Raw genomic sequence first — 112,832 nt, forward strand, 5'->3', positions numbered from 1 at the left:
GAAATGAACGATTGAGTTTATGTGAAGTAGCTGTGAGTGTTTTATATGGGTTAATTTTGTATTCTAGAGTTTCCCCTCCTGAGGAAGCACACAATCGCAAACTCAGGGGGGGGAGACTTGTGTTTCATGGCATCAGGAGTATTTTAATGGTGTAGCACTCGCATTCTTACTCATAGCTGCCTGTTTCGTGACCAACCATTGGCACCACCGCGAGCAGATAAGTGGATATTTATTGTTATTCTGCTTGTGAATAAGATTTTGATTGTGGTGGTACAGACAATATAGGTGCAATGATGGTCTGATGGTCACTTCACGTATGAACAATTGATAGGTTGTGGGGCTGAGCACTATATAAATCTTAAGAAATATTTTTTGTAAAATTAAAAAGCTGTGATTTAGATATTTATACAATGTTTCTATAACGATAAAGTTCTATGACATCACAATGCAAGTGTAAAGAGCCTTAGCCAATAAGGAGAGGAGGAGATAGTGGATGTTGCGGGTGGGCAGACTGGATGGGCCATTTGGTCTTTATCTGCCATTATGTTACAATATTTCTATAACCATAAAGTTCAATGACATCACAATGCAGGTGTAAAGAGCCTTAGCCAATAGGGAGAGGAGGAGATAGTGGTTGCTGCGGATGGGCAGACTTTTTCTATGTTTCTGTAGGTGCTTATATCCAGAGTTTTCATATGATTTATATGCATGTATGCAAGGCACATGAAGTACACATATGTGTCATTTCCATGCTCCCCGTGTGTTTTTTAAATATCAAGCAATTCACACAGGACAGGGTTTTCTTTGAACATATAATTAAGCATCAATATTAAACTGGACAAAACAAAGCATTTAATCAGGCAGTCAGTGAACCCACAGGCTGGAGATGTTATTGAATTTCAGCCTATGCCTTATTTTCCACAAAATGTAATCTAGTCCCTTGCCAGTGACATGGATGGATTACAACAGGTTGAACTATACAAAAGCTGCTGATCTTGGTCAGTGCAGGATTTCACAGTCTGCCCGTTTATGAACGTGCTAAGTATCTCTACGAGGCACATTCCAAAGCTGGAGTTAGGACTAAGGACCAGAGGTTACCAGAAGTCACCTGGAAGGGAAGGTGTGTGGCTGTCTTCATGGGCGTACACCTATGTGCATGCACGCTGAGTAGGGAAAGAGCAATGCACCAGCTATACATAGGTGGCGGTGCTTGCAGAGAGCTAATACGTTAATATGAAATTTAGGTGGCAACTATTTTGCATTAACTAAGGAAGGAAATAGCTATACTAACTTATAATAATGTGGATAATAATGTAGCTATGCATCAATGGGTGTGTCACTGAACATCCATAGATGAGTATAATTACCATAGGTACAGCAGATGTTATGTTGCCATGGAGTACCTTATATAAATTTTAAAAAAGGAGGAAAAAACTGAAGCAATTCAACATGTTTCTTTAAAAAAAAAAAAAATTTAGTTGCATATTCAAATTATTTTATGTCCAATAAAGATTTGTGAATGTCAGTGTTGAAAAATGGCCTCTTGATCTAGTCTTGTGCACTTGTCGACCCAATCAGATGTCACAATTCCTCTATCTACTTTTCTAGGTATCGTAGATATTGCTAGATAAGGAGCACTTGGGTCCACCCTGTTTGCAACAGCAATTTATTATTTTTATAGCACTACCAGGCACACGCAGCGCTAAACATTGGACATGCAAAAAACAGTCCCTGCTCAAAAGAGCTTACAATCTACATAGTAGATGACGGCAGATAAAGACCCGAATGGTCCATCCAGTCTGCCCAACCTGATTCAATTTAAAAAAATTTTTTTTTTTTTTTTTCTTAGCTATTTCTGGGCAAGAATCCAAAGCTTTACCCGGTACTATGCTTGGGTTCCACCTGCCGAAATCTCTGTTAAGACTTACTCCAGCCCATCTACACCCTCCCAGCCATTGAAGCCCTCCCCTGCCCATCCTCCACCAAACGGCCATACACAGACACAGACCGTGCAAGTCTGCCCAGTAACTGGCCTTAGTTCAATATTTAATATTATTTTCTGATTCTAAATCTTCTGTGTTCATCCCACGCTTCTTTGAACTCAGTCACAGTTTTACTCTCCACCACCTCTCTCGGGAGCGCATTCCAGGCATCCACTACCCTCTCCGTAAAGTAGAATTTCCTAACATTGCCCCTGAATCTACCACCCCTCAACCTCAAATTATGTCCTCTGGTTTTACCATTTTCCTTTCTCTGGAAAAGATTTTGTTCTACGTTAATACCCTTTAAGTATTTGAACGTCTGAATCATATCTCCCCTGTCTCTCCTTTCCTCTAGGGTATACATATTCAGGGCTTTCAGTCTCTCCTCATACGTCTTCTGGCGCAAGCCTCCTATCATTTTCGTCGCCCTCCTCTGGACCGCCTCAAGTCTTCTTGCGTCTTTCGCCAGATACGGTCTCCAAAACTGAACACAATACTCCAAGTGGGGCCTCACCAATGACCTGTACAGGGGCATCAACACCTTCTTCCTTCTACTGACTACGCCTCTCTTTATACAGCCCAGAATCCTTCTGGCAGCAGCCACTGCCTTGTCACACTGTTTTTTCGCCTTTAGATCTTCGGACACTATCACCCCAAGGTCCCTCTCCCCGTCCGTGCATATCAGCTTCTCTCCTCCCAGCATATACGATTCCTTCCTATTATTAATCCCCAAATGCATTACTCTGCATTTCTTTGCATTGAATTTTAGTTGCCAGGCATTAGACCATTCCTCTAACTTTTGCAGATCCTTTTTCATATTCTCCACTCCCTCTTCGGTGTCTACTCTGTTACAAATCTTGGTATCATCTGCAAAAAGGCACACTTTTCCTTCTAACCCTTCAGCAATGTCACTTACATACATATTGAACATGATTGGCCCCAGCACCGAACCCTGAGGGACTCCACTAGTCACCTTTCCTTCCTTCGAGCGACTTCCATTAACCACCACCCTCTGGCGTCTGTCCGACAGCCAGTTTCTGACCCAGTTCACCACTTTGGGTCCTAACTTCAGCCCTTCAAGTTTGTTCAACAGCCTCCTATGAGGAACTGTATCAAAGGCTTTGCTGAAATCCAAGTAAATTACATCTAGCATATGTCCTCGATCCAGCTCTCTGGTTACCCAATCAAAAAATTCAATCAGGTTCGTTTGGCACGATTTACCTTTTGTAAAGCCATGTTGCCTCGGATCCTGTAACCCCTTAGATTCAAGGAAATACACTATCCTTTCTTTCAGCAACACTTCCATTATTTTTCCAACAACTGAAGTGAGGCTCACTGGCCTGTAGTTTCCTGCTTCATCCCTGTGACCACTTTTATGAATAGGGACCACATCCGCTCTCCTCCAATCCCCAGGAATCACTCCCGTCTCCAGAGATTTGTTGAACAAGTCTTTAATAGGACTCGCCAGAACCTCTCTGAGCTCCCTTAGTATCCTGGGATGGATCCCGTCTGGTCCCATCGCTTTGTCCACCTTCAGTTTTTCAAGTTGCTCATAAACACCCTCCTCCGTGAACGGCGCAGAATCTACTCTATTTTCTCGTGTAACTTTGCCAGACAATCTCGGTCCTTCTCCAGGATTTTCTTCTGTGAACACAGAACAGAAGTATTTGTTTAGCACATTTGCTTTCTCCTCATCACTCTCCACATATTTGTTCCCAGCATCTTTTAGCCTAGCAATTCCATTTTTTATCTTCCTCCTTTCACTAATATATCTGAAAAAATTTTTATCTCCCTTTTTTACATTTTTAGCCATTTGTTCTTCCGCCTGTGCCTTCGCCAAACGTATCTCTCTCTTGGCTTCTTTCAGTTTCACCCTGTAGTCCTTTCTGCTCTCCTCTTCTTGGTTTTTTTTATATTTCATGAACGCGAAGGATCCAAGATGGCGACTGAGAGCAGGACGCGCTGAGTTGCTCGTCCCAGAACAGTGTCGGTTTTGAATAATTCTAGCGGTACTTTGCTTACCGCGATGCCTAAGAGACGGGGCCGGAGTGCCGCTTCTGCCTCGCGGCGTCCTGGAGCCCCCGCTCTTAGTAATATCCAAGATCTTCTGCGGCGTATGCAGGAGGTCACTGCAACATCGGACGGCGGCCTGCTGAGGACACAGGGAGGCGAACCCACGGTGAACACTCCTGGGCCCGACACTACTCTAAGCCCCGATGTTAGGGCACCACCCCCGCAGCCTCAGATTACCAGCTCTCCCAGGGGTGGAGAAACCCCGGATTCTGAGGTTTTCTTCTCTCCAGAGGCAAGGAAGGATCTTCTGGAGAGCTTGGAGGCTGGGGCTCTCACTGCAAGGGTCCCCATGGAGATATCTGGGGCAGTAACATCTCAATATGAGGGGGAAGGACAGAAGACAAGCCCCGAAGGAAATCTTCAGAACGGTGAGCACTTCACATTCACACAAACTCCAATTGTATTGATTAAACCTGCTGAAGTGACTTTAGATTCCATTTGGGACTTAATGGCTGGTTTTGTTAAAAATATAACTCCTACTTTTCAACAAATCGAAGGGAAAATTAAGGAACATAATAAAGAATTGAAGGACTTAAGAAAAGAAATGAATACCTCTAACTCATCCATACAGAAAATAGAAAAGGAAATTATAACATCGAAACAATTGCAAGAGACTTTAGTTAAAGATAATATTAACCTAAGGAAGAAGATTGAAATGCTTGAGAACAATTCACGTAGTAACAATTTAAGGTTAATTAATTTTCCAAGACTTGATCTGGTAACACCCAGAGATATGCTTAAGAGATATTTAGTGGAAACTTTGGAAATACCTGAAGATTCATTACCACCATTTTCACGGGTTTATTATTTGCCTGATAAAGAACAAAACCAACAACAAAAAGTAAAATCTTCAGACCGAGAACCCTTAAATATTTCACAAATCTTAGAGACATCTGAGAAGGACTTAACATCATCAGCCACTATGATTATTACTTTAGCTTTGCCAATTGATAAAACATGGTTGTTAAAACTTTACTTTAAAAATAGACAGAAAAGTTTCCTTGGTCACAAAATACAAATGTTTCCAGACTTGGCACGGGAGACGCAAAGGCGCCGCCGTGAATTTCTTCTTTTGAAACCTGGGGTTTTATCCTTGGGGGCGACTTTTTATTTGAGACATCCGTGTAAATGTATTGTGTGTTACCGTACTCTCAAATATGTGTTTTTTGAACCATCCCAATTGACAAACTTTGTGGCAATGTCTCGTCTGAATGCAACAACCTTTGAACCCTAAATTTGATTATTGATGACCTCATTTCAGTGCTATAGCTTTCAGTTTCTTATGTATTATTATTAATTTCTTCTATTTTTCGCCAATTTTCTTTGACTCTTGGATCCTAAGTTGAGGACTTGAGCATAAATAGTAAAATTTGTTAATTTGTGAATTATATTTACTGTATAATTGATATCTATTCTATTATTGCTTTCTGTACAAGTGTAATACTTGAAATTTAAATTGAAAAATCAATAAAAGATTTAAGCATATTTCATGAACGCCAACTCTTTCGCCTTTATTTTCTCAGCCACTAGGTTGGAGAACCATATCTAATTATGACAGACACACAGGACAAAAGGGGGAGTCAGAATATACTGCTCATGTAGGGAATTAGAGGGGGCTGAAGAGGTGGTAGGGGACTACAAAGGGGATGACAGACAAATATGTTGGTAGGGATAGGATTTAAACGCAGCTTCAAATGAGTGGGCTTTCAGGCTGTATTTGAATACCGCTAGAGATGGTATCCTTCTCCCAGTCTTCATCAGACTGAATCCCGTCACTCGAGCACGGCTTTCCTGCAGGGCACATGAATTCTGAGCGGGCGAAAACCCCAGCATTACAGGTGCCAAGACCCCCAAGGGGTTGACGTGGCCGCTGTAATTCGATTATGCTTCGTATATCATGTTAATAAATTCCAGAGCAAAACCCAGACCAGGATGCCCCAAAGGCCCCTGTGAGCACCTCTGTGTTTCCTCCTGGGATTGCTGGGAGTGGCACAGCTGTGCTTCGCCGGGGCTGCACTATCGGCATTTCCCAGCTCTGGCCTGGATTTCTGACAATCTGGGACCGGACTGCCTCTGCCTACACTATGCTAGCTGAGGGTGTCTTCTGTGAAGTCAGTCATAAAGTTTCTTCACATTTACTGTTACAGCTGTGGCCATTACCTTCCCTTAATGTTTTCTTACCTCTCCTATAATTAACTGCAATGTTGTCAAACAAGCCTGACTGCCTGCAGGGATCTCTCTTCTCTCTGGAAAATGAAGTTATTTTGCAGACAGTCCAATGACAGACAAAGAAACTTGTCACTTCCTCCTAATTATTATAGGTATAAATGTAGTCATAAATGCCTCTCACTAAATGTTGTTTGGTATATCACATGCCATTTCATACGTGTATAGTATAACAAACCAGTTAATCATTTTTATAATGAACTAAGTTGCATTTTGTTACACCCGAGTCAGACCATTCCACAAGTAAAATGCCTCCTCCCTGTCAGTCACCGTTTAAACACTGGATGTGATTCATGAGGCATCAGATTTAGGCATATTTTGGGAGTGAATTCACTTGTTACTCTTTTATATTATACAAGAATTGCATGGAAACTATAAAAGAAAATATACATACCAAATTCCTTGAACTGTCTAACAAAGTGCTCAACCTTCCATTATCTCAAATCTAAAATACTATGAGGCAAATTCTATAAGTGGTGTCCCAATGCGGCGGTAGGCATCCTACTTCTCTTTAATCAGCCATTCCGGATGCACGTTAAAAAACAAACAAACCCGAGGCAGGCTGCCTACACTGTAGGCGCTTTCGCGAGCCTAGGAAGGCACGTAGAGCCACTTAAGCTTGCCCAAGGCTAGGCATGGTTTCATATGGAAGTGGCCTTAGGCGAGCTTAGGTGGCCCGAGGCATATCCCTAGGGCCGCGATAGGTGCTTGAAATGCAGGCCAGCAAAAGGCAGGCCTACATTTCAAACAGAAGCGGCCACTGAACTGATCGCGGCAAGGGAATCTCGCTGCTGCGATCAGTTTAGCGGCCGCAGCAGGAAACCCTTCACACCGCGAAGTCAGCCAGCAGGAGGGATTCCCAGTCCCTCCTACCAGAACCCCTGAAGCTCCCCCCAAATGTCCACAGCAGCAGGAGTGCCCAATTCCTCCTGCCGCCATCCCCGATGATCACCAGAAGGATGCACAGTTCCTCCTGCTAGAACACTCCCCCCCCTCCGAAGATCACCAGCAGGGGGGATACCCAGTCCCTTCTGCCAGAACCCCCCCTCAACACCTTCCAAGCCCTCACAGATCCTCCCCATACCTTTTTCTTGCAGGCCGGCCAGGCAGGCAGGTGGGCATCTCTCCTGCCGTTCAAGGGGGGATTCCGGCAGAAGGGACTGGGCATCCATCCTGCTGGGGATTATTTCAGAGTTTGCAGCAGGAGGGATTAAGCATTTCACCTGCCCGGGATTGTTTTGGGGTTTGATTCATTAGGGATTGGGCATCCCTCCTGCCACGGACAGTGGTGGGGAAGGGGGTTCAGGGGTGGTGGCAGGAGGGAGTGGGCATCCATCCTGCCAGCTAGCTTCACAAGGTATGGGTTCCTGGCCGCAATCACTAAACTGATTGCTTCAGGGAAATTTGTAGGGTGGCCACATAGTCCATACCTTCACAAAGTTTTATAGGGCGGCACAATTGAATGTCACATTTGGGTCCTCAATGCTAACAGCAGGCTCATCTACCCCACCCTAGATTCAAGGAACTGCTTTGGTATCTCCTAGTTATTCAAGACTCGTATACCTTTTGCACTAGAAGGGAAGATTAGGTTCTTACCTCAACAATCTTTTTTCTAGTAGAAAGGCATATGAGTCTTGAAGGCCCACTCTTATCTGTTTTCCAATAGCCTGCTTACTGTTTCAGACATGCATGTATTGCCACATGGTTGCTTTTTCACTGTCAAGCAGATTTGACATGTGAGATGAAATTAAGTTACTGGGTGGCTTGTTGGTTATTTCACCTTGGATCTTGTTTCCATCTTGTTTACCAATCGTTTTTCAATTGATCTTTACAGAGCAGAACATAGTTGATATAGAAAGGGAGGTTCCCCATGCCTCTCTTTCTTATGTTTATTTTTAAAGAGTTTGACATTGCTTTGGTGCGAACTGAGGAGTTGGGGCACAGCCCACAGAGGAAGGAGGTGAAGGCAGAGAAAAAAAAAAAGATAGATGCCTTCTGTAGGGTATCGCGACCAATGGAGGATAAAACCTAGTTGTTCAAGACTCATATAGCTTTCTGCTAGAAAGAAGATTATCAAAGTAAGAACATAATCTTCTTTTTTACATCCCTGCTGCATTTTATTCTTGAATCTGTTGGAAAATTCTTAGTCTTTAAACAAACTTAGTAGTGCTTAAATGGCAACTCTAATAATTAGAATAGGGCAGTGCCAGGCAGATTTCTATGGTCTGTGCCCTGATCATGGCTGGACTGCAGTGGGGCTTTGAAGACAGCTTCAGTAGCTGGAGAACAAGGCCAATGCCAGGCAGACTTCTAAGTCTGTGCCCTGAAAATGGCAAGGAGAAACAAACTCAAGTATGCATATGCAGTATCGCATCACACCTTATGCTATGAGGGATGGACCATATAGGTCTTTATCTGCCTTCATGTACTATATTACTATGTACATTAAGTTGGCTTGCAGCACCATTGCTAAATTAGGTAAACACTGGCTGTGGCCACGTCTCCTTTTTTTAATCTCAGTCAGTCTGATCCAGAAATAAATTAACCTGCAGGACCTGATTCAAAGGCTTAATTCTGAATCACAGTAATACCGTAGTACGGTAAAACTATAGTATCTTTATATCTCTTTCCATCTCAAAAATAAAACAAATTGCATGTGAACTTTGCAAAACTCAAGACATAATATCACAGATTAAAGTCACTCTCTTGACCAGTATATATATATATATCTTTTTGCAAATTAGCATTTTCATACTCATTTGGCTGTATGCCACAGGCTTCCTTCTTAGCGCTTAATGAGACTGTTATCTAGTGTACATTAAATATTTAATATCATTAAACTTTTAATATGGATCAAATGCCTCAATTAGCATGGACCAGCCAGTACTATTAGATCTATCTAAAAACCCTTACCAATAATGAATTTAGATGAACTCATCAAAAAAGCATTATAGAAAGAATTGAAAACATAGTCATATCACTTACACTGCATGAGTTGCAGCTAGCAAATTTTACCTGTGGGAAATGCGGAGGGATTTTCCAAGCTTTCTCAATGTGGCTGAAATAGGCCATGGGGCTCATTTTCTAAACAGAAAGAAGTCCAAAAAACAGCATAAATTGGCACTTGGACGTTTTAATAGCCAAAACGTCCAAATGCTGATTTTTGAAACTGACTTTTTAGATGTCTTGCAGGTCATTTGCCCTCCAGTACGTCTAAATCTTAAGGGAGTGTGTTAGAGCATGTTTTGGGTGGGATAAGGGTGGCCTTAGGATTTGGATATCTTGCAGGGATAATGAAAACTTTCTGAAGACATCCAGGGCATCATTTAGATATTCAGCGGCAAATTCTATAAACAGCATTCCAATTGTACGCGGTAGTAGGTGTCCTACCGTTGTCTAACCAGTCACGTTTAAAAAAACAAACACCCCAACGCAGGCTGCCTACATTGTAGGTGTCTTCGCAAGCTAGGGATGCACCTAGGGCCGCCTAAGCTAACCCAAGGCTAGATGTGGGCGTGGTTTCACCCAGAAATGGCCTTAGGCAAGCTTAGGCAGCCCTAGGCATCTCCCTAGGGCAGCGATAGGCGCCTGAAATATAGACTAGCAAAATGCTGTTCTACATTTCAAATAGATGTAGCCACTGAGCTGATTGCAGCAAGGGACTCTCCCTGCCACGATCAGTTTAGCAGCCATGGCAGGGAACCCATCCCCCCCTGTAAAGATGATCAGCAGGAGGGATGCTGACACCTATATGCTGGAACCCCTGAAGCCCTCCTCACCCCCAAATGTCTGTGGCAGGAGGAGTGCCAAATTCCTCCTGCTGCTTCTACCACCCTGATACATCCCCCGTCAGAACATGGGCGTGATTTCACACAGAAGTGGCCTTAAGCAAGCTTAGGTGTCCTTAGGAATCTCCTTAGGGCCGTGATAGGCGCCTGAAATGTATGTCAGCAAAGTGCTGGTCTACATTTCAAATAGACGTGGCTGCTGAGCTGATCGTGGCAAGGGAATCTCCCTGCTACGATCAGTTTAGCGGCCACGGCAGGGAACCCGTGGCCCCTCCCCCCAAAGATAACTGGCAGGAGGGATGCCCAGTCCCTCCTGCCATAACACCCCCCCCCTCGAAGCATGCCCCCACCCCAACCAGACCCCACCAGTACCTATTTTTGTTGGCCGGCCTGATGGATACTTACTCTCTCTGGCCGGCATTGGAGGGTGGCCTAAGGGATCTAACCAATCGGAATCTTAGGCCATGCCCAGTGCATCCCAGAATGCACTGGCAGAGAGACCTAAGATTCTGGATGGCCCAGGCGCCTAAGGCCCCTCCTATGCATTGGGAAGAGGAAGGCCTGTCATTTAAAGAAAAAAAGATAAGAGGTCTTACAGTTTTGAAAATGATTGTTTTCCCGACCCGACTTTTGGACGTCCTTGCAGAAACATCCAAAGTCGGACTTAGACGTCCTATCGAAAATGCCTCTCCATGAGAACATACGTTTACATGAATACACTGCAGTTTCTTCACAATCCCTACAAACTTGGAACCAGTGTAAATATAGGGAATAAATGGTAAAGGACTACTTGCAAGAGTTCCACGTGTATAGATTTTATGAGGACTTATCTTGGAAACCTCTGAAGATCCAGACTTTAAACACAGTGGTTCTGGGACAAGTATTGTTTATAGCTATCACCTTTCACCATTTTTTACCATATAAATTTTAATAAAAACACACATGTTTACTTAGGACAGGACTTACCAATCTTTCTAAAGCTGTAACTCCATGCAGCTGCAGACAGTGCCTAACCCCAGAGCTGCCAAGTTACCCATTCTAGGAGGGAGACTTTTTGGCTAGTTCTGGATTTCTCTCAATGTCATCCTGGCACAGTAAGGGGGGGGGCGAGGTGGGGTGGTCCGCCCCAGGCACCATGTTGGTGGGGGTGCTGGCACTCATCCTCCTCTCCCCACTCCTCCCCTTGCCACACCCGCGCCTCCCTTCCCTTATCCCATACTTCGAGTTGTCTACCGCTGCGAGTAACAACTTCAACATGTTCCTTGTTACTGCATCAGCACTCCCATCGACGTCACTTCTGGGTGCCATGCCTAGAAAGTGACATCAGAGGGCGAGCTGTCGGGGTCACGAGGAGCAGGTTGAAGTTGTTACTCGTGGCGGTGAGCAACTCGAGGTACGGGGGAAGAGAAGGGGGAGCACGTGCAGCAGGGGGGTGGACGAGGGGCACCTCTCACCCTCGTTAAGCCACTGCATCCTGGTGCTTTATGAGACTTGTACCACTGATTTCAAGAGATAGAATCATGGACTACAAATACTACACTGCTTTGAGATATACCGTATTTTTTACTCCATAAGACGCACTTTTTTCCCCCAAAAAAAGTGGGTGGAAAAAAGGGTGTGTCCTATGGAGCGAATACCCCCGTTACCTTATTTAGACCGCCGCCTGGCCCTTGCCGCTGCTGCTACTAATTGTTTGCTGCCGTTGCAAGTGGAGGAAGAGAGAGGCCAGGTGGGTGCAGCGATTGCACGCCGCTGGCTCAGAAGCCTAACCCCTGACATTGGGGTAAGGATTTTGGGCCTGCGGCGTGCAATTGCTGCACCTGCCTGGCCCTTCCCAGCAATTTTTTCCATTCATCCCTCGCTCTCGGGCTGCAGTGAGGCCATTGCTTGCGGTGCCGCACTGACGAGTTTGACCCGCTGATGAGCCAGGAAGGCAGTGAGGGGAACATAGGAGGGAGGGAGGAAGGGACAATTGTTGGGCCTCAGTTGGGGTGGAAGAGGACAAAGGCTGGAAGGCAGTGAGGGGAACATAGGAGGGAGGAAAGAACAATTGTTGGGCCTGAGTTGGGGGGGGGAAGAGGACAAAGGCTGGAAGACAGTGAGGGGAGCATAGGAGGGAGAGAGGAAGGGACAATTGTTGGCCCTGAGGAAGGAAAGAAAGAAATCACCAAGCAATGGGGGGAGGATGTGGACAAAGACTGGAAGGCATTTAGGGGGACATAGGGAGGAAGGGACAATTGGGCCTGAGGAAGGAAAGAGAGAAAAATCACCAGACAACAAAGGTAGGAAAATTATTTTATTTGCAATTTAGTGATCACAATGTGTCAGTTTTGAGAATTTATATCTGCTGTCTATATTTTGCACTATATTTGTCTATTTTTCTATAGTTGTTACTGAGGTGACATTGTATATTTTAAAAAGTCATCTGTCTTGACATCTGTGCCCTGTCCTTGACCGCCCTGTGCCCTGACCCGGCCTACCACTAGACCACCAGAGGGGGGACAGGGTACAGAGCCTGGTAGGGAGGGGGGACAGGGTGCAGAGTCTGGCAAGGAGTGTGGGATTGGGTGCAGAGCCTGGCAGGGAGAATTTGGTTCAGAATGTCTTTTTTCTTGTTGTCCTCCTCTAAATCTAGGGTGCATCTTATGGTCAGGTGTGTCTTATGGAGTGAAAAATATGGTAAGTTTAAAATAAGAACTGGCCAAAAAGTCTCCTGGATGGAATAGGTAACTTGGCAGCTCTGTGATCCCTGGATGGCACAGAGCAACGACAGCCTATAAAGCACCCATCCAGCTCATGACCCCAAATATGGTTTTCTAATTCTGTTTGGGGTCAAGACCCATAGTTTGGAAAGCTCTGCTTTAGACATAGTTAATAAAAATGCTGTGTTCGTATGCCTGTCTATTCATATCTATGTCTGTCCATCATATATCAGGCATGTGCAATGTGACAGGTGTGCTTGGTTGTACTAGAGCTTAACATTTTTATATTCCTACAAGGCATATGCAGAATACTACAGAGAAATGCCAAGTTACCCAGTTCCAGGCTGAAAATTTTGACAGTCCTGGATTTATGACCACTGTCATCATCCTGTTGATTAATGGGACTTAAGCACTGATTTCAATAGCAGGATTAGGCATTACAAATAAAAACCAGGCTGGCCAAAAGGTTTCCAGGTTGGAAATGGGTAACTTGGCATCTCTGTAGTAATGTAATGTAATGTAATTTATTTCTTATATACCGCTACATCCGTTAGGTTCTAAGCGGTTTACAGAAAATATACATTAAGATTAGAAATAAGAAAGGTACTTGAAAAATTCCCTTACTGTCCCGAAGGCTCACAATCTAACTAAAGTACCTGGAGGGTAATAGAGAAATGAAAAGTAGAGTTAGAGGAAAAATAAAAATAAAATAAACATTTTAACAAGACAGCATTGATCTAAATACTTTGGAAGGTAGAAGAGAGGAGAGAAAGGAATAGAAGCAGAAGGGGGAGCCGTTGAACAGTAGAATTCTGGAGAAATTTAAATGATAGAAATAGAACAAAACAAAGACAAAAGGCAAAACAATAGATAAGATTAAAGATAAATCATAAGCTGGAAAGAAAAATAAAATAAAACTTTGTCTTCAATCCAAGGTTTCAGCGTCAGTGATGAAGTGGAGCAAGTAAGTTTAGGAGGAGCGATTGATGTTTCCAGAAAGGGCTTCTTCAGGGAAGAGACTTGGCCGACAGTCCCAGGATGCCTATGTCTCCTCCCCTGCGATGTTCTCCCATCCATGCATTCCCTCCCAGACACACTGCCCGTGCCCCAGCCGCTCCAAGGAGGCTGCCCCAGATGAGGCCCATGGTGAATGCAGGATTCTCTCCTCTGCGGGAAAGCCGCCAGGAGCCGACAGTCGATCTTCTTAGCGGATTGCAGGGGGGGAAGAGTTCACACTCTTGGTAGGATCGGGTCTGTGTGCTCTCGGTGGTTGTGGCTGGTCTCGTTGCTGCTTAGGTGTAAAAGCAGTTGATCTCCACTGCTGCTGATTTTTAAAAGCAGGCAGATTGATCTCTCCAATGGACTGCAGGGTTTCCATATGGCTCCAGAAAAAGGAGAATGGATTGAGACATCTGAGTTTTACTTCGATTGAAGGCAATGGCAGTAAAATCCAGATGTCTCAAACTGTCCTCCTTTTTCTGGATCCATGTGGTAACTGTAGTCTGAAGAAGGCGCTTTTACACACCGAAACAGGGATCCTTGTTGGGACCAATAAAGACTTTATCACTGGTTGAAAAGACACCTCCCTTGCCTTTTTTTGTTTATCTTAACTCTAATCTGCACACACCAAAAAGTCTTCCTTCTGGAATGGGTAAGCTAGCTGCTCTGCAATTAAGAGTTTAGGAAACAGAGCATTAGGCGTTCTTGGAAAATATAAGAACATAAGAATTGCCACTGCTGGGTCAAACCAGTGGTCCATCGTGCCCAGCAGTCCGCTCACGCGGCAGCCCCCAGGTCAAAGACCAGTGCTCTAAATGAGTCCAGCCTCACCTGCGTACGTTCCAGTTCCAGTGAAAAAGAGGATTAAATTGTGTGCTTCATGGAGCAAGGGTGGGTTTTGTTTGGTGTGTCTAAAGAGATGCCAAGTTACCCATTTCCAAGCTGGAAACCTTTTAGCCAATCCTGGTTTTGATTTGTTAATAATAATAACTTTATTCTTCTATACCGCCACAATCTTGCGACTTCTAGGCGGTTTACAATCAAGAGTGCTGGACATTCAGCGAAATACAATAAGTAGATATTCAGAGGAAATACAGAGATCAGAGACCTCAGGAGGCAATAGTATAGAAATACAATTTGCTGAGCGAAAATGTAATATGTACATTTTTAGTAGGTAATGTCCGACAGGACCTGTTGGGGATAAATAGCAACATAAAGTTACGATAAGATGAAGATAACAGATTATGTTTATAACAGTGCTGTAAGTTCAGGTGGAATAGGGAGGGGGGAGGGAGAGGAGAGTGTACATCAGGCCCCAGTTGTACTGCAAAGTGACTATGTAAGGAGTATGCATGAGACCCATCTAAGGCTCAAAGGACATGAGCTCTGCAGTGCATGAATCATGATCCTGCTAATGCTGAATAAGGCTCCTGCAGAATAAGGAAGGGGAAGCCTGTCTATCCAATATATGCGGCCCACCAGTAAGTGGAAAGAGATTGGGACGTGTATATTGCTTTTTTTTGCAGTTATACAAGCATTTCACGTATCTGTACTGGTGAGGTCATAATAGATCTAGGTCAGTGGAGGATTAAGTGACTTGCCCAGGGTCACAGGGTTTAAACCCACAACCACAGGGTGATGAGGCTCCTGCGGCCGTAGCTCTAACCGCTGCGCCCCGCTCTCCTCTTTCTCTTCCAACGGTGAGCCGAGGTCTTCCCTGCAGCGTTTCCAGCCGGGGCTCCCGCCTCTCGGCTCTTCTTCAAAGCGCCTCTTCCGCAGCACGGTCCCTTGGCCTGTCCCGCTCGCGCGCCGCATTTTGGCCCCGCTCGGCGCCCGTAACTCGGCCGAAGCGGTAACTAAGCGACACCGGAAGAGCCATTCGGAAGATTCTGACAGTTGGCCCTGGCGGGAGAAGGCCGAGGCGGGCGGGTTCGTGCTGCCGTTTTTGCATCGGGAAGTGGGGAAGAGAATGAGACGCGGTGGTAGCGGGAGCTGATTTCAGACCTCTCGTCGGTGGCTCCGCGATTAAAGGTGCGGGAGGTCTATTGGGGGCTCAGGAGTGTGGGGGAGGGATCTCAGACCCTTTAATTTACAGAAACTTTTTTTTTTTTTTTTGGGGGGGGGGGGACAGTGCAAAAAACGAATTCTAAAACTTGTGAGATTATATAGTTGTGTTTTTCTGTCTGTGTGCACGCAGAAAGATATCATACATTAGTGGTCTCCAACCTTTTTATATTAAGGTCCGTAAAATGGACATGAGAAGGCTCTGGGGGCCCTTATAAATTTAGATTGTAAGCTTGCATGCGCAATTTTAAATACTACTTTTGATTCTACAAGGATACATTAAAAAAAAAAAAAATCAATGGCATGCTCGCCCAACCAAAAATGAAATTGAATTTGCAGACTTGAAGCATGTGGCACATGGTGTAAACATAAAAAAAATAAAAAAAAACTAAGGATAGGATTTTTGAATAGGCTTAGAATTTTATGTAATTCATACAACAACCAGGTATAAATAAGATATCGTATTTTAATAATTCAAGAAAGTGATAATATAGCTTTTTTCATTATTTCATTTGCTAACACAGGACCTTTCCCAACTTTGGCCCTCTTTTATCAAGGTGTGTTAGGGTTTTTGGGGGTTATTGCAGGCCGCTGTGGTAAAAGCTCCAATGCTCATAGTGAGCGTCGGATCTTTTACCACAGCAGCCGGCGGTTAAAAAAAAAAAATCCTAACACAGCTTGATAAAAGGGGACCTTTGTTAGGGACTTTTTTGAACACCAGGTCATTACCTTACAAGAAACAGTACAAAAAGGGGGTATTTATAAATCAAGAGAAGTTTCAGGTTTATTTAAAATTTGATTTGACCGCAATATCGTGATCCAATGTGATTTACAAATATAAAAAACAAACAAACAAACATACTTTAAGACTGACAATACTCGAAACAGGAGGGAAACAGGTTGAACTACAGTGTTTAGGATTTAAAGGGCTTCGGGGCTGTTGCTGCACGGCAGCCACTAGCTCAGCTTTGTAAAAGAGGCCGTAAGTATACAAATGTATTATCGCATCATACTTTTATCTTTTATGCTATGAGTTCATTTTGTTGGACATACTGGATGAACCGTTCATATCTTTATCTGCCATCATGTACTATAAAACTGAAATGAAATGTAGAGTCTAATCAGTTTTGTATACGAGATTTCAGTATATAACATTCACATTCTTCTTGTCTGTTGATGTTTGTAGATGGCTTTGCCTACATTTCCTTCTTACTGGCACAACCGGAATAAAGCACTAGAGCACCAGATTGTACGCCAAAGAGAGCAGGAGGCTCGCAATCGACACCAGTGGGAGTTAACTAGTCAATATTTTAAACAATCTAACATATGCAGTGATAAGCAGGCCCAATGGAGCTCAAGGCAGTCTTACCAGCAGAGGTAAGCGTTGTCTACCGCCTCATTTTATAACAGCTTGCCTAAATTTAAGTGCCATTTGTGTACTTAAACTTATAGAATATTATCATTTATAGGTGCGGGTACACGCTTACATGCACAAATGGCAGTAATGAACCTAACCGGCATTCCATAAATGTCATATTTAGGCTTTAACAATGCCAGCCATAGTCTTGTTGTAAATGTTAGCACCTAAATCTATAGCAGAAAAAATGATGTAAAATTTTATGACTACTGGTGCTCCAGACAATCACCAATAAATATCTTGAATCATCAAAATATTCCAGATTATAAGTGACTTTAAATATTTTATGGCCTCAGCTAAATTTGCTTGTAAGTTGGATGACAGTACCAGCCACAGGGGACCCTTGAAAAAGCAGGGGGTGAAAAACATGTTGGGTCTATTTCTCCCGGGTCATGTCAGCTGTTAAGATAAGTGGCTGAAAAGTTTTAAACACTACTATTGAAAGAAACTAATTTATACGTTAATAAAGAATAAATAAATATTTAGTGGAGCTCGGACTAAAGAGGACTGCGAAGAATTGCAAAGAGACTTGAACAAACTAGGGGAATGGGCGACGAGATGGCAGATGAAGTTCAACGTTGAGAAATGTAAAGTACTACATGTGGGTAGCAGAAACCCAAGGTGCAGCTATACGATGGGAGGGATATTATTGAAGGAGAGTACCCAAGAAAGGGACTTGGGGGTAATGGTGGACATGACAATGAAGCCGACGGCACAGTGCGCAGCGGCCGCTAAGAAGGCGAATAGAATGCTAGGCATAATCAAGAAGGGTATTACAACCAGAACAAAATAAGTTATCCTGCCGTTGTATCGGGCGATGGTGCGTCCTCATCTGGAGTACTGCGTCCAATATTGGTCGCCGTACCTTAAGAAAGATATGGCGTTACTCGAGAGGATTCAGAGAAGAGCGACACGTCTAATAAAAGGGATAGAAAACCTTTCATACGCTGAGAGATTGGAGAACCTGGGTCTCTTTTCCCTGGAGAAGAGGAGACTTAGAGGGGATATGATAGAGACTTACAAGATCATGAAGGGCATAGAGAGAGTGGAGAGGGACAGATTCTTCAAACTTTCGAATAATAAAAGAACAAGAGGGCACTCGGAAAAGTTGAAAGGGGACAGATTCAGAACGAATGCTAGGAAGTTCTTCTTTACCCAACGTGTGGTGGACACCTGGAATGCGCTTCCAGAGGACGTAATAGGGCAGAGTACGGTACTGGGGTTCAAGAAAGGATTGGACAATTTCCTGTTGGAAAAGGGGATAGAGGGGTATAGATAGAGGATTACAGTCCAGGTCCTGGACCTGTTGGGCCACCGCATGTGCGGACTGCTGGGCATGATGGACCTCTGGTCTGACCCAGCGGAGGCACTTCTTATGTTCTTATGTTAATTGAGATGATAAAAATGAATTAGAATATGGACTTATGGCTGATGATGAAAGTCCATATAATTCTTCACTCTATAAATTTATATTAGTGGTGGAGTGGTGTGGCTGAGACCATAAATTATTTAAAGACACATATAGGGTTCCTTATACAAAGCTGCGCTAGGGCCTTAACGTGTGGAATAGCGCGCGCTAGCCGCTACCGCCTCCTTTTGAGCAGGTGGTAGATTTTCGGCTAGCGCACGCTATAGCACACGCTAATCCGGTGCATGCATTAAAAACGCTAGCGCACCTTTGTAAAAAGGAGCCCATAATCCGGAATATTTTGATGATTCAAAGCACTTAATGTAGGCATATTGATGCCAAATTACACTAGTTTTCTATAATGCTGAAGCGTTACTTATGATGAAATACGGACACTGATTTCTATGTATGATGGGAAATGTTTTATGATTTTATATGTTTTTGTTTTGTTATATTTTGTATATGATGTTGTAATCCACCTTTTTAAAGGCAGACTATAAATATTTATTTAAAAATTCTCTATACTGCTTAAGAACTAAAATGAGTTAAAACAAATATAATAATTATGACAAACTAAAATCTTAAAATCAACAGGGGAGAACTGTCTTTTCTTTTCCAAAGAACTGCTAAGTCATAAGAATGAGGTGACAAATAATTGGGTTTTTAGCTGTTTCTTGAATTGAAACTGATCGATACATTTTCGCATCTGACCCACCAAAGCATTCCACATCTTAACACCAGCTATGCAGAATGTCATTGCTCTGGTGTCATTGCTCTGGTGTCTAGTTTCTTGAGGTTAATGCATTTTTATTTTCAGATTGTAAAGATTGGCCTGGTTTATAGTTCACAATGACTTATTGAAAATACTACAGTGTTTGATGGATCACAGAAATAACCTGGTTGTGCACTCGAAATAAAACTGGTAATCAGTGTAATTTCTTCAAAATTGGTGTCATATGTGTCATCCTATCTACACCCAACATTAACCTGGCCTCAGCATTCTGTATCAATTGTAATGCTCCTCCTCTTGTCTTGGAAATTCCAAGATAGAATGTGTGGCAATTATACAGGTAAAGTGCATTTAGAGATTAACTTAATTTGCCTTCTAATAGCTCATTGTGAATGTTTCCATTAGAGGATGGAGCAGAGTACAGATTCTTGAAAAGCAACTGATAGTTTTATATCCATATTCTGTTTCACACTATAGCAGGATTTCCATATATTATATACACTTCTCCCTCCATATTTGCATTTTTAGCATTTGCGACTTCGATTATTCACGATTTTTAGCATGCTGGATCCTCCCCCCCCCAATTATGTCATCCATCCAGGACCCTTGGAGGTAAGAGCAGCAGTTTGGTGGGGTGGGAGGGGTTGGAGCGACGTGACGCGACAGAAGTTGGTGGTGTGCTTCTCTTTCTCCCCTGCTCTGTAGACGGGCATATTTCCGCTAGGACCCTCGGAGGTAAGAGTGGCGGCTTGGTGGGGTGGGAGGGTTTGGAGCGACTTGGCGGTGTGCTTCTCTATCTGCCCTGCTAAGTAGACGGGGCCAGGGTTAAGGAGAGACCCGGGCAGGCGGGGGGAGGAGGCAAATAACTTTCTCATGTTATTCGCGGTTTTATCATATTCTTGAGGGTTTTTGACAGAAAACCACGAATAACATGAAAAAGTTATTCACGGTTTTTCTGTATTCGCATGTCTGTTATCACCGCGAATACGGAGGGAGAAGTGTAAATGTGACAGTATTAAGACTCGGGTGAAACTTGATTAACTTTCATATATCATTAAAAATATAACTTTTCAGCCAATACCTATATTCTATAACAGTGGTTCCCAATCCTAGGCCAGTCAGGTTTTCAGGATAGCCCTAATGAATATGCGTGAAGCAGATTTGCATGCCTGGCACCTCCATTATATGCAGATCTCTCTCATGCATATTCATAGAGCTATCCTGAGAGCCCGACTGGCCTAGTGGTCCTCCAGGACAGGGTTGGGAACCACTGATCTATAATATTTTGAATATTATGAACTATTCCTAGTATCTAAACAATTGATATCAAGTTAGAAAACCCTCCCAACCCCTCCCTCCCCTTACAAAAGTTCCATTCCCAATACATCAAAAACAGTTAAATACTCTTATACATTATAGGATTTAATATTTATTACCCACCCACACCCCTCCATGTCAAATATCTTACTCATTACAAAAATCTGTTAATGGTCCCCAAATCTTCTGAAATTTACCAAAATATCCTCTTTGTGTTGCTATTGTGCGCTCCATTTTATATATATGAAACACAGAATTCCACCAGAAACTAATTTAATCTGCTATGATTTTTCCAATTGAATGTAATCTGTTGAATGGCAACTCCAGTCAATATAAATAAAAGTTTGTTATTATTTGACGAAATCCGACTCTTCGCTCTCATTGACATGCCAAATAAAATAGTATCAAATGTCAAGGCTACCGGATTCTCTAACATCCTATTGATTTGAGGCCAAATTGATTTCCAAAATACTAATATAAATGGACAATAGAATAAAAGGTGATCTAATGTCCCAGCCTCAAGATGACAGTGCCAACATCTATTAGACTTAGAGCTATCTAGTTTTTGTAAACGAACAGGGGTCCAAAAAACTCTATGCAAAAAGAAAGAACCAAGTTTGTCTCATAGATGCAGACACTGTACATCTCAACCTCCAAGACCAAAGTCGTGGCCATTGAGATGCATTAATTTGATGCTTAATCTCAATGCTCCAAATGTCCTATTTAACTTTTTATAAAAAGACCCCTGAAAAAAAAACTGGTAACATTCCCATTTGGTAACAAACCACAGGTAAAATCATCATTTTAACAGTTTGTACTCTCCCCCACCAATAGATTCTTGAAAAATACTGGAATACGATATTAAAAATACTAAAACTGTAGTGGGCAAGGGGCTTCATATAGATTGGTACACATATTTACTGCTATATCTGAGCAAAGAAACATCTGTATTATATTCTGGTATGGTAGCATCTAATTTAGTTTCCTTAATCAGTACTAAAGGACTGAGATAGAATATGGATATGGATCTTTAAAATTAGAACTCAAAAGTAACACAAGACAGATGTTTTACATATATATTTTTTTTTTAATAATTCTTTATTCATTTTTGTATGTTACAACAAGTGTATCAATTAAACTCATATAAAACTTAAAGATACACACTTGATTAACTCGCATATTAGCATCAAATTTAACATTTCATTAGGAAATTAGTATTCTATAATGTTAAAATATTATGTAAGAAATCTAAATTTATATCATTCTTATTGAATATAATAATCCCCCATCCCTCCCTCCCTTCCAATTCAATAATACATAAAATCATCTTTATTGTGAATTCATTCAAATATTGATATATTATGTAATAATCAAAAATAAAATCCCACCCCTTTTCCCCTCTAATCAAATATCTTTTGAAAGTATTCTTTCTTTTTCAGTTTATCATTAGCCGTGGTTTCATTTACTCTCATGATTGCATGAACTCGTAAGGACTTTGGCGGAATGTAATATGAAAATGGTGATGCCCATCATGTTTCCTGTACAGTGTAGCATCGTTTAGTGGTGACTAACCTGGTGCTTTCATTCATTTTTTTTCTTTTTCTCTCGTATGGCCAGCATGACCGCATATAACCGTGAAAAACAAAAGGATGAAAAGAGAACAAAGTTGATACTGCGACGGGAGCAACTCGGGAAACTTTTGCAAGAGGAGCAAGATTTATTTGAGGCAGAACTAAGAGACGTGAAGCAGAGTAAAGACTCCTACATTGCTGAGAATAAAGAGCGGGCAGATGGACTGAGATCTGCTCGAGAGGAAAGGAGAAAACAGGTGATGTAGAGTTTGATGAGACTTTGAAGTATGTCATACTTGATGAACTCATCAAACACTTCCTGCCAGATGGTACTCTAAACGTCTCATTCATTACCTTGCTGTGCCAACTGAGCTCTTGATATTCCAGTTGTAAAGCTGTTGATAAGCTGTTTCACATTAAAATTTGACTAAAAATTGGTGTATATCCATTGGTTCATTTTCTTTTCTTTAAATTCTTTATTCCTTTTTAATCATTCAACAAGTGTACAATAAAAAAGTAATACATAGGCTCAAAAACAACACTTGATAAATCCATCAAGATAATAACAATTGTATATATATATATATATAAACCCATCACCCATCCTCCCTTTCAACACTATTCTTCTTAAATCATTTTACCTTTTTCTTCAATTGTACAATCTCCCCCCTCTCCCCTCCGTGAATAATTTATCTTCAAAAGAAAAAAAAAAAATGGTGTTTATTCATTACAAAACAATGTTAATGACCCCCATATTTTATTAAACCTTTTATAATTTCCATTGGTTCATTTTCTAAAGCAACATTCAGCAAGCCTAATCATTTGGTTATTTAGAAACATAGAAAGATGACAGCAGATAAGGGCTATAGCCCATCAAGTCTGCCCATACCATTGACCCACCCTTTTAAGTCTACTGGCCCCCTTAACTCTACTGACCTGCTCTATTAAGTCTATATCCTAGCAACCCTATTCATTGGTATGACCCTCGCAGTGATCCCACATAGGTATCCCATTTATTCTTGAAGTCTGGGATACTGCGGGCCTCGATCACCTGTACTGGAAGCTTGTTCCAATGCTCTATCACTCGTTCCGTGAAGAAGTACTTCCTGACTTCTCCACGAAACTTCCCTCCCCTGAGTTTGAGCGGATGTCCTCTTGTGTTCGAGGGTCCTTTGAGAAGAAAGATATCATCTTCCACCTCGACTCGTCCCGTGATGTACTTAAATATCTCAATCATGTCTCCCCTCTCCCTACGCTCCTCGAGTTCTGTGTGTACCTGTAGATGAGGTCTTACTTGGAGTATAAAACAAGCAAAATAAAAAGTATCAACAAGACAACATACATTTCAAATTAAATGAAAAAAGCTGAATAAAACACTTCTATTTAACTAGACTCTCATGTCAAAGAGTGCACTTTTTCGTTATAATCATCAGTTCCTTGTTACATTTTATGAATATTATAAAAGTGTCCGTCCTACAGTCTGTCAGATTAACGTGTGAGAAAATGCCAGCATCGATGTATCCAGTGATAGATTCTGGGCTTCAGCTTTGGAAATATTTTGTCTCAATGATTAGGCTCAAAGTATTTTGAAAGTATGTGCACACATATCATTTGCAAACCCTTAAAATAAGCCCTGGGGTGGGCAAGGCAAGGAATAGGCCAGTATTCTAAGGACGCCAGCTGCTACTGTAACCTTATCACATACGGCACCATCAGCTGCCATAACTTTTGTATTTTCTTTGGGTTAACAGGTTGCAGAGGACCTCATGTATGAACACTGGAAAAAAAACAATACAAGACTGCGGGAGGTGAATGTCATGTTTATTTATAATGTGTCTCTTTTTTTTTTGTCTTGGATTTAGTAGGAAGAGCTCTTGGCACAGAGTAAAAGCCAAAACATTGTAAATAACACCTTAAATTTGTCCATGTACAGAGGAAAACAAATTTTACACATGACAGGGAATGGCCTACTGTAAGCACATTGGTACTGAAAGACCTGGGAGCTCTGATGAGAAGGGAAAAGGGTCAAGCAGAGACTGTAAGTTTTTTGTAAGAATTTTTTTTAAAGGACCTGACTGGGAAAGTACAGGGAAAAGACAGAAATTACATTAATGACTTCTATTCTGCCCGTACCTTGCAGTTCTAGGCGGATTACAAAAGAAACAGCTGGACATTTCCAGGAGAATTACAAGAAGATTGGAGAATTACAATTTAGGGTATTCCAGTAGGTTTACAATTTGGGGAGCTGTACAAATAGGAGATAGTGCAATTCCAGTAAATATACAATTTGGGAAGCAGTTGACATGCTTGAGGCTTTGAAGAGAAAGAATAACTGGAGATGAGGAGAGGTTTGGGGGGGGGAATTACACAGAGGGGAAAAACCAAGGTTAGAGTTAAGACATCTGGATAAATATTTTGTTTGGTATTCAGAAAAGAATGGTTACGACAAGGGCTACTGATTTTTGGTGGGTACCTTTAGTCATTGATGAAGCACTCTTTATGGAAGAAAGTTTCTGCAGAACTAGCTATACTGCAAGTGGAAAAAGCAGTGGGACCAGATGAGATAAAACTTGGATAGTACGTGAACTCAGGATATTAAGTGAACTCGAAGAGCTTCTGAAAAGTGTGCTGAAGGATCTTTTCAGTACATCATAGAACTGGAGGTGAATTTTGTCCTCCTTTCAACAGGGAGGACATAGAACACTACAGACCAGTTAGTAGGGTGACTTTTAACTTTATAGATATTTTTATTATAATTTATTGCAAACTGCTTTGGGTTCAGCTATCTTCAAGGAAGGCCACATATAAATAATAGAACTAGAAATCTTTGCTTTCATTTCTTTTTCTGGGAATTTGTCAGTATTTATTACAAGGAGAACAAAAATGGGAGAGAATCTGTGGAAAAAATACCCCATGTGGCTAAATATCATATTTATGTATTTCTTATATTACTAGGTAACTAATGAAATTAACAGCAGTGCAATTTGCTGTAAAATTCAGCACATAAAAGGGATATGTATGCACCTATGTAACGCTGAAGATTTCAGGAGGGGGAGTATGGCACAATAGTAACTAGAGATTTTTATACACAATATGTGAATTGGTGAAATATAAGTACCCCATCGATTTTCCAGTAACAGATGGTCCAGCATCTCCTTTAGTCCAGCAGAAATCAGCAAATGGCTGCTCCTGCCGGCTTCGGCTCTCCCTCTATCATGAATTCCTGGTCCCAGGACCTGGAAGTGACATTAGAGGAACAGCAGAGGCTGGCGCGAGTGACTGGTTGCAGATGCTGCTTGCTGCTGGGGAAGATTTAAAGAAGTGTGGGGGAGGGAGACGCGGGGAACTGCCAGGATTAGAGCATGTTCTAAAGGTTCGACAAAACGGTTAATCTGGCAAGGGTCTGGAACTGAGGGTGCCGGAAAATTGGTGCTGTACCTATGGTAGGAAAAGGGATTGTTGCTCTTCAGTTCATATTAAAGAAAAGGGCTGGTGAAACAGCAAAGTTTTCACACTTGCCTTAAATTTCTTAAAAGAACTTTCCAAATGCACATTAAGTGTTCCAAAGCATAGGGGCTAGATAGAAGAAGGCTGAATTATGAATGGTATCAAGTGTTGCCTACACATGGAGGAATCGCAAGCAGGTTAGATTAGAATAATGGTTGAGAAGGGCATAATGAGATGACAAGAGAGCTCAAATAGAGTGGTAGAGCTGTGTAGAAGGCCGTAAGGGCAAGAGTTAATATTTACATTTTTTTCTACAAGAAACAGAAATCCAAGGTTCTGAAAAAGAATGGGGGGGTACACCTGTTCAAAGCATTTTGCATTTTAGAGTAGCTTAACTGCTGATTTCTGCAAAAGGCATTTCAAACAGTAATGAGGAACAGTACAGTAAAATATAATTACCCGTATTTATTTTTATCCCAGGACAAGCAGGCATGATATTCTCACACATGGGTGACGTCATCTACGGAGCCCCAGCGCGGACAGCTTTTCAAGCAAACTTGCTAGAAGTTTCAAGTTTGCACACTGCACCACGCATGTGCTAGCCTTCTCGCCCACTAGAGGGCGCATCTCCACCTCGTGGTCCTCAGTTCATTTTCATCCGCGGAGCCAGAAGCCCTGTGGATAATTTGTGCTCGTATTGCCTTCTGTCGCCGCGGCTGTGTGCGGAATTTCGACGCGGTCGCTGCGTTATTTGTGTTTTCTTTCTTTCTTTTCTTCTTTTTTCAAAAAAAAAAAAAAAAAAAAATCTAACTTTTCCGTTCGCTCCGGGGGCTCCCGGTAGCCGTGGCCGAGGAACCTCGTTTGTTCCCGGCCTTGTTTTGGGCCCATGTCCCGGCCCGTAACGGGATTTAAGAAGTGTGGTAGGTGTGATAGGCTTTTGTCCATCACTGACCCTCACAGGTGCTGCCTAAGGTGTTTGGGGCCCCATCACCCGACAGCATCGTGCCCTAAGTGTGCCACCTTCCAGAAACGGGCCCTTAATCGTCGCAAGGCCCGTATGGCTGATCTCTTTGCCGTCGATACCCCGACGGGGAAGGCCTCGAGCTCGGCCTCGGCTTCGGCCCCGGCCTCGACCTCGGCCTCGACTTCGGACCCCGCGGCTACCTCGAAGCCGGTTGCCTCGCAGAAGCAAGCCCCGGGTAAGTCTCCACTTCCTTCCTCAGTTTCATCTACCAGGAAGCCATCCTCGGGCTCTTCGTCGGCGGGACCGTCGACCTCGGCCCAGCCCAAGGTGTCGAAGGGGTTAGCCCCGAGGGAATACTCGAAACCGAGGTCGCCCTCTGCGGAGCGCCCCCAGGTGTTGCCTCCGGGTCTCACGATCCCGGCGTTCCAGGAATTGCTTCGCGCTTTAATTTCCTCGGAGCTCTCCGGGGCCATTGAGACCTTGCAGCAGGCTTCGGCCTCGACTTCGGTCTCTGCGGCCCCGCAGTTGGCGACCTCGGCCTCGGGCACCGGCCTTTCAGCGGCCGAAGCTCCCTCGACCTCGACGCTTCCCTCGGATCCGACCTCGGTGAGACAGCCTGAGGTCAGTGTGCGGTCCCGAGACAAGCAGCGCCGGGTACGCCGGATCTCCTCGTCCTCATCCCCGAGGTCTTCACGGGGTTCCTCGCCCTCGAGCAAGCCCCGGGCGAAGCACCGCCTCAAAAAGGCCAAGCGGTCCCGAGCCTCGCCTCTGAGGAGTCATCGCTCGACGACGCCCGAGGGCGGGGCTTTGCGTGTCGAGGAACTCCGCCTCGACAACCCCGATCTCTTACGGTCCCCGATCCGGGAGAGTTCCCGTGCCTCCTCGCCGAGGCGGAAGGGAAGGGCCTCCATACCCCGTACCCCGGGGGGTTCCCCCAGGGGGTCCCTTCGGCAGACTGTGTCCCCGACCCCTTCGAGGTCCCGAGATCGTGCCTCCTGGGGTTCGGGGTCCGGGCAGTTCGGGTATTCTCGCCAGGCCTCTCCCTTCGGCTCCGTTGAGAAGTCTCGGTCGCCCTCTCCGCCTGCACGGACATCCTCTTTTTCAAAGTTTGTCCATGACATGGCGAAGGCTTTGGGGGTGGACCTGTCGGCAGGGTCTCACTATACCAAAGAATTTTTGGAGGAACAGGATTCTCCCGCCCCTCAGCGGGAATCTCCCCGCCTCCCACTTAACAAGGTCCTCCTCCAGACCTTGCTGCGGAACCTTGAGGCACCTCTTACAGTGGCGGTAGTGCCCACCAAGATGGAATCCAAATACCGGACTCTTCCCCCTAAGGGGTTTGACAAGGGGCAACTCTCCCATCAGTCGCTCCTGGTGGAGTCGGCTCTTAAGCGTTCGCAACCTTCTAGAGTCTCGGCTGCTGTCCCCCCTGGGAGAGAGGGTCGGACCCTCGATAAATTTGGCCGTCGTCTGTATGCAAATTCTCAGATGGCCACGAGGGTCCTCAACTATGCTTTCGCCTATTCTTCCTACCTCAGATCTATGGTTAAGGATCTGCCAGATTTTCAGGGGGTGATCCCGGACTCTCACAGGGATAGGTTTGCCACTTTTGCGTCGAACCTGTCCCAACTACGATTCTATCTGTTTCATGCGGTTTATGACGCTTTTGAGCTTGCCTCGAGGGTATCGGCTTGTGCGGTAGCCATGCGCCGGTTGGCGTGGCTACGGACCCTCGAGATGGACCCCAACCTGCAGGAGCGATTGGCCAATCTACCCTGCGTCGGGTCAGAGTTATTCGACGACTCCCTAGAGGCGGCTACCAAGAGGCTTTCTGACCAAGAGCGCTCTTTGGCGTCTCTGGTTCGCCCGAAGCCTAAGCCGTCACCTCAGAGGCCATTTAAACAGCCACCTAGGCGGTATCCTCAGAAGTCGACACCGGCCTTTTCGAGACCTCCACCCCGACGCCCAACCCAACAGGGTAGAGGGGGGCCCTCCAAGCCCGCTGCGCAGGGGGCATCCAAGCCGGCGCCGTCCTTTTGACGGGATGAGCGGCCGGGGGCTGGCCCCCGCCGCGAGGTTGCCCAACCCCCTCCCCATCGGGGGTCGGCTCAAGGCTTTTGCCATGGCTTGGTCAGGGATTACGTCAGACGCATGGGTGCTCCGGACCGTCTCAGAGGGCTATTCGTTAAACTTCTCCAGGCAGCCTACAGACATGCCTCCCGGGGCGTGCCCGTCCAATCGGAGCCAGTTGGCCCTTCTCCGAGAAGAAGCCAGGGCCTTGTTGAGCCTCCGGGCGGTCGAATTGTTGCCTCCCGAGCAGCAGGGCCGGGGATTTTATTCCCGTTACTTTTTGGTCCCAAAGAAGACCGGGGACTTGCGCCCCATTTTGGACCTCCGGAAGCTCAACAAGTTCCTGGTCAGGGAGAAGTTCCGTATGTTATCGCTTCCGATTCTGTATCCTCTATTGGACGAGGGGGACTGGATGTGCTCCCTGGATTTGAAGGAAGCGTACACCCATGTTCCGGTGCATCCCGACTTTCGGAAGTTTTTAAGATTTCAGGTCGGGGAGTTGCACCTGCAGTACCGTGTACTACCCTTCGGTCTGGCTTCGTCCCCTCGGGTATTCACGAAATGTATGGTGGTGGTCGCGGCTACTCTGCGCTCCCGGGGGTTGCAGGTCTTTCCCTATCTGAACGATTGGCTGATCAAGGCCCCGACAAGGGAAGGAGTTATTTCAGCGACCCAACAGACTATCACGCTTCTTCAGGGTCTAGGGTTCGAGGTGAACTTTCCCAAGTCTCACTTGCGCCCGACTCAATCCCTACAGTTTATAGGAGCCGTGCTGGACACGGTTCTCCTTCGTGCCTTCCTCCCTTCTCCACGGCTGGAGGCACTGCTTCGCTTGGGCCGGCAGGTTTCGCAACTGCAGGTAGTGTCGGCTCAACGCATGATGGTGCTTTTGGGGCACATGGCATCGACGGTCCAAGTGACCCCATTTGCCCGGTTGCATCTGAGGATTCCTCAGTGGACCTTGGCCTCGCAATGGCGTCAGGACCGCGACCCAGTATCTCGACGTTTGACTGTGACTCCGTCTTTCAGACGCTCGCTCCGTTGGTGGACCAACTCTACCAATCTGTCAGGGGGTTTGCTCTTTCGCGTCCCTCAGCATCGCAAGGTCCTGACGACGGACTCTTCGGAGTATGCGTGGGGGGCTCATCTAGACGGTTTACGGACGCAAGGCCTTTGGTCGGCCGCGGATCGTCGGTGTCACATCAACGTGTTGGAGCTTCGTGCCATTTATCTGGCTGCTCAGGCCTTCGGTCACCTCCTGCGCGATCAAGTGGTTCTCGTTCGGACAGACAACCAGGTGGCCATGTATTACGTAAACAAGCAAGGGGGGACGGGCTCTTGGCCTCTGTGCCAGGAAGCCCTGCGCCTTTGGACATGGGCCGTCTCTCAGAACATCTTCTTGCGGGCGGTTTACATTCAGGGGGACCTGAATTGTCTGGCAGACAAACTCAGTCGTCTTCTCCAGCCGCACGAATGGTCGCTGAACTCCCGGGTTCTACGCGCAGTCTTCGACCGCTGGGGGACTCCTCAGGTGGATCTGTTTGCTTCACCCGAGACTCACAAACTACCCCTCTACTGTTCTCGGATGTACTCCCGGGACCGTCTCGAGGCCGATGCTTTTCTTCTCGACTGGGAGGGGAGGTTCCTTTATGCGTTCCCTCCTTTTCCTCTGATTTTGAGAACGCTGGTTCATCTGAAATCGACCAAAGCTACTATGATTCTCATTGCGCCTCGTTGGCCAAGACAGCACTGGTTCTCCCTGCTTCTTCAACTCAGTGTCAGGGAGCCTCTGCTTCTGCCTGTCTTTCCCTCTCTGCTGTCTCAGAGTCGGGGTTCGCTGTTACATCCCAATCTTCAGTCGTTACATCTGACGGCTTGGTTCCTTTCCCCTTGACTTCGATTCCTGTTTCTCAGTCAGTGCGGGAAATTTTGGAGGCCTCTCGCAAGGTCTCGACTAGGCTTTGTTATTCCCAGAAGTGGACCAGATTTTCATCCTGGTGCTCCACGAACCACCTTGACCCGGGTTCAGTTCCTGTGTCTTCGGTGCTGGAATATCTGTTGCATCTGTCGAATTCTGGTCTGAAGACGACTTCCATTCGAGTGCATCTTAGTGCCATTGCTGCATTCCATCAACATCTCGAGGGTCGTTCCCTCTCTCTGCATCCTCTGGTTTCTCGTTTCATGAGGGGTCTTGTGAATGTTCATCCTCCTCTCAAGCCTCCTCCTGTAGTATGGGATCTTAATGTGGTCTTGGCTTAACTGATGAAACCACCTTTTGAGCCGATCGATAAAGCTCTTCTTAAGTTTCTTACTTGGAAAGTAGTCTTTTTGATTGCGCTCACGTCCGCTCGTCGGATTAGCGAGCTACAGGCTTTGGTTGCGGATCCTCCTTTCACGGTGTTTCATCATGACAAGGTGGTTCTTCGCACCCATCCCAAATTTTTGCCTAAGGTTGTGTCTGATTTCCACCTCAATCAGTCCATTGTTCTTCCGGTATTTTTCCCGAAGCCCCATTCTCATCCTGGTGAGACGGCGCTTCACACGCTTGACTGTAAGAGGGCGTTGGCTTTTTATCTCCAACGTACTAAGTCTCATCGGAAGGTTCCTCAATTGTTTTTGTCCTTTGATCCTAATCGATTAGGACATCCGGTTTCCAAGCGTACCTTATCCAACTGGTTAGCTGCTTGTATCTCTTTTTGCTACGCTCAGGCTGGTCTCCCGCTCTCGGGTCGAGTTACGGGGCACAAGGTCCGGGCGATAGCAGCTTCGGTTGCTTTCCTCCGTTCTACTCCTATGGAGGACATATGTAAAGCTGCCACCTGGTCTTCGGTTCATACGTTCACCTCCCACTACTGTCTGGACTCCTTGTCCAGGAGTGACGGCCGCTTTGGCCAGTCGGTGTTACGTAACCTGTTTTCCTAAATTGCCATCCTCCCACCTGCCCTCTTTCTGGTTGGCTTGGAGGTCACCCATGTGTGAGAATATCATGCCTGCTTGTCCTGGGATAAAGCACAGTTACTTACCGTAACAGGTGTTATCCAGGGACAGCAGGCATATATTCTCACAACCCGCCCACCTCCCCGGGGATGGCTTTTCTTTGCTTGATATGGAACTGAGGACCACGAGGTGGAGATGCGCCCTCTAGTGGGCGAGAAGGCTAGCACATGCGTGGTGCAGTGTGCAAACTTGAAACTTCTAGCAAGTTTGCTTGAAAAGCTGTCCGCGCTGGGGCTCCGTAGATGACGTCACCCATGTGTGAGAATATATGCCTGCTGTCCCTGGATAACACCTGTTACGGTAAGTAACTGTGCTTTCTGTTTGTGTGTGCCTATAATTCAAATCACTGTATGTGTGTACCAGTGAGTATGTAACGTGTACTGACTTAGTTGTGTGTGTGTAAACATTTGTGCCTGTTCAGTTTATACAGCCTCCTGTTGGAAGGCTGGCTGTGTGGTGAACACTGATGAGATGAAACAGGAAGTTTGGTGGTTTGTCAGCACAGGTGGAGGTTTTGCTGAGAAAATGTTACTGATCCCATAGACTCTCAAGGTGGCTGCATGGCAGAAAGATGAGCCTGGGAAGTGCTGTTCATCCAAACTCCCTTAAATTAAAATCAGATTGCAGTGAGAATTTGTACTTTAGAAGAGGGGAGCAGTCCAAAATCCAGACAGAGCGTTTTGCATAGAGAAGAAAGAGGTGAAAGAAGAAAAAACATCAGAGTTTTGTTCTGTGGCTTAGTACCTGTGTTTTCTAGAAACATAGTAAAGGCCACAGTCTACCCAAGAAGAGATCCAGAGTTGTATCTGGCACTCTGCACAGATTCCACATCTTCAAGATTAAACACTGGCATCATACGCGAGCAGTCACATCTTGTCATCTTGCCAACCTCATAGAGGCAATTATGATGCAATTTTGGAACATACCACCATAATTGCTGTCATTCCTGAGAATCTCTGCCCCCCTCTTGATACTGTTGCTCTCAACCCTAAGCATATTTCCCCTCCACTATCAATTAGCATAACCTATGTGCTAATATTAGCTTTATAAATCTATCCCCTCCCCTAAAGATATGCAGCTGGTTGAAAAGTCTAGGGATTGTATTCTGAGAATGTGGGACTGACTGCATGCACAAGGTAAAGAGTGGCAGGAAGAAATTTGAGGGTGCATGATCAGCCATGACCACCAGGAAATAACTCAATGGATAAACAACTGGCAGCATATGTGTGGGGAAGACCCTGCTGCCGCAATGTGTGGAGAGGAAAAATGGAATAGGAGAAGGCAGCAGCAAATAAAAAGGGCTGAAGGAGTAAAGCAGGAGCTATGGAATAAAGAAAAGGAGAAATTCAAGAGGGCCTGGGATAGGCACATGGGATCTCTCAGACAAAGAGATAATGGTTACTGTGGATGGGCAGACTAGATGGGCCATTTAGCTTTTATCTGCCATCATGTTTCTAGGTCTTTTTTTCTGGGACAATGAGTGGCAGCCTGACCTTTCTGTCTAGCACATTTGTTGCACTTGCTTTTATAGGGCCTAAAATTAGGGTGAAAATTGGTTTATGAACTTTGCAAAAGCCCTGGACTTTATGGGTGTGAGTTTGAAATAAAGAAGCCTAAATATGACATTTCAGTGTGGAGAAATTTTCTAGTTAATATCAAAACTTTTTATGTTACTAAACTTTTACCCCTTCCATCACATTTGATTAATTAGCAGGATCTGGAGATCATTTGACATTTTTTCAAAAAGGTACTTTCGTTATTTGTCAGAACTATGGTGAAATAATATATGAATAGTTTTATGGTTTTGTTTTGACATTTTCAGGTTGAGTCAACACTGCACAAGAAACATGTGGTTAATGCTTGGGGGGATCAGGTGTCAGAGAAAAAACAGGTATGCCCCCCCCCCAATGCTACTTCTCATGTGTATGTCCTAAGTTACAGCTGCACAGGGCTGGAAGCCTGCAATTCTAGCCCCCTCTTCTATTAAACTGCGCTAGCAGTTTTTAGCGCAGAGAGCCACATTTAATGGCCTGCGCTGCTCCTGACGATCATAGGAACTCTATGAGCGTTGGGAGTAGCGCGGGCCATTCGGCGCGGCTCACCACGCTAAAAACTGCTAGTGCAGTTTAATAGAAGAGGGGGTATGTCTTCCAGTTAGCAATTTCATTCTTGTTATAGTTGTCTGAAAGGAATGGATAATATAATCTTCCACTTTGGGCAATATAATTTTTAACATTCTGGACAAAACCTGTTTCCAGAGAAGTGTAAGGTTTGGGAGCGCTCATTGTTTGATTGGAGTGGAGTAGTGTATTAGTAAGTGCAGTGACCTGAAAACCAGGGAACTGGGTTTGATTCATACATAAAAAGAACCCTCAGATAGCGAATGAAGGGAGATAATCAATGAATGCTTCAAAGGAGGAAAAGCTTCAGATCCCCCATCTGCTGCCCCAAATTCTCATGCAAAATGGACTTAAAAGGGAAAATACCTCATTGGCTGACAAACCTTCCCTTGACACATTTAGGCCCTCTTTTACAAAGGCGCGCTAAGCATTTTAGCGCAGATTTAGCACGTGCAAAATCAATGCATGCGCTAACCACTAACGCGTCCATAGGATAACATGCATGCGTTAGCGTTTAGCGTGCGCTAATAAGCTTAGAGCACCTTTGTAAAAAAGGGGGTTAGTGTCACAAACAATATATCGCAATTCAAAAAAAGTGCCCCAAAAGTTTTTTTTATAATGAAACAGGCCAAACAGATTTCTAAAGTGATGCAACCTTCCAAACAAGATTGTATTTCACAATCGTTCTCAAAAGACTTATTTTCAACGGTTGCCAGCCAGCGTGTCGCTGTATGCTGCGTCAGGATAAAGGACCACATGAATCTAAAGAAAAATCAAATGTGCTTTAGAAAACCTCAAATTTCATATGAAAACAATCCCATCATTATTCAAAAAAACTCACTTAACGGCACAGTCTCTTCGTTTGAAATATTTATTGATTACTTCCCTTCGTTCTTTGTATGAGGGTTCTTTTTGTGTGTGGATTTGTTTGTTTAATCTCTCCTCCTGTTTATCGCTCCCTTTTACGAAGCCGCGTTAGGCTTTTTTTTAAATCTCTGGCTGTGCCGGTAATAACTCCAATATGGCTTCATAAAAGGAGGGGGGGTTAGTTTGTTGCAAACTGAGTTTGATTCCCACTGTAGGTCTTTGTGACTCTGGGCAAGTCACTTAACCCTTTGTTGCCCCAAGTACAAATTAACCCCCCCCCCTTTTTACTAAGCTGCAGTAGAGGTTTCTACCATGGCCCAGAGCGCTAAATACTCCAACGCGCATAGAAATTCTATGAGTATCAGAGCATTTAGTGCTCTGGGCTACAGTAGAAACTTCTATCATGACTTAGTAAAAAAAAAAAAAGGGGGAGTAAGTAAGGAAAAGAGGGATGGGACTTGATAAATCACCTTTTTGTGGTTGCAATCCAAGTGGTTTACGTATTATAATAGAGCAACAAAAAAGGAAGGAGGGGTCCAACCTTATCTGCAGAAAAAACCAACCAGGAACAAACAAAAACCAACTGCAGATGTGTACAAGATGCAGGCAGAATTTATTGTGACATATAAATTTATAAAAACCTTTTTCCCAAACAAGGGACCCGACACGGTCCGTGTTTCGGACAAACCTTCGTCAGGGGTCCAATATGCAAAAAGGTTTGAAAAATATGCCACAAAAAATATAGAATAAAAAATCATAAACCAAAAGGTCCAATGCGCCGAGAATCGCCAACTCCTGTAAAGTGTCTCACAAAGTAAACAGTGAGACGCTTTACAGGAGTTGGCGATTCTCGGCACATTGGACCTTTTGGTTTATGATTTTTTATTCTATATTTTTTGTGGCATATTTTTCAAACCTTTTTGCATATTGGACCCCTTACAAAGGTTTGTCCGAAACACGGACCGTGTCGGGTCCCTTGTTTGGGAAAAAGGTTTTTATAAATTTATATTTGTCACAATAAATTCTGCCTGCATCTTGTACACATCTGCAGTTGTTTTTTGTTTGTTACGTATTATAATACCTGGGGCAATGGAGGGTTAAGGTCCAAATTCTGTAACCGGCGCCTAATGTTAGGCACCTATTTCGGAGGCGCCCATCTAGAGAGGCGCCTATCTAAATCGATTAACAAGCTCAATTAAACTTTTTAATCAACGATAATTGAAACTTAGGCGCCTATCAAGAAAGAGCGATTCTGCAACAAGGCGCCTCTAAAAATTTAGGCGGCCTTCAAAAAAATATATAAACTGCTTTGATTGTAATCACAGAAACGCGGTATATCAGATCCCATCCCCCTTTGCCCCATTACTGTATGGAGGGAAAGAGTATAATGCTGGGTCGTCTATTTTTCTTGTTTTACTTCTCTGATGTTTTTATGTTATTTTATATATTGCCTTGGGTGGAAGTTTTAGATTCGGAAAGGTGATTGTTTTATTGATGATTGTGAATTGTATTAACACTGGCCAAATGAGAAAGATGACCTTCAACAAGAAAAATCCTAGGTAATACAATCTGATTTTTTTTTTTTTTTTTAATCTCCAATTTCTTTTTTTCTCCTGGTTTGAAACTACACCAAGCGTTTGTTGATTTTTCTATTGACATTGACATTCTATTGGACATAATGATGTACAGGGCAGGTCTTATTTAGACTTTGGGCTCTTTTTACAAAGATGCGCTGGCATTTTTAGAGCATGCACCGGATTAGTGCATGCTGGCCAAAAAACTAACGCACCTTTGTAAATTGATGTTTTATGTGTTATATATTCATGTATTGCACTTTTGAAGTATGGAAAATCAATAAAGAATTATTTTTTTTTTAAAAAAAGGAGCCTTTAAGTCGTGCTTTTCTTTTTTTTTCCAATTCTTTATTCATTTTTTCATCTTACATCATGTGTACAATAATACATCAATTAAATCATACACATCACTTGAATTTCTTTTCTAGTATCATCTTCAATATATAAATTAAGTCCCTTTCCCACCCACCCTTTCCACAAATATTATAAAGCAAACATATCGCACATATAATAAATTGAAAAACATTGATTTAACCAATAATATAGCTATACATCCCCCCTTTCCCAAAATTATAATTATACTGTGGGCAGACTTGCACGGTCTGTGTCTGTGTATGGCCGTTTGGTGGAGGATGGGCAGGGGAGGGCTTCAGTGGCTGGGAGGGTGTAGATGGGCTGGAGTAAGTCTTAACAGAGATTTCGGCAGTTGGAACCTAAGCACAGTACCGGGTAAAGCTTTGGATTCTTGCCCAGAAATAGCTAAGAAGAAAAAAAAAATTTAAATTGAATCAGGTTGGGCAGACTGGATGGACCATTCGGGTCTTTATCTGCCGTCATCTACTATGTTACTATGTTACTTTTAGTGTAAAAAAAAAAAGGTGCCTAATCATTACAATATGTTATCAAGTCCTGCTTTTCACCTAGGAGTTCCTGCCCGGGGCTAAATATTGTTTTAAAGCAGGGATCTCAAAGTCCCTCCTTGAGGACCGCAATCCAGTCGGTTTTTCAGGATTTCCCCAATGGATATGCATTGAAAGCAGTGCATGCACATAGATCTCATGCATATTCATTGGGGAGATCCTGAAAACCCGACTGGATTGCGGCCCTCAAGGAGGGACTTTGAGACCCTTGTTCTAAAAGATGAGTTGTGCCTGTACTGATATCCCATTGATATTTAATTAAGTTTATATGCTGCTGTGTTTCCACCTGGAGAAAAAAGCTGTTGCCAGTTGTTTTCTGGTGCAGTTATTCTCATTATTGGCAATTTCTTTGGGTTCTTTTTGAAGCAAGATTATTAGTGGCATCGAATCCTTCAAACAAAGAACAAGTTTATGCATGCCAATTTCTTGATAAAGAATAGAAACTACGGTAATCTAGAACAGAATGCTGTGGTATCACTTTTTGTGTTTTATTTTAGTCCATTGAGTATTTTAGATTGACAGAATATAACAGCTTTTAAATACAGTACTCTCCCAAAAATCACAGGGGTTCCTAGAACGAACCCCCGCAAATTTTAAAAAAACGCAAATGCGGTTTTTCGCCTGTCAAAAGGCAGGAGAGGGCTACTGGAGCGCCGGTGGGTAAAGAAAATCACTCGCGGTCTGCTCCAACCACCTCTTCCTGTAGTAAAAGCGGGCTATAGCAATCAGGAGCTACTTTGACACGCAGCTCCTGATTGGTGTAGCCCGACTTTACTACAGGAAGAGGCGATCGGAGCAGACCGCGAATGAGCAAAGTCTGCGATTTGCAAACCGCAAGTTTGTAGGGGGAACACTATATAAAATTCATCCACATGAAAGCAAAGAATTTTTTTAAAAAACATGTTCCCACATTCCATTAGAATTTTCCTTAAGACTTCAGTTATCTTAAGTTTAAAATAATCTACCGTAATCTAATCCTTAGGTTTGTATACATAAATCTTCCTAGTTTTTCATAATAGGAATCAAAAATAAAAATGAATAAAGGATCACAAATTAAAGTGATATGGAGGAAATTTATTAAAGGGAAAAAATTTAAAGCATTCATTTGTTGTTTTTTTTTTAATCTTAAAAAGCAAGAATCAGCTCACCAGGAAGAAAAAAAAAGATTTGAAAACGAATATGAACAAGCCAGAAGAGAAGCAATGGAAAGAATGAAAGAGAAAGAGGCGAGGAGAAAGCAAGAAGAGAAGTGGAGGGCTGAGATTTTATGCCAGCAGATGGACGAGCTGAATTTAAGGGAGACAGAGGTAAGAGACCATTGGCTGGGTTGTTCTTTCCCACCCTCCTTTGTAAAGAAACCCAGTATGATTTCATTCAAAGACTTAGGGCTCTTTTTACAAAGCCGCACTGGCGGTTTTAGCGCACGCACCGGATTAGTGCGTACTAGCCGAAAATTTACCGCCTGCTCAAAAGGAGGCGGTAGCGGCTAGCGCACGTGGCAATTTAGCGCGGCTTTGTAAAAGGAGCCCTTAAAGTTTCATGAATATAAAAGTTACATTTAACAAGAAAAAAATGTAAAATATATTTACATATTTTAGGAGATTAACTACTGAGTTCAGTAGAATTTTTAATTCTGTAAACATACCTTCTGTGAAGTTACATGTGAAGTTTGTATTTAAGTAAAATATTTCACATTTCTAGTTCAATAGGAACGTCAGTCTTGAACCACTGGGTTTATACATCTTTACCCGGGTGGGGGGGGGGGGTTGTAGAGAACCTCATTTGCATTTTCCAGTCTGCCTCTTCTCTCTGGGCTGTCCTGTACCCCTGAGTTATTCTCTCTACATGTGAGGTGGTAGGAGCCTGCTTGTTCTGCTTGTGTATGTTTTTTTTAAATTTTTCAGGGGTGTTTTTGTCATCCAGTTTTCTAGGATCGGGGTTGACTGAGGCCAGGATTCTCAAAAAACCGTGTTAAAAAGTGATGGTCTGCTAACACAGCCGTTTTGATAGTGAATCAAAAAAGCGAGACATTCTCAAAATAATCGCACGTACAAATGAGGCTGGCAGACAGCAAAGATTCGCTAAATTTGCATGTGCCCATCGCTGGTGATAGGGAAGGGCACATGAACAGAAAAAACACGAAAAGAAAAAAAAAAACCCCTAAAACACAACAGCGGGAGAGATGTTTAATCTCTCCCACTGAAAAAAATAGCAAGAAGAGGCACTGGAGACGTCACAACCAGCGTGGGAGCTCAAGTCTTTTATTGAAATAAAGTCATAAAATATTAATGAAATCCCAACTAGGATCCAGTTTTGGTGACAGCGTTGCCTTCCTCAGGGGACAATGTTTATCTGGAAATGTTGAATTTCTATTGTTCTCACCATCAACAGTACCTGCAGTCTTCCAAACATCTCCCTGTGATAAGGCAAAGCAGGATGCATGGGGTTGAGGAGGGGTAGTAAAAGACTTGAGCTCCCACGCTGGTTGTGACGTCTCCAGTGCCTCTTCTTGCTATTTTATGAGTGGGAGAGATTAAACATCTCTCCCGCTGTTGTTGTGTTTTAGGTGGGGTTTTTTTCTTTTCGTGTTTTTTCTGTTCATGTGCTATTTTTTTCTCATAGTATTTCAAGGCTTTATTTCTTTTTTTTTTTTTGGTTCTTTAATTTCTCCCGCTAACAACCAACAACCCCCCCCCAGCAGCGAGAGAGATGCCAATTATCCCAGGACAAGCAGGCAGGTATTCTCACTAGTGGGTGATGTCATCCGACAGAGCCCCGATACGGACATCTTGCAAGCATGTCTTGCTTGAAGAAACTCAGAAGTTTCGAGATGCCCGCACCGCGCATGTGCCAGTGCCTTCCCGCCCGATGCTCCGGGCGTGTCTCCTCAGTTCTTTTTCTTCCGCGGTGCTGAGAAGTCTATCTTCAATTTGCGCCCATTGAATCTCTTTTTTTGCCTTCTTTTTTGCCGCGGGTTGAGTTCTTTTGGCTCTCCTGTGCATTTATTTATTTCTTTGATTTCTTTTTCAAAAAAAAAATTAAAAAAATTTTCCTTCCGATACCGGGTTGGCCGCGTGGCTGGGGCCCCGCGCCTTCGACCTTGCGGCGGAGCTTTTCCGGCCTATGTCCCGGCCGATCACCGGTTTTAAAAAGTGTAGCAAGTGCCAGCGCGCGATTTCGCTCACGGACCCTCATCGACGCTGCTTACAGTGTCTGGGACCGGATCACTTCCCGAAATCGTGCCAGCCTTGCTCCACTCTGACGGCGAGAGCGTTTAAGCGTCGCTGTCTGCTGTGGGAGTCCATGTTCAAGATGGAAGCTTCATCGGATCCTGCAGCTTCGACATCGACATCGACAGGTGCTTCGACTCCTTCTGCGAAGTCCTCTGCCTCCCCGGCTGCTTCGGGCCTCCTGAAACCGGCGTCGTTCACACCGGTTTCGGCCCCGGCTTCGGCGCCGGTGCCTTCATCCGTCTCCTCGGAGCAGGTATCGACCCCGACAGTTCCTCCGGTGGTGCTCAAGGTGCTGAAGACTGGCAAGCAGAAGCACGTAGCACCCAAGGAGTGCGGAGACCGTGCGGAAGGGCCCCCTTTTGGTGCAGATCCCTCCATATCGGCTTCGTTGCGGTCCATCCTGGAGGCTCAGTTCGTGGAGCTCATGTAGACCATGGGGCCTCGGCTGATTGCCACCATCCAGGGTGACCTTCCAGCTTCGGCTTCGAGGGGCGGACCGCCCCCTCCTCCTCCTCCTCCTCGCCGCAGTTACTCGGTGAGGAGGAGCGGCGAGCGGTGTCCGGGTCCTCGAGGAGGTCCTCCGTTAGCGCTGTACCTCCTTTGGAACCGATTTCCTCGAGGAGGGCCTTCCTTAGTGATATGCCTCCCTTGGAGCCCATCCCCTCGAGGAAAGCCTCGTTTAGTGACCTGCCTCCCTTGGAACCGATTACTCCGCCCCATGAATCAGTGTGGCGTCCACCTTCGGGGCCACCCAGTCCTGGGCATAGCAGGAAGCAGGACGAGTTCTTCCGAACTCCCTATCAAACCTGGGCGGCGTCGGGGGAGCCTCCGACTCTGCCGCCTCTGCGATCGACGGCATCGAGTCCAATCTGCTCCTTGGAGGCGTCTGAGCCAGTTTCTCACAGACGGGCTCGATCCCCTTCCAGGCATCGGGAGGGGCATCGATCCAGACATTCTTCGAAGCATTCCTCTCGACACTCGACCGTCTCGCCTCAGAAGAAATTGTCTCGGTTGGGGTATGCTGCTTCGACTGGGTCTCCTCCTCCGGGCCCGGAGTTCGAGGACCCCGAGGTTTTCTACTCGTCCTGTTGCTCGCAGGCCTCTCTGGAGCCTGAAGCCTCTTCTTCTTCTAGTCCGTCTCGCAGACCGGCGACGGCAGACCAACTGTCCTTTTCATCGTTCCTCAGGCAGATGGCGGATGACATGGACATTACTCTCGATGCTGGGTCTCGATATTCCAAAGAGTACCTCGATACCATGCACTTGCCTCGTCCTCCGGCAGAGTCCTTGCGGCTTCCCCTGCACAAGCTCCTTGACCAGACCTTCATGCGATGCTTCGAGTCTCTTTACTCTATCCCTGCGGTCCCTGGCAAATTGGATGCGCGGTACTGCACGGTGCATCATAAAGGCTTCGAGGGTCCTCAGCTTTCTCACCAGTCCCTCCTGGTCGAATCCTCGCTCAAGCGGTCTCATCCTGGCCAGGTCTATGCTTCAGTGCCTCCGGGCCGCGAGGGCAGAACCATGGATAAGTTTGGTCGACGCATCTATCAGAATTCGATGATGGCGTCTCGAGTCCTGAATTACAATTTCCACTTTGCAGCCTACTTGGAATTTTTTCTGCCTGTGCTTCGGAAGTTCACACCATACATCGAATCCCAGGCTAGGTTTGAGTTTGAGGAAGTGGTTGCTTCGCTGTCCCAACTTCGGCTTCAGTTAATGCAATCTGCCTATGATGCGTTCGAGCTCTCCGCCCAAGCGGCGGCCTGCTCGGTGGCAATGCGCCGGTTGGCCTGGTTGCGGACCATTGATATGGACCCGAATCTTCAGGACCGCCTGGCAAACGTCCCGTGTGCTGGGGCGGATCTTTTTGACGAATCCATCGAGACTGTCACGAAGAAGTTGTCTGACCACGAAAAGTCCTTCCAATCTATCCTTCGGCCGAAGCCTAAGCCTCAGCAGTCTCGACCTTCTCGTCCGCCGTTGATTTATCAGAGGCGTTATCAGCCGAGGCAAACTCCTCCTGCGAGGCAACCGGCGAAGCCTCCCCAAAAGGGTCAGCCTAAGTCTCAATCGCCTGCTGTCCCTAAGACCACTCAGCCTTTTTGACTGTCTCGTCGAGGGCATAACCAACCTCGTTCTGCCTCCCCCTGTTTTTCCCATCGGAGGGCGCCTTCATCATTTTTATCATCGCTGGGAGGCCGTAACAACCGACCTCTGGGTCCTTACTATCATCAAGGAAGGATACTCTCTTCATTTCCATCGGGTCCCTCCGGACCACCCTCCAAGAGAGTATCCTTCCAACTTGACTCAGACCGCCCTTCTTCTCCAGGAAGCTCAGGCTTTGCTCCGGCTTCGTGCCGTGGAGCCGGTCCCGACGGACCAACTGAACCAGGGGTTTTACTCCCAGTACTTCCTTGTTCCGAAGAAGACGGGCGACCTTCGACCCATTTTGGACCTCAGGGCCCTCAACAAATTCCTAGTCAAGGAGAGGTTTCGCATGCTGACACTTGCTTCTCTCTACCCTCTCCTCGAGCAGAACGACTGGTTATGCTCTCTGGATCTCAAGGAGGCCTACACTCACATTCCCATTCATCCGGCCTCCCGCAAGTTCCTCAGATTTCGGGTGGGACATCTACATCTGCAGTATCGAGTGCTTCCATTCGGCCTGTCCTCGTCTCCCAGAGTCTTCACGAAGTGTCTGGTAGTGGTGGCCGCTGCACTCCGGAACAGGGGTCTTCAGGTATTTCCATACCTCGACGACTGGCTCATCAAGGCCCCGTCAGCTCCAAAGGTCATTTCGGCGACCTTGACCACGATCTGCTTCCTGCAGAGCCTAGGCTTCGAGATCAATTTTCCCAAATCTCATCTGCAGCCTACCCAGTCCCTTCCCTTCATCGGGGCGGTACTGGACACCATCCAGCTTCGAGCATTCCTTCCTCCTCAGCGCATGGATGCTCTTCTTCGTCTCTGCCAGTCTGTATCTTCTCGCCAGTCCATCTCAGCGAGACACATGATGGTCCTCCTGGGCCACATGGCCTCTACAGTTCATGTGACGCCCTTTGCCAGGCTCCATCTCAGAATTCCTCAGTGGACCCTAGCTTCTCAATGGACTCAAGTGTCAGACCCGTTGACTCGACACATCATAGTCACTCCTGCTCTTCGGCAGTCTCTACTTTGGTGGATGACCTCTTCGAATCTATCCAGAGGTTTGCTGTTTCACACTCCTCCTCATCAGAAGGTTCTCACTACCGATTCCTCGACCTATGCCTGGGGGGCTCATCTGGATGGGCTTCGCACTCAGGGATTCTGGACCTGTGCGGACCGACTCCATCAAATCAATCTTCTGGAGCTCAGAGCCATCTTCAATGCTCTTCAAGCTTTTCAACATCTGCTTCACGACATGGTGGTCCTCATTCGCACCGACAATCAGGTCGCCATGTATTATGTCAAAAAGCAAGGGGGCACGGGCTCGGCCTCCCTCTGCCAGGAAGCTCTCAGAGTCTGGGATTGGGCGGTTCGCCACAACACCTTCCTCAAAGCTGTCTACATTCAGGGGAAGGACAATGTCTTGGCGGACAAACTGAGTCGTCTTCTCCAGCCTCATGAATGGACACTCCATTCCAAGCCCCTTCATCAGATCTTTGCTCAGTGGGGAACGCCTCAGATAGACTTCTTTGCGGCTCCCCACAATTTCAAGCTGCCTCAGTTTTGCTCCAGGATCTACGCTCCTCATCGCCTCGAGGCAGATGCTTTTCTGCTGGATTGGGGGAATCGCTTTCTGTATGCGTTTCCGCCATTCCCTCTCATTCAAAAGACTCTGGTCAAGCTGAAGTCCGACCATGCCACCATGATTCTGATAGCTCCTCGGTGGCCCAGGCAACCTTGGTTCTCCCTTCTACTTCAACTCAGCAGCAGGGAACCGTACCTACTTCCAGTGTTTCCTTCACTGCTTACTCAGCATCAGGGGTCTCTGCTTCATCCCAACCTGCAGTCTCTCCACCTGACAGCTTGGTTCCTCTCAATGTAACTCCGCACCAGTTTTCCCAGGCGGTGAGGGATGTCTTGGAGGCTTCCAGGAAGCCTGCTACTCGTCAATGCTACTCCCAAAAATGGACTAGATTTTCTTCATGGTGTATTTCCAATTCTAAGGAGCCTCAGCGAGCCTCCCTATCCTCTGTTTTGGACTATCTTTTACATCTGTCTCAGTCTGGTCTCAAGTCGACATCTATACGAGTCCACCTGAGTGCTGTTGCGGCTTTCCATCAGCCTCTACAAGGGAAACCTCTCTCTTCTCATCCTGTGGTTTCCAGATTTATGAAAGGACTTTTTCATATCAATCCTCCTCTCAAACCGCCTCCAGTGGTTTGGGATCTAAATGTTGTCCTTTCTCAGCTTATGAAACCTCCTTTTGAGCCTCTGAGCAAGGCTCCACTAAAGTTTCTCACTTGGAAAGTGGTTTTTTTGGTGGCCCTCACATCTGCTCGCAGGGTCAGTGAGCTTCAGGCCTTGGTGGCGGACCCACCTTTCACAGTATTCCATCATGACAAGGTGGTCCTCCGCACTCACCCGAAATTCCTGCCTAAAGTGGTCTCTGAATTTCACCTCAACCAATCCATTGTGCTTCCAGTGTTCTTTCCAAAGCCTCATTCTCATCCTGGAGAATCAGCTCTTCACACTCTGGACTGTAAACGTGCTTTGGCTTTCTACTTGGATCGCACCAAACCACACAGAACTGCTCCTCAACTTTTCGTCTCCTTTGATCCAAACAAGTTGGGACGACCTGTATCGAAGCGCACCATCTCCAACTGGATGGCGGCTTGTATCTCTTTCTGCTATGCCCAGGCTGGATTACCCCTTCCCTGTAAGGTCACAGCCCATAAGGTCAGAGCAATGGCAGCCTCTGTAGCCTTCCTCAGATCGACACCGATTGAGGAGATTTGTAGGGCTGCCACTTGGTCCTCGGTTCATACGTTCACCTCTCATTAATGTCTGGATACTTTCTCCAGACGGGATGGGCAGTTTGGCCAAACTGTGTTACAAAATTTGTTCTCCTAAGTTGCCAACTCTCCCTCCATCCCATTGAGGTTAGCTTGGAGGTCACCCACTAGTGAGAATACCTGCCTGCTTGTCCTGGGATAAAGCAATGTTACTTACCGTAACAGTTGTTATCCAGGGACAGCAGGCAGCTATTCTCACGTCCCACCCACCTCCCCTGGGTTGGCTTCTCTGCTAGCTACCTGAACTGAGGAGACACGCCCGGAGCATCGGGCGGGAAGGCACTGGCGCATGCGCGGTGCGGGCATCTCGAAACTTCTGAGTTTCTTCAAGCAAGACATGCTTGCAAGATGTCCGTATCGGGGCTCTGTCGGATGACATCACCCACTAGTAAGAATAGCTGCCTGCTGTCCCTGGATAACAACTGTTACGGTAAGTAACATTGCTTTCTCTCCAGATGCCACCCCCCCCCCCCTTGCAGTGGGAGAGATGCTAATTCTCTCCTACTACAAACTAACAACCCCCCCTAGCAGCGGCGGTGACCCCCCCCCCCCCTTTGCAGCAGGAAAGATGCTGCTTCTCTCTCACTGCCAAGCGAAGCCACAGCTGCCGCCCGGCCGTGCCCTCTTCCCCCCCCCCCCCCGGCAGCAGGAGAGATGCCCACTCTCTACCACTGGTAAGAAACCAGCACAGCCGCTCCTCCCACTGTGCAGCGGGAGAGATGTCCACTCTCTCCCGCTGCCATACAACACCCCCCCATCTCTGACCCCCCCCCCTTTACCTCCATGTAGATCTGTGATCTGAAGAAAGCAAATTCCCTCCACCCAGCTGACCCACGTCTTCCAAAATGGGCCTTCCTCTCCCGGGTGCATCCTGGGGCCTTAAACAACTTGGGCCAAGAATCCGCATCCCTCAGGTCATGCATCTATATAGAGATAAGGGGGGATGTCATAGGCGGGGGAGGAAGGTGTTGTATGGCAACGGGGGACAGTGGGCATCTCTCCCACTGCAGGGGGTGGGGAGTTGTTTGTGGCAGGAGAGAATTTCCATCTCACCCACTGCAAGGTGAGAGGTCGCCGGTGCTGCGAGGGGGGGTGGGGGGGAGAAATTGTACATCTTTCCGGCTGCAGAAGGGAGTTGTTGGTTGGCAGCGGGAGAGAATTGACATTTCTCCGGCTCAGGGGTGTCGCATTTCTCCCGCTGCATCACAATACGGCTTTTTAGCAGTCTCTGACAGCCATTCCGGGGTTTAAAACAGTGCAGTCACTGTACCGGCACCCCTGGATCAGTCGCTTATTTTTGTAGCTAAAAGCTGTTGCTGCTTTTAGAAAAGAATCCACCGGAGGGCTCATTTCAATGTTGAAGAGCCCATTTGTATGTGATTATCGGAGACTGCTAAAAACCTCGCTAAAGACAGAGATAATCTGCCGCTAAAATGTGTGCAGGCTAAACCGTCAGAAAACAGTTTAGCGACGATGTTAAAAGTTTTGAGATTCTGGGCCTGAGTTCTTCCCCCTGGCGTGTGAGTTTCAGTGGGGGGTTGAAGTCTCAGCCCCGGCGGAGGGACTGAGAGGCAGTTGGAAGATGTAATCAGGCCCATGATAGGTAGAGGAGTCCTGTAAAAGATAATGGACCATAAAGGACTGGTAGTCCGAGTGATGCCAGATTGGCCAAGATGGTCATGATATATGGATTTAGTTCATTTAAAGCGGTGTCAGACTACCTTATCGTCCATGCTTGCTAACGCAGGGACCTATTGCCCTGTAATATCTGGACCACTCTGATCTTACAGCATGGCGCTTGAGCGCATAGCATTAGTGCGCAAAGGCTATTTGGAAGTGGTCATTGCCACTCTCTTGAAGGCCAAGAAGTAAACAATGCTGTCAGCCTATGCAAAAGCCTGGAAGGGTTTCCAGAGCTGATGTGCACAAAAGAACAACGACCCAATTACAGCCCCGATTGCAGTAGTGCATTTCTTCAGGGAGGGTGCAGCATCTGTAACTTAGGATATGTAACTTGTTATAATACCGGATGTAGGATTAACAGGGTATTGCTGTTCTCTTGTTTGATTATTAAATTTTCCTTTTAATTTTTTTTCCCGTTGTCCTCTCAAATTATCGTGGTTTATATAAATGAATAGATATTTCTTTTTCCTTTTCATTTTTCTTCTTGGAAATTATGGATCTGTTTCAAGTTGTAATTATTATACTTGATTGTAAATAAGCAAATGTGATAAAGAATTAAAAAAAAAAAAGTGTTCATTATTGTTAAAGTTGTTGTTCTCTGTAGTGATATGAGTAAAACAGACTTGTTTCTCTGGGAGAGTCGCCATGCCCCTCCCTTTTTTTGTTTATTCTCCAGGGCTGACCACCTGCTTTGATACAAACTGAGGAGTGCAAGACAGCTCAGGGAGAAATGAGAAGGGAGATGTTATGGAAAAATGCAAATGAGGCTCTCTACACACACCCGTGTATGAAGGGTGCAGAAACCAAGTGGTTCAAGACTGACGATCCTATCTTCTAGAAAAAAAATTAACTACGACTACTACTACTACTACTACTATTAATTATTTCTATAGCACTACCAGACACACGCAGCGCTGTACAGAGTCACAAATAGTAAGAAAGGTAGGTACATAATCTTCCCATCAATAATTTACAAAAAAATAAAAAAGCAAAGTAGTTATTAAAAGCAAGAACCTTTGTGTTTTCTAAATAATTAATTTTAATTATTTGGGGTAAGTTAAATTTAGCCTGTAATAGGCAGTAAATTTTATTTGAATAAAATTGCTAGGTGCAGATTCAGCTGTGTTTGAAAAGGGGCAACCATGGAAGCTGTTCCAGGCCAGGTTTTTTATTTAGCTTCAGTTTTTGACTTTTCAGTACTAACTAAACTTACAGAACTCAGCTGTCCAAATAACAGGTCAGAATCTAGCTGGATAGATTTGGAGATCTTTAAGCTGCAAATCTAGCCAGTTGGATTTGACTAGAAGGCTGGTAAAATTCCCTGGTTCTCCTACTTGCTCAGAGAGTTTTTGATCTGTTCTGCTCCTAAGAATGTCTTAGAATGTATTACAGCACTGAAAGAATACACTTCAGGGCAATCAACATAAGGCTACAGCAACTTTTGCCAAACATGTTATCTTGAATTTTATACTAGGCTAAAAATCTGAAGAAGGAGCAAGAGGATTTGTTAAAACAGCAGTGGGAGCTGGAGGAATTGGAAGAACAAAGAAAGCAAATGGAGGAACATAGGAAGAAGTCAGAACTCGGGTATGGGGCTTAACCCCTTAGGCTTTGTTGTTACTAAACATGGATCTCATTTTTATGCCCATCTCTGAGGAATGTGGTAGTTGAGTGGTAAGTGGAGCGATAGAGCAGTATTGTGCTGAAGTTTGAAGTGAGCAGCTCTGATTTAAAACATGACCCCATTAACGTGTTCAAGTTCAATTTATTTGATGTGCCACAAATACAAACCCAGGGTTAAAATCTAAGCAGTTTACAATATCATAAAGTAAGAAGGGAGGAAAATAAACAAATGCAAACCCTACAAACGTCTCAAAAAACATGAGGGGAAAAATTGGAAATGGTTACAATAAAATCTGGGGTATAGGGAAGAGGATAAAAACATATAAGGTGTAGAATAAAAATATGATCTCACTGTTTTGTGTTGTTTTTTTTTTGCGTGGACTATGAACAAAATGCCTAGAAAAATAATATGCCTTTAATTGAGCCTTAAATTTCAAAAATGAACTTTCTGTATGAAGGTAATAAGGTAAAGAGTTCCAAAGTGTAGGAGCCATGACTGAGTAGGAAGAATTCCTATGAACATCAAGGAATAATTGCCTGAATGAAGGAGGGTGTAGATGGGCTGGAGTAAATCTTAACAGAGATTTCGGCAGTTGGAACCCAAGCACAGTACCGGGTAAAGCTTTGGATTCTTGTCCAGAAATAGCTAATAGTGATTTAATAGATATATGGAGAATACTTCATTTTGATGGTCGGGAATTTTCTTTCTGTTCTCATGTTCACAATTCCTTTTCAAGAATAGATTATATCTTTACTTCAAATCATCTTGCACATCAAGTGACACAAGCTGCCATTGATCCAATTATTCTATCTGACCATGGTGGAGTGTGGATTAAAATTAAAACTACAGATCAAAATAATAACAGACCAATTTGGAAAATGGATAATACACTGTTGGTTGACCAAAACTTTTGTGAAAATCTTCTAACAAAAATGAAAGAATTTTTTCAAATAAATGATAAAGATGATATTAACAGAGAAACTTTATGGGATGCTTTTAAGGCATCAATTAGAGGACAAATAATTTCTTATTCGGCTTTTCTAAAAAAACAAATTAAAAAACAATTTTTAATCTTAGAAAAAGAGATAAAAAATTTAGAATCAAAACTTATAGAAAAATGGGAATATTCTATTCAACAAGAATTATTAAAATTAAAAGGTAAATATAATGAGATCTCATCTAAGATGATTAGGAAAGATTTATTTTCTCAACAAACATTGTACTATGGTAATTCTAACAAATCAGGAAGAATATTGGCAAACTATCTTAAAGCGAAAAAAAGAAAAACGAAATTAATAGCAATAAAAGATGAAAATGGAAATACATATACACAAATTGAACCTATTTTAAAACAATTCTTGAAATTTTATAAATCTCTTTATTCTTCCAAAAATTATCTAAATAAAGAAAAAGATGGTTTTGAATTTTTAAAAATGTTAGAGGGTCCAAAAATTCCTGAACATATAAAACGAAGTCTGGAAGAACCAATATCACTAAAAGAATTAGGAATAGCTTTGAAGTCCCTTAGAGTTGGATCCGCTCCAGGTGGTGATGGATATACAGTGGAATTTTATAAAACATTTCAAAATTTTTTATTACCCTATTTATTAAATCTCTATCAATATCAGCTCAATAAAGGTTGTATTAAAGGCACTATAGCAGAATCTTTGACTATTGTTTTGCCAAAGTCCAATAAAGATCCCACTTTGGTCTCAAACTATAGACCAATATCTTTAATAAATGTAGATGGAAAATTATTAACAAAAATACTTGCGCTAAGATTAGCTAAAGCTCTCCCCCATATAATAGGTATGCATCAAACAGGATTCGTTGCTCAAAGACATTCATCTCACAATACCAGATTAACATTCCATATGTTATATTTAACAAAGAAAATGAATGAACCTACTTTTGCAATTTCATTAGACGCAGAAAAGGCCTTTGATAGAGTAGAATGGCCTTTTATGTATCAAGCAATGGAATGGTTTGGTATAGGTCCTGGATTTATACAAATGATACAAACAATGTATAGCTCCCCTTCTGCTAGATTATATATTAATAATACGTTTTCAGAAAAATTTAATTTACAGAGAGGAGTTAGACAAGGATGTCCCTTATCCCCTTTGCTGTTTGATATAGTTTTAGAACCCTTAATATTAGCCATCCAACAAGCTAAGGAGATACAGGGTATACCTCATTCAGATAAAGAATATAAGATATCTGCTTATGCAGATGATTTATTACTATATCTGAAGAATCCAGAATCCACCATTCCACATCTACTTGAATTGATTGAGAAATTTGGAAATTTTTCAGGATATAAAATTAATTGGAATAAATCAGAGATTCTTCCACTAAATATACATTGTACAAAAGGTTTATTTGATACATTCCCTTTTGTTTGGAAGGAAGAATATATTAAATACCTTGGAATTTTGATAACAAAAACAGTAGATGAAACAATGAAAATTAATGAAAAATGCTTATTACAAAAAATAATAGAAATGTGTGAGCAATGGAATCCTTTGCATTTATCTTGGTGGGGAAGAGTACAAACTGTAAAAATGATGATTTTACCGGTAGTATGTTACCAAATGGGGATGATACCAGTTTTTTTTCAAGATTCGTTTTATACAAAAATAAATAGGACTTTGACAAAATTTATATGGCTTAATAAAAAACCAAGAATTGCTCTAGCGTCATTACAAAGACCAATTAAGGAAGGAGGGGTAAATTTTCCCAACTTTTATAGGTATCATCAAGCCTATATCTTACGTCATGGTATGTATTGGATCCTCCCAGAACCCACAGATAATATTCCAGACTGGTTTTGGCTAGAATGGAGGCTTATGTTTCCATTACGTCTTAATCATGTAATTAGTATCAAAATGCCAAGGTTATACAAAGATCATAAAATATTTATGGATACCTGGAAAACTCTAAAATACATAAGTAATCTTACTCAAATTCCAATTAGTAAATCAACCAACCAAACTATATGGCTAAACCCCAAGATCAAAATTGGCGGTTTTAAAGTCATCTGGAAACATTGGATGATAGCAGGCATTCGCACTTTGGATGATGTAATTAAAAATGATAAATTGCTGGAGTTTTCACAATTGCAACAAAAATTTGGTCTCAATAAAACACAATATTTTAAATGGTTGCAATTGAAGCAATCTATTCAGAAAGGGTTCCCTGAATGGAAAGATCTCGCTAAATATCACAGTTTGGAATTCTTATGTTTCCAGATGGACTCAATAGGTCACAAAGCCGCACAGTGGTATAAATTAATATCCGGATATATAAATAAAAAACCAAAAAATGGTCTTAGAGACATTTGGAGCATTGAGATAAAACACCAAATTAGTGCATCTCAATGGCCACGACTTTGGTCTTGGAGGCTAAAATGTACGGTGTCAGCATCTATGAGACAAACTTGGTTTTTTCTTCTTCATAGAGCTTTTTGGACCCCTACTCGTTTACAAAAAATAGATAGTTCAAGATCTAATAGATGCTGGCACTGTCATATTGAAATTGGGACATTAGATCATCTTTTATTCTTTTGTCCATTTATCCTATCATTCTGGAAATCAATTTGGCCCCAAATTAACAGAATGTTAGAAAATCCAGTAGCCTTGACATATGATACTATATTATTTGGAACAACTATGAGAGCAAAAAGCCAAATTTCATCCAGTAATAACAAACTTTTATTTATTTTAACTGGAATTGCAATACAACAAATTACATTCAATTGGAAACAACATGATAGATTGAATTATATGTTCTAGTGGAATTCGGTATGCCACATATATAAAATGGAACTCGCTATTGCAACACACAAAGGATACATGAATAAATTTAAAAAAATATGGGGACCATTAACCGACTTTTGTAAAGAAGGATAATTTTTCCTATAAATAAAACTTGGAAATATCTGAAGACCGTTAACATGATTTCTCTAATGAACTTTTCCCATGATAAGATAATTGTAAAGAGGGAAATGGGGTGGGCTTTTCAATTTTGATTATTACATACTAAATTAATATTTAAAGAATGTACAATAAAATTGATTATGTATTATTGGTTGGGAAGGAGGGTGGGACAGGGGATTATTATATTAATGTTAAACTTGATATTAATATATGAGTTAGTCAAGTGTGTATTTAAGTTTCTATTGAGTTTATTTGTAACACTTGTTGTAACACAAAAAAATGAATAAAGATTTAAAACATCAGAAATAGCTAAGAAGAAAAAATAATTAAAAAAAAATTTTTAAATTGAATCAGGTTGGGCAGACTGGATGGACCATTCGGGTCTTTATCTGCCATCATCTACTACTATGTTAAAATCTATCTATCTATCTATATCTATCTAATATAATAAAGAGCTAGCCGCGCATGCGCACTCCTATTTGCGTGTTCTGTGCGCTGTAGGTATGTGGCCGAAGGAGTGCGCATGCGCGCTAATACGTCACCAGCCTATCGCCTCCACAAGCTGGACCGCAGCCAGACGACGTTCTCCGTTCCTCCTGCCGCCACTGCCGACCTCCGTTTCTCCTTTGCCGCCCACCCCCTTCTCTTCCCGCGGGCCCGAATGGCGATTCCAGCAGCGTGTACATCAGTCTTCACACGCTGCTTCAGGCCCTTCAACTGCCATGATTTGCTCTGCCGCGTCTCTGATGATGTCATCAGGGACGTGCCAGAGTAAATCAGGGCAGTAGAAGGGCCCGAAGCAGCGTGTGGAGACTGATGCAAGCGCTGCTGGAATCACCACCTTTGTAGTCCGGACCGCGGTAAGGGAAAGGGGGGGGGTAGAGGAAACGCTAATGCTGCTGCACAGGGAACTGGTGGGGGGGGGAGGGAAATGGAGGGGAAGGGAATGCTGCTTTGGACAGACAGACAGAGAGAGGAAGGGAAACACAAAGAAAATAAGAAAGACACAGGGGCAGGTGCACAGGGAACTGGTGTGGGGGGAGGGAAATGGAGGGGGATGGAATGCTGCTTTGGACAGACAGACAGAGGGAGGAAGGGAGACAGAAAGGAAAGAAGAAAGACACAGGGTCAGGGAGATACACAGAAAGACCGACAGGCAAAGGGGGCCAGGGACAGAGACAGACAGAAAGGACAGCGAGAGCCGCGTCAGGAGGGGTGCGGGGTGCGGCAGTGGGAACTTTTCCAATGGGTGCAACTGGGCAGCTGTCGGGAACCTCTGATCAGGGGCAGAGCAAGGTAAGAGTATCATAGGGATAAGAAGGAGGAGGGAGGATAAAAAAGGAAGGGATGCCTACTGCTGGACAGGGGGATAAGGAAAGAGATGCTGATGGACAGGGGAGGTGAAGAAAAAGGAACGGAGGACTAATGTTGGACAGGGGGAGAAGGAAAGAGGTGCTGCTGGACAGGGGGGAGGTAAAACAAAGGGAGAAGGGCTGTGCTGCATAAGGAGAGCAGTGAAGGGGTGGTGGTGGACACAGTGGAGGTAAAAGGAAGGGAAAATGGACAGGGGGAGCAGGCAAGGGGTGGTGATGGACAGCCAAAGAAAAAGAAAGGCAGAAATAAAGAAAGCGGCTAAGGAGAGAGAGAAAAAAAGACAGACACACACACGTATGTTCTAGCACCCGTTAATGTAACGGGCTTAAAGACTAGTATATATATATATATATCTTTATTCATTTTCATTCTAAAAACAGTGCATACAAAAATTGCATAACAAGTTGCCTGAAAAAACAGCACTTGTATTCATCAGTGAAATACATAAGAATAATTTTCACCCCCTTCTCCCCCTGATTTCAATATATTCAAGATACCCATACAATAGTACTAACAACTCATAAATAAACCAGTCCCTATACATTATCCTTCTCCCTTCTCTGGATGTAAAAAGTATAACCAAAAGTAAAGGGAAAAACCATTCAATTAGCATCAATAAACATTATTCTTCATTGTAAGAAAATGTTAGGTGGCAGGCCATTGTTTCTTTCACACCTTCTTAGTTGGATACTGCCCCCAAAGCTTTCAGATTTGATATGTAGGTAGCTAAAGTGACTTCCCTAATGTTGGAAGTCAGTTGTCCTTCTGGTTGGTATCCAAGGCTCTACTCCTTGGCTCCTCGCCTCCATTTGCATTATACGATGCCACTATCAGGTTCTTATCAGGGCAGCTCTACAAATGTTAATCCCACTCTTCATAGTTCTGATTGTCTTTAGCTCATATAAATTATGGTATTCTGCGTTGGGGAGTTTTAAAATTCTCCATCTTTTTATTTTTCAGTCGCTTTTTGAGCCGCCAGTATAATGCCCAGCTAAAGAGGCGTGCTGAGCAGATCCGGGAAGAGCTGGTAAGAAATCTGAATGGACTCTTAGGCCTAGATTCTATGAATGGCACCTGAAGTTAGGCGTCTAGGTGCCTAACTTAATTATTCAGTTAGGCTTAATCGGTACCATTAGAAACCAATTAATTAGCTGGCAGGGGCCTACCAGAAAGTAGGCGTGGTTAGGGGGTGGATTCTGGGCATGGTTTGACTTAGGCACACTCATTTAGGCCAAGAAAACCCTGGCATAAATGGAGTGCACTTAAAGCTTCAACGTCTGCCAGCGCCTAAGACCGCTTAGGCACTGCTAGGTGCAATTCTATAAACAGCACTTAATGGACAATTGACAATGGCACTCCTCGGCGTCTAGAACAGACACGGGCAACTCCCAGGCCTCGGCCGGAATCCAGTCGGGTTTTCAGGATTTCCCCAATGGCGGGGCGTGGCTTGGACGCGAACGATGACGGTTGGATGAAGAAAGAGCTCCTGTATAAACAAGCTTAAATTTGAGAAAAACTACAAAAAAAACGTTATTAATGGCATAATAAATTGGAGTTTACCTCTTTGATTAGGTGGGAGAGACAATTGAAAGGGAAATCGGGAGAAAGAGGTGCCGTTTTCATTTGTTTTCTGAGAAACGAGGTGTGGAGGGCTAAATCCGTCTCAACGGCAAAGACAGCAAATCAGGTCCCCCAGGCAGAGGCAAGATCAGATCCCCGCTGACAGAGCCGGTAAGATCGGGTCCCCGCTGGCAAAAGCGGCAAGATCGGGTCCCGCTGACAAAGGCGGCAAGATTGGGTCCCCGCTGGCAGAGGCGGCAAGATTGGGTCTCCCAGGCAGAGGCAACAAGATTTACTTTTAAACGTTGCCAGGGTGGGTTAGACCGGGACGCCGCGAGGCCAGGGAGGCTTTCCTTCCCCTCCTCTTTAGCACGATCTGGCAGAGAGCAAGAGGAAAGATTTCCCGAAGGTGGAGGTTAGCAGGCAGTTGCTCGGTGCACCACGACCGCGGCCATCTTAGATCGGAAAAAAAAAGAATTTTTTACAAAGTCTGGGTCTGCCGGTGAGCTGCCTAATGACAAGGATAAGTTTTTTGAAAGCCTGATGCCTGTTTAAATTAGGGAAAGGGGCTGCTTTGAAATAGCTTTCCTCTGCTGGAAATGAGGAGAGATCTGCAGTGAAAGCTACTTGGCAACGGTTTTTTTTTTTTTTTTTTTTAACTATTTCCTTGCTGCTAACTTCAAAAATAAACTGTGAAGGATCAGTATAAATGTTAATCTCTCTTGCTATAATTCAAGAGATTCAGATATAAGAGACTACAGGTTTTTGGGCTCTGAGGAAGGTCAAATAAAAGGATTGGTAATTTCTTTGACCTGAAGAAAAGTGACATTGAGACAGTTGAGAGACACTGAAATACATATACACGCACATTGAAAGATTAAAGTAAATATATTGGATGGAATATTGCTCTCCTCGGTAAAAGCTGCGATTGGGCTTGTAAGAGGAGAGCTAGAAAAGAAGGCTGCAAATTTTTCAGGCTTGATGCCAACAACGAGTCTGCAATAAAGCCTAAGACAAATAACTTACAGTTGCTTTAAGAATACTGAAAAAAAAAGGGGGCGTGGCTTGGACGAATGGTTGGATAAACGAATAGCTCCTTATAAACAAATATATTAAAAATATATTAAAAAGAATTACTACCAAATATTTTAAAGAAACTAAAATATATATTGAAATATGACTTCAACTAAACAAAATAAAGCTGACTTAGGAGCTGGAACATCAGGAAGCAATAAGAGGTCGAAACCTGAGCCAGGTACACCCTCTAAAATCCCATTACCAACAGAAAAAAATCTGGATGTTATGGAAGAACTAAGACAAATAAAAGAAATTGTCTTAGATAGTAACAAAAAACTACAAAAAGCAATGGAAGATGCTGCAATCCTAACTAAAAGAGTGGACATTACAGAGAATAGAATTTCAACATTAGAAGATATTACAGAACAATTAAATACAGACATGAATCACAGCAAAATCATATGGAAAGAAATAACAGAGATAAAAAAAAATCTTGAAGACAGCCGGAATCGTGAAAGACGGAATAATTTAAGAATAATCGGATTACCTGAAGGAGTGGAAAAGAATGATCCGATTGCATTTCTTGAAAAATTTCTACCTAAAATACTACCATTGAAATTTAAAACGGAACTGGAAATTGAAAGAGCTCATAGGATTCCAACACAAAGAAATAACACTCAAACAGGTCCAAGAACTTTAATTTTCAAACTTTTAAGACACCAACAAGCAATTGAAATATGCCAATTAGCCAAGGAAATCAAAAATCTTAAATGCCAAGATTCAAAAATATACATTGTCCCGGACTTTGCAAAAGAAACAGCAACAAGAAGAAAAAAATTCTTAGACATGAGACCACAACTAAGATCTCTAGGAGCTAGATTTGGGCTCCTGTACCCGGCAATTATGAAGGTTACCGTTGCTAACAAAACGCAAAACTTTACAGATCCAGAAAAACTACAGGAATTTATAAATCAACTGGAGCAACCTATGACAATCTAAAGAACAATTAATGGGTTCACACTAAAGTCTATTGACGGTTAAAGATTGATCAAAACGGAAAGCAATGGAAAAAGAACACACAAGGATCAAATTAAAGACTTAAACAACTTGCAACATTCTCCATAGAAAACAAGAAAACTGAAAAATATAAAATTCTATTCAGAATAAATAGAATAAACTGAATGGCAGGAACGTAAATGATTTGAAACACATCTCCGAAATCAAATGATGACGAAGAAAGTTTCTTCAACAAACTTAAAAATGTACTGATTGAATCCGAAATTTTGAAAGCGGAGTAATAGTGAGAAAGAAAATCATCCTTCAATCACAAAGAAGATTATAAAAAAAAAAAAAAGATGAAGTGATTGGTTAGTTGTATTTCCGGTTGAAGGTGGTACTTCAGGTTTAATTTTGCGTTTCAGATACATTAAAATGCATTTCAAATACGAAATATATGAAAAGAATAAATCTGAAACGCAAATTTTATGTTCTTTTATTTATTAAGTTTAATTTAGTATCCACAATAGTTCAACCTGGGAATCCTCTATGGGAGATAAAAGAAGAGTTTTTGGCACAGGACTTCACTCTTGCCTGCACAGGCCTCAGATACTTTAAAATCATAGATGTCTAGAGAGTATGCTATTGAGACAGAACTTACAAGAACACTGATGGAAATGTTAGCTCCTCTTAATTGACAACTCTCTCGTGAATCATAAGAAAATAATGAATATAAGAGATGAGTGGATTCCTGTGCTGTAGACTCTTGTTACAGTTCTGAGTAAAGAGGCTAAATTGGAAAGCTTTTTAAAGTAAAAAAAAATATACCACCTGAAAAGAAATGAATAGTAATTGAAATGTTATTAGATAAAATTGATTTAATATAATCATTCTTATGGATTTAAAGATATACAAATACAGAAAATAATCTTTCAATACATAAGAATGAAAAAAAACTTTTACTTATTCTTATAATTAATAATAAAATAAAAGAAAATATATAAAAAAAATGGTAGTACTTTAGATAATTATTAATAGCTTGTGGGAGTTATCTAAATCTAACCTCAACCTGCGTATCCAAGTTTTCGTAATTAATAAGGGGGGAAGGGAGGGATAAGAGGGAAGGGAGGGAATATAAGGGAAATATTTAAGGAAATCATGGGAATAAAGGAAAAAAGAGAAATGAAATACTTAAAACATTGGGAAAATATACATAATTTAATACCTGAAAATTTAAAAATAAATGGATATTAAAATTATGTCTTTAAATGTTAACGGTCTAAATCATATGATAAAAAGGAAAAAAGCACTATCATTTTTAAAAAGGCAAGATGCTGATATATGCCTTATACAAGAGACCCACCTCTCACATATAGAATCTAAAAAGCTAGAAGGAGGTTGGGTCAAACAGTGTTTTTTCTCACCAGCTATAGGTAAAAAGGCAGGTGTTGCAATTTTAATTAACAAAAAATGCTCTGCTTCATTTAAACTAAAAGCTTCAGATATTTATGGAAGATGGATAATGGTGGAAATGAATATGGGAAATACTACCATGACGTTAATCAATATATACGCCCCTAATTCGAACCAAAATGAATTCTTTAAAACTCTTCAACAACTGATCATACCACTGGCTACTTCAAATCTTATAGTAGCAGGGGACTTCAATGCTGTAATGGATCCTTTATTAGATAAAAACCCAGGTAGAGTTATGAAATCTATGGGACTAGATAATTTGATTCAATCTTGTGATTTAATAGATATATGGAGAATACTTCATTTTGATGGTCGGGAATTTTCTTTCTGTTCTCATGTTCATAATTCTTTTTCAAGAATAGATTATATCTTTACTTCAAAACATCTTGCACATCAAGTGACACAAGCAGCCATTGATCCAATTATTCTATCTGACCATGGTGGAGTGTGGATCAAAATTAAAACTACAGATCAAAATAATAACAGACCAATTTGGAAAATGGATAGTACAATGTTGGTTGACAAAAATTTTTGTGAAAATCTTCTAACAAAAATGAAAGAATTTTTTCAAATAAATGATAATGATGATATTAACAGAGAAACTTTATGGGATGCCTTTAAGGCAACAATTAGAGGACAAATAATTTCTTATTCGGCTTTTCTAAAAAAACAAATTAAAAAACAATTTTTAATCTTAGAAAAAGAGATTAAAAATTTAGAATCAAAACTTATAGAAAAATGGGAATATTCTATTCAACAAGAATTATTAAAATTAAAAGGTAAATATAATGAAATCTCATCTAAGATGATTAGGAAAGATTTATTTTCTCAACAAACATTGTACTATGGTAATTCAAACAAATCAGGAAGAATATTGGCAAACTATCTTAAAGCGAAAAAAAGAAAAACAAAATTAATAGCAATAAAAGATGAAAATGGAAATACATATACACAAATTGAACCTATTTTAAAACAATTCTTAAAATTCTATAAATCTCTTTATTCTTCCGAAAATTATCTAAATAAAGAAAAAGATGGTTTTGAATTTTTAAAAATGTTAGAGGGTCCAAAAATTCCTGAACATATAAAACGAAGTTTGGAAGAACCAATATCACTAAAAGAATTAGGAACAGCTTTGAAGTCCCTTAGAGTTGGATCCGCTCCAGGTGGTGATGGATATACAGTGGAATTTTATAAAACATTTCAAAACTTTTTATTACCCTATTTATTAAATCTTTATCAATATCAACTCAATAAAGGTTGTATTAAAGGCACTATAGCAGAATCTTTGACTATTGTTTTGCCAAAGTCCAATAAAGATCCCACTTTGGTATCAAACTATAGACCAATATCTTTAATAAATGTAGATGGAAAATTATTAGCAAAAATACTTGCGCTAAGATTAGCTAAAGCTCTCCCCCATATAATAGGTATGCATCAAACAGGATTCGTTGCTCAAAGACATTCATCTCACAATACCAGATTAACATTCCATATGTTATATTTAACAAAGAAAATGAACGAACCTACTTTTGCAATTTCATTAGATGCAGAAAAGGCCTTTGATAGAGTAGAATGGCCTTTTATGTATCAAGCAATGGAATGGTTTGGTATAGGTCCTGGATTTATACAAATGATACAAACAATGTATAGCTCCCCTTCTGCTAGACTATATATTAATAATACGTTTTCAGAAAAATTTAATCTACAGAGAGGAGTTAGACAAGGATGTCCCTTATCCCCTTTGCTGTTTGATATTGTTTTAGAACCCTTAATATTAGCTATCCAACAAGCTAAGGAGATACAGGGTATACCTCATTCAGATAAAGAATATAAGATATCTGCTTACGCAGATGATTTATTATTATATCTGAAGAATCCAGAATCCACCATTCCACATCTACTTGAATTGATTGAGAAATTTGGAAATTTTTCAGGATATAAAATTAATTGGAACAAATCAGAAATTCTTCCACTAAATATACATTGTACAAAAGGTTTATTTGATACATTCCCTTTTGTCTGGAAGGAAGAATATATTAAATACCTTGGAATTTTGATAACAAAAACAGTAGATGAAACAATGAAAATTAATGAAAAATGCTTATTACAAAAAGTAATAGAAATGTGTGAGCAATGGAATCCTTTGCACTTATCTTGGTGGGGAAGAGTACAAACTGTAAAAATGATGATTTTACCGGTAGTATGTTACCAAATGGGGATGATACCAGTTTTCTTTCAAGATTCGTTTTATACAAAAATAAATAGGACTTTGACAAAATTTATATGGCTTAATAAAAAACCAAGAATTGCTCTAGCGTCATTACAAAAACCAATTAAGGAGGGAGGGGTAAATTTTCCCAACTTTTATAGGTATCATCAAGCCTATATCTTACGTCATGGTATGTATTGGATCCTCCCAGAACCCACAGATAATATTCCAGACTGGTTTTGGCTAGAATGGAGGCTTATGTTTCCATTACGTCTTAATCATGTAATTAGTATCAAAATGCCAAGGTTATACAAAGATCATAAAATATTTATGGATACCTGGAAAACTCTAAAATACATAAGTAATCTTACTCAAATTCCAATTAGTAAATCAACCAACCAAACTATATGGCTAAACCCCAAGATCAAGGTTGGCGGTTTTAAAGTCATCTGGAAACATTGGATGATAGCAGGCATTCGCACTTTGGATGATGTAATTAAAAATGATAAATTGCTGGAGTTTTCACAATTGCAACAAAAATTTGGTCTCAATAAAACACAATATTTTAAATGGTTGCAATTGAAGCAATCTATTCAGAAAGGGTTCCCTGAATGGAAAGATCTCGCTAAATATCACAGTTTGGAATTCTTATGTTTCCAGATGGACTCAATAGGTCACAAAGCCGCACAGTGGTATAAATTAATATCCGGATATATAAATAAAAAACCAAAAAATGGTCTTAGAGACATTTGGAGCATTGAGATAAAACACCAAATTAGTGCATCTCAATGGCCACAACTTTGGTCTTGGAGGCTAAAATGTACGGTGTCAGCATCTATGAGACAAACTTGGTTTTTTCTTCTTCATAGAGCTTTTTGGACCCCTACTCGTTTACAAAAAATAGATAGTTCAAGATCTAATAGATGCTGGCACTGTCATATTGAAATTGGGACATTAGATCATCTTTTATTCTTTTGTCCATTTATCCTATCATTCTGGAAATCAATTTGGCCCCAAATTAACAGAATGTTAGAAAATCCAGTAGCCTTGACATATGATACTATATTATTTGGAACAACTATGAGAGCAAAAAGCCAAATTTCATCCAGTAATAACAAACTCTTATTTATTTTAACTGGAATTGCAATACAACAAATTACATTCAATTGGAAACAACATGATAGATTGAACTATATGTTCTGGTGGAATTCGGTATGCCACATATATAAAATGGAACTTGCTATTGCAACACACAAAGGATACATGAATAAATTTAAAAAAATATGGGGACCATTAACCGATTTTTGTAATGAAGGATAATTTTTCCCATAAATAACATTGGAAACATCTAAAGACCGTTAACATGATTTCTCTAATGAATTTTTCCCATGATAAGATAATTGTAAAGAGGGAAATGGGGTGGGTTTTTCAATTTTGATTATTATATACTAAATTAATATTTAAAGAATATACAATAAAATTGATTTATGTATTATTGGTTGGGAAGGAGGGTGGGACAGGGGATTATTATATTAATGTTAAACTTGATATTAATATATGAGCTAGTCAAGTGTGTATTTAAGTTTCTATTGAGTTTATTTGTAACACTTGTTGTAACACAAAAAAAATGAATAAAGATTTAAAAACAAACAGGATTTCCCCAATGACTATGCATTGAAAGCAGTGCATGCACATAGATCTCATGCATATTCATTGGGGAAATCCTGAAAACCTGACTGGATTTCGGCCCTCGAGGACTGGGAGTTGCCCATGTCTGGTCTAGAAGTTAGATGTCATTTATAGAATCGGGGCCTTAGTGCAAAGGGCATAAATATGGAGAATTAACAGTCACTTCGAAGCATAACATATACTGTAGTTCAGTGTGAATTTATTAAGAGGGGGACTTAGGCTAGTCATTTAGCCAGTGATATAGTAAGTGGGGGGGAACGGTCCACCCTGGGCACAGTACCCCTCTTCCTCTCTGCCCCCACTCCCCGCTCCTCTCCTTGCCTTCTCCTGTACCTTTCTGACTTCCCTGGCTTGAGGTTGATGCCCGAATCGGCGCTCTCTCTGACGTGACTTCTAGGACCCGTGCCTAGGAAGTGGCGTCAGAGGGTGATCCAACGCTGATGTGGGTATGCTGCTCATGCATGGAGAATTTTAAAAGGTACAGGAAAAGGGAAGGGGCACTACTCGCCCTTACTAAGCCCCTGCACATAGCAGCATCATTTTACCTACTGTATGGTGGGTAATGTCTTCTCCAAAACAATCTGACTCGCATTTTGCACAATAATCTCTGGAAGAAAGTGGTGTCTTTAGGTTGTGGTTTTTTTTTTTTAGTTTAGTTTTATTTTATTGATATGACTATTATTGATAGCTGTGAATTGAACTGTAAATTATTTCCGTTTGTTAGTTGCTTAGGGCAGTCTTTCTAACCAGAAAGATGGGATACACAACCAAATTGGAAATAGACCATTATTGATGCAGTGCAGTTCTTCCCTCTCCCAGCACCTGTCCTTCTCCTTCTTCTGCCCTCGGTTCAGCAACACCTCTCCCTCCCTAGTCAGAGGGAAGAGAAAGAGAAGAGAGAGATGCCATGCTATTCGGAGAGGAGGGGATAGGATAGGAGAGATGTCGCTGCTAGTCAGAGGGGAATGGAGTGGAGGAGAGGTGGGGAACTTGGGATTTGACAGGGAAAGGTGCTGCTGCTGGTTGATGGGGGGAAACAGAAGGAGAGGGGAGGGAGAGGTGCTTCTGCACCTGGGTGGTGGAGGGAGAGGAGCGGGAGAGGTGTTGCTGAACTGAGGAAGGAAAGGTGCTGGGAGAGAACATCAGTAATGTTCTATTTCTGATTTGGCTTTGTATCCCATCTTTCTGGTTAGAAAGACTGCCCTAAGCAACTAACAAACGGAAATAATTTACAGTTGCATCATGTGGTAAAGAGAGGTGACATTCCATTGGGAAAAGCTTGATTAAGACTGCTTCAGCACGGTTCATAGACAACGGCGCGAAAGACAAAAGCGCGCGCCAACAATTGAGCACAGCACGCGCCGCCGCACTGCTCTAAATTACAGTTTTTAGGTGCTCCGACGGGGTTTTTTGTTGGGGAACCCCCCCAGTTTACTTAATAGACATCGCGCCGGCGTTATGGGGGGTTTGGGGGGTTGTAACCCTCCACATTTTACTGTAAACTGAACTTTTTCCCTAAAAACAGGGAAAAAGTGAAGTTTTCAGTAAAATGTGGGGGGTTACAACCCCCCACACCCCCCACAATGCCCCCACAACGCGGCGCGATGTCTATTAAGTACCCACGCCCCCCCCGTCGGAGCAGTAAAAACAGTAATTTAGAGTGGCGCGGCGGTGCGCGCTGCGCTCAATTGTCTGGGCGCGCCTTTGTCCCGGCGCGCTTTTGACCGGACACACTTCAGCACTGTTCTGCTTCTACGTAGGAGATGGATATGAAGATCCTTTCGGCGCTGATTGAGAAGGAAGATGAAGACCAGCGGCAGCTGACAGCAAGGAAGGAGCAGGCCGCAGCTGATGCTGCATGGATGAAACGTGTTATAGAGGAGCAGCTCCACTTGGAGAAGGAACGAGAGGCAGAGGTGGACATGCTGTTTAGGTGAATGTAATAGGTCTCCATTTACATCACCAGCTGATTTCAGTTTAGGAACATGGTTCTCTTAATGTGCACTTATTTTTATTGCAGTTTTAATATAGATATTGCAAGAACGCAAAAAGGAAAATAACGAGCATCGTTTCAAACAAAACAATTCTTGTAAGTAAAAAAAAAAAAAAATCCAATCATTCATAACTCACATCACAGAGAAAAAAAATGTAACATCCTGCAGACCAGCAATTCTAAATCATATGTACTTTACTCCTCTACCCCAATTTAAATTTAAAAGCCTGAAATAAGAAAGCAAAAGCAGCAATTATTCAGTGTATCATGAAGTAAAGTTTCTCAACCCCTGATATACAACTAAAGGGCCCTTTAGTGATTCTCCTGCGGCTTCGGTGCATTTGCTGTGAGAAAATCTCTACTGCAGCTTTGTAAAAGGGACCCTAAATGTTTGCAAGGAAGCCTTAAAAAAAGGCGCTCTTGGATTCAATACTTAGGCCTTAAAATGGAGAAAATCTCCTTCTTTATCATCCCTCCAGACCAGCACAGAAACTGATGGGTAATAGCTCACCATGACCAGCAGGTGGAGACTGAGACACAAACTTTTGGCTGTAGTACAAGTGGGCTGTGCAGTCCAAGTACAATCAGTCTGCTCTCAGTCTCCAGCAGATGGAGGTAGTAAGACTGTGCAGTCTTCCCCTGGGTTTTAGTGTAGGGTTGTTGGATGTTGTTTAAATTGACCTTGTCCCTGTTTGTGGTGCCGGATTGAGCTTGGGGGACCCTTTCAGTGGTCCGTCCAACCTCAGGGATGCCACACTCAACGGATCCCTCCCTCCATTTCCCCCACCTCCCCCAAATTTTTCTATAGAGGTGCCTCAGCTGTAAGCCTTGCCACCGCTACCAGCAAGGCATATAGCTTAGAGAGCCAGTAGGGTCTGTTCTATTGTAAATTAAAGTTGTATTTATTAAAAAAAAGATTCCGAGGCAGTGCTGGTCTGAAGGGAAGCCTGTAGCCCTTTCAGGACCAAGGGACATATTTGTCCCATAACTTTAAAATCCTATAAATTTTGATTGGGATAGTCTACAGTTCTAAATTTGATATGTACGGATTCCATATGATACTGCCTTTATGTAAACAAACTGGTTCCGACATTCATTCATTAGCGTCGTTGCCAGATTGACGAGAAGATTCACTTGCCACACTGTCCATAAGCCAGAAGTGTGATTTAAAAAAAAAAAAAAAATGATATTTCACAAAAAAAATCAATTTTTTGGCATCTGCAAGCCCTTTTTACCATAAAAATGTCGTCAAAACCACAAAAATTGGCCTACGATCCTTATGGTCCTGAAAGGGTTAATTAAGGTCAATTGTTTTTTTATTGCTAACTGGCACTTGTATTGTAGATGTTTTCGCAGTGAACCCTTTTAAAGGAAAAAAGTGCTCATTGTGCTGCACGTGCGCAGTCGATGTGGCCAGCATGTGCACAAAGTGCACTGGCTGTCATGAAGGGGAATCCTCGCCAGCCTTGGGTGCGCAGCTCTTCAGCAGCAGGCAGTGGGAAAGTCCGGGCTTCCCCTACCACCCACCCAGGGATTTCCTCATCCGCCGACAGTCAGGGAAATAAGGTTTCCCTTACCACCAATAGTGCTGAGGACTCCCTTTTCACTGCTGCCAGCTTACCTGCTGTAGCGGCTCGGTCTGTTCAGGCCTCTTTGTTGCTGCAGGCCTCGGGGGAGTCTTTTTCAGCAGGTTTTTGGCCGGTTTTGGTGGGAAGCTCTGCCATCTTGTCTGAAGCCTCAGGTGACCTTCTCTCTGTCTTAGACAGGAACAGGTTTCAGCTGGGTCTTCTGCCATGGCAGTGAGTCCTGTTTTGCTGCCAGGGGGGTTTTCCCCAGATTTTGTTTTAGCCTTATAGGGTCCATGCGGTGATGTGTGGTGGTTTAGTGGCCCAGGCTTGTTTTCGGTGGTCCGATCATTTCCTTGAAATCTTCACCAGTGCTAACCTGCTGTTTACGCTGGCCTGGCTCCCTCTGAAATCATGTCCGGGTCGCAGGGCCAGGAGGTGACGTTGGAGGGAAGGCCGGCGCGAGCAGCAGGCTGAAGGGGCTGCTCGCGCTGGCGGAGATTTTAAGAGGTCCCGAGGGTGGGAAGGGAGAGCGCAAGTGTGGTGGGGAGAGGAGGGAGCCACTGCCCCTTGCTATGCCACTGGGTAGAACACACAGATTAGTGTTCTTATCGGAAAGATTATTGTAATATCATTTATTTGGGTTTCTATAAAAAAACAGTCGATTGAGAATAATACAAAACACAGCAGTCCACCTGATTTTTAATTTTAAAAACATGATCCTATTAGCTTATATTATCAAAAGCTTCATTGGTTGCTATTTGAATCCGGAGTGTTATTTAAATTTGGTTGTATCTGTTTTAAGATTTTATTTGGTCTAGCACATGAAGGCTGCCAATCAAGTGGAGCAAGCTTCCTCCAAAGCAAGGCAAATCATAGGTTGCATACGCAGGAGTTTCGTCAGCCGTAAGCCTGAAGTCATTATGCCATTGTATAGATCCATGGTGAGACCACACCTGGAGTACTGTGTGCAATTTTGGAGGCCGCATTACCGAAAAGATGTGCTGAGACTAGAGTCGGTGCAGAGAATGGCCACCCGGATGATCACGGGTCTCAAGGATCTCCCTTACGAGGAAAGGCTGGATAAGTTACAGCTCTACTCACTCGAGGAACGCAGAGAGAGGGGAGACATGATCGAGACGTTCAAGTATCTCACGGGTCGCATCGAAGCGGAAGAAGATATCTTCCTTCTCATGGGTCCCACGGCAACCAGGGGGCACCCGTGGAAAATCAGGGGAGGGAAACTGCACAGTGACACCAGGAAATTCTTTTTCACTGAGAGAGTGGTTGACCGCTGGAATAACCTTCCACTTCAGGTCACTGAGGCCAGCAGCGTGCCTGATTTTAAGGCCAAATGGGATAGACACGTGGGATCTATTCTCTGAGTTAGGTGGGGAAGGGTCATTGCGGTGGGCAGACTGGATGGGCCGTGGCCCTTATCTGCCGTCTATTTCTATGTTTCTATGTGTTTCTCCCTTCCCATTTTAGATTTTATAATATTAAAAAAAACCATTTGAAGGCCAGGTTGGTTCTCTTTTCCATCAGTACAAGCATGCCATTATAAAAAAATTTTAGATAGGACCTTGGCATTCCAGGCTGGAGTCATGAATTCATGCTTGAACGTTCTTATTTCCCCATCCCTTTCCTATTATCATTTTCGGAAAGATCTTAAAAACTTATCTGTTTAAAAAACATGGAATATAGAATTGATTTTCATTTATAACCTTTAGTAACCTTTAGTTTCTTTTTTTTTTTATAATTCTTTATTCATTTTTAAACTTTCAACAAGTGCACAATATAAGTAATACATAGATTTACTAACATCACTTGATAAATCTATCAAGATCATAGCAAAGATATATATCTAAACCCTTCTTCCCCCCTCCCTTTCCATACAATTATTTAATTGAATCAATCTTTGTCATATTTCTTTTTTTACATTTTTATTTTTTTTTTTCATTTATATAAACCCTCCCCTTTCCCTTCCAATCATAAATAATGTTAAGAAAATGGTGTTTATTCATTACAAAACAATGTCAATGGCCCCCATATTTCATTAAACCTTTTATAATTTCCATTTTGTATTGCTATTGAACGTTCCATTCTATATATGTGACATAGTGAATTCCACCAGAAATTAAAATTAAGATCTTTCCAATTTGTAGTAATATGTTGCATGTTCAATGTCTAATAGATGCTGGCATTGTAAGCTTGAAGTAGGGACTTTGGATCATCTTTTATTTTTCTGTCCCTATATATTAGCCTTTTGGAATTTGATCTGGGATCAAATAAATTCTTTATTAGATAATCCTGTAGCATTAACTTATGATACTGTGATATTTGGCATGTCTATGAGGAAAAAGAGTCAGATATCGGCAAGCAATAACAAACTTTTATCCATTTAAGTTTCTAATTGATTATTTGATGAATTTGAATTTGTATTATCAGCCAAATTCCATTTCTTAATAAGTTTTAGGATGCTGCTATTTCTTTGCTTAGTGTTGTATTACTTAGATTTGTCTCATTTCCATTTTTAACATTGCTGTATGACCTTGTACTTTTAATGCCCGGTGCATTATTATTGTGAACCACCATGAACTGATGGTTTGGTGGTATATAAAAATAAATTATTATTATTATTAATAGCTCAGTATCTATTGCGCAGGGGTTGAATTCCCTGGACCATTTTATTGTGAGCATTTTCCAGAATTGAGGAATGCCTTGTGCTTTTCAAATATTTGTATGTTCAGTGCCCAGATGGGCAGACTTGGATAGACCACTTGGTTATTATTTGCTATTCTTGTCTCTGTTTCCGTATTGAGCATTTATAGTCGATGGATCTGATTCTGTATGTACTAGCCTCCAAAAAACCAGCACTGACTAGAACAGCACGTAGCGTGATTCTATAAGGTGTATACTTTTTATAGAATCATGCTAAGCGCCAATACGTTGCATAACCTTTTATGCACACCCATTTAGGCTTGCTATAATCGGGCCTAAATGCCTGCGCCAAATGGTATGCGGATCAGGCATATTACTACTACTATTACTACTACAGGGGAGAGTGTGGCGCAGTGGTTAAAGCTACAGCCTCGGCACCCTGAGGTTGTGGGTTCAAATCCACACTGCTCCTTGTGACCCTGGGCAAGTCACTTAATCCCCCCATTGCCCCAGGTACATTAGATAGATTGTGAGCCCACCAGGACAGACAGGGAAAAATGCTCGAGTACCTGAATAAACTCATTTAAACCATTCTGAGCTCTCCTGGGAGAACGGTATAGAAAATTGAATAAATAAATAAAATATTATTTCTGTAGTGTTTCTAGACACTTGCAGTGCTCTACGTTAAACATGCAAGTGTCTAGTAGCGCTTTGGAAGAAGTGGGCTTTTCGTCAAAAGCTGCAAAGGTTGCTCAACCTCAAAGTGGTGGTCCCAGTGCCCCCTTAGGAGGTTTGCATCAGCAGGTATTCCATTTGCTTCATGGTGTCCAAGAAAGAGGGGTCTTTTTGGCCCATTTTGGATCTGAAAGGTGTCAACAGGGCGATCTGGGTTCCGTCTTTTTGCATGGAGACCCTGAGATCTGTTATTCTGGCGTCCCAGCCTGGGAAATTTCTAACTTCTCTCAATCTGACAGAGGCCTACCTGCATGTTCCGATTCGGGCCTCACATCAGCATTTCCTTCGCTTTGCAATTTTGGGAAAGCTCTATCAGTTTTGTGCCCTTCCTTATGGTCTGACCACGGCTCCACGGACTTCCACCAAGATTATGGTAATGGTGGTGGCGGCCTTATGCAAGGAAGATATTCTGGTTCATCCCTATCTAGATGACTGGTTGATTCAAGGAAAGTCTTGTTAGGAGAGCTCCCGGGTTATGGCTCGGGTTGTGAAGTTCCTGCAATCGTTGGAATGGCTGGTCAACTTGTCCAAAAGCCGGTTGACTCCGTCTCAGTGCCTGGAGTACCTTGGGGGTTCTCTTCGACACCAGATTGGGAAGAGTATTCCTCCCAGAGGCCTGAGTGTGCAAGTTGCAGTCACAGATTTGTTTTTGATGGATTGTTGGTGTCTTCAGGCGCAGGATTTTCTACAGGTCTTGGGGTCGATGGCAGCCTCCCTGGATATGGTCATGGGCTTGGGCTCACATGCGTCCACTTCAGTATGCTCTTCTCTGGTGGTGGTCACCTCGGATGCATGATCTGGACCAGGGGTGCCCACACTTTTTGGGCTTGCGAGCTACTTTTTAAATGACCAAGTCAAAATGATCTACCAACAATAAAATTAAAAAAAAACCACAAAGCACACTGTATGCATAGAAAATGTTAATCATCATTCCTATTCCAGGGTTTTTCAAAGAGGTCAAAGCAGATGACTCTAAGCACTATCACCTCAGTAACAACCATACAAAAATAGACAAATATACCCCCTCCCTTTTTACTAAACCACGATAGCAGTTTTTAGCGCAGGGAGCTGCGCTGAATGCCCAGCGCTGCTCTCGACACTCATAGGCTCCCTGCGCTAAAAACCTCTATTGCGGTTTAGTAAAAGGGGACCTTAGTGTAAAATATAGACAGCAGATATAAATTCAGACACATTTTGATCACTAAATTTAAAATAAAATCATTTTCCCTACCTTGTCTGGTGATTTCATGAGTCTCTGGTTGCACTTTCTTCTTCTGACTGTGCATACAATCTTTCTTCCCTTCTTTTAGCCTGTATGCTTCTTCTCCTCCAGACCTCATTCCTTCCCCCCAACTTTTCCTTCCTCTTCCCTGCCCTTTCTTTCTCTCTGCCTCCTTTTCATTTTTTTCTGTTTATCTTCTTTCCTTCTGTCTCCCTGCCTGCCCTTTTTCTTTCTTTCTCCCTGCCCTCCTCCAAGCCACTGCCACTGCCATTACTATCGGGGACCAGGACCCAAACGCCACCAATAACAGGCCCCAAGCTCTCCCTGCTTCGGCCAACCAGCATTCCTCTCCCCGACGTCAATTCTGCCGTCGGGAAGAGGAAGGCTGATCAGCCCAAGATCGTGATCAACCTATTGGGGGAAATGCTGCCGGGTCCTGCCTTCGCGGAAACAGAAAGTAGGCAGGACCCGGCAGGAAGAAGAACAAATGCTTCACTAACCTGTCTCCCGTATTAGCCCGTAGCAAACGCTTGCTTCAGGGCTCTCAACATGTGCGTGCAGGCTTCCCTTCTCCCCCCCCCCCCCTCCCCGGACATAACTTCCGGTTTCGGAGGGAAGAGAAGAGAAGCCTGTACGCACACGTTAGAGCCCGGAGCATAAGTTCGCTAGGGGCTGAAATCTCCAAGCCGGTTTTTTTTTGGGGGGGGGTTTAATGTTCAGCAGCGGCAGATGACAGCTGGGCGGACCGCCCAGCTAAAAGGCCCTAGGGAGAACACTGGAGAGGAAGGCTGATCGGCCCGTAGATCAGGACGGCAACACGAGTGCGATCGACTCGAGTTGCCTTCCTGAGCTACTGGTCGATCGCGATCGACGCGTTGGGCACCCCTGATCTGGACTCTCCCGTTCTTCTTCGGGGGTTAGTTCCTCGCAGCCTCTGGTGGTGGCTATAGTCTTCCAATCTGGTGCAGGTAGTGAGTCTGGAACAACCTCAGTGGACAGTGCTTCTCATGGACTCCAGTCTCCTCGGTTGGGGAGCTTAGTGTCTAAGTCACTTGGCTCAGGGCAGCTGGTCTCCAGAGGAGGTGTCATGGTCGATCAATGTTCTGGAGACCAGAGCCATTTGGTTGGCGTTCCTAGCATTCAAGATGTTGCTGACAGGCAAGTTGGTTTGGGTTCTCTCGGACAATGTTACGGCGGTGGCTTATATCAGTCGTCAGGGGGGAACCAAGGGCCATCTGGTGGCGCAAGGGGCTTTCCTGCTCATGGCTTGGGCAGAGGCTCATTTTCTGGAGCTCTTGGCTTCCCACATTGCGGGAGTGGAGAATGTCCAAGCGGACTTCCTCAGTCATCAACATGCTGGATCCCGGAGAGTGCTGTCTCAGTCCCGTAGCCTTCGAGTTGATTGTGCAGACTTGGTGCCAGCTGGTCATGGACCTGATGGCCACAAGAGTCGCCAAAACGCCAAGGTTCTTCAGTCGGTGCTGAGATTTTCAGGCCGAAGGGCTGGATACTCTTGTACAGCCTTGGCTGGCAGACAGCCTCCTTTACGTTTTTCCCCCGTGGCCAATGGTGGGCAGAGTCCTTCTTCGCATTGCTCGGTACCTCGACCGTGTGATCCTGGTGACTCCAGACTGACCTAGGTGCCTGTGGTATGCAGATCTGGTTCATCTTCTCGTGGCAGATTCTCTTCCACTAGCCCTCTCTCCCAACCTTCTGATGCAGGGTCCCATTCCAATGTTAGATCCGGGTCCCTTATGTCCTACGGCTTGGCTCTTGAAAGGCAAATGATGGGTTGTATCCGTAGAGGTTTTGTCAGCAGGAGACCTGAAGTCATGATGCCGCTGTACAGATCCATGGTGAGGCCTCATTTGGAGTATTGTATTCAATTCTGGAGACCACACTACTGGAAGGATGTGCTGAGAATCGAGTCGGTTCAGCGAATGGCCACTAGGATGGTCTTGGGGCTCAAGGATCTCGCGTATGAAGAAAGACTGAATAAACTGCGACTGTACTCACTTGAGGAACGAAGAGAGAGGGGAGACATGATTGAAACATTTAAGTACATCACAGGCCGTATCGAGTCGGAAGAAGATATCTTCTACCTCATGGGACCCTCGACCACCAGAGGGCATCCGCTGAAAATCAGGGGAGGGAAGTTTCATAGCGACTCCAGAAAATACTTCTTCACCGAAAGAGTGGTGGATCATTGGAACAAACTCCCACTGCAGGTGATTGAGGCCAGCAGCGTGTCAGATTTTAAGAGAAAATGGGATATTCACATGGGATCTCTAAGGGAGTGAAATCAGGGGGCGGGTATTTGGAATGGGCAGACTTGGTGGGCTATAGCCCTTTTCTGCCGTCATTTTCTATGTTTCTACGTTTCTAAGTAAGAAGGGTTATTCAGATAAGGTGATCTCCACTCTCTTGGGTTCCCGGACACTTTCCACCTCTCAGGTTTATGTGCGAGTTTGGCATCTCTGAGGAGTGGTGTACCGCGTGGGCCATGGTTTCCCTTTGCACTTCTTTGCCTCACATCTTGAAGTTCTTGCAGGATGGCCAGGACAGGAGTCTTGCCTGGTCCTCCATCTGGGTTCAGCTTGCAGCTTTGTCTACATTTCATGGTTGGTGTTTGGCCTCTTCTCAGGATGTGATTCATTTTTTGAGGGCGGCTAAATTGCTCCGTCTTCCAGTGCGGCCTTCAGTTCCAGCCTGGGAGCTCAATCTGGTTCTTTCCGTGCTCATTCATCAGCCTTTTGAGCCTCTCGGTTTCTACACATTGAAGGACCTTTCTGTTAAGGCAGTCTTCCTGGTGGCCATTACTTCTGCGAGACGCATTTCCAAGTTGCAGGCTTTCTCTTGTAGGCCTCTCTTCCTGGAGTTCTCTAGGGAGCAGGTCATGCTACGGCTGGTCCCTTCTTTTCTACTGAAAGTGGTCTCACATTTTCATGTCAACCAGTCCATGGTCCTCCCGGTCTTGGGTAGTCGGGAGGGTTCTTTGGAGCAGAAGCAATTACTTAAGTTGGATGTCTGTCGGGTTCTTTGCTCTTATTATGTTCAGCGGATCAAGGAGTTTCGGAAATCAGATCGTCTTTTTTGTCCTCTTAGCGGGTCCTCGTAAAGGGGATGATGCTTCTAAGGCTACCATTGCTCGATGGATTAAGGAGGCTATCGCTTCTGCGTAGCTTCTTCAGAAGAAGCCTGTTCTGGAATTTCTCAAAGCTCATTCCACTCGGAGTCAGTGGCTTCTTGGGCGGAGTCTTCTTATACCTCCGGTGAATATCTGTAAAGCTGCAGTTTGATCTTCTCTCCAACACTACCATGTGAACATTTAGGTGCATTGCGACACGGTGTTCGGTGAGCATGTTCTTGTGGTGGCTGTTCGGGGGGCCCACCCATAATGGGTACTGCTTTGGTATGTCTATTCAGTTTCGTTGCCGGTCTGGAGGGACGATAAAGAAGAAGAAATTAGGTTCTTACCTGCTAATTTTCTCTTTTAGTCTCTCCAGACCAGCATAGACCCTGCCCTGTCATGTTTTTTTTTTTTTAGTTTTACGCGTAAAGTTTTTTCTGCGGTGTCGTTTTTTTGGTGTGTTGGGGGAGATTAAAAGAACAGTGGCATTTGGTTTAGCTGGCATAGCTGGCAAACTGTGGGGATGTTTTTGAAGGTTCTTATTCTATTCAATATCCAACAGTATTTATCTAGGTTACTATTCTCCTTCTGGAAGTATTGTTGCTTTTGTAGTTCACAGTTCTTAGTTTCTTAGTTCTGCTTGGCTAATGTCACATTGATTGTACTTAGGACTGCACAGCCCACTTGTACTACAGCCAAAAGTTTGTGTCTCAGTCTCCACCTGCTGGTCGTGGTGAGCTATACCCATCAGTTTCTGTGCCGGTCTGAAGGAACTAAAAGAAAGAAAATTAGCAGGTAAGAACCTAATTTCTCCTTCATATCTGAATAACACTGTACACATTAGGGAAAAATATAAGCATATTTGCAAAATAAGCCTTAACAACTTGTATTCAGAGACAAAAAATAACTAGTAGTATTAATAACATTAGAGGAAGACTCCCAAAATTCCTGTTAGTTTGAACTGATGTATAATGTTTATAAAGAAGAAACAATGCAATTTAGAAATACTGTACCTGGAACCTGAGCTGAAGGCAAATATAGGGCTCCTTTTACAAAGCTGCGGGCCTTGTTGCAAGGAGTTGAACAGAATCACAGGCTTTATCCTGACTATTTCAAGAAGACATTGGATGCTTGAGTGTTTGAAATGTCATTAGTAGATGACTATTTCAAAGTGTACATATTTCGCTATTAGCGAAATATGTTAAATTTCTGTTTTTTATTCCCCCTCCAGACCTTCACAGATGGATGGGTTTACGCTCCTCTGTCAGCAGGTGGAGATCGAGAACAAACTGAATTCTTACAGTACAAGTGGGCTGCATAGTCCCTCATAGAACCAGACTGTTCTCAATCTCCAGCAGGTGGCGTCATAAGCCTGTGCAGTCTTCTAAATTTAGGCCTTAGCAGGGTCTGTTGGAAAGGTTAGGCAGTGGCCTTTTTGTCTGCCTCTATTTCTGATCGGACAGAGCTGGGGTTCTGCGGGACCATTACCACCTTGGGGTGTCGCATTTGGTTGATCGAGTCCCTCCTCCCCATTTCCCCTACCTCCCCATTTTTTCTTTGGAGGAGCCTCGACTGTTCGCCTTGCCACGGTCAGGCAAAAACTACAGTTCTGAGTGCCTGTGGGGTCTGCTCCTTTGTACTTTTAAAACAAACAAAAAGACCCAGTCCCAAGGCAGTGCTTTTCTCTCTGGGCCAGTTCCATTCAGCTGATGGTTTCATTTTGCCTGCCTTGCGATTAATATGTGCACGTCTCACAAGCCGAAGAAGTGCGTAGTGTGTTCGCACCGAGGCATTAATGCAGCCGACCTTTGTTGTTTTTAGTGAAATATGTTAAACTTCTGTCATTTTCCACAATAAAATGCAGATATTTGAAGGTTAATTTAATAAAATACTGATAGACATTTTGCATAAAATGTGGTTTTAATCAATGTATCATTGCTGAGTGTGAAAACATAAAAGTTATAGCTATAATACCAATAAATTTGTTCCTTTGAGCAAAAATAGAAAATTCTAAAGAAAAACTGAGCTTTATATAATCAGTGGCTTTGAAGGACTCCAGGATGGGCTTTAAAAAATTAATAAAAAAATATTTTCTGATCAAGTACAATCAAAGTCAGGGGAAAAACTTCAGTTCGCACGGTTTTTCCAACTTTAGGTTTTTCTGGACAACCCTACTTGCTCTGTGCCTGTTACTTGAATGAGAATCTTTAATCTGATGCAGTATGGGAAAGGGTGATCATTCTATGATGCATCTTTGGGCCTGAGAAAGCTGCTGTAGTAGAGTAGCTGGCTAGTGGCCAGAGCAGCAGACTCTGGACCAGAGAGACCAGGGATCAAATCCCACTGACACTACTTTTGGCTTTGGACAAGTCACTTAAACCTTCTGTTGACTCAAATGCATCCTCCAGGGACAGAAACGTATCCAATACAATTTACCTTGAACTACTACTGTGTTTCCCCGAAAATAAGCCCTACCCCGAAAATAAGCTCTTCTGTGTGCTGCGTTACTGATGACATCATCAGTGATGCAGCAGAGGGAATTCCTTGACGAGAGAAAGCTGCAAAGCGGCCTGTTTACAGTGCTGCCGGCCGCCGCTTCTCTGGAGGGAGGTATGTAGGGCTCACGGTCAGCGGGGTTCAGATGGGAGGAAAGGATGGAGGGTCAGCGGGGGTTTGGCTTCGCGGTGGGGGGTGCTCAAGGCTTCTGCTGCACAGGGGATGGGAGGGAGGGTTGGAAGGATGGAAACTGGGCAAGGGTTCTGCTGCACAGGAGGATGGGAGAGATGGAGGGATAGAAAGATGCTGCAGAGGGAAAGCATAAGGGGATGGGTGAGAGGGGAGGAAAGATGCTGCACATGTGGGGGAGAGAAAGAGAGGAAGAATTGAGGTGCAGGAGAGGAAGGGAGAGATGATCATGTACATGAAAAAAATAAGCTCTACCCCGAAAATAAGACCTGGTGCGTTTTTTGGACCCAAAATTAACATGATACTGTCTCTTTTTCGGGGAAACGCGGTACTGGAAAGGAATGAGCTTTAAATATTAAACATCCCCCAGCTCTTTAGTGACCTATAAAAGACTGTGGAGGAGTACCTAATGCTTAGTGCAGTGTACACAGAACCAGAAAAACTGGGTTCAATTTCCACTGTAGCTCCTTGTCGCTTTATCCTCCATTTCCTCAAATACAAAATAAGTACCTGCATATAATATGCAACACAGAAAGGCAGTATATCAAATCCCATCCACTTTCCTTTGGTGCCTGGGGGCTTGGAATTGGGGCAAGAGATGTTGAGAAAAAAAAGAGGAGGAGATTTATGGTAGTCAGGAAATCCTAAAAGGCTACTGGAGACTTATTAAAATTGAACTTGAGTATTTGCATTGGAATCACACTAGATTTTCTGATCCTTGTGCACTCAAAGGGAAGAAGCGAAACACGTGTGGGCCAAAAGAGAAGAAGAATGGGAGAGAGAGAAAAGGGCTCGAGACAGACTGATGAAAGAGGTAACCTCTCTCTCTTTGATCTCGTACAAGTATTGCAGTATTGGTGAAATACAAGAGCGATCGATCAGTTTGGAATTAGGTGAAACCGGTGGAATAAAGTCTTACATGGCAAAGGATGGAGGTGCTGTTTTACTACGAGGGGCCACTGAAAAGGTTCTCACTTAGTCCAGCGATTTTCTACGCTTTTTTGTTCCGTCAGAAAAATATGGAATGAAAAAAGCGTTAAGCCCTAACTTATGCTTAGCTCACATTTAAATACTAAAACCATCAAACCCAGACACCCAATATTGTGCAAGAAATATTTTTTTTCATCCTCTGTAGGCTCGATTTTCTCCTTATGCTTTCTTTTTTTTTTTTTTTTTTTTTAATTTATTCATTTTTGAATTCTTACAAGTGAATTAAACATATTATAACCAATTTTCGTATATCACTTGTATTTACAAACAAATCATCTTGTAATATAGAATAAATATCCCCCTTTTTATCAATATTCCTAATTCCATATGATATACATTTCCCACCCCTCGCCCACATATCTACTACCCATGTGCTAAGAAGTCTGATCATTAGAATAATTAGTCAATGGTTCCCAAATTTTTTTAAAATTATGAAGATTCCCTTGTTGTAAAGCTAACACCTTTTCCATCTTATATATGTGACAAACTGAATTCCACCAAAATGTATAATTTAATTTAGTATAATCTTTCCAATTTTGAGTAATTTGTTGCATGGCGACCCCTGTTAATATTAATAATAACTTGTTATTGTTTGCAGAAATCGGACTCTGAGTTCTCATTGCTGTACCAAATAATATAGTGTCATATGAGAGTCCTACATGGTTTTCTAATAATTTATTAATTTGGGGCCAAATTAGTTTCCAAAAAGCATTTACACAGGGACAAAAAAAAATTATGCTTTCATTGAGAAGTCGCGTAAGCCATTTTCTTCATTGGATCTCTTTTGTTTTTATATGTGATATGATTATCAATACTATGATATTTTTGGACCCCAGTTCGTTTGCAGAAGTTAGATCTAAATCTAATAGATGCTGGCACTGTCATCTTGAAATAGGGACACTGGATCATTTGTTGTTCTATTGTCCTTTGATACTCAATTTTTGGAAGTCGATATGGGAACATATTAATAACATACTGGAATCATAGATTCCATTAACCTATGATGTAGTCATCTGTGGGACACTATTGCATATTAAACCCTCATTGGACCGGTATAAATGCCGGCTTTTCATTATCATGACCGGGATTGCCATGCAAATGGTTACCCACAATTGGAAAAATTGGGATCGGCTTAGTTTTACCTTTTGGTGGGCGAATTTATGTTTGTGTTATAAGTATGAGAAAATGAACGCTGACATGTTGGGGCATAATTTATTCAGATTAGTTTGGGGTCCATTAACGACTTTTGTTACTTCGGAATAGTTGCCTTTTATCTTTAATTTCCTTTAGATTTATACACACATCCAGGAAGGGGGGTTTATCTTCTTTGTTTTATTCCTTGATTGAATGTACTGGAAAGGAGGGGGGTAATTCATTTTGTATTATTACTGATGGATTATAAGTGCTGATTCTGATTATTAATGTATGCATAATTTTATGCACTTTGTATTAACCTTGAAAATTTAATAAAGATTTAAAAAAAATAAAAAATACTGATATTTAAATAATAACTTATAAGAACATAAGAATTGCCGCTGCTGGGTCAGACCAGTGGTCCATCATGCCCAGCAGTCCGCTCCCGTGGTGGCCCTTTGGTCAAAGACCAGTGCCCTGAGTCTATCCTTACCTGCGTACGTTCTGGTTCAGCAGGAATTTGTCTAAGTCTTGACTCCCTGGAGGGTGTTTTCCCCTATAACAGCCTCCAGAAGAGAATTCCAGTTTTCTACCACTCTCTGGGTGAAGAAGAACTTCCTTACGTTTGTACGAAATCTATCCCCCTTTTAACTTTAGAGAGTGTCCTCTCATTCTCTCTACCTTGAAGAGGGTGAACAACCTGTTTTTATCTACTAAATCTATTCCGTTCATTATCTTGAATGTTTCGATCATGTCCCCTCTCAGTCTCCTCTTTTCAAGGGAGAAGAGGCCCTGAAGAAATAAATAATGAAACATGGTCATGTCGGTGGAGGTGCTCCCTAATTAGAACTCTCTACACTAAATAATTTTCTACAAAAAAAGATAACTTATTATTTTAAATATCACAGTATTGATAATCATATCACATATAAAAACAAAAAGAGATCCAATGAAGAAAATGGCTTATGCGACTTCTCAATGAAAGCATAAGGAGAAAATCGAGCCTAAAGAGGATGAAAAGAAATATTTCTTGCACAATATTGGGTGTCTGGGTTTGATGGTTTTAGTATTCTAATATTAAAAGCCCAGAAATGAATAGCCTGTCACTTTAGATAACTCACATTGAAAGCATTTTGTAGTAATTTTATATTTGACATGTGCTAAGTGCATGCTAATGAATTTTTAAAAATTAGTTTTGTAAAGGGGTGTGTATGCCATGGGTGGGGAGTGGGCATTGCTTACATTACAAAGCTAGTGCATTCTGATTATTATGCACTAACCAGCTAAAGCAGAGTTAACACAGAAGCACTTAATGCCTTAGGAGGTGCAACATGCCCCTGTGTTAATTTCATTTTATTAGTTCTCACACGCTAATGGAAAAATTAGTGTAGGACTTGCAACACCCCCCCCCCCATCCCCGTAAAAAGCCCCCCAGGAAAAAGCCCTATTTAACAACAGCCTTAAAAATGGGCTTAGTGCACAGGAAAGTCCAGCACTAAATGTGCTAAGCCCATTTTTTAGTAAAAGGTCCTCCTACCCCCCCCTCTCTTTTATCAGGCAGTGCGAGTTAAATGTCTGGCCGCCCATAGGATTAGAATGGTTGGCTCAGCGTTTAGCCGTGCAGCTTGATAAAAGGCAGGGATAGTTTGTTAACCATTTGGACAAGCCCCGTCACCTTCGTACTGCACTGAACTTTGTAGAGGTTCCACTTTGATTTGGGTGTTAATCACCTTTTGCAATGTAGTTGGCCTAACCATGATGATCTTGGAAGAAATGGGATAGCGCTATGTTCTGAAGGACAGCGAAACGATGTACTGCATGAGGTTTTGAAAATGCAGATGTCCCATTTGTTAGGTTCCAATCATATACACAGTCAAGTGTTGAAAATATCTCTAATCATTTCTCCAGTATTGTATTTACTTATATGGAATCCAGTATTGTGTTTACTTATATAGGATCTTCAGACTGCCGCTAGAGTAGCATAACTCCATGGGGCTGGAATCCTCATTGATCCTGCGAGGGGGGAAGTGCCAGCAATGAAATTTGCAATGCAAGCTAAGTTTGATTTATAAAATCAAGTCTATAAGAATGCATGAAGTAGAAAAGTAGTGTAAAAACTATTATCTAGGTTCAAACAATTTTTATTGATGCAAACAACAAGAACACAGTAGCAAGGCACCCCGAAGGCGCACAATACCAAACAAATATGCATCATATAAATAGTATAACATACAAGGACAAAACAAGAGGAATATCAACAAACTCCTCCCCCCCCCGCATACACCACTGAGAGCGTGCAGTGGAAGGAGAGCGGAAAGGCACCCCGAGGCCCTGGACTCTGATGAGCCCCGAGGAAGCCACACCACTCCCCCCCCCCCACTGAATCCCCTGTACCCTGTCCATAGCAAAAGCCCAGAACCTACCCATACCCCTCAATCCCACCCCAACCCCCCCAAACAACATGTTATCTAAAGTATAGACAGTATAAAATTATTGTTAAAAATAAAACTTCAGTTCAGAAATGAATTTATCAAATAGTACAGTCTTAATCCCTTTTCGAAATGCGCTGTAAGATTGCATGGTTCCGCTAATATAATTGCCCAACCAGGACTGTTGTTTTCTTGCTTGGAAAAAAGATCTATATCTACAGCCAATGATCCTAGGATAGGTGAATAAATTGCAATTCCTGCTTTTCCTGTTAGGGTTGAATAGCACGAAATGAGATAAAAGGTAGGTAGGGGCCAGTCCCCAAACAAATACAAGAAAACTTAAATATTACTTGTGCTTCTACTGGCAACCAGTGCAGCATTCGATAAGGACTGACGTGATCGTTTTTCCTCAGCCCAAATATCAGACGGACAGCCGTGTTCTGCACTATTCTCAGTTTTCTCAATATTTTCTTTGGTCAGCATCTATGAGTCAAACATGGATGTTTTTGTTACATCGAGTTTTATGGACCCCTATGCGTTTACAAAAGATAGATAGTACTAGATTCAATAGATGCTGGTATTGTAGAATAGAAGTTGGGACGTTAGATCATTTAATTTTTTTTTGTCCCTGTGTAAATGCTTTTTGGAAACTAATTTGGCCCCAAATTAATAATTATTAGAAAACCATGTAGGACTCTCATATGACACTATATTTTATCCCAGGACAAGCAGGCAGCTATTCTTGACTGATGGGTGACGGCACCGACGGAGCCCCGGTACGGACACTTTTAGAGTGATTGCACTCTAAGAACTTGGAAAGTTCTGGTAGGCCGCACGCGCGAGTGCCTTCCCGCCCGACAGAGGCGCGCGGTCCCCAGTTTTCTAGTTTCCGCGGAGCTAAGAAGACGCACGTTTCAACGGCTGTTGAATTTTTTCTAATTTTTTCGCCTTCCCGCTCGCGTAAACTCCTTGGGAAATATTGTTTCCCTCTTTTTATTTATTTTTCTTGTAAAAAACCGAATTTTGGTTTTTCTTCAATTTTTTTCGTTTCGCCCCGGCGGGGCCTGCTGCCACCATCGAGGCCTCGGCCTTCGATTTGGCAGAAGCCGTGTTTACGTTCATGCCCCCCCAACCCGGCTTTAAAAAGTGCCAGCGGTGCTCAAGGCCTATTTCTAACTCTGACCCGCACAACTGGTGTTTGCAGTGCCTCGGACCTGACCATCGGGCATCCACCTGCACACGCTGTGCCACTCTTCAGAAAAGAACCCTTAAAAACCGTCAAATTCAGCAACGGTTATTATTCGGTACCGAAATGTCGGACTCGGCGGCACCGGTCCCTACTTCGACCCCGACGCAGTCGGCACCCGTCTCGTCGACGCCGCGCGATACCGCGTCGGCGTCGCACCAGTCAGGTAAGCCGGCTAAGAAGCCTTCCCCGCTGGAGCGTCCTCCGGTCAAAGTAGCAGAGAGCCCAATCCTTCCGACCGCGAGGCGCCCACGGAAGCGCTCCGCTCCGATAGAGGTAAGCCCCTCGACATCGGGTTCCTCTTCGGAGTGTAGAGCGGCACCCAAGGTACCGCAGAAGAGAAAAGCGGTACCAGTGCCTTCTTTAGACGAGCGCATTGCTGCTGTCTTACAAGTGCAATTGGAGAATCAGTTAAAGCAACTCCTTCCTGCACTCCTGGTACCGAACCTTCCGGTACCGGTCCGGTCTGAGCCATCGGTGCCGATAGTTTCACAGCCTACGCTCTCGGCTTCCTCTTTGTCGGCACCGACACAGTCTACTTCCATGCCAGTCCTAGCACCGGAGTCGACTGCTCAGCATCAAGCTGTTCAAACGTCTGCACCGGTGCAACTGCAATCTCCCGGTACCGTCTCTATGAGATCAGGGAAGTCGGTACGCAAATCCCGACACCTCGATCCCTCCACTCCAGAATCTCGACGCAGTTTTCAAATTCGAGACCCTGATCTGTGGGGTGATTCAGAAGACCCTATGCTCTCTGAAGGTGAATGTTCATCTGGTGATGAGGATCCTTCTACTATAGATCCATCCTCTAGACCAGATGTAACTTCATTTTCATCCTTTTTAAAAGAGATGTGTGACTCTCTCTCTATTCCCTTGGAGGCTGAGTCGAAAAAATCCAAAGCTTTTCTTGAAGCACTGGATTTTGACCAACCTCCAAGGGAATATCTCAAGTTACCTCTCCATGATATCTTGAGAGAGACTTTTTACAAGAATTTGGAGACACCCTTGACCATCCCTGGAGCACCTCGCAAATTAGACTCCTTATACAAGGTCATCCCAATTCCTGGGTTTGACAAACCACAGCTCCCACATGAGTCCCTATTGGTTGAATCCACTCTAAAAAAATCTACGGGAGCTAGTGTGTACGCCTCTGTCCCTCCTGGCAGAGAGGGAAAGGCCATGGACAAATTTGGCAAACGGCTATACCAAAATGCCATGTTAGCCAACAGGTCAGGGAATTATGCATTCCACTTCTCCTTTTATCTTAAACATCTCGTTCAAGATCTAACTGCTTTTGAGAAGTACCTCCCTGACCGTAAAAAATCTGCTTTTCGCCACACTACTTCATCACTGTTGCAGCTTAGGAAGTTCATGGTCAGGTCGATATATGACACCTTCGAGCTGACCTCTCGGGCCACAGCTATGTCGGTGGCTATGCGTCGACTGGCGTGGCTCAGAGTGTCAGAACTGGATGTCAATCATCAAGATCGACTGGCTAATGCACCGTGCCTGGGGGATGAGCTGTTTGGAGAATCCATGGACTCTACCACTCAAAAGTTGTCGGCACTTGAAACTAGGTGGGATACTCTACTCAAAACCAAAAAGAAAACCCCACCTTCCAGGCCTTTTCGCCAGCAGTCAGCCTACCAACGTAGATTTGTTGCTCGTCCTTTACCACAAGCCCCGCAACAACCTAGACGTCAGCGGCAACAACAGAGGCCAGCTGCTAGACCAGCACAGCAGCAACAACAGGTGAAGCCTCCCCCTTCACAAAAATCCACTCAACCCTTTTGACTTAGTTCTCCAGGACATAGCCGGTCTCCATCCTGCTGCCCATCTTCCGCAGCCCATAGGAGGACGCCTTACTCTCTTCATAAGCCGTTGGGAATCCATCACCTCGGACCAGTGGGTCCTCAACATCGTCCGCCACGGCTACTCTCTCAACTTTCAGACTCTTCCAGACCACAGTATTCCAAAAGAGTCTGCTTTGAACTCCCCTCAGTCCTCCCTCCTTCTTCAGGAAGTTCAATCCCTCCTCCTTCAGAACGCCATAGAGGAAGTTCCTCTAGATCAAAAGGGGCAGGGATTCTACTCACGTTATTTCCTAGTCCCCAAAAAAACAGGAGATCTCAGACCCATTCTAGATCTTCGGGACCTCAACAAATGCTTGGTCAAAGAGAAATTCAAAATGTTGTCTCTGGCCACTCTTTACCCCCTTCTCAATCAAGGCGACTGGCTATGCTCCCTCGATCTCAAAGAAGCATACACTCACATACCGATCGATCTAGCCTCCAGGAAGTATCTCCGCTTCATGATCAATCGTTGTCACTACCAGTACAAGGTACTGCCCTTCGGTCTTGCCTCCTCTCCGAGGGTGTTCACCAAATGCCTGATTGTGGTGGCTGCTTTTCTTCGTACTCACCACCTTCAGGTGTTTCCTTATCTGGACGATTGGTTGATCAAGGCCAATTCACCTCAGACAGTTCTCACGGCCACCAACCAGACCATTCTGTTTCTCCGTTTGCTGGGATTCGAGATCAATCTACCCAAGTCTCATCTCATCCCCACTCAGCGACTTCAATTCATTGGAGCAGTCTTAGACACAGTCCTCATGAGAGCGTTCCTACCGTCCAACCGTCTTCTCATGCTTCAATTTCTATGTCAACAGGTGCTTCTACAGACGTCCATCTCTGCCAAGCGCATGATGGTTCTCTTGGGTCACATGGCGTCTACAGTTCATGTCACCCCTTTTGCACGTCTTCACCTACGCACCCCTCAATGGACCCTAGCCAACCAGTGGTCCCAAGCGTTGGATCCCTGCTCACGACACATATCTGTAACATCATCTCTTCGTCAGTCTCTACAATGGTGGTTGATATCCTCAAATCTATCCAGAGGTCTTCTGTTCCATCTACCTCTCCATCAACTGGTTCTCACCACCGACGCCTCCCCTTACGCCTGGGGGGCTCATTTGAACGAGTTCCAAACTCAGGGACTTTGGACAGCCCAGGAAAAGAGGCATCACATCAATTTCCTGGAACTCAGAGCGATGTTTTATGCCCTCAAGGCCTTCCAACATCTCCTCTTTCCTCAAGTTCTTTTGCTGTGCACAGACAATCAGGTTGCGATGTACTACATCAACAAGCAGGGTGGGACGGGCTCTCGCCTCTTGTGCCAGGAAGCTCAGAAGATCTGGTCTTGGGCCATCAATCACCATCTATTCCTGAAAGCTATCTACATTCAGGGAGAAAAGAATTGCTTGGCGGACAAGCTCAGCAGAGTTCTCCAGCCTCACGAGTGGACACTCGATCCTCTCACTCTGCAATCCATCTTCACTCAGTGGGGCACTCCGCAGATAGACCTCTTTGCAGCCCCTCACAATCACCAGCTGCCCCTCTTCTGCTCCAGACTTTACACTCCTCACCGTCTGGCAGCGGATGCATTTCTCCTCGACTGGTCCAATCTGTTTCTGTATGCTTTCCCTCCTCTGCCTCTCATGTTGAGAACCTTGTTCAAGCTCAAGAGGGAACGAGCCACCATGATTCTGATTACTCCGAGGTGGCCCAGGCAACATTGGTTCTCCCTTCTACTTCAACTCAGTTCCAGGGAACCTTTTCTGCTTCCACTATTTCCTTCTCTGCTTACACAACAGCAGGAGACCCTTCTACATCCCAACCTCCAGTCTCTGCACCTGACAGCTTGGTATCTCTCGGGCTGACTTCTCATAATACACTTTTATCTCAGCCTGTTCGTTCCATTTTAGATGCCTCCAGGAAACCTGCCACTCTGCAATGTTACCATCAGAAGTGGACACGTTTTTCTTCCTGGTGTTTCCTCCATCAACATAATCCCACTTCCCTGGCAGTGGAGACATTGTTGGATTATTTGCTTTTTTTGTCTGACTCTGGCCTTAAGTCTTCTTCAGTCAAAGTCCACTTAAGTGCGATTGCGGCGTTTCATGAGCCAGTCCATGGAAAGCTCCTCTCAGCTCATCCCCTGGTGTCCAGGTTCATGCGGGGTCTTTTCAATGTTAAACCACCCCTTAAAGCCCCTCCTGTTATCTGGGATCTTAATGTGGTTCTTTCCGTCTTAATGAAGCCTCCATTTGAACCTTTGGCTACTACCACATTCAAGTTTCTCACTTGGAAGGTACTTTTCCTCATCGCCCTTACCTCTGCCAGGAGGGTCAGTGAGCTACATGCACTAGTTGCAGATCCACCTTTTACGGTCTTTCATCATGACAAGGTGGTTCTGCGTACTCATCCAAAGTTTCTCCCTAAGGTTGTCTCTGAATTTCATCTCAACCAATCCATTGTTCTGCCTGTCTTCTTTCCGAAACCTCACTCTCATTCTGGAGAACAGGCTCTGCATACTTTGGACTGTAAGAGAGCTCTTGCTTACTATCTTGAGCGTACAAAACCCCACAGATCAGCTCCTCAGCTATTTCTGTCTTTTGATCCGAATAAATTAGGACGTCCTGTTTCTAAACGTACGTTGTCTAATTGGCTGGCAGCGTGCATTTCATTCTGTTATGCTCAGACCGGACTGACACTGGAAGGTTCTGTAACAGCCCATAAAGTCCGAGCTATGGCAGCGTCTGTAGCTTTCCTCCGGTCCACGCCCATTGAGGAAATCTGCAAGGCTGCCACTTGGTCCTCAGTTCATACTTTTACATCTCATTATTGTCTGGACGCATTTTCCAGACGGGATGGACACTTCGGCCAATCTGTTTTGCAAAATTTGTTTTCCTAATGGCCAACCTTCCCTCCATCCCTCTTTTTGTTAGCTTGGAGGTCACCCATCAGTCAAGAATAGCTGCCTGCTTGTCCTGGGATAAAGCACAGTTACTTACCGTAACAGGTGTTATCCAGGGACAGCAGGCAGATATTCTTGCGTCCCACCCACCTCCCCGGGTTGGCTTCTTAGCTGGCTTATCATAACTGGGGACCGCGCGCCTCTGTCGGGCGGGAAGGCACTCGCGCGTGCGCGGTGCGGCCTACCAGAACTTTCCAAGTTCTTAGAGTGCAATCACTCTAAAAGTGTCCGTACCGGGGCTCCGTCGGTGCCGTCACCCATCAGTCAAGAATATCTGCCTGCTGTCCCTGGATAACACCTGTTACGGTAAGTAACTGTGCTATTTGGTACAGCAATGAGAACTCAGAGTCCGATTTCTGCAAATAATAACAAGTTATTATTAATATTAACAGGGGTCGCCATGCAACAAATTACTCAAAATTGGAAGGATTATACTAAATTAAATTATACATTTTGGTGGAACTCAGTTTGTCATATATATAAAATGGAAAAGGTGTTAGCGTTACAACAAGGGAATCTTCATAATTTCAAAAAAATTTTGGAACCATTGACTAATTATTCTAATGATCAGATATCTTAGCACATTGGTAGTAGATATATAGGGGTGGGATGGGGAATGTATATCATATGGAAATAGGAATTTGACAAAAGGGGGGGGATTTATTTTATATTATAAGAAGATTTGTTTGTAAATACAAGTGTCATATGATAATTGATTATAATATGTTTAATTCACTTGTTGTAAGAATTCAAAAATGAATAAATAAAATTAAAAAAATATATATATATATTTTCTTTGGTACTCCCAAATATAAGTAAACATAATACCAAATTCCATATAAGTAAATATAATACTGAAGAAATAATTAGAGATATTTTCAATGCTTGAGTGTGTATGTGATTGTGACTTTTAATTTACGGTATTGAAATGATTAATTGAGATTTGTTGAACCATTTGTTAGGTGACATCGGTCATCGTAAGAGTTGGTGTATTCTTTCTAAATGAAGCGCATCTTACTTGATATTTGAGCAGGTGCTTACAGGCCGACAGTCGCAGATTCAGGAGAAGATTGAATTAAATCAGCTTGCCCAGAAGCAGTCTCTGAAACAGCGGGAACAGCTGATTAAAAATCTTGAAGAAGAAAAACTACTGACAGCTCGAGAGAGAACAGAACAGGAAGAACTGAAAACTGCTCGTAAACAGGAGCTGGAAACGCAAGTACGGTTTTAAGGAATCTCAGTGCAACAAACCTGATTTTAGAAACGCTTAAAATACATTCTTCAATAAAATTAACTGTCTTAGAGAATTATATTTCCACTTAGAATTTGGGTTCAACAAACTCATTTCATATGAGATGTGGTAGTGCTTTGAATTCTCTCTTAACCAGGTTTGGAGCAGGTGATTATGTTGGATATGGGGCTAGTTCCTAACTGCATCAATTCACCAAGAACCGTCTTGGAGGGTTTAAGTTTTGCTCGTCCTCGTTTTGCACAAGGCAGGCTTAGCATTCACACCATGGGATCTGATCTGAAATCCTAGCAAAGCAGGTCGCTTGGATTTCAGATCAGTATTATTCTACCAACAAGGAATCTGTAAGTAAACTATGGGTTGCCAATTTCTGCAGATGACTCTTATAAAGTGTTTATTTGATTACATTAAAAGTCAGCCACCCGATATTAGCACTATTTAACCAGCCAGGATCGGATCCTGACCAGTTAAATAGGGCTAGGGATACCATATGGCTCCAAGATAATATGTAAAAATAACAATAAATAGGAACACTTATATTATATAATGTGTATTTTTAAACAAGGGAAAAAAGACCTCAAAATACCCCTAGAATGTGATCAATAAGTCACAACTTTTTCGGGGTGGGTATCATCACTGGTTAAAAACCCTTGAATTTTTGATTACTAATTTTTAAATATAATTTTTTATTTGCTTTTGTGATTGTTTTTTTCACATGATATTCATCTTGTTTAAATGTGAAATACTGACGAAGCACTTATCTCAATAACCCGACGGAGGCCCAGCCCATTTCGCACTGATGGGCTTCTTCAAGGGTAACGATAAAGCTTATGAATGTGCCAGTATAATATTCAATGTTGCTCAAAACTCATTCATGTCGGCAGGATGAGCAGTAGTTTCATGAATGCGAAACGGGCTGGGCCTCCATCGGGTTATTGAGATAAGTGCTTCATCAGTATTTCACATTTAAACAAGATGAATATCGTGTGAAAAAACAATCACAAAAGCAAATAAAAAATTATATTTAAAAATTAGTAATCAAAAATTCAAGGGTTTTTGACCAGTGATGATGCCCACCCCGAAAAACTTGTGACTTATTGATCACATTCTAGGGGTATTTTGAGGTCTTTTTTCCCTTGTTTAAAAATACACATTATATAATATAAGTGTTCCTATTTATTGTTATTTTTGAATTTTGTTATTTGGTCACAATCTAGATTTTTCCATTACTCAATTCAGTTAATCCAAGATAATATGTAAAAATAAAAGGAAAAACAAAGGAAAAAAAATAATACCTTTTCTTAATCGGACTAGCTTAGGGCTCCTTTACAAAACCACATTAAGCTTTTTTATCGCCGGCCACATCAGTATTAGCTCTGATGCGCATAGAATTCCTATGAGCTTCGGAGCTAATATTGCCACAGCCAGCAATAAAAAAGCCTAAGGGGGTTTAATATAGTTTATGATCAGTTTTCAAAGGTAGCCCCTTCTTTCTCAGGTCAGAAAGCTATTCATTAAACTAAATTAAGTTAGTCCAATAAAAATGGTATTTTTTTTTTCCCCTTTATGTTTTTGTTTTATTTCTACAAATTACCTTGAAGAGTGGACTAATAAGGCCACCGTCTCATTTCACTCATATGGCTCCAGAAAAATGACAGATTGAGACTTCCAGGTTTTACTTCTATTGCTTTCAATGGCGGTAAAACCCAGATGTCTCAATCTGTCCTCCTTTTTCTGGCGCCACCTGGTAACCCTAAATCAGGCTAAGTGTTAATGGTAGATATCTGGCTATTCACAAAATTTAAAGTGCTAGCTGTCTAAATATAGCTGTGAAATCGGCTGCATAAATGGCTGGTCTATCGCCGCTATAAACTTATCCGGCTAGCGCTGAATATCAACTTAGCCAATCAAGTTTATAGCAGCCCAAAATAAAAATGCTATTCAACATCAGTCATTGGAAACAACCTAGCATTGAATATCCAGGCTCAGCGCAGAGCGCAGGAGTCAGCCCGGCTCACTCCTGCGGTCTGAATATCAGCTCCCAGGTGTTTTGGAAAGAGTAAAGCACCGCCAAATAATTAGCTCTGCTTTTTTGTGGGATAATTTAAAATTCTGTTATCTGGCTCGTATGCTTCAGTCTCAGGTGGAGACGGCATTAAAACTTCCAGTGGTGAGGGATCACTCAAGCAAAGTAAGGGCTCCTTTTATCAAGCCGTGCTAGCGGGGTTAACGCGCGTGACTTTTCATCACGCGCTAACCCCCGCGCTGGCCAAAAACTACCGCCTGCTCAAGAGGAGGCGGTAGCGGCAAGCGTGCGCTATTATGCGCGTTAAACCCACTAGCGTGGCTTGATAAAAGGAGCCCTAAGTCTCTCTTCAGAGGCTGTGGATAGTGAAATGCAGAAGAGATGTCTGAAAATGTGGCTGTTTGACTGATAGGAATGAACTGCTGGGCTACCACAGATGTTATTTTAGCAAGGGTAACATGAGTTTTTAGTACAAACCAGTTTTTAATAAGAGGTTTTAGCCTATGTAGCCTATTTTTTTTTTTTTGTGTAAATTCTTTATTCATTTTAAAACTTAGAACAAGTGTACAGAAATACATCAATTATAACTTCAATATAACACTTGACAATCTTAACCAAATCAACTAGAACAAATAATATAAAACCCCTCCCACCCACCCTTATTAAAGTAATTAAAATAAAATCTCAACAAAAAATATACCACCCCCCCACCCCCCAATGTGTAAATATATTCTCCCATAAAAAATGATGTCTACTCATTACAGTATTTTTCCATTGGCTCCCAGATCTTTATAAACTTATTGTAAGTCCCTTTCTGCGTAGCAATAACTCTTTCCATCTTATAAATATGGCATAACGAGTTCCACCAAAATGTATAATTTAGATTAGAGTAGTTTTTCCAATTATTGGTAATATGCTGAATGTAGCCTATTAAAAACAAGTCTGTTCAATCGATTTGTTAACTAAGAATCTACTCACCACTTCTTATTCAATCCTGTAACCCTATGAACCTTTTAGCTTTCATATTCTTTATTACTAGTCTTTAAGCCCGTTACATTAACGGGTGCTAGAATAGATGTGTGTGTCTGTCTTTCTTTCTTTCTCTCTCTCCCCTTGGCCGCTGTCTGTCTGTCTATGTTTATTTGTTTTTCTCTCCTTGGACAATGGCTGTCTCTCCTTGGACGCTGCCTGAATGTCTTCCTTTCTGTCTGTCTCAGTGGTCCCCTGTGTGTCATTCTTTGTTTCTGTGTCCTTGTGTCATTCCCCCGCCCCCCCCCCAGAGCTAAGCTGTCTGCTTCCAGTATACCCCTTCCCCCAAAGCAGCCCCCTTTCCCTCTCCCTGACCCCCTTGTGTCTTCCCCCTCCCCCCCCAAGCAAAGCTGTCTACCCCCCAGCACACCTCTCCAACAAAAGCATCCCCCTGTACCTGCAGCACTGGCACGACACCCTTCAGTCTTTTTCCTCTTCTCCTCCCGTTCTTCCCCTCCTTCCAGTCACCGCTGCCATTCCTATTTAAAACGGCCTGCTGAGGTTCGCGGCCGGCTGTAGCGAATCTCGCAGGCCGCTGTTCACCTCAGTAGCATGTTCCCTCTGACGCGATCGCGTCAGAGGGAACGTGCTACCACGTGGAACAGCGGCCTGCGAGGTTCGCTACAGCCGGCCGCGAACCTCAGCAGGCCGTTTTAAATAGGAATGGCAGCGGTGACTGGAAGGAGGGGAAGAACAGGAGCGGTAGCGGTTGTTGCGTGAGGGGGTGAGTCGGAGACGTGCAGGCCGCTGTGAACAGGAGCGGCAGCGGCGGCAGGACCATGAGCCCTCCTCCCGCCATCCGCTGCCAGAGCCGCTCCTGTGGCCCGATGCAGGTAACTGGCGCATACGCCTCAAGCCGCGGCCAAGGCTGGGGACTCGCGCATGCGCACTCCTGCGGCCACAGACCTACACCGCACAGAACACACAAATAGGAGTGCGCATGCACGGCTAGCTCTTTATTATATAGGATGTAAGATTGTATTGCTGACTTTGATTATAACCTCTTCGCTGATTGTCCAGCGCCTCTTGCTGTAAACCGCCTCAAACTTATATGGCTTTGGCGGTATATAAGACTAAAATAATAATAATTATTATTATGTAAGTTGCTTTGATGCTTTCTGAAGGCAGCATAAAAATTCGTTAAATAAATTCCACTCTCCCCTGTAAATGTCACCTTAGGTGCTATCTTAAGCCATTATGGTCTTGTAGTGTAACCAGTCAAGAAGCTACATGAACATTGCAGCAGATTTATAGTGTGTGTGAAGGCACACTTGTGCTATAGGCCACTTTCACACTTCATTTATTTTATGTATTTATTCATTCCGTTTTCTATACCGTTCTCCCAGGGGAGTTTAGAATGGTTTACACTGCTCCCTCTGAATCCGCGGTTTCAGCATCTGCGGATTCGATTATTCACAATTTTTTTTTGCAATAAAACTATTTTCATTTTTTGGCTATTTTTAAGCCGCCAAGCCTCCCCCGAACCTTACCTGGTGGTCTAGCGGTGAAGCGGGGCAGGAGCGATCTTCCTATGCTCCTGCCCCGTGCAGAGCCGTCATCAGAATGGCTGCCGTGAGTTCCCGTTGTAGTCTCGAGACGGCAACCATTCTGATGACGGCTCTGCACGGGGCAGGAGCATAGGAAGATCGCTCCTGCCCCACTTCACCGCTAGACCACCAGGTAAGGTTCCGGGGACGCTGGAGGGAGGCGGGGGTGGGTCAGAGCCGGCCGAGAAGTTATTCGCGATTTTTCACACTTCGCGGTCCGGCTCGGCACCTAACCCCCGCGAATACCGAGGGAGAAGTGTACATGAATTTATTCAGGTACGCAAACATTTTTCCTGCCTGTCCCGGTGGGCTCACAAAATGTACCTGGGGCAATGGGGGAGATTAAGTGACTTGCCCCAAGGTCACAAGGAGCAATATGAGTTTGAACCCACCACCTCAGGGTGCTGAGGCTGTAGCTTTAGCCACTGCTTGGAAGTAGCATGGGCTGTTTGGTTATGATCGTGAGCAGGCTGCAGAATCATGTGCAGTACTAGATAAGTGTTCCCAGTAAATGGGAATAGGAATTGAATGATGACTTCTTACGGAGCCTTAAAACCAGAAACACGGGCTGCCTTTGGGACTGGGATAGAGCCTGTTATCAGAAGAGACCAATAGACCTCACATGCGTACACCATAGAGGAGCTCTGGGGTGTGCAAAGAGTAGCACTGAGGCCTAGCCCTGTCCTCCTTAAGGCCAAGGCTGTGCAGGAACGCTGTCCAGGATGGAGGGGGGGGGGCACAGAAAAACAGAAATAATTTTTTTTCTTTTGCCCCAAATCTTTATTCATTTTTACATCTCACAACAAGTGTACAATAATATAACAATTAATTCATTTAGAACACTTGAAAATCTTTCCTATTATCATCACAAATAGATAAATTTAAGCCCTTCCCCCACCCTCCCTTTCCAAAGACATAATTCAAGCATATTATACAAATCATATATTCAAAGATACAGCAAAATCAATAATATAATTATAAACCCCCCTTTTCCATCAATATATCCTATTTATTTGTGCCAAAAAAAAGTGTCTAATCCTTACAATATGTTGTCAATGGCCCCCAAATCTTTTTGTAATTATTATAATTCCCTTTTTGTATGGCAAATATTCTTTCCATTTTATATATATGGCAGAGCGAATTCCACCAGAATGTATAATTTAGTCTTGTGTAATCTTTCCAATTATTGGTGATATGCTGAATGGCAACTCCTGTCATTATTAATAATAGTTTATTATTTGGATTGCTCTAAGTCTAATAGATGTTGGTATTGTCATCTTGAGGCTGGAACCCTAGATCATTTATTATTTTATTGTCCTCTTATTAATAATTTTTGGAAATTGATCTGGGGACAAATAAATTGTATGTTAGAGAATCAAATTTTTGGAAATTGATCTGGGGACAAATAAATTGTATGTTAGAGAATCATGTGGCCCTGTCATATGACACAGTTTTGTTTGGGATGTCTATGAGGGCCAAAAGTCAAATCTCCTCGAATAATAATAAGCTGTTAATGATTTTAACAGGAGTTGCCATCCAACAAATAACATACAATTGGAAAGACTACAGGGGGTTGAATTACTGTTTCTGGTGGAGTTCGGTGTGTCATGTGTATGAAATGGAAAAAACATTGGCGATTAAGAGAGGATATTATAAGAAATTTAAAGATGTGTGGGGACCATTAATTGATTACTATAATAAATAATTGAATTTATCCCCATTTAGTATGTATTGGGTGGGAAGGTGGATGGATGGGTTTTATGACATTAGGATGAGTAGTTACAAAAATATTTTGAAAGGGAGGGAGGGGAGGTAATTTATGGTATAAGATGATTGTAAAGTTTCAAGTGAAGAATGTATAGTATGACTTGATTTATTGTACACTTGTTTGTATAATGTAAAAAGGAATAAAGATATTTAAAAAAAAAAAAGTATTTCCCTGTAACTTCAAAAAAAAATTTAAAAAAATAATAGTTTATTATTATTTGACGAAATTTGACTCTTTAATCTCATAGATGTTCCAAACAAAATTGTGTCATACGAAAGGGCAACATGGTTTTCTAATAAACAATTAATTTGGGACCAAATTGATTTCCAAAAGGCCACGATGCAGGGAAAAAAAAATATTAAATGATCAAGAGTCCCTGCTTCCAGATTACAGTGCCAACATTTATAAGACTTAGAATTTAAAATTTCATCCCACAAAACTATAGAAACAAGTTAATTTTCAAATCTGTCCTTTCCAGCTCTAAATGAAAGCTATCCAAAGAACAATGACAATTGATAAGTACAAGATTTGTGCTTATGAAGGGAGAGGAACTTTTGCTGTTTGCCTCAACTTAAACTAAACTGTTGTTATAGGCTGGTTAAGTTAACTTGGTGCTTTAAATCTCAGATAACTGAGCAGCGCCTCAAAGAACAAGAAGATCTCCTTCGGAAGAAAGAGGACGCAAGAGAGGAAAAGCTGGCAGAGGAGCAGTTTGAAGACTTCTTGAAACAGGAGGAAGAGCTGATGAGCCAGCGAGGTTACCAGGAGAAGGTACTATATTGAATGAATTAGAAACAGAAGGATGACTTGAATCAAACTTCTCTCCAGCCAGTGGGAATTTACCTCAAGGGGGTTAGGTGGGGGAAAGGGGTGAGATTTCAAGATCACTGGCTTATATTTGTCTGTCGTGTGCTGTTTTTTGTTGTTGTTTTTTAAGCTAAATTAGCTTTCCTTGTTGCTTGAAAAGGAACATAGAGGGTATTCTTTGACCACATCCTTTTTGGGGGCTTAAAATTCAGCTATCAAATATGATGCATAGTGTGGTATTTGCTGAGAATGTTGAAACCCTGTTTAGCCTAGTAAGGATTTCGTTAAAACTTTGGCCTAGATTCTCTAACCCCCTTTCCGTGTCCGATCCGTTCCCGATTGCATGTAGGCCGACAAATTCACTAAAGGCCTGCATGCAAATGGGGGCGGTCGTTGGCACGCCCCCCCCCACCCACCGACCGCACGGATTGCTAGAGAGCGATCCTTGAGCATGTGCAGACCATCTTCCTTGCCTGTATATGGTCTGCGCATGCTCTCAGTAAGAAACTTTTTTTTTTTTTTTTTGCAAGCCCGTGGTTTTAACCCAGTTAAAACCACGGGCTTGCACTGCGGGGGAAGGGCAGGAGAGTCGGGGCGGCAGGAGAGATGTGGGGCTGAGAGCAGGAAATTGGGGCAGGCAGGAGATCGGGGCTGGGAGCAGAGAATTGGGGCTGAGAGCAGGGTGGACAGAGCAGGAGAATTGGGGGTTTTAGCATAAGCGACTGGTCCTCACCAATCGCTAGTTTTTTGATTTTCCAGCCAGTCGATAAGTTTAGTGAATCGCGTCTTTCCTGCTTTGCATGCCGATTCCCCTCATTTGCATGCACAGATCGGGATTGGATCGGAGGAGAGGTTAGTGAATCGGGTTGGAGGGGAAACGGGTCGCAAATCGATCGGTACACGATCAGTTTGCTTAGTGAATCTAGCCCTTTGATCTCTCTAGACAGATGTGGCTGTTTTTTTCTTTGAACTTCTGCTTCAATCAACTAGGCCATCAGCACCATTACAACTTTAGCATTTTCCAGAATTTATCATTTTTAGCCTTAGTTCTATCAGAGGCTCACAAGTTAATGTGTATTCCTCCCTCCACACCCCCAATATTATACTAATTAGAATCAACTAGGGCTGGATGTGTGAGCGTTTGGGGACATGTCTGCCTTTTCAAGTTTACTTGATGGGACAATGAGTGGAGGGGGGAGGGTAATGCTGACCAGTAAAGCTATGCACTGGACCTTGAACATTGCACAACGAGAAGCCTCGAAGGCAGTGTTAGCAGTAAAAGGGAGGAGACCCGTCAAGCAGTGGTGTAGCACCTCCACACGTTCCTTCTCCTAACCCATTCCTGCCACGTGTGCCCTGCTTCCCTTCCCCCATAACGTTCCTGGCATGAGCAGCAACCCCCAAGCTGCTGTTACGTCCTAGGCATGGGTCCAGGAAGTGACATCAGAGAAAGAGCCAACAGGTGTGCCAACAGGTTGGGGGGGTCCTGATTGCACCAGGAATGTTACAGAGGTATGGGGGAAGGGAAGTGGCGCGAATAGGAGGCCGGGTGCCTGCGCCCTCACCAAGACACCGCCTAGGGCTAGAGGATGTGGTAAGAACGGACTCACATGGGTGGGATATGGCTATACCGGGCTACAATCTACTTCGTCAGGACAGAGAGGGCAGGTTAGGAGGGGGGTAGCTCTATACATTAAAGAGGACATCAAAACCACCAGGATCACAGATGTCAAGTACACCGGGGAGTCCCTCTGGGTAAACCTGGCAAGAGGCAGAGAAAAATGCCTGTATCTAGGTGTGGTATACAGACCCCCAAGACAACTGGAAGACATGGACGCAGAATTAATTGAAGACATAGAGAATATCACTCTACGAGGAGAAGCTGTACTGCTAGGGGACTTCAATATGCCTGATGCAGACTGGAACTCATTTTCAGCGACAACCAGCGGTAGCAGGAGGCTCTTAACCTCCATAAAGGGAGCACGTCTCAAACAAATGGTAACGGAGCCCACTAGGGCCCAGGCAATCCTCGACCTGGTACTCACCAACGAGGAAAGCGTCTCAGAGGTCTCAGTAGGAGATACGCTAGCCTCCAGCGACCACAACATAGTATGGTTCAACCTTAGGAAAGGCTTCCCTAGATCAAACACGAAAACAAAGGTACTCAATTTCCGGGGCACAGACTTTGCACGCATGGGAGATTTCGTCCATCAGACGCTGCAGGACCAAGCGGAGACCGATGATGTAGAAGCTAAGTGGTTAACACTGAAATCAACCATACATGAAGCAACTAGCCGCTTCATAAAATCAGTAAATAAACGACAAAGAAACAATAAACCCCAATGGTTCACTGCGGAGATCTCGCACCTCATTAAGGAGAAGAAAAAAGCGTTTCTCTCCTACAAGCGCACGGAGAAAAGAGAGGCAAAAGTAGAATATAGGACCAGGTCTACAGCGGTCAAAATGGCAGTTAGGGAGGCAAAACTTCGAGTGGAAGAAATTCTGGCAAAAAACATTAAAAAGGGGGACAAATCCTTCTTCAGGTATATTAGTGACAGAAAAAGGAACACAGGCGGGATAGTACGCCTTAGAAGACTAGACGGAAGTTACGTGGAAGCAGATTCCGATAAAGCCGAACTACTGAATGAATACTTCTGCTCAGTCTTCACCTGTGAGGCACCGGGACACGGTCCGCAGTTGAAGGCAACACAAAGCACAGAAGACCCGTTTCAGAATTTTGAGTTCACACCAGGTGAAGTTTACAGTGAACTGGCAAGACTCAAGGTGAACAAAGCCATGGGACCAGACAATTTGCACCCAAGAGTGCTCAGAGAATTGAGCGATGTCCTGGTGAAACCGTTGGCTGAGCTATTCAATCTCTCCCTAAGTAAGGGGAAAGTTCCCCTGGACTGGAAATTAGCTAATGTCATTCCTCTGCATAAAAAGGGTTGCAGGGCAGAGGCTGCGAATTATAGACCGGTGAGTCTCACATCAATAGTGTGCAAACTCATGGAAACACTAATTAAAAGCAAATTGGACACGATCTTGAATGAAGGGAATCTTCGGGATCCCAGTCAGCATGGATTCACCAAGGGTAGGTCCTGCCAATCCAATCTCATCAGCTTCTTTGACTGGGTAACAAGAAATATAGACTTGGGAGAGTCTTTGGATGTCGTGTACCTGGACTTCAGTAAAGCTTTTGACAGTGTCCCACACCGCAGGCTGCTAAGCAAGATAGAATCGATGGGGTTAGGAGAGACACTAACTGCATGGGTCAATGATTGGCTGAGTGGCAGACTTCAGAGGGTGGTGGTTAATGGTACCCTCTCTAAAACATCGGAGGTGACCAGTGGAGTGCCGCAGGGCTCGGTCCTGGGTCCACTCCTTTTCAACATATTCATAGGGGATCTGACTCAAGGGCTTCAAGGTAAAATAACACTATTCGCCGATGACGCCAAACTATGTAATATAGTAAGTGAATGCAGTTTACAGAATTATATGGCGCAGGACCTGCTTACGTTGGAAAGTTGGTCCTCAACCTGGCAGCTAGGCTTCAATGCTAAGAAATGTAAGGTCATGCACCTCGGAAGCGGAAACCCATGCAGGACGTACTTCTTGAACGGAGAAACTTTAACTAGGACTTCAGCAGAACGAGATTTAGGAGTAATCATCAGTGCAGACATGAAAACTGCCAATCAAGTGGAGAAGGCTTCATCTAAGGCAAGGCAGATATTGGGTTGTATCAATATAAGTTTCGTCAGCCGAAAGCCTGAAGTCATAATGCCGTTGTACAGGGCCATGGTGAGACCTCATCTGGAGTACTGTGTGCAATTCTGGAGGCCACATTACAGTAAAGATGTGCGCAGAATTGAATCGGTTCAACGGACGGCCACCAGGATGATCTCGGGGCTCAAGGGTCTCTCGTACGAAGAGAGACTGAACAAATTGCAGCTCTACACTCTTGAGGAACGTAGGGAGAGGGGAGACATGATCGAAACATTTAAGTACCTCACGGGACGTGTCGAAGTGGAAGATGATATTTTCTTTCTCAAGGGACCCTCGGCCACAAGAGGGCACCCGCTCAAACTCAGGGGTGGAAAATTTCATGGCGACACCAGAAAGTATTTCTTCACAGAGAGAGTGGTTGATCATTGGAACAAGCTTCCAATGCAGGTGATCGAGGCAGACAGCGTGCCAGACTTTAAGAATAAATGGGATACCCATGTGGGATCCCTACGAGGGTCAAGATAAGGAAATTGGGTCATTAGGGCATAGACAGGTAAGCAGAGTGGGCAGACTTGATGGGCTGTAGCCCTTTTCTGCCATCATCTTCTATGTTTCTATGTAATGTAGCTGGTTTTAAAAATAAGGTTTGGACAAGTTCCTGGAGGAAAAGTCCATAATCTGCTGTTGAGGGGAGCATGGAATGCTGCTGCTATTTGGGGTTTTGCCAGGTACTTGTGACTTGGATTGGCCTCCAGGTTCCAATATGTCTAGTTAGTTTGGCATTATGTCTATGTACTTTTAATATTGTAAAAAATAATTATTTTTGTATTTTGCCTAGAAATTTTGTAATAGGTGAGTATATCAAATTTTAGAACTCGAAAAGCTTGATGCTGGGCTGGATGGACCATTGGTCTGATCCAGTAAGGCTATTCTTATGTCCTACATCACTGCCGTCAAGGCTTCTTAGCACACTGTACCTTCACGTTCTGTTAAACTTGTGCTAGAGATAATATCATAAAGAAAACTGCCACAGCAGAGAGATCTGAAGGCATCTTATTCCAATCTAAATTCTTCCCTTCAATGAAAAGATAATGAAGGGTGACGACAGAGTGACATAGTAAATGGCAGCAAATAACAACCTGCCTGACCCATCCTGTCTGCGGGCCATCGGCATAGTAGACAGCGATGTAAACCTATTCAATATCCCCAGCCTTGATAAAGAGTGGCGAAACTCGTTGGCAATGGGGAGCGCTTTCTAGATGCTGGAGAAATGTGCTTGAAGCATGAAATAAGCTATTTAAAGTATTTTTATCACCTATATTTAATGACAAAATAAGACAGAAAGGGATGAATGAGGAATTGACAGACCTGATAAGTTAAAATACTTGAAAGGTCATTCTGATATCCCATAATAAGTTATAGTCTTGTCTCTGTTACACCACTGAGTTAGTGTATTTAATAACAAGGTGGCCAGAATTGAATGTGGCACTCTGTGCAGGTTCCACTTCTTCATGATTGCACACTATTATACTTAGGGCCTGTTTTACGAAGCCCATAGAGATTTAAAGGGCTTCGGGGCCATTGCCGCGCGGCAGCCACTAGCATGGCTTCGTAAAACAGGGGGTTAATCTCCGTCTGACCCTGCCAATATTGGAGCACAGGCCATAGGAATTTGCCCGGTACCAGTCCTTCTTCCTGACTACTGGAGATGCCATTGAAGCCTACTCCAGCCTTGATCCAGTCCTGGCGTTGGTCTTCTAACCTCTGAAGCTGTCATCAAAGCTCACACTAGTTATGAGGTCCTTTAGGGTTTCCTTTAATTGGATTGCATTCTTTTTCTATGTAGTGTTCCTTTGTGTTTATCACAGTCAAATCTTCTGTTCCTTAGGAGGGCATCCCAGGCATCCACCCCACCCCTTTCTGTGAAAAAGGATTTCCTGACTTGCTCAGTCTCCAACCCTGCAACCTCAGCTTATGACCGTCTGTCCTGGGGAAGTGGTATCTTCATTAATGCCACCCTAGAATATAACTTCTCAAAAATCCCTCGCTGGACCACCATCTGCCCCTCCAACTATCACCCTGTCTCCCTTCTTCCATTCCTATCCAAGCTACTCGAGCATGCTGTCCTCCGTCGCAGCCTTGACTTCTTTCATCCCAACCAACTCTTGATCCTCTACAATCTGACTTTCACCCCCTACACTCCAAAGAGACTGCCCTTATCAAAGTCTGCAGTGATCTGTTCCTGGACAGATTTAAGGGCCTCTACGCAATCCTCATCCTTCTTGACCTGTTTGCTGCTTTTTTAAATTATTATTATTACTATCAATTAATTACACACAAAGAATTAACGTTGAAAAGAAAATTAGAAACAAAGACAATCGATTTTCCATTGAAATGAAACAAAGAAAAATTCTGGCTTAATATATAGTCCACAATTAGGAGAACAAAGTAAGAAAATAGGAATCCCTTCCAGGAAAAAGGGTAGATACAAATAATAATAAAGAATAGAGCAGTTAACATTGGCTAATTATTAATAGACATGAGTTATCCTGCACTTTCCTAAGTGGCATCAGAAATCCCTTTTCCTTCTAAGAAAAAGCGCAACTGTTCTGGGTCGAAAAAATATACTTATTTTGTTGGTAGTTAATAAGACATTTACAGGGAAATTTCAACTGAAAGGAGGCTCCCTAACAAAGAACTTTAGATCTATATTGTAGAAATTCCTTCCTTTGGATTTGAGTCCATCTTGAAACATCCGGAAAAATATACACTTTTCCCTCGGTATTCGCAGGGGTTAGGTGTAGAGCCGGACCATAAAGTGTGAAAAATTGTGAATAACTTCTCGGCCAGCTCTGACCCACCCCCGCCTCCCTCCTGCGTCCCCGGAACCTTACCTGGTGGTCGAGATTACAATGGGAACTCATGGCAGCCATTCTGATGACGGCTCCTACCCCGCTTCACCGCTAGACCACCAGGTAAGGTTCCAGGGAGGCTTGGACGGCTTAAAAATAGCCAAAAATTGAAAATAGTTTTTTTATAAAAACAAAATCGCGAATAACCGAATCCGCAGATACTGAAACCGTGGATTTGGAGGAAGAAGTGAAGACTCTTTCACCCAAATAGAAAATCTGCTTTAAATTAAAATATAGTTTCCAAAATCATGTCCTTATCTTGAAGGAAGACGAAGGATACTATCAAAGTAGCTTGACTCAGAATTTCAATTTCAGAAGATTCCAGTACCTCCGAGATTCCTAACTGTGCTTGTTCTTCCTCTTCTTTCTTTTCCAAAATGGTTCGTTTTAGGAATTTTCAAGGTGGAGATAAAAAGTTTTTAAAGATCTCTCTCGAGGTCATAAATTTAAGTATAGGAAAATTCAGGCTCCTAGTTTGATTTTCAAGATTTTCAATTTTCCGTACATAAAAAGTTTTATCTGTAACTTGTTTATTAAAGGTTTTGACCTCAGAAATAGTTGTTCAATCACCCCTATTTTAAGAACATAAGAATTGCCGCTGCTGGGTCAGACCAGTGGTCCATCTTGCCCACTCATGCGGTGGCCCTCTGGTCAAAGACTAGTGCCTTACCTGAGACTAGCCCTATCAGCTTACGTCCTTGTTCAGCAGGAACTTGTCTAACTTTGTCTTGAATCCCTGGAGGGTGTTTTCCCCTATGACAGATTCCAGAAGAGCGTTCCAGTTTTCTACCACTCTCTGGGTGAAAAGAACTTTCTTATGTTTGTGCGGAATCTATCCTCTTTCAACTTTAGAGAGTGCCCTCTCATTCTCCCTACCTTGGAGAGGGTGAACAACCTGTCCTTATCTACTAAGTCTATCCCTTTCAGTACCTTGAATGTTTCGATCATGTCCACTCTCAATATCCTCTATTCGAGGGAGAAGAGGCCCTGTTTCTCTAATCCAGTGTTTTTCAACCTTTTTTGGGCAAAGGCACACTTGTTTCATGAAAAAAATCACGAGGCACACCACCATTAGAAAATGTTAAAAAATTTAACTCTGTGCCTATATTGACTATATATAAAGTAATTCTCTTGAATAGGAATCAAATAAACACAAAGAAAGTATTTTATAATTACTTTATTATGAAATATTAAGTAAACAGAATAGTGAAAAATTATAAAATACTTTATTCAGTGCGAAACCTGGGCCTGTTTGGCTGAACACAAAGCTGATATTCTGGCTGGAATCGAAGAAAGACACACACGTAGCTCTTCGTCAACAGCTCTCAGTCTCTCTCTGTATTTGGTTTTTATAGCATACAAAAATAGACAAATATACCCTCCATCCTTTTTATTAAACCACAATAGCAGTTTTTAGCGCAGGGAGCTGCGCTGAATGCCCAGCGCTGCTCTTGATGCTCATAGGCCCCCTGCGCTAAAAACCACTATTGCGGTTTAGTAAAAGGTGACCATATTGTAAAATATAGACAGCAGATATAAATTCAGAACTGTGCATAGTAAGTGAAGGGAAGTTTTCATCTCTGGGAATTTACCCAGTTAACTATTAAGTTATTTGGGCAAATTCCTTTGAAAACTGTGGTAATACTGCCTCCACTTTGCTAAATTTAAAATAAAATCATTTTTCCTACCTTGTCTGGTGATTTCTGGTTGCACTTTCTTCTTCTGACTGTGCATCCAATCTTTCTTCCCTTCTATCAGCCTGTATGCTTTCTCTCCTCCACACCTCATTCCCTCCCCCATCTTTTTCTTCCTCTCTCCCTGACCTTTCTTTCTTTTTTTCTGTTTCTCTTCTTTCCTTCTGTTTCCCTGCCTGCCCCCTTTCTTTCTTTCTCCTTGCCGTTCCCCAAGCCACTGCCACTGCCGCTGCCATCGGGGAACAGGACCCACCAATGGATAACAGGCCCCAAAGCCGACGCCGACGCATGCTCTCCCTGACGTCAATTCTGCAATCGGAGAGGAAGTTCCGCCCAGCCAGGCAGCGATTGGCTGGCCCGAACTTCCTCTCCGACTGCAGAATTGACGTCGGGGAGAAGAAGACTTATCGGCTCGATAGATTAGATCGCCAAGACAAAGTGAGTCCTGGGTGATCGACTCACTTTGCCTTGGCGAGCTACTGGCGCCCCTGCCTCGGGCCCCCTGTCAGCTCCGGGCCCCTGAATGCAGGACTGGTAGTACTACCCTGATGGCGGCCCTGCGGCACACCAGGCAACATCTCGCGGCACACTAGTGTGCCGCGGAACAGCGGTTGAAAAACACTGCTCTAATCTTTCGCTGTATGGCAGCTCCTCCAACCCCTTAACTATCTTAGTCGCTCTTCTCTGGACCCTTTCAAGTAGTACCGTGTTCTTCTTCATGTAAGGCGACCAGTGCTGTACGCAGTACTCCAGGTGAGGGCGCACCATAGCCCGGTACAGTGACATGATAACCTTCTCCGATCTGTTCATGATCCCCTTCTTTATCATTCTATTTGCCCTTTTCGCCGCCGCCGCTCATTGCGTGGATGGCTTCATCGATTTGTCAATCAGAACTCCCAAGTCCCTTTCCTGGGAGGTCTCTCCAAGTACCGCCCCGGACATCCTGTATTCGTGCATGAGATTTTTGTTACCTACATGCATCACTTTACACTTATCCACGTTGAACCTCATCTGCCATGTTGATGCCCATTCCTCAAGCCTGATTATGTCACGTTGCAGATCTTTGCAGTCTACCTGCATCTTCACCAGTGGCATACCTAGCATATGTGACACCCGGGGCCCATCATTTTTTGACAAATATGATTTTTAGTAACAATTCACATATCGCACAACAATAGTGTATCTAGGAAAAGGCAGCATCTTAAACATTGCAGTGAGCACTAGAACACCAACTCATACATTGTAAAACTAAACAAGCTAGATCCTGCACAGTCAATTGATCCTGTACAGTCGATGCTATCAGAAAGCCATGTCCCTTTCATACACACAGACAGATACACCTTCGCCCAATATGGAATAATCACAAACTAAAAATAGAAATATGTAGACAAAAGTTAAACTGAACCGCCAAGAAACCAGACTCTGCATACAATGTAACACTACAACACCACAAAAACAGTAATACATGTCCTCTAATACTGTGCAAAATATAAAGACAGTAGATGTAAATTTGAAAAAACTGATACATAACAATCAGCACTTTACAAATTAACAAATAAAAATAAAACAAATAATGAGAAATAAGAAAATACAATTTTATTGGACTAATCTCTGTAAGCTCGGTCCCCATCCCCGCAAACCATCTGATTCCATCCACACAAGCCTTGAATTGTTTTATATTGAACTTATTATAAAGTATATTATAAAGTATATTGAACTTATTATAAAGTATAAAAAGAAACAATATTCTGTACAATTGTCAATTTATAAATCAGCGTCTTCTCCCCACTCTTTCTTCCCCATTTACCTTCAGCGTCCTCAGCCCACTCTCTCTCCACTTTCCTTCAGCGCACGCACATAAAAACAAGCAAGTAATTTTATATCATTTTCATTCTATTCATTCATAGAAATTAAAGTCTAAATAATGCCAGTCACATAACAAAACATGATTTTACAAAAATAATTCCCTGCATAGTCAAGCCTGCAAGGATTACTAGATGTCTTTCAGCAGCTCCCCTCCCTCCTCCTCCTTACCTTCGTGGTCAAGTCAAAATGATCTACCAACAATAAAATTTTAAAAACACAAAGCACAGTGTATGTAGAGAAAATTTTAATTATCATTTATATTCCGCGGGTTTTCAAAGAGGTCAAGGCAGATGACTTTATGCAATGTCACCTCAGTAACAACTATAGACAAATATACCCCCTCCCTTTTTACTAAACCGCGATAGCGTTTTTTAGTGCAGGGAGCTGCGCTGAATGCCCCACGCTGCTCTCAACGCTCATAGGCTCAACGCTCATATATAAATTCTCAAAATGGACACATTTTGATCACTAAATTGAAAATAAAATAATTTCCTACCTTTGTTTGGTAATTTCATCAATCTCTGGTTGCACTTTATTCTTCTGACTGTGCATCCAATATTTCTTCCCTTCTTTCAGCCTCCTGTATGCTTCCTCTCCTCCAGGCCTCATTCCCTCCCCAAACCTTTTCTTTATTTCACCCTGCCCCCTTCTTTCTTTCTCTCTCCATGCCCCCTTTCTTTCTGTATGTCTGTCTTTCTCTCTCTCTCTTCGTGCCCCATTTCTTTCTTTGTTTCACCCTGCCCCCTTCTTTCTTTCTCTCTCCATGCCCTCTTTCTTTCTCTCTCTCTCTCCATGCCCCAATTTTTCTTTTTCTTTGTTTCACCCTGTCCCCTTTCTTTCTGGCTCCCTGTCCGTCCCCCCCCCCCCCGTTTCTTTCTCCCTCCCCTCCCCCATGCCACCACCATTGGGAAAATGCTGCGACCGCCGCTGGGGAATAGGCTGCCACTGCCGCCATCGGGAACAGGCTGGCTCCGAGTTCGCCCTGCTTCTCTTCCCTGCGGGGCCGACCAACTCTCGCCACCTGACGTCAATTCTAACGTCGGAGAGGACGTTCCGGGCCAGCTAGGCAGAATTGATGTCGGGCGGCGAGAGTTGGTCGGCCCTGCAGGGAAGAAAAGAAGGGAGAACTCGGCCGGCTTGTTCTCAATGACGGCAGTGGAAGCCTTTCCCCGGCGGCAGCATATTTATTCCCCGGTGGGTGGCCAGCTGTGCACCCCCTTGGGGCATGCACCCTGGGCGGACCGTCCCCCCCCCTTGGTACGCCACTGGTCTTCACTACTCTGAATAACTTCGTATTGTCTGCAAATTTAATCACCTCGTTCGTCGTACCTATGTCCAGATCATTTATAAAGATGTTGAAAAGCACGGGTCCAAGCACTGAGCCCTGTGGCACCCCACTGGTGACACTCTTCCAGTCCGAGTATTGTCCATTTATCCCCACTCTCTGTTTCCTATGCTCCAGCCAGCTTTTAATCCACATGAGTATTTCACCCTCGATTCAATGGCTCGCAATTTTCCGAAGTAGTTGTTCATGCGGAATTTTGTCGAATGCCTTCTGAAAGTCCAGATATACAATGTCGACCGGGTCGCCTTTGTCTATCTGCCTGTTCACTCCCTCGAACCTGAACCTGAGTTTCAGTTGATTAATTTTTAATGGAAGCCCAAGTGTTAGTGAAATAACGTTGGTACATACCAAGTGTAGGTTTTCTATTGCCAACCAAAGAGAGTCCAGGGTTACCACTGGCGGTTTGAGAAGCTGCTTGAGTTGGGTCGACTGAGACAGGTCTTGTTCTGGCCGCAGAACTCTTATCACGGCTCATGTCTTCTCCAAACTCATCACCGTTCTCCATCGGTGCTCCTCCCTCACTCGCCTTCAACAGGATTGAAAACGTTGAAGCTTCCGCCTTCAAACCTGCAAGCTGCAACGGATTCTCCCTCCCCTCCATTCCCAGGGGGCCCTCTAATCGGAGGTTCGTCACAGCCGCGTTTCTTGGCGCAGGGGGAGGGTCAGGTCCAGCAGGGCTCAGCGAAAATTCAGTGTCTAAGCTGAGCTTTTCCTGTGGCTCTGCAGCAGATATGCCCGACGCCGAGAGGACTGTAAAATAAGTTATTACAGTCTGGCGCGATGTGGATGTAGCAGACAGAGGTAGAGGGGTGATCCTCTGCCTTCCCCTTCTTTTTGACATCAAAAAGGTAAGGTAATCTGTGTTTGCTGCTTTTGATATTGGTAATCAATCACTGCTTACTCCTTGAAGGCTTTCTAATAATTTGCCCCCATTGTTCATTAATTAAAATCATCTCCTAGTCAGATCTAACCTATTTTGTTTCTTTCCTAGGTTTATAACCGGCCAAGAACAGCCTGGAGTTGAAGCAAAGCCTTTGGACATGATAGCTCCTATTTATTGAACCAGATCACACTTCCAAAGAAGTCAAACCCAAGAAAATTGGCAGGAAGCAATTATTCCATTAGGAAACTGAAATAATTTTAGTATAATTAAATGTACAGAGTTTTGAACTTTATTTCTGTTGGTTATTTACTGTCCAAGAGTTTTCTACATTAGTCTATAAGATTATCTTCTGGTGCACGGTACATAAAAAAAGGAGAAAATGGAAATTCTAGAACATTCCAAATAGGTTTAAACATTTGTAGAAATATCTTATTTCAAAATAAGGTGGCTATCCTTCAACTAATAAGAAGTTATGTTTTGCACAGTCAAGTCACACGTTCAAGTAGTGTGGGATCACGTTGCAGCATTTGTTTCACCATCTACCGTCCATCTTGCAATAAAGCTGTGCATCTGGGAAAGATTTTTCCTGAGGATTTAAACAGCACCCGCAAGAATGCCTGCTTCAGATTATTACTAAAGGAGTGCTACTCATTTATCTTTCACCAAATGCTTATTTGAAATTTCCAGCAGGAACAGTTGATTTCGCATTAAGGGCCCCTTTTACAAAGCTGCGGTAGCGCATCCCGCCTGGCAAATGTGATGCAGCCCATTCAAAACCTATGGGCTGCTTTGCATTTGCTGCACCAGTACCTGCCCTTGTGGCTTTGCAGTATTTTTGCAATAACCTTGTGGTAAACCATTCGGTAACTACTAGTGCTAATTTTGGGGTATTTATACTAAGCTGCTTTAAAAGGAGGCCTTAGTGCACCCTTCCACTGGTCTTCCCCATGCGCTAAAGCCATTTTTACCATAGCTGGAAAATGGCCAGTTTTTCTAATTAATTGTATTCCTTTTAGGCATTGATATAATGCTTATATGCCCCAAAAGGGATCCTAAGCAGTTTACATTATATGGTAGGCAGGTACGCTAAGGTCCTGATTCTATGAATGACATCAAGGATAGGCGATACTAGGCACCCTAGTTCGGAATGTCTAAATGAAGTCCACGTTCAGCCTAAATTGGTGTAGTAATTGACTATGCCATTGAAGTTTTTGTTTTTTTTAATTTTTAAATCAAGAGTTTCGTGTGGAACTTGGAGCAGTGCCTACCAACCCCTAAGTCAGGGCCTACCTGAAAATTAGACATGGTTAGGGGCAGAGAATAGGCATATGGGTTAGGCCCTGGTAAGATAGGCCAGGAAAACCCTGCCCTAATATACCTTCGCCTACTACAAGGCTGCCTAGTGACACCAAGGTATTGATTTTATAAGTGGCACCTAGAGGTTGATTGACAACTGTGCTGACCAGTGCTTATAAGTTAAGTGCTAGTTATAGAAACGGACCCTAAGGGGCTGATTCTGTACAGCAGGGCTGCCCAATTCTGGTCCTCGAAATCTACTAGCAGGCCAGGTTTTCAGGATATCCACAATGAATATGCATGAGAGAGATTTGCATATCAAGAAAGCAGTGCAGGCAAATCTCTCATATGCATATTCATTGTGGATATCCTGAAAACCTGGCCTGCCAGTAGATCTCAGAGAATGTAATTGAGCAGCTCTACTGTACAGGATGCCAGTCTCAACAGCTGGCTAAGTAGATGAGAAATCACACACCGGCATGCTATACAGAATCGCATCTGTCTTAAAGAACAGATGCCTTACCGTCCCCCGTCCCCCCCACCGACACTGGTTATAGAATTGCGCTTGCCTGATCACAAAGATCCCTTACTGTACGTTACTGGTTCCACTCATATTCAAAAGTCAGAACCTTTTGTGTTCAGTAGCACAAATCTCAGAAGGTTTTCCTGAGGTGGTCCACAGGGTTTAATTCTTAGTGTAACTGGTTTTAGGAAAGGTTTGGACAATTTCCTGGTCCATAGTCTGTTACTGAGAAAGACATGGGGAAGCCACTGCTTGCCCTGGATCGGTAGCATGGAATGTTGTTACTCCTTAGGTTTTGGCCAGGTAGTGGGGACCTGTATTGACCACTGTGAGAACGGGCTACTGGGCTTGATAGATCTTTGGTCTGACCCAGTATGGCTATTCTTATGTTCTTACATGAGCAATTAAGCCATTGTAACATCACTGGTGAGGTTGGCTCTGAGGCATTGTGGAATGAGGCGTTATGACATCACAATCTCAGTTCCAGAATGTTGCTCTCATTGGGGTTCTGGAATCTTGCTATTCTTTGAAATGCTGGAATGTTGCTACTCTTTGGGTTTTGGCCAGGTACTAGTGACCTGGATTGGCCACTGTGAGAACGGGCTACTGGGCTTGATGGTTCTTTGGTCTGACCCAGTGAGGCTATTCTTATGTTCTTATAAAATCCGTTATCATTGTTGATTGAATCTCTAGGAACCAAGTTGGGTATGTAGCAGATAATATCCAGATGTTAGACTGTTCTTGACTCACACCCCTCTTAAATGATCTGTGATCTCATTGAAATTGGAGAAGATGCCAGTCAAGAATGAGATAAATTAAATGCAGAGAACGTAGAGACTAGTGCTGCCCGATTCAGGAAAACAATTTCGATTCGATTCGATTTTCCTGCCCAATTGGGTGTTTTTTTCAAACATCCTGGTGGGTTTATTTTATAGCCTCTTCACCCCCTTTGCCTTCTCCTAACCACACTGGCGCTGTAGTGTAAACAAAATAAACAAACAAAAAACACTTTCCTCTCTCTCTTAAATCCTAGCCAATGTTTGCGGTCTAACACCAGCTCTGGCAGGATACACGTTTCAAATCTGACATATTGTAATCACAAAATGGAAAATAAAATTAGTTTTTCTAACTTTTGTTGTCTGGTCATTATTCAAATCTTGTTGGTCCCAGGCTCTGGTTGTCTTCCGATAACTTGCTTGCCATGGTCTTCTTCTTTCTTCTTTCTCCCTGCTAACCATCCATCTTCCATCTCTGTCCTCCCCTTCCGTTTCCCTTCCCTCCTCCGGAAGTCTGGCATCTTACTTTTTTTTGTCTCCATCCACAGATCCACCTTTTCTTAACTACCCTTTCATCCAGCATCTCTCCCTCCTTCCCCACCACCCCAGGGCCCACCATCTCTCCTTTTCTTTTCCCAACTACCCTCCTATCCAGTATCTCTATCCCCCGTCCACACCATCCCTTGTGTCAAAATTCTCTACCTTTCTGTTCCTTCCCTCCCTAAATCCCATTGTCCATCATCTATCTCCCTCTCCTCTATTTTTAGACCCATTATTTCTTCCCCTCCAAAGTCTGGCATATGCACGTCTCTTTGAACCCCCTTCCCCTGAAGGTCTAACCCCCCCTGAAGGCCTGCACCTTCCCCTTGAAGGCCTGTACCCCCATCCCTGAAAGTCTGTCCCCCCCCCTTGAAGGCCTGCCTGTTCTCCCTGAAGGCCTATGCCACCATCCCTGGCCTGACCCCTCTTTAAAGGCCTGTTCACCCCTTAAAGGCCTGCACACCCCCCCAAGGCCTGTCCCACCCCCTGAAGGACTTCCCCCCGAAAGACTGCACACACACCCCCAGGAAGGCCTCCATGTTGCTCCTGGCCTCCCTGAACCATTTATCTTATTGCTGGAGCCTGCAGCCGAAGATCGCAGTTACAGCGTCTTTGTGCTCTGAGCTGTTTCCTCTACTGCGGTCCCGCCCCTCCTCTGATGTCAGAGGCAGGATCGCAGTGGAGGAAACAGCTCAGGGCACAAAGATGCTGTAACCGCGATCTTCGGCTGCAGGCTCCAGCAATAAGGTAAACGGTTCGGGGAGGCCAGGAGCAACACAGAGGCCTTCCCAGGAGAGGGGGGGTGCACAGTCTTTCGGGGGGGAAGTCCTTCGGAGAGGCCAGGAGGAAGCCGGACTGCAGCACTTCCTGACTGACCCTCCCTCCTCGCCCTCTAAAACAAGTGCGGCAGCGGCCGGCCAGCAAGAGCAGTGCTGCCATTCCTGCTTTAGGGGGCGAGGGGAGAGGGTCCGAATCGGGAAGCCGATTTTTTTTTTTAATTTAAATCGATTCGAATCAATTCACCCTAAGTGAATCGGTGAACCGATTCGAATTGTGAATCGGGCAGCACTAGTAGAGACCATTATTTTTTCTTTGGCTAGTTCTTCACTACCTCAGTGTGCTCTGTGGATCACAGGTGATCAGATTTTGAGTTACTTTGGATAGATTCTTTAGTTTTCACCCTAAAATTTCAGAAGTAGTAAAGA

At 43.4% G+C, this 112,832-nt stretch overlaps 1 protein-coding gene across 3 annotated transcripts; it reads left to right on the forward strand.

Moving 5' to 3' along the window:
• Nucleotides 1-15,113: 15,113 nt before the first annotated feature.
• TCHP (trichoplein keratin filament binding) lies at nucleotides 15,114-108,784 on the forward strand. 3 transcript variants are annotated; one of them, XM_033955887.1, is made up of 13 exons: nucleotides 15,114-15,251; nucleotides 17,021-17,211; nucleotides 22,324-22,534; nucleotides 24,029-24,085; nucleotides 33,578-33,646; nucleotides 38,370-38,543; nucleotides 48,624-48,736; nucleotides 55,046-55,112; nucleotides 64,796-64,968; nucleotides 77,759-77,840; nucleotides 88,674-88,859; nucleotides 95,887-96,030; nucleotides 108,601-108,784. In XM_033955887.1, exons 2-13 carry the CDS (start codon nucleotides 17,021-17,023, stop codon nucleotides 108,631-108,633), a joined length of 1,500 nt encoding a protein of 499 aa, XP_033811778.1. In that variant the 5' UTR covers nucleotides 15,114-15,251; the 3' UTR covers nucleotides 108,634-108,784. The 3 variants fall into 3 exon arrangements, with proteins under 3 accessions (XP_033811778.1, XP_033811779.1, XP_033811777.1); XM_033955888.1 differs by lacking the exon at nucleotides 15,114-15,251 and adding an exon at nucleotides 15,334-15,470; XM_033955886.1 differs by lacking the exon at nucleotides 15,114-15,251 and adding an exon at nucleotides 15,477-15,801.
• The last annotated feature ends 4,048 nt before the right edge of the window (nucleotides 108,785-112,832 follow it).

Source organism: Geotrypetes seraphini, chromosome 8, assembly GCF_902459505.1.
Source record: "Geotrypetes seraphini chromosome 8, aGeoSer1.1, whole genome shotgun sequence".
Classification (NCBI taxonomy): Eukaryota; Metazoa; Chordata; class Amphibia; order Gymnophiona; family Dermophiidae; genus Geotrypetes; species Geotrypetes seraphini.

What these genes read in the sequence shown, in the direction of transcription:
- TCHP (XM_033955887.1), top strand. Translation starts at nt 17,021, where the DNA reads ATGGCTTTGCCTACATTTCCTTCTTACTGGCACAACCGGAATAAAGCA. An exon ending in GAGGTGGACATGCTGTTTAG is followed by an intron (nt 64,969 to 77,758) that starts GTGAATGTAATA and finishes GTGCACTCAAAG; the next exon opens with GGAAGAAGCGAAACACGTGT. An exon ending in AACAGGAGCTGGAAACGCAA is followed by an intron (nt 88,860 to 95,886) that starts GTACGGTTTTAA and finishes TTTAAATCTCAG; the next exon opens with ATAACTGAGCAGCGCCTCAA.